We start from the raw sequence: 144179 nt of genomic DNA, 5'->3' as shown, positions 1-144179 counted from the left end.
GGCTTCCTTGGTGGTACAATGCACTGCTTCATGGGAGTTCTGTGACCTACAGACTCTCACGAGTTGGGGTGTGGGGAGCATAGCTGGAAGCGCTTCTGCCAGATCTGTAGTGAAAGCATTCACTACTGAACAAAGAAAATACATGAATGTAAAAGAACAAAAACACTACTTCAGAGCCTGCAAAACTTTTCTATGTAGGTACCAAATGGTAAACATTTTACATTTTCCAAGCCATACAATCTAGGTTTATGAGCAGCTACTAAATTTTGCTTTTGTGTCATAAAAATCACCATAAGTAATACATTAAGTGAACAGGCCCTGGCAATGTTCTACTAAAACTTCAAATAAAATGGATGGTCAGCCAGATTTCACCTGTGGGCCATACACTCTACATAAACATGCAAATTGTTCTGGGTTGTGTTGATCTCCCTTTCTCTATGCTCTGCTTTTGTAGATATACCTGGTTGATACAGACCAGACACTTCTAGGCTTAAAAAAAAATTTAATACCTGATGTAGTGGCACAAAATTGTAATCCCAATACTCAGGAGGTAAAGGCAGGAACCAGGAATATCGGGAATTCAAGGCAGCCTTGTCACATAGCTGGTTCAAGGGCAGCAGGATACATGAAACTTTATGAAAATAATAATTGTCACTGGGGCTAGGGCAATGGCTCCATGGGTACAGCTCTTACTGTGCAAGTACTAAAAACAGAGTTAAGATTCCCCAACAATTATGAAAAAGCCAGATCTGACTGTGCACACCTGTGATCCCAGTGCTGGTGGCATGGAGACAAGCAGATCCTGGAGCTCTGTGGCCACCCAACTTCCAATATCTTTTCTGAGAAGTATGTTGGATCATATACTATGCTACCAAAATGTGCTGTTTTAAAAAACAAGAGTACAATAGAAAATTCTGTATTTTGGGTGAAATTGGTGACTACAGGGATAAAAACATAGAACCTTCCATTGTGTGGGGACATAACAAGTACCATGGACCAGTGACCTCTATCTGACACCAAATCTGCTGCTACCTTGACCCTGAACTTTCCTTCCAGACTGTTAAATATAATTCCTATTATTTGCAAACTAAAAAAGAAACACAAATGATCCCTAAAGTTCTATAATACAAAATTATGAGTCCTGGGGAATAGAAGATATGACCTCTTCACAATGAGTGGTGGATATTCTGAGCTGTAGAATTGTCCAAGACTGTGTGAAGGGAACCATTCTGACCATAGATGCTCCTCTGGTGGCACTAGGGACAGGAGTTGAATTGTAAATTGTCACTTACATAACATTCTACAGGGTTTCAACTTCTCTCACTGTGCATACCATCATACCATCAGGAGTTTTCTTTTGATCAAAGCTACCTCCTCTGGTGAGATTAAAGTCACCAGCATCCCTTGTAATTAAAGGAGAAATCAAACTGATCATTCACCCTGGAAACACAAGACACTTTCTACAGTTGCCAAAAAAGCATTTGAAATGCTTGAATATTGAGATTATACATTCAGTCAAATCAGCAATTACAAATTACCAGCTTTGTGCAAAGACAAAACAAAAGTAAAACTACAGAAGAGGTTTTAAATGCCAGCACTTATTTGCCAAACCAGGGTCTCCTGATATGGTCAGTGGGAACAAAAACCAGGCCCAGGTTGGAGAGGTCTCACTCAGCAAGACTGAAGCTGAGACAAGTTTATTGCAAGCAATCAGACTTTTTATACCCTTATCAGAATCAGAATATACTGATGGTTGCCAGGAAGAATACAATTGTAGTTGCCAGGATACAATAACGATTACAAGTCCTACAGGGTATACAAGGTTAGTGTCTAAGACTGATTGTCCAACCAAGCTTGTGTATGCTTTGCTGACTTCTAAGGAATGCAGAGATACACAGAAACCCTTAATACTTCATTGCCTGGGGGAGTGCCTCAGTTTCTCAGGAACTGAAAGGCACAAAGCGAGTGCCCCAGGAGTACAGACTCTAACCTAAAAACCTATGACACATGCCTCTCAAGGGAGCTAGACCAGGCCAACTCCATGATTCCCTTACAAGAGATTATTGTCTGAAAAAATCACAGTGCAACCCACAGATCCAGAGAAATTAGATAAAGAGGAGTAGTCTAAGGAGGCACACAGATATTCCTGGGAAGGAGAAATAAAACAGATTTTATAGGTGGACTGGGGGCAGGTGGGGATGGGAACAGGAGGAATCAGAGGGAAGGATGGAGGGAGAGCATATTGTGAGAGAAGATTGGAATAGGTGAGCATTTCGGGAGCAATGTGGAAACCTAGTGCAGTGGAAACATCCTGGAACCTATGAGGGTGACCCTAGCAAGGACTCCTGGTAATGGAGGGAATGGAGCCTGAACCAGCCATCTTCTGCAACCAGACTAGGCTCCCAAGGGTGGGAGTGGGACACCAACCCAGTCACAAAACCTATGACCCACAATATATATCATGTCTGCAAGACATGCTGGTGAAATGGTGGCTCAGAGCTCATGGGAATATTTGAGGCCAAAGCCACAAGAGGGAGCCCATGCCCAACACTGCCTGGATGGCCAAGATCTGAAAGCTGGATGACTCAGAGACCTAGGGTAAAACCAAACCTTACCAACAACAACAACCAAAAAAAGGTTAATGAAATGATTCCTAATGATATTCGGCTATACTCATAAATCAGTACCTAGCCCAATCATCATCAGAGAGGCTTCTTACAGCAGCTGATGGGAGCAGATTCAGAGACCCTCAGCCAAACATTAGGCAGAGCTTGGGAAATGCCTAAGAAGGGAAAGAAGGATTCTAGGAGCCAGATGGGTAGAGGATACTAGGAAACAAGGCCCTCAGTGTCAACTAAGCAAGACTCATTCAGGGGTTCTCAGAAGCTAAAGAGGCAGCCACAGAGCCTGGATGGGGCTTCCCTGGGTCCTCTGCATACATGTTGTGGTTGTTTAGCTTGAGGCTTTTGTGGGACTCCTAACAATGGGAGTGTCTCTGACTCTTTTGCTGCTCTTGAGACTCTTTTCCTCTTACTCGGTTGCCTCCTCCAACCTTGATAGGAGGGTTTATGCTTAGGCTTATTGCATCTTGCTATGCCATGTTTGGTTGGTATCACACGGGGTTGGGGGGGGGGGTTGGGAGCTGGCTTTTTCTCAAGGGAAATGGAAGAGCAGTGGATCTTGAGGAGAGAAGGGGGAGGAGTGGAGGGAGGAAAGCCTGTGGTCAGGACATATTGTATGAGAGAATAAAGAAGGGGGAAAAAAGGAGACTCTGGGATAGGGACGTGGATGTTTTCATATCCCATTCATAAAATCTAAGTGCAAATCCACAAGCTATTCTTTGGCCTTTACTGCAGGAAAAGAAAAACAACAAAACACTGTTTCTATTTGTTAGAAGGCTTTAGCTTTCATGTCCTGTGAGAACAGAGAATACTTGACCCTAAAAGATTCCACAAGCCTTATATAGATCATGTTTTGGAAGGTTAAAAGCAAAGATGGCTCATCAGTTAAGAGCACTTGCTGCCCTCGCAAAGAAGTCACTTTAGGTTCTCAACACCTACATGGTAGTTCAGAGCCATCCATAACTCCAGGTCCAGGGATCCAGCACCCTCTTCTCCTCAGAGAGCATCAAGAACTCATACAGCATACACACATGCAGGCAAAACACACACATAAAATAAAAATAATTTTAAAAATATATTGTTTTGGGAGCTGGAGAGATGGCTCAGAGGTTAAGAGCACCGACTGCTCTTCCAGAGGTCCTGAGTTCAATTCCCAGAAACCACATGCTGGCTCACAACCATCCCTTATGAGATCTGGTGCCCTCTTCTGATGTGCAGATATACATGGAAGCAGAATGTTGTATACATAATAATAAATAAAATATTTAATATATATATATATTGTGTTGTGTAAATATGTTGTGTCATTACTAGTAAATAAAACACTACTATGGTATTATGACCTCAGTTCCCAAGAAGCTCTGAAGATTTGGGAGTTTGTTTGTTTGCTTACGTATATTTTTGTTAATCCTTTGAGAATTTTATATATTCATACAATGTACTTTGATCGTATTTAGTCCCCACTCCTTCCCCTATTGCCTCCAGATCCACCCTACTTCCTCCCAACCCCTACCAACTTGGTGTACTCTTTTCTTGCTATAACCCACCCAATCCAGTTTGTGCTGCCCATATATATACTCATGGGTATGGGGCCATCCACTGGAGCATTGTCAACCTACTGGGGGCCACACCCTTAAAGAAAACTTACTCTCCTACCCCCTGAAGCCATCAGCTATCAAGAGTTCCCAAGTTAAGAGTGGAGGCTCAAGAGTCTCTTCCCATTCCATGCTGGAATGTTGACTGGCTTGATTGTGTGTAAGTCTTATGCAGGCAATCACAGCTAGTGTGAGTCTATTCTACAGCAACCCTGACATGTCCAGAAAACACTGTTTCACTCTAGTCTTCCCTGGCTTCTGGCACTTACAATTTCTCTGCCCCCTCTCCTGCAGTGGTCACGGAGCCTTCTCAGGTGGAGGGTGTGACAGATTTGCAGCTGAACACTCCAATGACAGTTATTTTCTGGACTTTGATTGGTTGTGAGTTTCTGCACAAATCACCATCTACTGCACCAAAAAACAACCAACAAACATTCCTCTAATGAGGTCTGAGAGCTGTACCAATTTATCAGTTCAGAGATGCAAATTTAGAAAACAGTTTGCTACTATGCCCTTTTAGCAAGATAGTGGCAGGAGGTCCACACTTGGGGCTGATGAGCTCTCCATGGGTCTATGGCCAGATTTATAATAATATTTCCTCCCGTGGTAAGGATGTCAAATATGTAAAAGTAGTTTGTTACCCCCATAACATTCAGGTCACTATTACACTCATATTACATATCTTAACATATCAGTCATTACTGTACCTCACAGGGATCACAGATAATACTGTTGAACACACACAGGAGAGAGAGAGAGAGAGAGAGAGAGAGAGAGAGAGAGAGAGAGAGAGAGAGAGAGAGAGAGATGCCTGCACAGCATCACAAAGAGGAAGTTTCCTGATTAGTACCAACCTATCCCCACTGCACAAAAGTGGAATTGGAATCTTAGGCATTAAGTTATCAATGGATAGGATGATGATAATGAATCAATTTTTCACCATGAGGCTAAAGCAGCTGAGCATAAAATGGTGAATATATACTCATAAGATATCTCTGTCTCTTTAAACTTCATCTTGATTTTGAAAATGACTTTTTATAACATAAAATTTAGATATACTTGTTCTTCACATTATTTTGACAGCAGATGCCACAGCAAATTAAATGCTATGGGCCCTCAACCAGGAAATAAAGTGCACATGCCACATGTCTAACATTGTAGATGCTGTCCACTTAGATGGTGTCTTCCTGATTGGTCAGCTGCCTTTTTATCCATGCCCTAGTATTACTAGTCATCTCTCTGTAGAAATGAGTATGAGCTTGCTTTCATTCTTTGCTTTGACTTTTGACCAATATGAAATGTTGTAATGTAGGGGAATGAGTCACAGTGGACTCCCATAATGTACATCTCGTCTTCAGCAATGATGGTGAGGATGGTATGGCCCTTTCCCCATCAACCTCAAAGACATGGTATTGTTTTGCTACTGCCACTACACTCCCCCTCACATTGAAATAGCCTTGATTCATGTATTACATAATATAATGTAAGGCATGGTCAATTTTCCTAGTATAGAAACACTCAAGAAAGAATTGACCAAAAAGATATAATGGAAACTCTTAGAGCAAGCTAGGTATAAATGGCATGCTTGAACTATGCAGCAGCAAAAGCCTAAGCTTTGCTTTCTGTTTTCAGATGAATTTTCAAAAGGTTTATATATAATAAATAAAATAAGGCTGGAGAGATTCAGCGGTTAAGAGCACTGACTGCTCTTCCAGCGGTCCTGAGTTCAATTCCCAGCAACTACATGGTGGTTCACAACCATCCATTATGAGATCTGGTGCCCTCTTCTGGTGTGCAGATATACATGGAAGCAGAATGTTGTATACATAATAAATAAATAAAATCTTTAAAAAATAATAAATAAAATATATTTTCTTTTATGTGCATTGGTGTTTTGCCTACATGTATGTCTGTGTGAAGGTGTTAGATTCCCTGGAACTGGAGTTACAGACAGCTGTGAGCTGCCATGTGGGTACTGGGAATTGAACCCCAGTCCTCTGAAAGTGAAGCCAGTGCTCTGAACTGCTGAACCATTTCTCCAGTCCCTAAAGATGATTTTTTTATAGAAAAATATTTTCAGACAATATATTCTGATCATACTTTCCCCTCCCCCCACTTCTCCCAGATCCACCCCAACCACCCAACTCCATGCCCTTTCTCTCTCTTTAACACACACACACACACACACACACACACACACACACACACACACACACAACTACAAAAAATATGTAAGCAGAAGACCAATAGGACAAAAAATGCCCAAACAAAACAGTATAAGACAAAAAGTCTACATAAATACCACTGAGTTCAATTCACTACTCCTGGACATGGAGCCTGCTCCCAAGTGTGGTTAATACACCCAGTGAGACTTCATTGGAGAAAACTGATTCTTCCTTTGCAAGTAGGTGTCAATTGTAGATAGCTTCCTGGTTAGGAGTGGAAGCTCATGTCCAGTTCACCCTCTCAGTGGTGGGACCCCATCTGACTTGACTGTGAAGGCCTGGTGTACTCTGACAGTCTCTGTGAGTTCCTATGTGCACCAGTCCTGTTGTGTCTGGAAGACACTGTTTCCTTGGAGTCAGCCATCACCCCTGGCTCTTACAGTCTTTCTGCCTGTCTTCCACATAGATCACTGAGCCCTGAGTCTCAGCCTAGTGTAGCCGCTGGGGCCCCTGGTAGCAAGTGTTCCTGAGAATTGGAGGCTGACCCAAAGAAATGGAGATGGGTCAGAAGAGAAGCCAAGAGGGTTAGCAGGAGTGAGCTAAGCTAAGTCCTCACCAAGAGGCAGAGTTCCCCAGAGGGTGGGAGGAATGGCTTCTGCAAGCAGCCTGCTACAGGACTGAAAAAGAAACCAAACTTTGGTGGAAGCCACTATGGCCTTAAATGTGGGTTGTGCCATTTACTTCCTGTGTGGTCTTGAACGACTTCTCTCCCTCCCCCACCTCTTCTGAGTTTTGTAATCTACAAAATGGAGATAATATTACACATTTTGCATGTTGTGTGTTAATGTTAAATGAGATCAGGTGAAAAATTCACAGTACTTGACCCTGGACAATGCATGATAACTTTTTATGATTTACAATGTTCTAGCTATCTAGAATCCAAAAATTGTTCATACCAATAGTAGATAGGTTGGTAGGTAGATTGATTTACCATTGATAAAAGCAATATGCAGGGGCTGGTGAGATGGCTCAGCAGTTAGGAGCTCTTCTTGTTGCAGAGGACCTGAGTCAGTTCTCACCACCCACATCAGACAGCTCACAGTGGCCTATCACTCTAGCTCTGGGGACCTGGAGCCTTCTTGCCTCCAAAGGCACCCACATGCATAATCACATACACAAGGACACACACTAACATGTGAGATCAAGCTATGAAACCTTTGCCTGTTCCCAAGAGGAAGCCCAATCAACTGGATTTCAGATTTTTATTGTGACTTTGGATTTCTGATCTTTAAGTAGTTCTAAAAATACCGGGCCAGATAGCTCAACTTGTCATGTAAGAACCACAACCTGAGCTCCATTCCTGAAACCCAAGTAAAGGTGGAAGGGGAGGCTCAGCTACACAAAGCCATCCTCTGACCTCCACACCCATGCCATGGCATGTGTGTATCCTCACACATATTAGACACATCATCATCATAATGAAGACCTTTAATAATAATGCTTAAAGGTGAAAATGCATGACTTAGACTGTCTAATCATGTATAATGATCCTCGTGCTTAGGAGACACTAATAAATATCCATCATTATTTCTGTATAGTAGACATGCAGATTGTGGTATTTTGAAAGAAAATAGTGCCCCAAAGGAAGTGGCACTATTGGGAGGTGTGGCTTTGGGGTATGGTTTTGTTGGAGGAAGTGTGTCACTGTGTAGGCATGCTTTGAGGTCTCATATATACTCAAGATACTACCCAGTGTCTGAGACCACTTCCTGTTGCCTGCAAGATGTAGTACTCTCAGCTACCTCTCCAGCACCAGGTCTGCTTGCAGGCTGCCATGTACTGCCATGATGATAATGGACTGAGCCTCTGAACCATAAGCAAGCCACCACAATGAAATATTGTCCTTTATAAGAGTTTACACGGTCATGCTGTCTCTTCACAGCAGTAACCCAGATGTACAGAATAAGAGAAATTCTTAAATAAAATATCATTCTTTACTATAGTCAACTATTTTGTGACCTATTATTTTAGTTTTATAACATATTTATTTATTCTTTGAAAGTTTTATACATGCTGCCTTAGCTAGGGTTTATATTGTTGTGAAGAAACACCATGACCAAAAGGAAGGAAAGGGTTTATTTGGCCTACACTTTCACATTGTAGTCCATCTTTGAAGGAAGTCAGGACAGGAATTCAACCAGGGCAAGATCCTAGAGGAAGGAGCAGAGTAGAGGCCATGGAGGGAAGCTGCTTACTGGTTTGCTCTTCACAGCTTGTTTAGCCTGCTTCCTTATAGAACCCAGGACCATCAGCCCAGGGATGACCTCACAGAAAGTGTCCTACAGCTGGCTCTTATGGAGGCATTTTCTCAACTGAGGCTCCCTCCTTTCAGATGATTCTAGCTTATGTCAAATTGACATAAAACTAGCCAGGACACAGGGATACAATGTATATTGATCATAACTGCCACAGCTTGCCCCAGAACACCAATGCATCATTAAGAAGTCATGTGGAGCCAGGTGTGGTGGCTCATGCCTGTACTCCCAGCGGGAGGGAGGTGGAGGCAGGAGGATATGAAGTATAAAGTCTTCCTCAGCTAATGAAGGATGTAAGTCTGGGATCAAATCAGGTTTATTACCAGGTTCTACCAACAAAGTACACTCAAAATACATGAGGCTGCAATGCTGTCACTCGTCACGTTCCTAGTGGTGATCCAGAAGGTACAGGGAAGGTCAACAAGTTTTGGCTTCAATGAGCCCTTCACAGTACAAGCCAGCGCGTGACACCCTCAACCCTGCTACCACCCCGGATTTTATCAGATCAGTATCTCCAGAGAAGACCACACCCATTGGGCCAAGCTGCCCCATAGGATTAATTGTCTATCGGGCCAAATTCCCACAACACTGAGCTAGATAGCAAGCTCAAGACCAGCCCTGACTGCATGAGACCTTGTATCAAACAACAATAAGAACAAAAAGAAGTTATCTGAAAAATGTGGTTTTGGATGATACAGAGACAGTGTTGGGTACTCAATGTGAAGTCCCACATTAAATTAAAGGCCAAACTGGAAAACAGCAATGCCAGATGGTAGCCAAATCCTTTAGGTATTTTCTCTTGTCTCCCCTACTCTCCAGGTGAGTCAACTGCATGTTAGAAAGTTTAATTTCCAATAGACACACCTAGTAAGTCATAAAAAGTAACTACTAATTAGTGAATCAAGATTCTAATCCTGGCCTAACTTCAAAACTTCATACCCTACTCTGCAGCTTGCCAAACTTTACAGAGTAAGATAAACAATTTTCAAACCAATCAAGAGCTCTGCCTACAAAATATCTACCTCCCACCATTTTCAATCAGATAATTCCTGGTGGGGGATAGCAAAGTTCAAGGAACAGATACACTAAATCTGGTCCTAGAGTAACAGGGAAATTTAAAAAAATGAAGGTAAAAAAATTCGGTAGCTCTCTGATCTGAGACAACCATTTAATTAAAAATTACAACACTCCTTTTGGCTTGTAATGCAGCATCACATAAGTGAGCTACATCCTTAACTAATTAGAACTCCAAGTTATATAAACATAACTTGGCAATTTGATTACTTACTAATTTGAATAAGGCATTGCAAAGGGCACATGAAAACTATGCATCAATCAAGGGAATTTCTCCAATTTCAATGAATTGGATTTTCAGGAGTAAAGCCACCGTTAAAAGTTTAGATGCCAATGAAGGAAGCTACAATATAAACAACTTCCCTGGAACTGGAGTGAAATGTAATCAATCTAGGATTATTTCCTTTTCATCTGTGGTAGTAACTTATTTAGGCGATTATAAGCAAAAAAAAAAAAAACTGAAGAAATAAAGTATTGGAATCCAAGTACAGAATGATGTGTGCATCACTATGAGAAACGGGTACCAGTCGTGCAGCCATTTGCAATCTTCTTGGGGAGTCTTAGTTCTTCATGTCTACAAAGTTCTTATCCTTTTAACTCAGTAGGCATGCATTGTAGAAAAGTTTCTCTATTTCCCTAAAGTACTCTTCAAGGAGGATCCAGCGCTGGTATCATTACAGCCTTTCATTCTTCCTGTCAGGCAATGCTATCTCAACACATGAACATACCATAACTTATTACTCAGTCCCTACAGAATACCAAACAATTTGTGCTCTTGTAAACAATGCTGCGGCAACATTCTGGAAGCTACATTTTAGTGCACATATGCCAGTACATTAGCAGATGAAGTCCTTGGCACAGATCCTAAGTCACTACTCAGTTTAGCAGCCTGATTATTTCATGGCAGATACTGCACACATTTCTGTATTGGTCCAGAGCCGTGGTCTCGACCTGGAGGTTGAACAATCCTTCACAAGTGTTGCCTAAGATCATCAGAAATCAGATATTTACATTTGGATTCATAACAGTAGCAAAATTACAATTATAAAGTAGCAGTGAAAAGAATATTATGGTTGGGGGTCACCACAACATGAGGAACTGAATTAAAGGGTCTCAGCATTAGGAAGATTGAGAGCCACTGCTTGATAGCCCCCAAGGTGGAAGCATTAATTTTATTATGACTTATCCAAGGGATATGCTCAATCTTTCATCTGTTGGGTTAAGTCTTTCCAGTGACCTGTTTCTATACCAAATGCAGAGGCCTTCCTAGGGACTTCTGTCTGTCCCTCCTGTCACTGTACTCTTCGTCACAGTGAGAGGCACCTCCATCCTAGAACCTGCTCCAGTCCCAGTAGTCTTAGAATTCTCTATGTGGTCCCAAGCCCAGTTTCTAAACACATATAGTCTTCCTGCCTGGGTATCAAGGTAAATAAGGCAGCCTGGAGGAGCGGCAGGCTTGGTCCTCACAGTATACACACATGGTCCTTGCTTGGTAGGGCTAAACCATGGAGCAGTTCTTGGCCCTCCATTTATACTGTCCCACTCCAGGCTCCCCAAATGTTGAAATGGTTGTCATGAGACCCAATACCCTATTCTCAGACTCCATAGAGCTCCGTATGTGGAACCACTAGCCTAAAACTAGAAGAAACAAATAGAAAAAAAATACCTCTTCCAAATTATACTTCTGCACTTCAGCTGACAAAAATTTTGATTTGCCAAAGCTTAAGCCCTGAGGAACAAACTGAAGTTGTGAAGGAATGGGGTGAGAGCCTGCTGACTTCACTTCTGACTCTGTCCTACCCAGACACAGGAAAGCAGAGGGTGATGTACTCCTGGTTTTGTCATCTTGAGGAGAGGCTCTCCCCGTGCCATGTTGTACTTCACCATATCTTCTTATAGCTGTATGTTCCCTTTCTATCTTGAGTCCTCTCCACCCTTACTCATGCACAGCAATGTCAACATTGCTATCTGAACTTCACCTTGTCCTCTAGCTGGATCCATTACAACATACACATATTGCTTAATAAAGAAAGAAGACTGCTTGCCGGGCTCTAAAATTAAACAGTGAGTTGTAAACCCACCCATCCCCTCTGCCAAGCTAAGACAAGAAAGAACATAAAGCAATTCATTTGGGAATGCCCAAAGGTTCTCAGCAGAGTCAAATGTCAACCCAGACTCTAAATAGCCTGTAAAGTTTAAAAGAATTCCAAATTTGGCTTATTTCCTCTCAGATGGTTTAACCAAATGGAACAACCCATACTTGGTTCCACATTAGATTAGTCTTTATTTAACCAACCTTTATTTATTCAAGTTTATTCTAATTAGTAAAGAGGTGTCTAGACAGTGATAACCAGCCGAAAGGAAAGAGACCGTGATTAAGCAAGCAGATGGCCCCGTGCTGTTTAATGAACAGACAGTGTTTTATTTAGATTGATGACCCAAGTAGAGAAGGTATTTAGTTTAAGCTATTCCCTTGAGAACTCTAGATGGCTGGACTCCAGTGATTAGTTCAGACTCAAGTTTTCCTCCTACCAGAAGTGGCCTCCATAATTCATAAGGCCTCGTGTTTACACCAAGCAAGCACAGAGCAGATATCCACACTCCTTCAGATGGCATGTTAACGTATCCTATTTTCAGCTTTAAAAAGCAAAGTACAGGAGGAAAAGCCCTTTCCTCCTTCCAAAGGTCACATCAAAAAGAAAAAAGAAAAAAGAAAAACGATCAAACTCAACTGTTCCTCATTTAATCATTTTCAATGAGTGACTTAACTTGGTTCATAAAACACATAAAAATGTGTTAAAGTTAAATGACTACAGAAGTGAGACTCGGGCCAGGGCCCAGAGGTGGACATAGGGCACTGATGGAAGGTTCCTTCCACACACCTCTCAATTCACACCTTTGCTGTCATCATCAGCTTTAAGAGTTTCCCTAGGAAAGGTCACAAATCAAAAAAGTGTTGCCAATCCTGAGGACTATATGGTGACTCCTACAAATTGTCCTCTGACACTCAAACACACACACACACACACACACACACACACACACACACACACACACAGAGAGAGACACACGCACACATACAAAAATAAGCATTCAAGCACATACTAAATGTGAGTGTTGTAAAAAGTGTTTGCTAAGTTGTAGGACAGCAGCATATAAAATAGGAAAAGAGCTGTAAGAAACGTCTCTAACAAGGTAGATTAGATAGGGTAAATACATCTTTAAATATTGTCTCTTTTCCAGAACAGTTATGAAAACTAGGTGGAGAAACATGTGGGAAGGGAGGGTGTTGCTCATTCTATCTGTTTTTCATCAAGTTACAACCCAAGAGCAGTTTAAATAAATAAAACATTGTTGGGAATTGTTGTTTGGCTTAGGGTTGGTGTCTTGTTTGTTTGAGAGAGACAGTCTCACTATATAACCCAAACTGGCCTGGACCTCCCAATGCAGCCCAGGCTGGACTCAAACTAATGATCTTGCCCCGATTTGTTGCTCACTGGAGGAGAAAATGGTGGTTTTAAATTCAGTCTTAGGTTACTAATCTGTTGGTTTTTTGTTTTGTTTTGTTTTGTTTTGTATTTTCTTTCTCTGACTTAAAAAAATTATATATGGCTCCCCGTGATAAACCTTCTAAAATCCAGACTTTATCAAATATGACTTTTCTCAGACTCATCATCTTTATTGGAAAATAATTCTAAATTGAAGAATTAGAAATTAAAGCTTAAGTCTTGTTTTTCCAAATAACTTTGCAAATATGTCAACAGGAAAAGGAAGTGAGCGTTAGGAAGGAGGAGGCCACAAAAAGGGTTTTTCCTGGAGGATTTGATGTGAACGCCAACAGTCCCAAAGGAGGGCTGTGATAATGTCTCCTGCGTAGAGTCATTTTGGCTGGCCTGGATTAAACTGAAGTTTAAAACTAACAGAGAACAGCTTGGGCTTCAATACCTTGTCTTCCTTCTTTTAGGAAATCAAGTTGTATTTGGTCTCATAGCCACTGTGCCAGTCTCGGGACAGCTGGAGTCTGCCACTTGATTAACCGCTAACAAAGGCAGCTGTGACGTCGGCTATAACTTGGCTGTAATGCCAGCACTAATATGCGTGACGGATCTTGAGTAGAACTATCTATAAGTGTGTGTTTCCTTGAAACTCTGCATGTGAACATTTGGAAAAATCTCTAATCCAATGGGCTGTGAGGTCTGTTCCTTTCACAAAGGCTATATTATTATTAAGTTCCCAGAAATGACTCCGTCCTGGAGCAAACGAGTGGCTACGGTGGAGTGGTCTCTCTGTGGAGTTCAGGCTGCCTTTGAACTCCTGATCTTCCTGCTTCATTTTCCCTAGTGCTGTGGTTATAGGTGTGAACCACCCTGATTGGCCTTAGCTGGTATTACTTACAGGCTTATTGTTAGGTAGTACAGAACAAATTGGATAGTCATGGAGAGGGGTAAATTTTAGACTCACTGGGTAACTTAGCTATCCATCACTGTAACAACATACCTGAGGAGGAGTTCGTGATTCTAGAGATCATGGTCCACAGTCATTTGTTCATATTGCCCTAGGCACACAGAGAGGGAGCACAAACACAATAGCTATGCATGCTGAGGAAGTATGCTCAGTCCGTGGAAGCCAGGAAACAAAAAGAGAGCTAGCTCAATCTTACACATAACAAAGGTCCCCCATCCACGAAAGCCACTAAGCTACCAGTCCCTAACTAGATTGATTTGATCATGATGATGCAGTGTGAAAGGTTATGAGGGCTAAGAAGCAATGTCAGAGTTAAAGCAGCAAGGGTAAGAAGCAAGGGCTTTCTCCTTGTACAACACAACCAAGTAGACCTGGTAAGAGGGCAGGAGGAGCCACCCTGCCTGGGGGACCATGACTCAGACACTGGGGCCCTTTCCTTTGCTCTTCTAATGCAGCTCATTGCATCAGACATCACTGTAAAGATGGCTTTTAACAAGAAAGGAGACCATGCTGTCACACCACAGACAAAGCCCTAGTGTTTTGCCTGCATGTATATGTGTGTGAAGGCGTTAGAACAGGTAAGAGCTGCCATGTGGGGGGGGGGTGCTGGGATTGAACCCGGGGTCTCTGGAAGAGTAGCCAGTGCTCTTAACCACTGAGCCATTCTCCAGGGCCCTGGCTGTTTGTTTTCTAATGAGAGACAGAAATAGGCATGGGGAGAGAAAACCATAGTCGGAATATATTGTGGGGGGGATTTATTTTCAAAAAAATTTTTTAAAAGAGTGTCACTGTAGCATCATAATGAAGTTTTGCTTTTGTGACGCAAGCAGCTGTTTAAAAGTTAGTTTATTCCAGCTGTGCAGTGGTGGTGCATGCCTTTAATCCCAGCACTCCTGAGGCAGAGCAGGTGGCTCTCTATGAGTCTGAGGCCAACAAGTGCTGTTACAAAAAGAAACCCTGTCTCAAAAAAAACAAAAATGTTAACTCTTTCCATCATCTCTGTGTTCAAGTTATAGAAATTATTGCAGATGATTTTGTTCCTTCGAATGCTATATGCTTTTTTCCTTTTGATTTTAATAGTGTGTGACACCTGATACACACAATAAATCTTAATTTCTGAGTCCAAAAGGTGTTACCTATTAGTGGCAATGAGGCTGTAGGCGCTACCTGAATCTTCTGAAGCGGCTCTGCCTTGTGTGGCCAGGAGGTGGCAGCATGCTCCAGCGAAATGTCACCAGATTGCTGTGCGCCACCTTCTCGGTTTTCAGAACCGCCCCTTAACTCCCGCCTCTGAAAACTAACAAAGAGCTTCTGGCTCCAGCTGACTGTTTTCAAATCAGCGGGGATCATGGAGTGGGTTGTTTCTATGAGAAGAAAGATGAAGGGGACCTCGGGGAAGAAAAAAGGAGGGAGGGAAGGAAGGAGGGGAAACTTCAAGAAACCTAGAACCTCATTATCTGCACATTTAATGACCTTTTAAGCTAATACACATGATTAACATTTGGTATATCTGTACTGTTCTCAAGGCTAACCCTTTACCTAATAACATAGATAATTACTGATTGTAATGAAATCAAACAGCTACAAAAACTAGTGGGAATTTTAAGCTGATTCTGTACATATGTAAATCATCCAGTTTTGCCAAAGAATTTAACCCTGGAGTGGGCCCTACTGTTTGGACTGACAGTCAGTATCCTCACACCACCCTATGTTACTGACATGTAATCTTTTTGCAGAATAATGAAACTGTAATTTTAGGCTAATAGATTTTTGTTTGTTTTTTAAAGATTTATTTATCTGATTACAGATGGTTGTGAGCCACCATGTGGTTGCTGGGAATTGAACTCAGAACCTTTGGAAGAAAAACCAGTGCTCTTAACCTTTGAGGCATCTCTCCAGCCCTAGGCTAATAGATTTTAAGACAGACATTCAATTAGTTGTCTGGCTGGATTTGATTCGGTCAATAGCAAAATGTATTAATATGTATACCTCCCTAATTTGTTTTATTCTACCAGGCTGACAGGCTTACCTACAAACCATTAGTTAACAGCATCCTTGAATTAAACCTTCAAGGCTTCCTGGCATGCATTTTAAACCATTTGTGAGTACTTACCTTTTGTGCAGTTTCCTAGGAAACAGAAAGATCAGATCAGGCACTGTTGAAAACACAAAAATAAACTGATGACTGTGGGCTTAGTCATCTTCAGTAACAAAGATCATAAAAGCTATTAAAGACAGTCTTAGTGCTGGAGAGGCAAAGCTCAGTGCTTAAGAGCACTTGCTGCTTTTCCAGAGGGCATCTGTGCAGTCAGAGGGCATCATCTCTGCAGTCAAAGGGCATCATCTCTGCAGTCAGAGGGCATCACCCGTGCAGTCAGAGGGCATCATCTCTGCAGTCGGAGGGCATCATCTGTGCAGTCAGAGGGCATCATCCATGCAGTCAGAGGGCATCATCTGTGCAGTGAGAGGGCATCATCTGTGTAGTCAGAGGGCATCATCCATGCAGTCAGAGGGCATCATCTGTGCAATCTGAGGGCATCATCTGTGCAATCTGAGGGCATCATCCATGTAGTCAGAGGACATCTGTGCAGTGAGAGGGCATCATCTGTGCAGTCAGAGGGCATCATCTGTGCAGTCAGAGAGCATCATCCGTGCAGTCAGAGGGCATCATCCGTGCAGTCAGAGGACATCATCCGTGCAGTCAGAGGGCATCATCTGTGTAGTCAGAGGGCATCATCTCTGCAGTCAGAGGGCATCATCTCTGCAGTCAGAGGGCATCATCCATGCAGTCAGAGGGCATCATCCATGCAGTCAGAGGGCATCATCCGTGCAGTCAGAGGGCATCATCCGTGCAGTCAGAGGGCATCTGCTCAGTTCCCAGCACCCACAGCAGACAACTCTCAACCGTCTATAACTCCAGCTCCAGGAGATCTGATGCCCTCTTCTGGCCTTCAGGGCTTCCTGAACATGTGGTATATATACACAGAGACACCTAAATTAAAAATAAATAAATGAAATCTTGTAAGGACATTCTCCAGAGTAATGGTAAATGTGAGGGTGGGAAGGAAGATATTGGTACACAAAGAAATCAAATAAGGAAATTTACCAAGGAATGAAACTGAAATGGTAATAAGAACGATCTCTTGAGGAGAATTGCTAAAAACAGCCACATCCAGCAAAGCAGAAGCTAAAACGTGGAGAACCAGTAAGAGAAGACCTAATGACTGTATGCAGATTCACACGGCGTCTGGGGGTGCGGGGGGGGGGGCATTCTTTTATGCAGAAAACAAACCAACTTTGTTTTACAGTTTGGTTCCTGGGAATGTCAGGCCTTAAACGGAGCTGTAGAGGTCACCAGAGCTGAGAGCAACCTCATGAACACACTTCCCCAAAATGTGCACCTACCAGGCAGTTTCCGTCTGGATATTAGTCTGTCCTGCAATACTCTGCAGAAACATGTGAATGCCAAGGGGCAGATTGACTGAACCACAGGCTGCCCTTTAATTTAGTTTTGCCTTTGATGAGAGCCTTTTAAAAATAATAGTTTCTAAGTACTTTCTTCTAAGTGCTTTAGAAGGTCCTGGGGAAACAAATGTAAGTCACATGTTAGCAGAGGGGTGGGGAAGGCAGCAAATGTGATCTCAACAGTTCACACCTACTATGAAAATATCATAATGTATCCCATTGTTATATATAATTAATACATGCTAATGAATCATATTTTGAAAAAACTGAAGTACTGGAGAGAAAGGCCAGCAGTTAAGAGTACTTGCTAGGTTGGTGGCGCACACCTTTAATCCCAGCACTCAGGAGGCAGAGGCAGACGGAACGCTGTGAGTTCAAGGCCAGCCTGATCTCCAGAGCGAGTGCCAGGATAGGCTCCAAAGGTACACAGAAAAACCCTGTCTCGAAAAACCAAGAGAGAGAGAGAGAGAGAGAGAGAGAGAGAGAGAGAGAGAGAGAGAGAGAGAACTTGCTACTCTGTCATAAAGACCCAAGTTTGGGTCCCTGCACCTATATTGCTCACAAACTCCAGCTCCACGGGATCCAGCACCCTCTCCTGGCTTCCTTGTGTGCACGCGCACATACACACACACACACACTGACACACACAAAATATTTAAAGGGTCAAAAATATTTGTAGTGTGGTAGACAAGTCAGAGATAAATATGAATTAGAGATTTATTTTTCAGTAAAAGAGCAAAGTTATTCCTTCAGAGAAGGAATGGAGAGAGATAAGAATTCTGAATCCATGCCTGACAGAAGCCTAGATAAAAGGTTATACAGATGAGCTAGCTGGAGGCAAAGGAGTAGAGGACATGGTAAAGAAAAATAGTGCCTTGGAACATCAATTGACTGTCACCAATGGAAAAATGCCAGAGTTTGATAAGGTAGCTACTGAAATCTCATTGTATTCAAGAGTTCAATTCAGGAATGAAGAAACAGAATTGCATCAAGTTGACAGTAAAATAAGTAGGTATTTTGATTCCCATGTTTCCATCATTTCCGAATAATCATACCTTAGAGTGAAGCCATAGCCTTAAAGGAATCCAATACACAATACACTCGTAGCCTTAAAGGAATCCAATACGACAATACACTATTTTTCAAAAGACTTTAAATGTACAGCATATTTAGAATGAGCAAAGATGTGGTCATTTTGGCTTTTGAAGAGGTAATAAGCATCAGCTGTATAAAATGTCACTTGGTTGGCAGAATGCATGTACAAAGGCCTATCTATGTTCAGCCACCAGCACCATTCAGACAACATGGCGTGGTAAAGCACACTTGTAACACCAGTGTTCAGAAGTGGAGGGGAGATGATCAGAAGTTCAAGGTCTTCCTCAAAGCCAACCTGTGCACTGAACCAAAGATAGTTAGAAGTTGCCAAGAAAACCGTGTTTCCAGCAAAGACCCAAAGAACACTGAATATGGTCACCTTCCTTGGCCAATGGGTTCAATTTTTCCATGAGAAAGTTTAAGGGAAGCCTGAACTATATAGAGAGTGGCAAGCCATCCAGAGATACACAGCAAGACCCTGATTCAAAACAAACAAGTAAAACAAACACAGTATTTTAATACCTCTTTTAAAATAACAGCTTAAACTGCATTGTTATATCAACCTCAAAAACTTGTGTTCTTTAATTCATTACTAAAAATCAAACAAAACAAATGACCTACCATTCCTGCTTTGAACTAAGAAGTCAACAACACCTATTATTTCCCACTTAGTTCAACAACAGTCAGATCCTATTGGTACCCAGTGACATCAGAGAAACAAATTATTATCCAATGGCACATTTGACTTTTATAAGAATCCATGAGAAAGTTGGAAATATCCTTGTGTTCAGTCAAGGTGGGCAGGGCAGAAAACTAAAATTCAATGTGATGCTACTGTCATCATCCCTTTCCAAGGGGACTTTGGCAGCATATGGCAAATCAACCTATGAAACCTGACAACAGTCAATGACACAATAAATACAGAAGCTCCAAAACCATGCAAACAACTTCCCTGCCACCATCAAGCCACCAAACACAAAGCCACCAAACCCAGTAGCCAGTAGCCATTTTTTTCAATGCTGAATTCTTTTTTTTTTCTTTCTTTCTTTTTTTGTTGGGTTTGTTGTTGTTGTTGTTGTTGTTGTTGTTATTGTTCTAGCTTTTGGAGCCTATCCTGGTACTTGCTCTGTAGACCAGGCTGGCCTAGAACTCACAGAGATTTGCCTCTCTCGCCTCCCTAGTGCTGGGACTAAAGGCATGAGCCACTAATAATGCCCGACCAATGCTGAATTCTTTACTCAGTGGAAATAATAGGTTCTTCCTTGCTGGTGATCTCTCTCTCTCTGTGTCCCTCCCCCTTTCCTCCCTCCCTCCCTCCCTCCCTCCCTCCCTCCCTTCCTCCCTCCCTCCTTCCTGCACAATGCACTGCTTAGAAACTCAGAGTGGAAATTACAACAGATGATAAGGTCTGTAAGGACAAAGGGGAGAAAGATTTCTGTCAGTTTTAGCTTTTGCCATTGTGTCCAACACTTAAACAATCTAGATGTCATTGTTTAGTGAACACATAAAACTTCTGAGTAAAAACATGTGGCCCTCAGGTCTAGATTCTAGGTATCACATCACAGTTCCCAAACTAATTGACTAAGAGTCACCTTGTAGACTGGTAGATGGCTGTTGAAGGTTATTAAGCCAGACCCCAGTTCCAGCCATTCTCTGCTTCCTGATCCACAGTGGCATCAACAGCTGCTGCTTTGCTCTCACCATTGCAACAGACCAAACCTCTCCACCATGCCTTTCCCATGACAACAGACTGAAAGCCACCACAGCTATGAGCCAAAATAAATCCTCCCTCCTTTAAGCTGTCTCTGTGTGTATTTTTGTTCACAATGACATAAGAGTAACAGATACCAGAAACCAAAATAATTATATTTTATGCCTCACCCTGTATCCAATAATTACTGAGATAAAGATTTCACAGTGAAGCAGTCCCTGTCTCTGTAAGATGAGAGGAAGGACCTTTGAAGGCACTAGCATACTTGAGAACAGTAAGCACTAAATGAGGTTCATATAAAGGGGAATTTTTGGGAATGGCTTCAAGTGTCAGGTTAGCTGATATCCCAAATCTGGATGTTGGTTCTGAATAACTAGTCTACATCTTTTGTAACTAAGTAATTGAGGTGTATTTTTAAAATATGTGACCCAATGTCTTTTTTTTTTCTTATTATATGATGTTCATCCCAGTTGAATAGAGTCTCTCACAAACACAAGGGGAAAGGAGAAAAGAAAAAGCTGAAACTTTTCTTTTGAAGGGATGTTGAATAGTCAAAAAACTAAGGAAATCATTTCCATGTGAAAGAGTCAGAATGGGGTCTGTCTGCTCTTTTCCAGATATCTTCTTGTGTCCTGGGTCTATAGCTGTTTAGTGGGTGTGAGGAGTCGCCCACTTGCTCCACTAAATTCCAGCAGGACATGCCCATGATTCAGTGGATTTTTCAACTTGAACATGACTTCAATTTCAGTGGTGACTTTAACCATTGCTCTCTTTTGTTTTTTCATGCACATTCTATAATTTGAGTCAGGAATCTCCTCAGAAACACAGCAGGTTTCAAAGAGTTCAATCCTTCAAGGTGGGGAAGGTATGGCAGAACAGTCTACAACATAGAAGGCAAGAAAAAGATGACTGGGTACCATCTTATAAGAGATGATTTGAGTCTGACATGTTTCTTAGTGTTTCATCTTATATACTCAGGAATCTGATGGCCCACTGAAATGGATGCTACTGTTGCACACACAGCATCTGTGTATTTATCCACTCCTCTACTGTTTTTAAATTCATTTAAGAATTCTATTGTAAAGCTCCTTTACAACATTTAGAGATGTAGAGAGTCTATTATGATTTTTTTAATGAAATCAAATAATAGCATGACTTAAAATGTCAGTTTTCTACATATGTTCACAAACTTATATTCTAAGGTGTGATCACACCTTCAACTGAAACAGATTTCAATGTAAATAAAGAATTCATACTAACCCTACTCATATGTAACTGTATGTTAGAGAGCAACTTCTGCCTTTTATGTCCACTACAAATCTGGTGGTTTTGGTGTGGTCTGTTAACATACTTCATGATTGTTTTCATACTTTCTACCATGCTTTTTTGGTACAAGACAGTTTGTTGTTTCTAGTTTAAAAAAAAATAAGCAAACCTATTTCAACAATACCCACTGATTACCTGAAGTCAACTTTCTTTCACCATCTGTAACTTAAGCGAATAACTCATACATTACCTGTTCTTATTGGTGGGAAATGTTAAAATCTAATTGTAAGAAAGGTCCCAAGGTTATTCTGTCTGTACTAAATGGTCATTTACTAGCCTTCCTTTTCCCTTACCATCTTTGTATGTTCTAAAACTTGGGGGAGGGGAATGTATTATTCTCTTACTGGAGAATTTATGGTTTGTTTCTTTGCTAGTTCCCATCCCCCAATGTTTAAAATAATAATTAAACCTATATTTTGTGATTGCTTTCTGGTCTGTGTGTTCAATTTTTTCTTTTCCCCCTGAATTTCATTCATGAAGATGTTCTTAGATATTGTATTAGACATTAAATGATTCTGCTAAAGGCACAATTAATCACATTGGCTGTATGATGAAGGCAGACTTAAAAAAACAATTTAAAACAATATGTTGATATACAATCTTTCTAAAGCTCAAAGCCATGACCATACATGATTCATATATCACAAAATAGCTTAGATTAAGTTACAACTCCAAATCATGACTTTTAATCTAATTAAGTGTTGCATCTCAGGGCACTGATACATAGTCTAGAATGATCTAAACCAATCTTTAACACCATGGTAACAATGTAAATGCACTACCCTATTTTTAGAATATAGAAAATGCTATAAGTACACTTGAATTCACTGTAGCACTATGTAAAGTATTAATTACAAGTGGAAATACTACAAGTTGTACATTTTAAATTTGTCTAATTTAACTTCTTGAATACTTTTAATGTAATATTTTATAAACTGAAACCAATGTTTGAAATGCTCCATTTTTTAAGGATTAATGGCAATGAGATAGAAAGTACTTGAACAAATTTAAATTTCCTAGCCTACTCAATAAATAAGTGGTCATTAACCTTTATGGGTACTTAAAACTATACTGGTGGCTTTTGCAGTAAAGACAGACCTGCATTGCTGCATACACTTTTAGTTCACATACATTTATTTGCATGCTTGCTACTCAGTCACTATTGTTTATTAATACATAAGCCCTTAGACCCCAAACTAAAAACTAACTGTAAAACTGAGCAGTTTTTCTTTTTCTTTACAATTTAATACTCCTTGATGACTATATATGGGTAAGGCAGCTTTAGTAGTATTCAGAAAGATCACAGTGATGGTGTTTTCCTAAGACTGTGTAGTCTTCAGTAGAATCACTATCAAAACCAGCAAGACTGCATTTATGCACCCATCATTTTCAGGGTTGTTGGTAACTTGGGTATACTTTCCTCAGATAACCTTGCCTCCCTGTGTCACGAGGCCCAACTCGCTTACACTGACTTCAATAACTGTGCCTTTGGTGATTACACCCAGCTTTGTATAAAACAGGGATGATGGGTTCTTTTTCACACCAAGTAATGGCAGGCAAAATGTAGCTTTCAGCTCAGGATGTATGACATGGGCTTTTTTGAAACGCAGGCCCATTGGCCTAATGAACCTTTCATGTTTAGGTGGTTTTCTTGTAAAAAACCATCTCCAACAAAGCAGACATTAGTAACCATCCTCTTCTATGCCTTCTTTTTCCTTTTTTCCTGTTTGAATGACTTTCAATACTACTGTTTCTCCTTGGGCACGAACTTTGTTTAGAGGGACTTCCCATTTTCCTGTCTTCTCTTTTCATTTCTGCTTAATCATGTTGGAAAGTACTTTTGCTCTAGATTGTCCCTCTCTGTCCAGCAGATAGGCAGGGACTGCTCCTTATAGGGTCCTCTTATCATTCTTTTGTTTGGTGTTTCTCTTTCCATGCATTTTTTTCATTTGTATTTTCTCAACATGGCGCTGTTTATGGTAGAGCTTAGCTTTCAGGTAATTTGTTTGTTTGTTTGTTTGTCTGTCTTCTTTGAATGTTCATGGTCCTCCCGACTTTCTCTTTCTGATGGTAATCCAGATGATACCCACAGCATTTACCGTGTAATTCAATATATTCATTTTGTGGCATGATGACAGCCATCCATCCATGACCTCCCAGGTGCTAAAAACCTCTTCTGGGTCTCACTGGTCCACAAGCCCACTTCATGCCACTCCTCTACTTTTCACACATAGTGCAAATTTCATGCACCCTAACAGAGTGCTGGCTCCCTCCTCAGTGCTGGGGTATAAATCTTAATTGGCATGAACCTATCATAGAGGCCTTCCCTACACCCAATGCCTAAGCATAAGCAATTACAGCAATTTTAGCTAATGAGACACAAGGAGAAAATCTGCTTGACAAGCAAGCACTTTCCTTAGCCTTGAAACAGAGAAGAAAGCAGTGTGCCTTTTTTTTTTTTTTTTTTTGCTTCAGAGACCATATGTCACCTGGAGCTGAAAGCACCACCTGTGGGTCAGAAAAGGAAAACCAGACCAGAGAACAACCCAGCACAAAGATGGCAGACCTCAAACAGGCAGACATGAGACTAACCAACATTGTCAGGAACTGACTTCTCATAAAGCAAGGCCTGGCAATCTCTGCTAAACACTGCTTGAATTGCTTGCCATGGAATTGTGAGCAACAAAACATTTGCTGTAATATCAATGTCTTTACAGTGATATGTTATCCAACAATAGGCAACAAACACCAAGTAGTATTATTTTGACAGACAGACAGACAGACAGACAGACAGACACACACACACACACACACACACACACACACACACACACACACACACACGATAAGAGTTTATTTGGGAGCCAAATATGAGGAGTCATGGCCAAAGACACAGATTTAGACCACCCTAAATTAAATGTTCTAACGTGGAAGCAGTTTCATTGAGTTCGTTTAGAAACAGAACAAAGTCAGTCATAAATATCAAGACATGCTTTAAGTACATTGGCAGACATCACTTAGCTAAGTTAATACATTTCAATGGAAAATTAGTGCTCTGCATATTCCAAATGACTTATCTACTGGTCACAAATCTATTAAGTCAGATACACAGGAGAATAATAAATGACTATTGGAGGGCTAAACATGGTCCAAGATAATTTGGATCTGAACCTGCAACATCCCAAACTCTCCAAGTTACTGAAGTTCCAATCAGTTAATTAGCCTTGCAAAGGTTAATTTAAGGTAGCTTTTTTTCTGGGAAGTTTTGCTCAAACTTATCTACTGCTATTTTTAAATTGCTATTATTTCACAATGCCTATGGTTATTGAGTTATTAGTAGTTCTAGAGACTAATGAATATTGTTTCCAAAGACCTGATTTACGTGTTAGCTAACAAAGGAGAACTTATTTGTTGCTGTTATCATCTTGCTACCCTTATTAACATTAAAAAAATACAAAAAAATGGAAAACTATGTGTGAAAAATAACTGATGTCCTTACCAAATGCAAGATATTTCACAAAGTAAAGTAACTTAGCTTTTAAAAAGAGACAAGCTAGGGCTGGAGAAATGGCTCACCAGTTAAGAACATTTACTGTTCTTCCTAAACACCACGATCCATTCCCAGCACCCACATGGGGGCTCACATTGCCTGTAACTCCAATGCCCGCACATACATGACATATATATGTCATGTATATATATAAATATTTTAAATATATATAAGTATTTTAAAATGAGGACAGAGGGGCCTAGAAAGATGTCTCAGAGGTGAAGAGCATTTGCTGCTTTTGCTGAGGACCAAGGTTAGGTTCCCAGTACCTACATGCACAACCACTGTCATTCCAGTCCCAGGGGATTCAATGCCCTCCTCTGGCCTCTGCCAGCAACGCCTGGTATAAATACACGCAGGAAAAACATTTATACACATAAACATTATTTTCTGACAAAGAGAAAACCCCGATTTTGAAGGCGTGTCTGGAACCCGAGTCTGTTTGAACCAGACCGGAGCGCCCGAGTGCGGGTAGCTCGGCTTTGTGCAATGATAAGGGCTGCACACAGGGGACGAGGCGGCTGCCACGCAGAGCGGCAGGAGCAGCTCCTGGGACTGTTGCTACTCCTTGCTCGGTGCTTTCGGCCACAGGGCTGCTCTTGTCAGAGATCACGAGAAGCAGCTGTTATGACAGGAAAATCTGAATAGTGAACTGGACACTTGGGAGAGCGAGGAGAGATTGACGCAACAATGCAGCTGGCTACCAGAGGCAGGAGCAAGACCCCCACGTGGGAGGGGGGGGCCTTTGTGTGCGTGCGAGCGGAAGGGGCGTGGCCGACGGAGTCAGACGCGCGCGCGCGCGCGGAAGGGGTGGGGCCGCGTCTCGGGTCTTTGTGGCTGCTGTGCGCCGTCGGGGCTGCTCCTGCACCGGGTCGCCGTCGGAGGAAAGGCGGGTGACACGTCCTGGTCCTGTCAAGGCCCCTTAGCCGCCGCTTTCCGTGGGACAGCCCGGTGATGTCCCCTGAGGCACGCGCCTACGCTGTGCTTTAACCCGGAAACGAAAAGCGAACGAGTGCTGCGGGCGTCTGAGGAAGACAGGTTTGTCGCGGGTGTTTTGTTAGCCTGGACGTGGAGCTGGGGTGTCATCGGCGAGTGCGTCCCTCCTCCCGGAATCCGAGAGGGCCTGAGCGGGTCGGCGGCCGGGTGCGAGCCGCGTGAAGGCCGTGGCAGGCAGTGGGGGTGACGGCGAAGATGCTTAGTCCACGGGTGGCCCGTTACCAGTAGGGAACGGGAGGCGGCGGTGACTTAGGCTGCGGTCAGGTTTCTCTGGTAGGGGAGTGTAAGCTGGGAGACACACCCGGCCCCGGCAGTGGGTAGATGGGGCGGCTTCTCATTCTGCGCCCAGCCTGTGGGATTGGGGCCGGGTTATAACAATTGAAGGGAATACAGGTCTTTGGATATACCCCCTCTAAACATCAGGTCGGGTTTGTTCTATATCCCCAAATCTAGTACGTGATTACTACCATATTTCGATTTAGAGTACTGCTGCTTTTGAGAACTTTTGAGTTGACTTTTTGCGTCCATAATAACATTTTTTAACCCAAGCTAAGTATTTTACAGTTACTGAATTCCTCACTAAATTCATTCATAAGCCAGACCTTTCCATAATACTGGCTCAAAACAAAGCCCATATACAGTAAGTGCCTCCGTGTTCGTTGAACTCTCCAGTATACTAAGGGGACCAAATGGCAAATGTACAGCAATATTTTATTTAAACAAATTCATTTTTAACATTTGTTTAACATTCATTAAACATTTTTAAATGTTACTACCTTAAATGTAGACCAGCACAACTGCAATAATAACAATAAGAAATTAAACTAGCATCAGATTATGCCAAAAGCTGAGCATGATGTTGCATGTCTTTAATAGTAGCACTGCAGAGGCAGAGGCAGGAAGATCTCTGTTAGTTCAAGGCCACCATATCCTACATAGCAGGCAGGCTCTGTGACTGAATAGGCCCTGTTTCAAAAGAACAGGAAAAAAAATCTGCCAAAAAAAATCTTTGGCAGATTTTTTTTCATTATCCTTGGATTGCAGCTTAGTAGGAAAGTGTTTGTTTACCATTCATAAGGCCCTGAGTTCATTCCCAGCCCTGAAAAAAGTTCTGTACATATGGAGTAAAGAATATAACATGACTGAAACATAATTGAAAAGGAAATAATTCTACCATTTAATTCATGTTAATATTTCATTCTTATACTTCTAAAATTTTTTTCTGTAATTAGTGGTAGGAATTTTACTCAGTAGTAGGTATGATCTTAATACTTTGTTGGCTGATTTATAGTCTTAAGCCTGTTTCAAAATGTTACAAGTTTTTAGAGATTTCTCTTCTTATGCTGTAAGTTAATAGTGCTTTCATATCTTGTAGGATCCTCCCCAAGCACAAAACCCAGTTGTACTAAGTTTTGTGAACTATTTCAGCACAGAATGGCTTTGGAATCCAGAGCAATTTCAACTCTAAAACCTCAGGATCAAGAAGATGATGAATTAATACTAGTCAAAATAGAAGATAGCTTTTCTTGGAGTCAGAAATGTAAACAGAATGGGAGTACCCAATCTTGCCAAGAATTGTTTCGTCAGCAATTCAGGAAGTTTTGCTACCATGAAACCCCTGGTCCCCGAGAGGCTCTGGGCCGACTCCAGGAACTTTGCTATCAGTGGCTGATGCCAGAATTGCACACAAAGGAGCAGATCCTAGAATTACTAGTGCTGGAGCAGTTTCTGAGCATCTTACCTGAGGAACTGAAGATATGGGTTCAACAGCATGGTCCAAGAAGTGGTGAGGAAGCTGTGACTCTGCTGGAGGATTTGGAGAAAGAGTTTGATGATCAAGGGCAGCAGGTGGGGACAGAGATATGATGTGTTGCTGGAAAAAAAATCACAGCCTACAGTATATAGTATTTTATCTGGTTAAAATGTCTCTGAGGAACCACAACTTTGATATAACAATAGCACATACCTATTCCTACCCCCGCTGCCCCCCCCCATCCTTCATCTGTGGCAGTGGCCTTAATAAGCTGGTTGAGATTTTTACTAATCATATTTTACTGGTTTCAGGTCCCAGATAGTCCACAAGGACCATCAGTGTCATGGAAAGACTTGACATATCTCAGAGCATCCCAAGATTCAACAAGCATCCAAGTCCAGCCTCTGAAGACACAGCTAAAATCCTGGAAACCTTGCCTTTCCTCTAACAGTGGTAGGAATAGAAACTTACCTTCAAGTTTATGTAAGTTAGGCCTCTGGTTTTGAAAATACAGACTTGCATTTATAAACTTGTTGCATGTGAACATCACTTGTATTAATCTAAACCAGAGGTGCTCACTTCAGCAGCTTTGTATTCAGTGATCGTCATGAATTGCAGTCATCCTTCCTTGTAGGAGTTTCCCTGTCACTGAGTCATTTAATCATTTTATAGCTTTATAGAGTGCTAAAAATGTCTAATAATGTGGTAGATATGTTTCCATTTTCAAGGAACTTTCAGGTCTTCTTGAGTGGTTCACAGAGAGGAAAGCAGATGTATGCTAGTGCAGTAAATTATGGAATACACGTCGGCACTGTGTGGGTATTGTGGCAGCACATACAATGACACCAAACCTAATAAGAGATCCACGGAGGATTGGAAAGGTGGCCCAATGGTTAAAGAGTATTTGTTGCTAGCACCCACATGACAACTTAAAACTGTCTGTAATTCCAAATCCAACACCTGGCACATGTATATACTTGGTACATAACATATATGCCATCAAAACACCCATACACATGAAATAATAAAATCTTTAAAAAAAATTTTTAAAGAAATATTCAAGGAAGACTACTTCCTGGAGAAAGAAACACCTAAGCTGTAATTTGAACTACGAGTAGGAGAAAGCCAGATAATAGGGAGTAAAAGCCATTAAGGTGAGAGATACAAACCATTATGGAAATTAGAAGTACTTCAGTTTGACTGGAGAATTGATAAGGGAAGACATAATGAAAGCGAACCTAAAGGAGAAAATAAGGCAAAGTTGTTAAAGCCTTTATGTCACACTAATTCATATCCTATGTGTAAAGGGGTGCAGTTGAAGGGTAATGGACAAGGAACTGGCATTCTTGGATTTGTGGTTTAGAACTTGGCTGCAGAGTATAGAAATGATTTGAGAAAGGCAAGATTATAGAATCTTATTAGAGACTTGGAATCCAAGAAGCCACAGTGAATGAGGAAACCTGTGTTATTCAGGGGCATAGAGAAGATTAAAGTGAATCCTATTCCTCAGCATTAAAAGTGCATTGTAGTAGATGTCATCATTAAAAGCAGATTGTGAAAGAGAATAATCTAAATGTTAAATGTGATCAAATTTCAGTCCTGAACTACTTGGTTAATAATGGTACTGTTCACGTAAAAGAAAAAAAAATCTCATGTATTTGATATGGTGCATTTGCGTGCAGATACAAGGAAAAATACAGTATGACAGTCTAGAATTCAAAGAATTGAAGAACTGAGAAGATATAAGCTTAAATATAAGTAGTAATTAGAATCTAGGGTAGAGAGTTTCAACAGTGAAGATACATGAAAACCCAGGATAGACTCTGAAGGAACGTAGTTTTTAAGTTATTAGCCCTTAAATCTAAAAGGAAAAGCTAAAGCAACAGGGAGAGAAGGTCACCTATAATGTCTCACATTTTTAATTCCAGCCTTTGGGTGACTGTAGGATTGCCCTAAGTTTGAGTCCAGCCTAGTCTGCAGAGTGAAAGCCTGTCTCAAGAAGAAAAATAGAACAATGGAAGGTATGGGTCTCAGTGTCATGCTACAAAAAGGCTAATATCCAAAAAGTACCCATTCAATTATATACAGTTATAAATATTGGTCAACTTGACAAGACTTCCATCGATAGAAAGAAGTACAGAGTTCAAGAGGAAGGTGAACTAGAAACCAGACTGCAGAATGGGAATGACTCCAGACAAACACTTTCAAAAAATTTTACTATGAATGTGAGGTTGTTCAACAGATACATGGGCAAGGAGCTTGATTTTTAAGGAGGGAGGGAGTGACTTGAGCTTAAGACGGTAAGTTTGTTTTGGGTTTCTATGATAAAATACCTTGGAAAAGCAACTTAAGGAGAAAATGGTTTATTTCACCTCATGATTCCAGATTACATTTCATTATTGTAGGACAGGCAAGACAGCAAGAACTTGAAGCAGCGAGTCACATCCCCAGTAAAGAGCCAAGAAAGGTTGAAAACATACATGCCTACTACTACACTCAGTTTCTCCACTCTCACACAGTTCAGGACCCATATCTGGCAATGATACAGTCTACAGTGGGCTGGGCCTTATCACATCAACTATAATCAAGATAGTTTCCTCCCACAGACATGACCACAAGCCAACCTGATCTAGACAATTCACTGACATTCTTCACAGGTGATCATAGATTGTCAGGTTGATAATTAAAAGCTAACCATTTCAGAAAGTCAATTTAGAAAGAGATTGAAAATAATAGAGAAGTAGTGAGCAATTGATCAGTTGAAGTCTTAAAAGGAAGAAAACATGAAAGTTAAAAGGCAGATGTAGACTTTAGCATTGGGGAAGAGAAAAGATCACAGAGGACAGTGACATCTTTGTAAGTAAAACCTTCTATATTCTTTCACATAAAAAGTGACTAAGTTAGCATAGTGGAGATGACATAACCCCAACTACTTAGAAAGCTGGGTAGAAGAATCCCTTGAGATCAGAAGTACCAGGATAACCCATGGAACAAAGCAAGATGTGAGAATAACTGAAGAAGTGTAAATTTTGGAGTTTTACTAATTTGATTTTTGTTTTGCTCTTACCATTTCAGATTCTCAAAATAATGAAACAACAGCAAAAGAGGACATTTTAGAAGAAAAATCACCAGAACTCTCTTGGGACCCTTCATTTAGAAGTGTTAGTGAGCACAAAAGCAATCTAGAGTGGCAGCAAAGAAGTTCCCCTCTCCACAGGGGTAGTTTTAGTCAAGTGATCTTCACACACAAATCCTTAGCAAAGAGAGACCATCATGATGAATCTCAAAGATGCTTAATTCTAAGTACAAACTCTGTAACATGTCAGAAAGTTTCTCCAGAAGAGAGACCTTACAGATGTGATGTATGTGGGCATAGCTTTAAACAGCATTTTTCTCTAACACAACATCAGAGAATCCATACTGGAGAAAAACCCTATAAATGTAATCAGTGTGGGAAGGCCTTTAGTTTGAGGTCATACCTCATTATTCATCAGAAAATCCATAGTGGTGAAAAGGCTTATGAATGTAATGAATGTGGAAAAGCCTTCAATCAGAGCTCAGCTCTCACTAGACATCGGAAAATTCATACAGGTGAGAAAGCTTGTAAGTGTGATGAGTGTGGCAAAGCATTCAGTCAAAGTTCTTACCTAATTATACATCAGAGAATCCACACTGGTGAGAAACCCTATGAGTGTAATGAATGTGGGAAAACCTTTAGCCAGAGCTCCAAGCTTATTAGACACCAGAGAATTCATACAGGAGAGAGACCCTATGTATGCAATGAATGTGGGAAAGCTTTCAAGCAGAGCTCGGAGCTGATAACCCATCAGAGGATACACAGTGGAGAGAAACCCTATGAATGTAGTGAGTGTGGAAAAGCCTTCAGTCTGAATTCAAACCTCATAAGACACCAGAGAATTCACAGTGGAGAGGAACCTTATCAGTGTAATGACTGTGGGAAAACCTTCAAAAGGAGCTCAGCCCTTGTTCAGCACCAGAGAATCCATTCTGGGGATGAAGCTTATATATGTAACGAATGTGGGAAGGCTTTTAGGCATAGATCAGTTTTGATGCGCCATCAGAGAGTCCATGCTGTTAAGTAACGATACAATGACTAGTAAATACATCAGTGTATTTTTCTCTATATTAGACAAAAGGTTGACTTGGCTTTGGAGCAAGATTCCATAAAAGCAGTTTTAAAAAAATAAATTGTCTTCAGTCAGTCTAACTTGCTTGTCCAGCACTTCCCAATGCTAGTGCAGATTTTTTTTGAAACTTCCTATGATTTGCCAGAACAAAATATAAGACCATTACTTTGAGCTTTGCTGTTAACATTAAGAATACTGGGGGAGGGGGGAGGCAATGTATTATTGAGACCTCATTTTCTATGAGAATGTCATAGGAAAAGGCTTCATTCCGTCTCACTACAGCTGATTGGGCCAGGTTTGTGAGATATATAGATGGCATGAAAGACTGCTTAAGAAACTCAAAAGTTTTTACTCAACAGTAGCCAGTCAACAAGAAAAGTGAGGAAACAGTTTCATTGATGATTTGTTCATCCCAAGACAGGCCTAAAATGAAATGACCCCGAGAAGAAAAAGATGCAAATTAGTTTATACAAGCTGAGGGCCCTGCCATTTTCCACCCCTGTGCTGGGTATTGAACCTAGGGCCTCACATGCTAGGTAAGTCCTAAGTTATTTTTTAATACCTGCTTTATACCAGGGACTAAAAATAGAGTGAAAAAAGGTAACCTCTACAGTCTTAATAGCCATTGCCAGTCAGGTAATGACACTTTAGTATGGTCAGTCTATTACAGTTGGGGGTGGGGGGTGGGTAGTTTGGGTTTGAGACAGGGTTTCTCTGTGTAGCCTTGGCTGTCCTGGAACTCACTCTGTAGTCCAGGCTGGCCTCTGCTTCCCAAGTGCTGGAATTATAAGTGTGTGCCACCACTGCCTAGCACTTTCCCCTTTTCACTGTTGCCCAAGAACTTTGGATAAAGGAAACTGGAATGATATGAAGAATGAGGAGTTAACCAGGGAAGAAGGCCAGGTTACAATAAAGGAAGAGATTTTTTGTTTAACACCAGGAAACAAAACAAAACAATTGGCGTCACATCTGTGAGAAGTATGACTACAACTAGACTCTAAAGCGCTGCATATGAGCCTATGAAGTTTCTATTAATGAATAAGAGTCCTTGCTCACGGCACCATGAAAAGCTTTGTCTTGGTCAATGTGGCCTAATGGAAGGCTGGTAGGTGTTTTCCTGGCACAACCTGAGACGACGTTTAAACTTGTACAGAGAGAGTGCTATGAGTGCAATTTATAAGAGAACAGCCTAGATACAGACTCTGTTCTTTAGACGGTATTGGAGTTGCTGTGTTAGAAGATGCCATAGCAACTGTTTCCATTCTCTACCATTTCTCCACCTGAGCACAGTTGCCTTGCTCAAGTGCTGAAAAATTGACAGTTTCTGGATCTTTGGCTTTTTCTCTAAATACCTTGCACATATTTTGTCATATGTCAGCAATATTTAGCAGTATCTTGAAAATTTTGAGGACAGTGCTAGAGAAGTGACAACAGGAAGTGGTAATTATTGTTAGGACTTTGCCTTTTCTAAGGAAACCCATCAGGAAGAGTATACTAAGGCTGGTGTGCAGTGCAAGGTAGAAAGCTGATCAACTCAAGAGCCCCGTCATCCCTGCACTCTCAACAGTCAGACAAAAGGTTTAGACGTTCCTGGTCAGTTTGAGCAACAAGATGGCACCCCACCTCAAAATTATTGGGGAGAAAAAAAGTCGATTCAAAGACCTAGTAGTTTGGAGGAATGATATACCACAATCAAATCTATGTAGAAACTGAAAAATAATTTTATGAGGATACAAAAGTAATGCTGTCTTAGACATTTATAGGTACATACTAACAAATAAAAATAATGAGCTAAATGCCTAATGTAGGTGTTAAGTAGGATAATGTTAAAAGGGAAATACTCTAGAGCTGTTACATAGATTAGAAGGAAATATAATGGGTATTTGCCAAGGGCTTTGTATATGTGTTAGTCATTAGTAAAAATTCATATTTTGCACATAGAAAATGGAGGCTATCATACCTAAAGGTCAGAATTTTAACTCAACTGTTCTGGAAGCACTTTATACTATCCATGAAAAAAGTCCCATTAGCATTTAAAAAACTACAGACATGCCAGTGAACAATCCATAAATGTCCAGTCTTACAAGTTAAAGATATACTGGAATAGAAGTGAAGATGGTATTTATTTTTCATATAAAATTAATAAGGATTCGAGCAAATTAGGACTCTTGCTGCTAATGGGCTGTGAATACTTATCTCTGGCAATCAGTACCAGGAGCCTTAAGCATTCATTGCCTACGACTTTGAAACCCTATCTAGAAATATATTTAAGAAACCATGAATATGCGGCCTTACAAGCTGCTAAAACAAGTTAAACATTCATGATATATTAAATATACAACACAATCCCATGTAAAACATGCATTAAAGATAATGGAAATATACAATGTCAAGATGTTATACTGGTTGTGGGTGTTGAAGTTACAGGTAATATGCTTTTTTGTATTTCAAGTTTTACTGCAAAATCTAATACTTAATAGAGGAAGGCAGGAGAATATAGTTCAGTTGTAAAGCATAAGTTTACCATGTGTAAGGCTGCAAGCTTAATCTCTAGATCCCCAGCCCTAGGCGGAGCAGGTAGTGAGCCAAAGTCCAAAGTAGGTATGAAAATAAGCACTTGCCCCCTATGACATCCCTGTCTCAGGTCTTAACTTTGACCTTTCATGGTTGATGAAATCTGTGCAAACATACCTACTTCATACTAAAAGGATACCCTTCAAATTATAATTCCTGTGCAAGTTAACGTAAGTGCATGATGATTTATGGCTGAAAAGGGCTAGTTATAAGTTTAACAGCTGTCATTAGTGCTTTTGCATGAATTGAGAAGGCATAAGCACATTATCTCACGTCTGTATTCTCATGTTAAAGGAGCTGAAGATGATCTTATGGTCAATCTTTATGACATGTAGTGGACAGCCTTTTCTGAAAACAAAGTAACTAATGGCCTTCCCTCTGTCCTGTGCTTTCCCTCCTCTTGCTCCAGTGGCAGCCTCCAAATCAGTGCTTGCCTCACATGGATCTTAAACCAATTTCACACCTTTCTCTTCCTCATTTTCACAGATGGCTCAGAGCAGGTACCAGAGGGGACCAGAGGTTCCAGTCCCAGCACCCACATTGGGTGGTTTACCTCCTGTAACTCCACTTCAAGGAAATCCAGTGCCCTCTTCTGGCCTCTGTAGGCACTTGCATTCACAAGCACATAATTTAAAGTCATTCCAAAGGTCTTTCTAACTTAGTATTGAAGATATCTGGGTGTGTTTAGTTATGCATATGAATTTAAAAGGCTCTTGCTTTCATTCTGGTGCTCCAGCAACTCAACCTTAAAAGTCTAGCTGCCATAGCTTCCTGATGCTGTTTATTTAACCCAGGAACTAGAAACTAAGTGTGCTACTTGCCTTTTCCCCATATGCCTACCCACCCTCCAGCCTGACTCCCCTCATGTTGTATTTCTTTACATGATTGATTTAAAAACAAAACTTTAAAATTTCGGTTTTATTACAATATATTCCATTACATGCTCATACTAAGCAACTGGAGTGCATATTGAACATATATTAAACTTCACAAAGTATTATACTAAAGATTTTTGCCAGAAATGTTAGGATTACAGAAAAACCCTAATAGGAAATAGTTCAAAAGTTAATTTTGCTAAGAGTAACAGGATTATGGTTGATTTATACTTCTCAACACTCACAATTAGCTAAAAGGTTAAATGATATGATATTTAGAACATTGAGTCATTCACTTGTTATCTATGTGAAAAGCCAATTATCCCATTTGAATTATCCCTTTAAGTTAGATCTTAAATGACAATTGCACAACCTTTGGAAGCAAGAACCACATCCTCCCCTATTCACAATAGCTTTTATTACCAAGTCTTCAAAAATGGTGCATTTCCCTAAATAGAAATTACCCTAAGCAATTGTGGATTAATTAAAATTGCCAAATTAAAATCAATAGTTTTGTAGAATCTGAGAGATGGACTCAGTATGTATTTCCCTCAAGTGGCTTACCATCTGCAAACCTAATGCTGAGGGAGACTCCTGACTCCAGCCCCTCAGCTTCCAATGTATGCTGTTTCCTTGGTATGCATGTATGACTTTACATTAGAAACACCAGGAGTTTCTTTTACCACACTAATACTAAATACTTTTAGATCATATAGGTCTTGTGATCTGAAATAGGTTATCCAATTCAGGCTATTACAAACAGGAAAAGAAACCAGCCTGGGTTCTGAATTGGGATCAAAGAAAGCTCTAGCAGAAACTGAAGTCAAGATACAGGAATAGTCTCCAGATCCTCTCTTCTCATCATTCCATGTATGTATTATAAACTGCCTTTGTTCTGCCATTAGTAAAGGTAACTTCTGTATTTTAGGTTTCAAATGAGATAACACACCCAAGAAATCATTAGTTAATTTGTAGATCAGGTAAAACATCTCTGAAATATCCTCCAACAGAACCCTGAATTTATCTGGCAAAGTTACTACCACACTCTTACGTAATAACTTGTTTAATAAATTTGTATATTCCATTAGCCCTTAATTTTGAGAGGGCAGTGACCAAGTCTGTTTTCCCAATGGTTAGCCCAGGAAGTATCAAACAAGGAAATAAACTGCAACAGGAAGCTCGGTTGAAAGAACTGGTAAGGGGGCAGAAATGAGTTTCCATTTCTCAGATACTAAACTGATCTAGGACATAGCCTCAGTTCAACATTTCAGAGTTCAGTAATGTAAAACATGCCTACTCTATTTAATCAGACACACACTTTGGTTGGACAGTGATCTTGGCTATTTTATAAAGAGATCATGTAGGATCTGTGCCTCAGTCATGGACTTAAATGAAGGTACTCAATGACAGTCTATTGGTAGTAGGGAATGGGATGAAAAGCATATTGATGAGAGTTCTCATTCAGAAATGGGTCAGTCTTTTTTTAGAAGATACCATTCTTTGTAGACAAGATCTATATAAAATTCTTTCAATACTTTTTACAGAACTGAACTGGGCTGAAAAGACAGAAGTCTTACTGTCAGAAAACTTATTTTTTGTGGAGTCTCACCTTTAAAGTGAATTCCTAGCATTTCACAATTACACAACTCTTACCCACAGAGTTGAACTCTGGTATGTGTTCTCTGATGCTGCATAAGGCCCGACCTATGCCTAAATATTTTCCTGCATTCATAACATTCATAAGGCTTTTCCCCAGAGTGGGTTCTTTGGTGCTGGGTGAGTGCTGAGCTTTGATTAAAGGATTTTTCACATTCATTACATTCATAAGGTTTCTCACCAGTATGGATTCTTTGATGTTCCATAAGAACAGAACTTCTCCTAAAAGACTTACCACATTCTGTACATTCATAGCCTTTGTCTCCACTGTGAATCTTCTTATGCTGAATAAGAGTAGAGCTCTGGCTGAAAGCTTTCCCACATTCATCACAACCATAAGGTTTCTCTCCAGTATGAATTCGCCTATGCCTAATGAGCCCTGAGCTGCCCCTGAAAGCTTTTCCACAGTCACAACATTTATAGGGTTTTTCGCCACTGTGAATCCTCTGATGTCTAACAAGATCTGTTCTGAAACCAAAGGCTTTTCCACATTCTTTACATGCATAAGGTCTCTCTCCAGTGTGACTTCTTTGATGTCTAATCAGCTTTGACCTATGGCAAAACGCTTTCCCACAATCCAAGCACTCATAGAGCAGTTTCCCTGTGTGAGTTCTGGGCCGTGTGGTGTCATGTAAGTTTGGACTGAGAGTTCTTTCACCTTCATTACACTCAAAGGTGTTCTGATTTGAAGGGGTTTTCTTGTTAAAGGTTGCCAGACTGAAATAGCTTTCCTGGGAAGAAAGTGAACTTGTTCTGTTGCTTGTGTCATTACTTCCTCCTTGCTTCTCATTGTTGTCCAAGCATCCCATAGTTTCTTGAACCATCTGTATTGGAGAAGTTTCCCCAGGAAGTCTTCCTTGGGATGCCATAGCCACTGATGTAATACATTCAGTAATTTCTTTCTTTGCTGCCAATACTTTGTCAGTCATCATCTTGCTGTCTAGAAATGTGAATAGGGTGTGTCATTTCATGTTTTTAAAGTTATAGGAGGAACAACAAATAAACCAAAGGAAAAGGTAAGTGTTTGGTCTCAAGAGATGGCCTGGTGATTTAAGAATCAGTTCCCAGCATCCACTTGGTCTCAACCATCTCTAGCTCCAGTTCTAGAAGATCTAACACCCTCTTCTGGCCTCCATGGGGACCAGGCATGCAAGTAGTGCAAATGCATACATGCAGACAAACACTCATACATTAAAAAAAAAAAAAATGGGCTGGACATACAGCCCAGTGACAGAATGCTTGCAAACACAATTAGGTTTGATCTCCAGGTTTGGGGAAGGGATATGGGTGGGGAAATGACAAAAAGTTCCCAATATAGAAGAACTCGAGGGTAAAGTGGACAAAGAACATTAAGTATTGGGGACACTGAGTTGTACACAAGAAAGCAATACTTAGAGGTGAGAAACAGTAATACCAGTCATATACCAGAAAGGGAAGAGACAATTCTAGATTAGATATATGAGAAAGGAGAAGAGGTAATACAGAATCAGGAATAAGATGTCTTAAGCATTGTAGATCACTGGTATATCTAACAAAGTAGGAGAGCACATGATACTATAAAATGTTTGGGGAATAAATATTGGACACAGGGAGATGGGCAGGGAAAGCCAGATAGCATTTGCAAATTCTAGCAGGTTCCAAATAGGGCAAATATAAGCAGCAGATAAGACAAAGCATTTAGAAAGAAATACTCTAAACTCCTTACTCATTCTGGGTCAGGAGTATTAATAATTCACTGCACAAGTATAAATATTCAAACAAAATGGATGCAAACTGCCTAAATGCAAATCCAGCTAACAGTATGCCCTTTTATTTCTAAATTTCTAATATCTCAAAACTAGCTGCTAGAGATGATTAATATAAATTGAATTAATTTAAGGAAATGAAATTTTCAAGGGCTATAGGAAACTAGGATTACTACTTGGTAGTCAAGACTAAAGACGGCTAACTTCAGATTTTAAGGTCTTTCCCCAAGTTACCTGCCTAACTTTTTGGAAGCATAGCTGTAGTTGCACTGAGACAAAAAATGATTTAAAGCTCATTTTAATTCATCTTTGGAAAAGTGATGTTTTCACATGCAAATAAATATTTCTGACATTCAAGTTTCACAGCAACTTGAAAACAATACAGCATTACAGTGAATACCTAGCAAAAGCTGAGAGCAAGCTGGGAAATTAGAGCAAAGATAAGACCTGAACAATGAAATATGTACTGTTCTTGGATTTCAGAATGTTAAATCATTAGTTATAGTGACAACTTAATCAAGGTTGTGCTTATCTTTAAAGTTATGGGAAAAGGCTAGGTAGTGGCATACCCCTTAAATCCCAGCATTCAGGAGACTTAGGTTGAGGCCAGCCTAATCTACATACTGAGTTCTAGGCCAGTCAAGGTTATATACTAAGACAAAGCACTAGTATATAATAAAAGCATAAAATAGTGCACTTGTTAGGCATAGTGGTGCATACCTTTAATCCCAGTATTCAGGAAGCAGAGACAGTTGGATTTCTGTGAATTTCGGGCCAGTCTGGTCTACACAGTGAGTTCCAAGATGGCCAGCGCTACATAAGACCCAGTCTTTAAAACAAAACACTAAAATAAGTACTACATGAGGTGAAATGATGTGGCCAGAGAAAGTCTTTGACCATAGATGCATAAATCGAAAAACAAGATTCTTTTTTCCTGTTCCAAAAAATACAGCAGGCATAATGGATAAAGAACACAGTAACTTCATGTCCAAAAAGTACAGTTACATCCTAAGGTACTAAGAGTAAGAACTTTCAACCTATAATGCAATATCCAAAGGAAATTAGAATCTGTCAAGACCTTAATAAAACTAGAGACTAAGTGTAGCATACACCTTTTAGCCCCAACACTCAGAAGGGACAGTCAAGGCTATGTAGCAAGTCTGTCTCAAAAAGACCAGAACAGAGATAGAAAGGGATGGGGGAGTAGGTATATCTGTCCTAAAAGATGTAGACATAATATGGTTTGGATGCTGTTGTTCTCTAAGGTTTATCTGTTAGGAGCTTGGTCCTCAGTATGCTGATGGAGCCTTTAAGAAGGCAGGCCTATTAGTTGATCCCAATCAACTGCAACACCCTCAAAACGGATTAAAATGTTTCTCATGGAATTCTGGTTAGTTCTTGGAAGGATTGTCCAAAAAGTCTAAGCCTGACCTTTGTTGTCTCTGCTTCCTGCTTTTATGTAATCACATGTTTGTCTGTACTCTCATAACCCACAACATAAGATGTTACAGAAAAGGGCCCTAATCAGAAACAAGTCAATGAAGGTAACACAACTTTAAACTTTAAATGCATGAGCTAATAAACTACTTTTTTCTTTATAATGTTAATTGCTTCAGGTATCCCGTTATGCTGTTTAAAAACTAATATAGATGCTGGGCTATGGTGGTACATGCCTTTAATCCAAACACTTGGGAGGCAGAGACAGGTGAATCTGAGTTCAAGGCCAGCCTGGTCTACAAAGTGAGTTACAGGACAGCCAGGGCTACACAGAGAAACCCTGTTAAAAAACAAACAAATGAAAAATCCTTACCAAAACAACAAAAAACTAATACATTATTATTATCTATTAGTAGATATCTCTACGGCAAGGATATGTTACTATCATTTTTTAAAATGCATTTTAATGTGCCTACTGCTTAATACACGGGGTACTTAAGAGGGAAATATCAGAATAGGTAAGTAGAACAAGCGTGAGTGGGTAGTCTAAAGAAACCTCAGTAGATAACTGCTGTGATTCCTTTGGTGAGATCTGCCAAGGTCTAAGGTCAGGCCTTCAGACTTCTGTCAGCTTATACCTAATTCTATCAACACAAAATGAACAGATTTACCTCTTAGGATGGACTCATACTAGCCAAGCTCTTGTAACTATGCAATATAACTAATAATAATGTAGGGTTTGTGGATTTAACTCAGTGGTAGAGCACTTGACTAGCAAGTGCAAGGCCCTGGGTTCCATCCACAACTCCACGGGGGGGGGGGGGGGGGAGGAATAATGTAAATTGTATAGACTTGACTGAATAAGGCATTCTTTAATATAGTTAAGCTTCATGGGACTGTAACAAGATTACTTGGTGAAAATGAAGTCAGAATCAGATACAACAAGCTAATAAAACTGATGTGTCTGCCTTCCATATAGATGTTATCAATAATTTAAAGGCCTTTTTGCTCTAATCATTGGCACCTATGATACTTTCAATTTATTGCCTTCTTATTTCAAAGTTATCATTGTCCTATCTGTAATACTGGCAGCATGCTAGCTTGTGCATTTTTTCAGCTGAGGAAGTTGAAAGGACAGTGGAGAAGAAAACTTTTCTGCTCATTCTTGCATGCAGGACGCCCAACAACACACACCCCAATAAATTTCCCAGCAAATTTTATGCTAAGTCACATTTCCTGGCAGGCTTTTAGTACCCTACAGGTGTCTTCTACTGACTCTAGCCTACTGAGCATTTCAGAGAATAACTCTACCTCCATCTGTGACTGTACCCTCTCTAACAAGATCAGGTTCTCAGCCCTAGCACGAGCAGATGAAACATAGCACCTCTTGCATATGTGTTCTTCTGAGGACTTTCTTTTTTTGTTGTTTTGTTTTTCGAGACAGGGTTTCTTTGTATAGCTTTGGAGCCTATCCTGATACTCATTCTGTAGACCAGGCTGGCCTCGAACTCACAAAGATCCACCTGCCTCTGCCTCCCGAGTGCTGGGATTAAAGGCATGTGCCACCAATGCCCGGCTCTTAGGACTTTCTACCTTACCTTGTTCATTCTAGAGTTTGGTTCTTAGTGATGCTATACAGTGGTCAATGCCTTGCTGCTTTTCTTCTTGAGACTATCTCGTTATATCATCCAGGCTGGCCTGGAACACACAGCCCTCATAACTCTCAGCCTTTCAAGTCAGTATTGTTACTATAGGTATTTGCCACAACATCTGGCTTGCAGCTGACAATTTTTAATATTTTAATATATGTAATAACACTTTCCAAGTTATTATGAGACTTTAGCTACTGACATAGTATTCTTGTCCCTCTTAGAAACTGCCTTGTTAGTGTGACAAAAAAAAAAAAACTTTAAAAACAGATTAGTAGCCAGCAGTGGTGGCACATGCCTTTAATCCCAGCACTCAGGAGGCAGAGGCAGGTGGATCTCTGTGAGTTCGAGGCCAACTTGGTCTACAGAGTGAGTTCCAGGACAGACTCCAAAGCTACACAGAGAAACCCTGTCTTGAAAAACAAAAACAAAACAAAAAAGTATTAGTTTTGGAATATGACTTAAGATTTTTTTGTTTTATTTTGTTCTTTTTTTTTTCAAGACAGTGTTTTGTGTAACAGCTCTGGCTGTCCTGGAACTAGCTCTGTAGACCAGGCTGGCCTCAAACTCAGAAATCCACCTGCTTCTGCCTCCCAAATTCTGGGATTAAAGGCATGCACCATCACTGCCCAGAAAGACTTTTATTCTTAACCAAAGTTAAAAAATTATATGGAAACTTCAAATTCTAGGCTGAGCCAATTGAAGATTTCAAAGTCAGCAGGATTTTCCATAATACTCAGTGGAGTATAGGTGACAGTCATTAAGAAAGCCTTGGCACATTTGATAGTCCTCACCTCCATCCTCAACCCTAAATGGTAGGGTTGCCTCATCTGTCTCCTGAAAAACCTGTGGCTCCTGGGGTTCACTCCTGCAATGGTTCTCCAAGGACTGCAGTGGGCTACTCAGAGACTTCCGTGTTCCCATGAATGTCATTTCTTTGCAAACCATTCCTTGGCCATGAGCTGTGACCTAGAGTAACAAGTACCAGCACTGTGACTGGGGATATACAGGAAAAACACCCTACAGCAATGGACAAAACAAAAGAACCAAAAACTCTTCAGATGACTAGAGAAAAAAAGAACAGCACTACAGAACCCATGACTTGAACTAATGGGTGAATAATTAACCAAGAGACAGAAACTGGTTAAGTTCCCTGAAAGCTAAGTTAGTGTTACTCACAGTGGCTTCTCTGTTAACCACAACAGATCAAAACCAACAAAAATCTTTACATCTTACCTCTTGTTTAGATTCATCAAATTCTCTCTCCAGCTCCTCCAGCAGAGTAACAGCCTCCTCTCCATTTCCAGGTCTGTGCTCTTGAACCCAGGCTTGCAGCTCCGTAGGCAAGATGGCCACAAACTGCTCCAGCACCAGCAGCTCCAGGATCTGCTCCTTGGAGCGCTCCTCTGGCCTCAGCCACTGCTGACAAAGCTTCTGCAGTTGGTTCAGAGCCTCCCGGGGCCCAGTGAAGTCAGAGTAGCCAAACTGTCTAAACTGCTGGCGGGAAACCTCCTGGCTCTGGAGGTTTCCCTGAAGACTGAAGTCCTGCCTCCGAACATTTTCTTCAACTTTCACAAAGCTGAGTCCATTTTGTCCTTTTGGAACATGACAGGCCAAGGCTGTGGCCTCTCTGAACATCCTGGGCAAGACAATCTGAAAAGACTAGCTGGCTGAGGCAGAGAGGAGGTAGATCCAAAGAGCCCCTAAGGTGGACAGTGCTCATGTTACACAGGGAAAGCATGTGCTCAGAATGTAAATACATGTTTATGAAGGGCAGCCACTTGGGTATATATTTATACCACTTGTGGGGGAAGACTGACTACATCACTAAGGAATGCAGCTCACTGTATTTCTACACAGCAGTGCCTATGTAGAAAACAGACTAAAATAGTGTTTCCATACAAACGATAATGTATAGATTATTCAAGATGGTTTTCAGGACATGAGACAAACTTTTAGTATAGCTAAAATCAAGTGATAACATCAGAGACAGCATCAGGGATAATAAAACAGTGCTCAATAAGGACAATCATGTTTTTGTCCCATTCTCCAAATGAGGTTTCTGAGGATCACAAGATGACCAAAGGCACACAGCTAACAGCAGAGCTGGACTTTGCAAAGTATTTAGCTCTGTTATGCCATTGGAGTCTCCCAAAAGACAGGAACTCAAAATGTAGCACTTGTTTTGGGCCAGGTAGCTTACAAGAGATATTTTATTGGGCTTCAGCAATACCACTGTGCAGTAAATATCCCCATGTTTTACAGATGAAGTCAAGCATCTTGAATTTGCCTAAGTCTTCAACAGGTCAAGATGTGAACCTAGGATTGCATTCCAGACTGCATTGACCAGACCAGTCTTGGTTCTTGCAAATTAGAAATGATGGCAAAAATGTTAGAATTGAGGTCATGAGAGATGTCCATGAATGCACAAAGGAGGAAAGATATTCCTGACTGAGTACAGCATAAAAGTGTCATGGATTCCCTTCATTATTTCACAAATACTTTTTACTATACAGACAGCTAAACAAAGTCTCATATTAAAAGTTCTATTCCAAGGGTCTCTTAGTTCAATGTGGGAAACAACAGGTAAACAGCATGATAAAGGCTAACACAAGGAAAAGACCGACTTTATTACCAGAAAGGGGCCAGCAGAGGCAGGGAGAGCTGCCGACAAGATAAATCTCAGAAAAATCTGATTTGAGTGACACAAATGGGTATGAGAGGACATGTCCCACTGAAGAAGCTGATAATGGTTTAAGAATGGTAGTCTAATAACTGACACCTCCAGTTATAGCTCAGTTTGCCATGGAAGATGGATCCTATGACAGATTCAGAATCTCCAGGAATATGATTGTCAGGTGGGGTCAACAACAAAAAACTGTTCAACATCCAGCTAACTGTGTGGTCAGTAACTGACACATCTCTAACAGTCCTCTCCATTCAAATTAAGCCCTACTGCTTTTATTTCCTACCTCTAGAGTCTGCCCTTCCAAGTTACCCTAAAACTATCCCATGTGTCAAAACACACAACTTGCCCAAGCTCACTTAGTCCCCACCAGTCTGTTATCCATATTGTAACCAGAGTGGTCTTTGCAAATTGAAAATGTGATTATATTCCTCTGACCAACTTTTGCTCACATCAGTGTTTACCGATCAGGGTCAGCTGTTGGTATTGACTTTTGATACCTAATGTGATTGGAATGTACTATCAAGACTGTTCTTAGGAGGCAAGAGGAATGGCCCAGAGGTTAAGAGCACTGGCTACTCCTCCAAAGAACCTGGGATCCAGTCCATCACCTACATGGCAGCTAACAGCAGTCTGAAAATTCACTTCCAGAGGATCCAATGACCACTTCTGGCTTCCTAGGGCTCTGCAAACAGTGCACAGAACATGTTCATGAATGAGAAATAAATGAATCTTAAAAAAAAAGTGGGTTTCCACAGTGCATCACTGACTAGCAATTGTTTCTGGCTGTCAGCTGGGTACACTGTTAAAAAGAATGCTACATATGTTCCCTCCATGTACCTCTGGCTAGTTTATTTAAAAACAAAAACCTCTTAGGATGAAGCCCTCTTTTAATGTACTAATCTCACTCACTCGGGATGCACACAGAATGACTTCTAGCTTAGTAGCACCTAAATCAGATCCCAGTAACTACATCTGTGATACAGTCTACAAAGGATCCTGAGATAAGTCAGTGTTGAGAACTCTGACTCAGTCAAGGAGTTGTAAACAAGGTTAAAGGGAACTGCATTTCCCTCAAAGCACTTCATCTTTTGTTAAAACAAAAAATACACTTTACTGGGGTGGGGAGGGTTAGCTGGAGATGGTTCAGTGGTTAAGCACACTTACTGTTCTTACAGAGAACCCAGGTTCAGTTCCAAGCACCCGCACAGTGGCTCATGACCACCTCTAACTCCAGTTCCAGGGACTCTCATGCATGTGGTGCACATAAATGCACACAGACAGACATAAATAAAAATACATAAATTAATATACACACACCTTCATAGGACTACTGGTCCTGTCCATGACTACACAACAAGCTATATGTTTTGGCAAAAAACACTCAACCCCAAAATAACATGAAACTATACATCATATACAGGATTATGTGATTGAACATATATATGTATATGTTCAATATATATGTGTGTGTGTGTGTGTGTGTGTGTGTGTGTGTGTGTGTGTGCACCTTCTTAGTTTGATGCTTTCACACAAATAGTCCCTCTCAGAGGTACCCAGTTCCCACAGCAATAAGCAACTCAAGTGTGAGCATCCATTTCAATGGAAACCAACATACCCAGAATCCCCTCATCCCAAGTTCTCAGTAAGGCTCTTACTCTCAAGAGCATCACTTTCCTATTCTAATCACTTCAAAGTCAGCACCAAGCAAGCAGGGAAATCCCCATCTCCCCTAGCACACTGAAGTGACTCAAACAAGCAAACACAAAATGTGCCTCTGCTGCTTCACCTGCTCCTTCTACAGCAGCCACAGTCATGGTAAGCCAAGGTTCTACCATTTTCCCCCTGCTCTTTCTGAATCCTGCCTCTGGTGCTTTCATATCAAGGCATGCCCCATCTCTTGAGAACTGTAGGAAAAAACTACCTTAAAAACCCAAATCTACTGTTCTGTTGTCCTCACCATAGCTGAAGAATAATAAAACTGTGTGTTAAAACTGTCGCAGTAAGATGTTGAAGGCAAGGGGCCAATCCCATTTCACAAGGAATGGCTGACAGACTAGGCTTCACTGTGGGAAACTTACCAAAAGGGCATTCAATAAATGCAAGCCCAGGTTCTTGACTCCATCCTCTCACAGGAGACAAGTCTAGAGAGAGGCATTCCAGTGCTTTGGGGCCACACTCCACTCTTAGGATATAAACCTGAGGAAGCAAGCTCGTCCGTGAGGATATAAAGTAACTGCTCTGATCAGAAAACCTGGATTCAGGTGTCACCCAGGAAATGGTAAAGGGGAACAAAGAGGTGGGAGGTACTGAGCTTGGAGCAAGCCCTGTCTCTCTTAACTAGCCATAGTTAAGACACTTCTGGGCAATCCTCTACTGGTGGAGGCAGGCTGTTAATATTAATGCATCTGCCCTGAAATGTGATGTGTCAGAATGTTACTGCTTGACCATTTACCAATCAACTATAAAGGCACTTAGCCTTTATAGTAGGTCCCAGCATTGTCAACCCATTTTAAATGCTTCAATTCACTTTGCCTTCACAGCGTGCTACCGTGTAAGTAAGTTCAACTGGCTGAAGAGAAACAACATACGCAAGTTGTCTCACCTTATGAGGGCCTAAAAGGTAACCTAGATTGCTGTTTTGTTGTTGATTTTGGTTTGGGTTTTTTTTTTTGGGGGGGGGGAGATGACAGGGGCTCATACTTTGAGCTGGCCTTTAACAATCTGACCCTCCTGCCTCCACCACCTGAGTGCTGGGATTATAGATCTGACTTCTCTGCTGAAATACTACTCGCATCTCAATTACGCACAAAATCAAAGTGTTCATCAGAAGAGGGCCTGTTTTGCAAAAATTTGTTAATATTGTGTGCAGACATTATATTAGGGGGTTACGCAATTATCAAGACATTGCCCCCACCATTATAGAACTTCAAAGCAGGGAGGCGCATGTAATAAACAGAAGCACACATATGTATCTAATAGTGAATACAAATTACAGAGCTAGACCTGGGTGGCACAGGACTGTGAGCTCAGCTACTTGAGAGACTGAGGTGGGAGTTCGCCAAATTCAAGGTCAGCCTGAGCTATGGTGAGCTCAGGGCCATCCTGGGCAACTAGTGAGATCCTGTATCAGATTTTCAAATAATAACCTAGAGAGAGGTTGGTGCTTTCAGGGTGTTTTGATAAAGGAAAGCCAAGACCATGACTGAGACCTGGCATTGGAACGAGCTTTGTTCACAGCAAAGAGCCTGCCAGCACCAACAAACAGGAGGCGCCTGTAAGTGGAAGAGCAATCGGTGCAAAAAAAAAAAAAAAAAAAAAAAAACCCGCAGGTAAATGCGGGCGGCACCAGTTGACAGAGAAGCGCCGGCACAGCACCAGGCTCTCCCCGAGACTGGACGCGGGGCAAGGGGTGGAGGGGGAGGGTGAACCGTAATGACCACGGCCAGACCAGAGGGATCTGGAAGGCACTGAAGCCGAGGGGCAGCACCCTAGCACTCACCTCGCTCTGCAGGTTGCCCGAACCTCCCCGGGAAGCGGGAAAGCAACTAGAAGCACGCCCCCCGGAAGTGGGGGTGAGCGTGCCCCTCTAGGAACCCCGGAAGATTACTATTCTGTGGCAGTCATGCTCTTTGGGGAGTCGGCTAGGGAGGGGTGTGCTGGGAAAGGAGTGACTGAATATGTGATAAAATCAAAGATTACAGTGAACTAGATCTTGAGAGTTGAATCAAGTCAGAGCGTGGAAGAGACTGTTAGGTTTTCAAGGTGTGTTCAATATTCGTGCTATCCAATTAGGCACCATTGGCCACATGAAGCTATTGATTAAAATAATGTGTACTTTTCCCTCCAATTGATCTGACTGCAAAGGACCCCATGCTGATGATGATTAAGATCATTGTTTTGAGACATACAGTTTTCCTGAGTGTGGAAAAAGGATTAAATCAAAATACGGGCGTTGAGCAGGTTCTGAAATACACCTCAGAAACAACAGTCTTGTTCTTTCAGGACTCAGGTGGTGAACTACATACAGGCCTTCCAACAAAGCTAGTCATTTATATGGATCGCCTATTTTTTTCTTAAAAGCAAGGTTTCAGCTTTAATACCAGCACTCTGGAGGCAGAAGCAAGTGGATCTTGGTGAGTGCAAGACCAACCTGGTCTACAAAGTGAGTTCCAGGACAGCCAGGACTGTTATAGAGAAACTCTGTCTCAGAAAACTTTTTAAAACCAAACCATGATTACAAACAACAAAAAGAACAATGTCCTTGCTGTTTTCTCTGGCCCCAGTTCTGTTATTCACTGAGCTTTGTACAGTGTGTAATTTTGTAGTCATGACACAAGATTCTGAATGCATCTCCTCACTTCTCCAAGAGTCTCCAAGCTGAGGGCTCAGGTTTTTGAAGACCATTCTAAATGTTTTGTGTGTGCTGTAGCACAGTATCTAACATAGAAATACTTATTGAATAAATAAATTCATGCAGGTGGCACACACCTTTAATCTCAGCAATCAGAGGTAAAGGCAGGTGGATCTCTGTCTATATAATGAGTTCTAGAACAGTCAGAGCTACATAATAGAGACCCTGCCTCAAAAAATAAAACCCGATAATAATGTTAACCCAAGGTTTCATTCCATGATTGTGAATTTCAGCTTACACCTGTGGCTCCTAGCTTGACTATATTTTCTTTCACTTAGCTCCTCCTATGTTCCTTTCTGCTTTGTCAATATCATATTCCAGCATTAGACTCATAGACACATGAGCACTACAAGACTATCTGACCAGTTCCTATATTTTTATAAGCCAATTTTCCTTAAGTATATACATACAACACATACATGCTATTACTATTGTGTTTCTCTGGTTGAACATTGATGCTGTATCAATAAAATAATTTCATGATGAAAAGGTGGGTGTAGTCATGAACACCTAAAATCTCATTACTCAGGAACCTAAGGCAGGAAGACATCCGGGAGTTCAAGGCCAACCTAGGTTGCATAGTGAGTTCCAGATCAGCCAGAGCTATACTGCTAGACCCTCTCTCTCTCTCTCTCTCTCTCTCTCTCTCTCTCTCTCTCTCTCTCTCTCTCTCTCACACGCACACAAAAAAAAAACCCACCACCACATGAGAGGACTGAAAGAAGGTTCAGTGGATAAAGGCACTTGCTGTCACAGCTAATGACCTGAATTTGATTTCTGGGACTCAACAAAATGGAAGGAGACAGCCACCTAAAGCAATTTTCCCCCGACCTCCATGCTATGTATGGCATGTGCAAAGACACATAACACACTAAATAAATAATGTAATTTGAGAGAGAGAGAGAGAGAGAGAGAGAGAGAGAGAGAGAGAGAATAAGAAATAAGCCATGTCTTTAATCCCAGCAACACAGTAAGTAGGCTCAGGCAGGCCCGGGCCTTGGCTTAGTGGGGTGTGTGTGGTGGCTGGGCTTATGTCAACTTGACACACAAACTAGAGTTATCTGAAAGGAGCGAACTTTAACTGAGAAAATGCCTCTATAAGATTCAGCTGTAGGGCATTTTCTTAGTTATTGATGGGAGAGCGCACAGCCCATTGTGAGTGGGGCCATCCCTGGGCTGGTGTCCTGTGTTCTGAAAGAAAGCCGACTGAACAAGCTAGGAGAAGCAAGCTTAGAAAGCAGCACCTTTCATGGCCTCTGCATCAGCTCCTGCCTCTAGGATCCTGCCCTGTTTGAGTTCCTGTCCTGACTTCCTTTGGTGATGAAAAGCGATATGGAAGAGTAAACCAATAAACACTTTCCTCCTCAACTTGCTTTTAGGTCACGATGTTTTCATAGCAGCAACAGAAACCCTGACTAAAACAGATGGGGTGGGGCGGGAGGGCTATGTAAAAGACAGCTGGGGATATAGTTCAGTAGTCGAATGTGTAACTAGCATGTTCAATCCCCTGGATGGATGGCGAGGAAGGGAGGGAAAAAGAGGAATAAAGTTCACTTAGGAAAGTGATTAAATGCTGGGGTGGGGGTAAGAGGAACAGGCAGATGCTGCACAGAAACGGGTCACGAGAGCTAATTATCCGGTCAGAAAAATATCCGGCCTTAGAGAGTTTTTACGAAAGATGATGGATTCTGACATTCACCTCAAGAACCAGTAAAGCGGAGCAAAGGACGAGCTTTTGAGGCAAGAGAGCGCCTAGCTGGGAGCCGGCCGCTTTAGGGAACGCACAGGATCCTAATTCACACTGCGCATGCGTGAGGAAGCAACTTAGAGCTATGAGACTCCCAGTTTCCTAGAGCGACCCAGAGAGCATCCGGAAGGTGGAGGGATTGTGGGTAGTGGTGTTTGACAGGCAATTTTTCCAGCACTGGAGAGTCAGGATGGCTTTTGGGTATGGAGGGAGAGCTTGTGGTCTGTGGACAGCTAGTCTGTGCTCACTGGGCCTTGATTCAACTGCATGAACGTCGGAAATGTTGGGGTGCTAGTGGAATTACGAAGTGGATGAACCCACAGTAATCAGCCTGCGGACCTGGAAGAGATACCTGACTTGTGAGTGTTAGAAGGGAAAGAAAGACAGAATAACATAATTTCTAGTGCAAATACTAAACCCCTTCCTGATTATTGTTCCAGTTACACCCCTAGTTTAGTATTATTAATTTCCGGTCTTGTTTGAACATCCCTCATCTTGTAAGGGGAATTGTGTTGGAGAGGGTTAATTCCCATTTCATGGACGATCTGAAAGGAAGCGATCACCAAGAGAAAAAGTACATGGAAGCTAAATAAGATTTTTCTCCTTCACTTTTTTTCTGTATCTAGAAGCCCTAGTCTCAGAAATGACATCTGTCCTCTGCACAATGGTCCCCATCTGCACTCAGGGCTACCACGTCGCCTGCAGGCTTCATACTGTTATGTGGACAAGAAGATCTTACAGAAGAAATGCTACTTCTCCAGTTGTTTCCTGAGGTGTCCAGTTGTTTCCTGAGGTGTCCAGTTGTTTCCTGAGGTGTCCAGTTGTGCCCCCATGGAGATCCAGTTCAGTTGTGAATCTCAGGAGCACCACCTTCTGTCAGGTGAGGAGCAGTGAATTGCATGTTACTTTCATGATGCCAGTATTCTCCATTGTCTACACCTCTCTGGTAAGCAATACCGTTCCTTTGGTGCTCTGAGCAAAGCCACTCAGCTTTGTTTTGAATTCTAGCAACCCAGTTTTAATAGTTGCTTCTTCCTTTTAAAATAGATTATTGTTTATGTTTACAAGTATAATTTCATACATGTAAACAATGCATTTTGATCACATTCACCCCCAACTTGCCTTACCATTTATCTAGATACCCTCCCCAATTCCTGCTGCCTCCCTTCTTTGTAAATTGCCTGTAGAAATTTTGACATATCTTATTGGCTTGATCTTGTGCAGATAGTCATAGCTGCAATGAGTTCAATGCCGCGTCTAAAAGATAGCAGTTTACAGAATCCCTCCCCACCTTCCAGTTCATTCATCCTCTTTGCCCTCTCTTCTGGAGTGTTCCTTGTGCCTAGGGAGTAGGCAGGTTACAGTAGAGGTCCCATTTAGGACTTAGTACTCACTAGTCACTTATGCTCAGTTCTTTGACCAGCTGTCATTAACTGCTGTGCATTAACTGCTGACCACTGCGGAGAGAAGCATCTCTGGCGAGAGTTGAGGGCAGCACTAACCTAGATGTGTAAACATAAATATTTAGAAGGCAGTTTGACAGCATGTCCATTTAGCAAGACACCAGTAGTAGTTTCTCCACTAGGGCCTATGGCTTTTAACCAGTTTTACACTGCTGGGCATGAATTATCTCCTGTCCAATCAAAAGACAGTTATTATTCCCTATGGTGGTTTGAATAAGAATGACCTTGATAAGCTCATATATTTGAACGCTTAGTCATCAGGAAGTGGCACTACTTGAGAAGGATCAGGAGGTATGGTCCTGTTGGAGGAAGTGTGTCACTGGGATGGGCTTTGAGATTTCAAAACCCCAAGCAGGCTGTTGCCTGAGAATCTGAATGTAGAACTCTCAGCTACTTCTCCAGAACCGTGTCTGCCCGAATGCTGCCATGCTCCCTGCCATGATGATAATGGACTAACCCTCTGAAACTGCAAGAAAGCCCCAATTAAATGCTTTCTTTTATAAGAGTTGCCATGGTCATGATGTCTCTTTATAGCAATAGAACAGTAATACCCCCATAACCTTTATGCCATTGTTGTACATGTAAACACATGTTGCCTTGCAGGTCAGGGTCTTAATTTTCTATTGATGTTCTAAGATATAGAGAAGGCAATATAGAGAAGAGTTTATTGGAGGCTTACTTACAGTTTTAGACATGTAATGTCCATGACCATCATGTCAGAGTATGGCAGCAGGCAGGGAAGTATGATACTGGAGCAGTATCACAGAGCTCACATCTTGCTCATGGCATACAGCAGCAACTTATTCCTTGGCATTGGAACCAGTCATTCTGACCACAATTTCTATAGTATGAAGAGCCTGAAATGGCCAAGAGACAAAGTTCCTAGCAATCATGACCTCGTTCCATAGCAGAAGCATTTCTCCATTGAGTGCTATAACTTCAGACTTACCAGGCCCAGGGTTGGGGTTAGGAAGCAAAAATAACCCAAGTGGATTGTTAAGTATATAATGGGGGAGAATGAGATGGCTCAGCAGGATAAGGTATTTACTGCCACGCCTGATGACCTGAGTTCAATCCTCAGGACCTACATGTGTGGAAGACTCCCACGGGTTGTGCTGGCTAATTTTATATCAACTTGACACAAGCTGAAGTCATCTGAGGGAACCTCAATTGAGAAAATGCATCCATAAGACTGGGCTGTAGACAACCCTGTAGGACATTTTCTTAATTAGTGACTAATGGGGGAGGGCCCAGCTCATTGTGGGTAGTAGTGTGTGTGTGTGCCACTCCTGGGCTGGTGGTCCTGGCTACCATAAGAAAGGCTGAGCAGCCATGATGAGCAAGCCAGTAAACAGCACTCTTCCAAGGCCTCTGCATCAGCTCCTCCTCCAGGTTTCTACCCTGTGTGAGCTCCTGCATTAGCTTTCCTCAATGAACTGTGCCTCTGGATCTGTAAACCAAATAAACTCTTTTTTCCCTGAGTTGCTTTTGGTTGTGGTGTTTCATCACAGCAGTAGTAACCCTAACTAAAACAGCTCCTCCACTCTTGGCTCCTATAACTGCATATGTATTCTGACCATTAAAAAAATAATGAGCTGCTTTTTGTCCTCTGGCTTAGGGCACATAGTGTGCCCTCTATGACAACTCCCCAATTTAGCCTTTAGATCATTTCATCATATTTCCAGGTCTGCATTCTTCTGGTTGATGGAGCATATGTAAGACCCACGAGCTACAAGTATGTGAGCTCACCACTCTGCTTCCTTTCCTGTAAGATTTCTTTTTGGAAGGTAGTATCATATAGGTCAGCACAGTAAAAAAACAATTTCCATAAATAAGTACAGATTTGTATGTACACTATGAACTTAATCCTTTGAAAACAAATTTCTGCCATCTTCATGACAGAACTGGCCCCATGCAGTGAATCTGCCTCCTGTACACACTCCCTGATCACTCTCCAGGAAGTGTTACCTTCATTGGTGTGTACTGTTGACTCTGGTTGTTGAATATTAGGGCACATAGAATTGATAATAGGCATGCCCACCTTGGAGAGAGGTGACTCATATGTTTGAAGCTATGTATAGCCTTTATCCTTGCTGCCATGTCCGTTCTGTACATGATAAGCCATGCCAGCTGGAATAGAGGCAGATTGACATGGTGCTGTGGGTGTTCTTGTCTAGCTGACAGGGTTCTTTGCTGGATTCCCTTTGCTGAAAATGTACAAAGAACACAAATATATTTGCATCCTTAGCCCATTCCAGAAGCTCTGTCTCAATGCTTCTCCCGGGATTGTTGTTTCTTTCTAGTGTTCCAATCATGTTCTTTTCATATATTTGATAAATGATTTGTCATTAGCCATGAATCAATCTAGGCTTATATCCTAGAATATTTCCTTTCATAAATAGTAGACAGTTTTATTTCTAAATTTCTGCCTGTGGGAAAATTTGCTTTCACCAGTGTCTGAAACCATCTCTGAATAGGAACATGAGTGAGAGTTTTCAGACCCATCTGTAAACCTGTTCTGAAATCACTTGTGTGTGGAATTTACTTATCTTGTAGATTTGCTTTTACAGTGGAATGCTGGTTTGCTCACTTTTAGATTTACTAGATCAAAACCCATCTAGTATATAACAAGCAGTTTGTAATGTGTAGCCATTTAGTATTCTGTGATCAAAGAGTCTCCATTGGTGCCTATTAAATAGTAACGCAGGATTTTCTTTTCACTTAGAAAACTGTTACCAGCAGAAGCATATGTGGTACTGCTCCACTGTAGTTCTCCTACAAATCTCCCATGTAGCATTTCTGACCATCACCTCTAATGCCATAGTTGTTCTTGGAATAATTAATGGTCAACTGAGAAATAAATATTTTTTTACTTTTTGCCTGTTAATGAGTCAGCAGTGGTTAGGTGATAGCAAGCCAAATTCAGGAATCTTATTTGTGATGGTTAACTTTAAGTGTCAACTTAAATACAACCTACATTAAAAACTTGATACAACCTACATTAATAGAGAAGAGAGTCTCAAATACAGTTGTGGGATTGTGTACATTGGGCTGGTCTGTTGGCATGACTGTTGGGATTGTCTTCATTAAGTTAGTAGATATGGGAAGATCCAACCCACAGTGGGCAGCAGCATTCCCTAGGCAAAGGGGCCTGAATTCTATAAATGTGGAGAGCTCAAGCTGAGTACAAGCAAGCAGACTGGCATGCACAACCCACATCTCCCTGCTCTGAATTGTAGATGTGTTGTGATGAGCTTAAGTTCCTGCCACTGTACCTTCCCCACAATGATGAGCTATAATCTGGAATTTTGAAATCAACTAAATATACTCTTTCATAAGTAGCTTGTTAGCAAAAATATTTTAGCAACAGAAATTGAACTAGAACAGTAGTCAAAGAAAGCTATCCAAATTACCAGACAGTTGGCTGGAGATCCTTTGGCCCAACCCAGAAAAACTCATAGGTAGGTAAGGAGAAGCTCCTCAAGCACTGCTGTCTGGCAGCCATTATCTCCCTCAGTGTTTGAGGGAGCAGCAGGCAGTAGACAAGTAGACTAGGCAGTGAATGACACCTGCTTCCATTACAGTCTTTGTGCAGGCCTTGGGCATTGGGACCTTTAACCCTTAACACCTGGTGGTCTTACACCTCTTAAATGTTGACTCCAAAAACCTGATAGTGACCTGGACCAGCCGTTCTTCCTGAGTTCACACTGGGCCTCCAAAAGGGGGAGACCTGGGATGAGAAAGGAGGGGTAAAAACTGGGGTCAGGAGTGATGCAATGCTGATCACCCAAGGCAGCACATTTATTACTGCTACAGCTCCTTTTATGGTCCTCAAGTGGGGAAGCAAACAATAGTCAGTAAAATTCATCAGATGGCAAAGTTACTGGGAGCCTCTAGTTCCTCCTTTGCACGGCACATGCTGATAACAGTAAGTAAAGCATTTCACATCTCAGGGTCTAGAACATTTGACCACAACTTTAGGTGTTAAGCCCCAGGTCCAGGCCTTGGGCTCCTCCACACACACTCTCCTGCCAGAGCTCTGGGGCAGGTTCATTGCTGGTCTTGCCAATAAGGACCCTAACAGGGAGCAAAGTCCAGCATTCCTTGCTCCATCCACAGGGTTTCAAAGGGCCTTTGGTTCTACCTAGTCCCCAGCAAGATTTCTGTCTCAAACTCTTGCAGCAACTAACGCCTGCAATTTCCTTTCTCTTGTTCCTTACAGCCTTCCTTTTATCCTTCCATCTCAGAGCTCTGTCTTCTCTTGCTCTCTACTCCATTGCCCTGCTTCCTGCCCTGGCCACATTTGTTTAGTAGCTGCTTCAGAAAGCTGTCTTCCTTGCCCTTGAGCAACTTGGCCTGCCACCAGCAGCCAAGACCACCATTGTGTGAATGTCTCTAGTTACTGTTTTGTAGTATCAGCGCAGCCCACATGACTATAGGTAGGCAGGAAAGGATACCTGAGTAAAGCCTAATGTTACGTCACCAGGACAGCAGGAAAAAATGTCTCTGCTGGCTAAGAAGTGTTTAAGCCAATCATCTTTTATTTTTTTAGTTTTTTTTTAAATGTTTATTCTGAACACTTTTAATTTAGAGGCCAATCATCTTTTTAGTTGGACCAATTTTAGCTATTTGTTTGGACCAGTCACAGCCTTTTCTCTCTGCAGCAAACACAGTTACTGGCTCAGCCTTGCTTTTAGCCCTAGTCATGGCAGTATCTCTCCTAGACCACATGGGCAAGTGCACCCACCCAGTGGCCTAGATGAAAGTGGCTGCAGAGAGAGAGAGAGAGAGAGACAGAGAGAGAGAGAGAGAGAGAGAGAGAGAGAGAGAGAGAGAGAGAGACCTTTGGCCAAAACAGCATCAGACAACCCTGACAGAGGCTATGCAAACAGCTATGATCTTCCTCTTGTTTTCAAGGTGTCCATGGAGTGTTCTAGATGGCTGATTATGGCATACGAATAGTACAGCTGGCTGTTTGTCTGATAGTCTTTTTACTGAAGTTAGCCAGGGCAGCAAGGGGGATGGGTGTCAGCATCTTGCCTTGTTGACAGGAAAATAAGTTTAAAGAACTCGCCACTGATAGGAATAGTGAGTTTTAGCACATTTTAGTGGTGCTTAGCACCTTCCAGGTGCCTGGAGATGATAGCTGGGTGAAGGGTCTGTGCTGAGCAGCAGGTGCTGACCTCTCAAATGGTGCCCCAGTTGTGTTGCTGTTGCCATTAACTGTTCTGTAGAGAACTGTCTCACCAATTGAATGGTTAGCTCCAGACGAATCCTTTTGTGACAACTAGTGATTGCAATACATCTTGAGTGTATGAAAGTTCCACCTACCTAGGCATATACCTGTACTGCATAAAAGGGGAAAATTTCGGATCACTAGGGGCAGAAATCGGGTGAATTTCTACCACTTTGGTGGCTTTGCTTGGATGGAGGCTAATTAGCCTGATGTCTATAAAGACAGAGCCTGGTGATATACCTGTGGAACAGTACAGAACTAAAGATCACCACGAAACAGTTCTTGCTGAAGATCCAGGTGCTAAAGAATTTAGTGCTAAGAGTCAGGCTCTGAAAAGTTCCCAAAGACGAGACCTGCTAGAGTCACATTGCAGAGTCCTGCTGGGGTCACACTGAGGAGTCCTGCTGGGGTCACACTGAGGAGTTAGCCTTGTGAGTTGTGCACAGTCTTAGTGCTGAGGCAGCGATGCCGTGGAGGTCAGCGCTGAAGTGGTCCTGAAGGGTCAGGTGATGTAGAGCAGATTCTGGAGATCACTGAAGAGTTCGGTGCTGAGGGGACAGGCTCTTTAGAGTCCATTGCTGAAGGGATTGGGTCCTGATAAGCTGAGTAAGGAATTGGGAGAATTCCTGCTAAAGAAGCTACTGAGGAGTTACTTCTGAGGAGTCCAAGGCTGAAGAGTTTTTCTCTGACAAGTGGGGTCATAGTTCATGCCAAGGACTTGGCAGCTAAGGGGTCTAATGGAGAGGAAGAGATAGGTAGGCAATTGTGCTTGCTTTATTTTAGCCTAAATACCTGAGCATTGTTAGATAAAACCCAACCAACTTCCCTTTCCTACACTTTTTACACTGCTTGCTTTAAGTATATTCATGAGTTAATAGCCCTAATTTAATCACACTTTAAAAAATGTATTTGTTTTAGTTTTATATGAGTTTTGCCATGGGTGTTGGGTCCCCCAGAACTGGGATTACAGACAGCTGTGAGCTGCTGTGTGGGTGCCGGGAATTGAACCCTGGTCCTCTGGAAGAGCAGTCAGTGCTCTTAACCACTGAGCTATAACGTGAAGTTACAAGTTAAGATATCTTTATTCAAGTAATACCAGCCAAGCATAAGCCAGAGCGTGCCCAGAGGCAGCAAGCTAGGGAGGCCAGAGAGAGGGGCTCCCCACGTGTCTGCCACTCCTTAAGAATTCCCCATGTGTCATCCTGAACCTCCCCTGATCATGCCCTCATGTGCATAGCCAGGTACACCTGTAGTGGCTCCTAGGAGGAGGGGCTACAATGTCTCCCTACACTGAGCCATCTCTCCAGCCCCCACAATTTTATTATCATAGTGAATCCATTTCAGGTTTCCCAGGTCTTCTGTGAAAATCATATCTTTATATCTCATAAGTCCTTTCTACACAGAGTGATCCAGTACTTATTGACTCTTCCCGTTTTCCTCAGTGTTTTTCCAATGTTGGATGCCTCTTAACTCATTTGCAGTCCATCACCTTAACCATGGGGGCTGCCTTGTACCATATCTTCCCCTCTTATTGTAATATCTATAGTTAAATACTAATTTGCTTCATCTGGAACTTTCTTACAACATGGAGCGCATTTTCCATCTGGAGTTTGTTTACTCTTCTAGATGGTGAGACAAAGATCAAGATTGGAGAGCCAGCTTCAGAGGAGGAAATGACAGGAAACATTGAAACATTGGCTGAAGAATCTGGCAGCCTCACTGAGGATGTTCTCCAGAATTCCAAAAGCAAAGAATTCCGTGAATCAGGGGATGAACTGAATGACCAGAATCTTTTAGAGAGAAGACAGTATGCCTGTGATGAATGCGGCCAAAGCTTTGCTTGGAATACAGGTCTTATTAGGCACCAAAGAACTCATTGGGAGAAACCTTATGAATGTGACGAATGTGGAAAGGCCTTTCGAATGAGCTCAGCCCTGGTTCTGCATCAGAGAATCCATACTGGAGAGAAACCCTATCCTTGTAATTGGTGTATTAAAAGCTTCAGTCGGAGCTCAGACCTTATTAAACATCAAAGAGTCCACACAGGTGAAAAACCTTACAAATGTGATGAATGTGGGAAAGCCTTCAGCCAGAGCTCAGATCTTATTATACACCAGAGAATCCATACAGGAGAGAAACCCTACCAATGCAGTCACTGTAGGAAAAGTTTCAGCCAGCGCTCAGACATGGTTAAACATCAGAGAATCCACACTGGAGAGAAGCCTTACATGTGTAACCAGTGCAACAAACATTTCAGTCAGAGCTCTGATCTTATAAAGCATCAAAGAATCCACACTGGGGAGAAACCATATAAGTGTGATGTTTGTGGGAAAGCCTTTAGTCAGAGCTCCGATCTTATTCTACACCAGAGAATCCACACTGGGGAGAAGCCATACCCATGTGCTCAGTGCAACAAAAGTTTTAGTCAGAACTCAGACCTTATTAAACACAGAAGGATTCACACTGGAGAGAAGCCATATAAATGTAGTGAATGTGGGAAGGCTTTTAACCAGAGCTCAGTCCTTATTTTGCATCAAAGAATTCATACTGGAGAGAAACCCTATCCATGTAACCAGTGTACCAAAACCTTCAGTAGGCTTTCAGATCTTATTAATCATCAGCGAATTCACACTGGAGAGAAGCCTTTCCCATGTAGTCAATGTAGTAAAATGTTTAGTAGAAGGTCAGATCTTGTTAAACATTATAGAATCCATACTGGTGAGAAGCCCTATGAATGTGATGAATGTGGGAAAACTTTTAGTCAGAGTTCCAATCTTATTCTCCACCAGAGAATCCACACTGGAGAAAAACCATATCCTTGCAGCGGGTGTTCTAAAAGTTTTAGTCGCCGTTCAGATCTCATAAAGCATCAACGAATACATACTGGAGAAAAACCATATACATGCAATTTGTGCAATAAAAGTTTTAGTCAAAGTTCAGACCTCACTAAACATCAGAGAATACATTCCGGTGAAAAGCCCTACCACTGTGATAGATGTGACAAAGCCTTTAGTCAGAGTTCTGACCTTATCCTTCACCATAGAGTCCACACAGGAGAAAAACCATATGCATGCTCACAGTGTACCAGAAGTTTCAGTCAGAATTCAGACCTTATTAAACACCAGAGAATCCACACCGGAGAGAAACCATACAAGTGCAATGTGTGTGGGAGGGCTTTCAGTCAGTGCTCAGCTCTTACCCTTCATCAGAGAATCCACACTGGGGAAAAACCATACCCATGTGCTCAATGTGGCAAAAACTTTAGTAGGCGCTCTGATCTCACTAACCATCAGAGAATCCACATTGGTGAAAAACTACAAATATGATAGCTGTGGGAAACCCTTCAGCACTGTGACCAATCTTACTGAACATCAGGAGATGCACATAGAAGAATGTTCAGGGTAGCAGACATTTTAACAAACCTGATCTTGGTATCTTTAAGAAAACCCATTCTAGCCAGGTGGTGAGAGTGCATGCCTTTAATCTCTGCAGTCAAGAGGCAAAGGCAGGTGGATTTCTGACTCCGAGGCTAGCCAGATCTACAGAGGAAACTCCAGGATAGCAAGGCCTACATAGAGAAAGCCTGCCTAAGTGGGGGGGGGGAAGAAGGAAGGAAGAAAGAGAGAAAGAAAAGCTCCATTATGAGGAGGAAGACTGCATAAATCTGATAAATGTGGGAAAATCTTTAGTGCACAAATTTTGGTACCATACTAGAACAAAAATCAATGATATAATGACCATGAAAAAGGCTTTAATCAGTGTCCAACACATGCTCCATTTAAAAGCACTGGAAATGAATTTTATAACATTTAATTTGAGCTCAGAATTACTGTATTAAGGGAATTCTAAGGAGCTCTGGGAGTTGTTCACAATTTAAAAAGAATGAATCAATAGGCAAAAATAGAAATTGTTACCTTTGCTATAATCTAAGAAAATCTCTTCTATTGAGACAATTCACAGAGAGCATTATAAAAATGTAAGACATTAATGCAGAACTTAATATGTTTTAAAAATCAATGTGGAAAGTCTCAACTCTGAGGGAAATATATTCACCTTAGAAGCGGAAACATTTACTGAGTCTAAATTATCAACTGCACATCAGAAGTTACTTGAGTGAATGTAGGGATATCTTAAATCCTGTAATTAAAATGGTATTGCTACTGTTGTCACACATATCCTCTGGAAGGTGTAGAGTTGTGTCCTATACTGAAGCTGAGTATCTATAAATTCCCTGTGTAATACCATGCCACTTTGTCTCTTATCTATAAATTCCCTGTGTAATCCCATGCCACTTTGTCTCACTAGTTTGGTGGTGGTGGTCTAGTTTTGTTTGCATGAGTCCCTATGGTGTACACAGCAATACTAGTTTAACTTTCAGTAAAGCAGATGAAAATTTTATTGGTCTGAAATCACTTCACAGCCTCTGAACACATGAAAAAATTAATGCATAATGTGAATATTTTTCACCTATTGAGCAAAAATGGTATTTATAGTATTGTACTGTAAATATGGTAGTTCCACAATATCCACAGGAGATATGTCCCAAGGCACAGGACTTCATCAATCAGTTGATAATCTTGATGACTTCAGATGGACTCTGAATAGGCAAAGTGCATCATCTTGGAGTCAGTGTTAGAGGGTCTCAGTTCCTAATTAACGCCCCAAACTTTGAGTGCCAGTGACTCACACCCTAGTGTTTTTGCCTTCAGTGATCTTCTCACAGCCAGAACCATCAGCTACCACAAGTTCTTGCAATTTTTCCAACAGACAGCGCTAACGATTCCCAGCCCTGTTTACCAGCCATTCTCAGTGGTAACAGTTCTAAGGAAACTAGCCAGTCTGCTCTACCCAGGAATCATAAATATGCAAAAGCAACCAGAAGAGATGCTGTTGGTACTTGTGCTTCAGTAATGCATGGGCTGATGACAGGATGAGAAGAGGGGCAGATTATATAGACAAAAGAAATAGACTCCTGTATATTCATGGTGTCCTGTTGACAAACTGCAGATTTTATGCAATTGTAGGTTGTGAGCAGGGGAAGGGCTCTTTGTGGATATTAGACAGCTGAAGCAACTTAAGAATGGCAGCATCAGCTGGTACAAGCATGCTGTATAGCCAGAGCAAGGGTCTGTCACTGGGATAGTTGTGCATTTCGGAAGATTGGGACCTTCGGTATCACTTGGCCAATACTGCATTCCTAACATCATTTCCTTACTTAAGCACTCACTGTGCATTTTGTCCATAACTTGCATTTTGAGATATCAGCATATTAATAAATTTTCCCTTCACAATTTCACAAAAGATTCATTCTTACTGTAGACTGTAACTCAGATTTTTCTCCTTCCCATAAATGAAAACCTTCCACTTTTTCACTTACAGGTGATAAAACTGTCTTCTCTTCAGCATATCGTGATTGCCAGCACCACTACTCTTCATCTTGGGGCCTTGTTCAGTAAAGTAAGGATTATTTGAACGTAAGCAATGAGAGTATGGAGACTGACTCTAGTGGCCCAGACAGCTACCAGGTGACTAATGGGGACGCTAATACATGAAGATGAACACCCTAGGCACAGCAATGATGCACACCCTGGAGGATGTGCAGAGGGGTTCAAGGTTTCATCACACTGCTCATAAATTGATTTATTTCTAGAACTCCCCAGTTATATTTTAAGAACAAGGTTAGCTAGGTAACTAAAACTTCAGAAAGCAAAACCATGCAAGCAACTATATTTGGCATGTAATGTTTAAAACCCTTGACTTCCCCAAATTAAAAGAACAATTAAGATAGGGGCTTAAGAGATGACCCAGCAGTTAAGAATGCAAGCTGCTCTCCTAGAGGACTTGGGTTCAAATCCCAGCACACACATGGCAGCTCATGGCTGTCTGTAAACTCTAGTTCCAGAGTGGGGGGAGGGGGAGGTCTAATATCTTCTTCTGACATCTGATGTATAACGAACAATTGTCTTGATACAACAGAACCTCCCCCCCCCCCGTTAACCCTGCAAAAATTTGTCAAGAAAGTAATTTTGGAAAGACCTTGGAAAGATTGGAGCTGGTTGCCAGGGGAACCAATTAGAGAACTGAAACTCAGTCCCACTCCACCCCAACTTGACCTCCAAGAAAGAAGAAGAGCTGGAGATAAGGTTCAATAACCAATGGCCAATGATTTGTTAATGTATAAGTGAGGAATTTCTGCAGAAAAGCCTAAGGACCCGTTTCAGAGCAACCAGGCTGTTGGAATTAAAAGGTGACACTCATGAAGATATAAGATCTGTACCTTCTAAAACACCTTGTCATCTTGGATTGTTGTTATGGTAAATCTTTCCCTCAAAAGCTGCCCAAGCCCTACCACCACGTGAGCGGTCTCCACCAGCCCCCTGAGTTCTGCCCGCCGAGTTAGGGCCCAAATTAATACACAGAAATTTGTATTAGGTACAAATGCTGCTTGGCCAATGACTAGGATTCCTCATCTGCTAGCTCAGTCTTAATTATCATAAATCTATATATTTTATAAGACTTATCTTATCAGACACCTTCCATTGGTGTCCTCCCTTGCCAGTCGATCACATCGCACTGCTGGAGCAGGAGCCAAGGGGAAAAAAGGGGTACTTCCTGGTTGTCCTTCCTTAAATATGAGTCTCCCTGCTATGTCACTTCCTGCCTGGATCACCACTTCTCTACTACATTTCCAAGAATCCTCCTCGACTCCTAGTCCTGCCTAACTTGCTGCCTCATTGGCCAAACAGTACTTTATCATCCAGTAAGACAAACACATACACAGAAGCACTTCCCCCATCAGGTTGTGTTCTTTTTTAGTTTAATATTATTTTATTTTATGTGCATTGGCATCAGATCTCCTGGAACTGGAGTTACAGGCAGTTGTGAGCAGCCATGTGGGTGCTGGGAATTGCGCCCGGGTCCATTTAGAAGAGCAAACAGTGCTCTTAACCACTGAGCTAGCTCTCCAGCCCTGATTATGTTCTTAAAAAAAACAACACTAATTTAGAAAGTAAACTGTTTGCCTCCTTTAGTAGAATCATTGTAGCAAATAATCAAACCCATGGGTGGGTTTGTAGAAACTTCTGACATATATTCAGTGCAAAGCACCAATGAAAACAACAGATATGCAATCTTTGGCTAAAGTAAGAGGGAACAGTCTTGGGGGACTGAGACCTGTCACCTGAGGGCCCTGTGATAATGCTGTCACAAGCTGTCCTCTGACCTCCATGTGCACCATTGCGCACTTTCACACACACGCACACATAATAACTTGTTTTTAGACTTTTAAAGTTGCTGATAAGAGATCTTACATTCTATGTGCTTATTTTTATAGATGAATTGCTATTATTTGCTTTCAGCTTTTTTTTCTATTTATTTTTTATCTATTTATTTTACATCCCAGCCAAAACCTCCCTCATCCTCCCCTCCAAGCCCCTCCCCCACTCACCCTACCCTACCCTCCAATGCCCTCCTCTTCTATCTCCATCCAGGAAAGGGCAGGTTTCCCATGTGTATCAATAAAGCATGGCATATAAAGTTGCAGCAAGACTAAGTACCTCCCCTCGTATTAAGGGTGGGCAAGGCAACCCAGTGCAAGGAATAGGGTCCCAAAAGTCTGCTGTCACAAAAGGACCAAGCTGCACAACTGTCACATATATGCAGAGGGCCTAGGTCATTCTCAGGCAGGCTCCCTGGCTGTCTGTTCCATCTCTTCGAGCCCCTATGAGCCCAGCTGAGTTAATTGTGTGAGCCTTCCTGTGGTGTCCTTGACCCCTCTGACTCCAACATCCCTTTCCCCTCCTCCTCTGCAGGATTCCTGAACTCCACCTAATGCTTGGCTGTGTGGGTCTCTGCATCTGCCTTCATCAGTTGCTAGATGGCACCTATCTGATGACAATTGGGCCAGACATGCTTTCAGCTCTTAACATGTTTCTTTTCTTTTTCTTTTTCGAGACAAAGTTTGTCTGTGGCTTTGGAGGCTGTCCTGGAACTAGTTCTTGTAGACCAGACTGGTCTCGAACTCACAGAGATCCACCTGCCTCTGTCTCCCGAGTGCTGGGATTAAAGGCTTGTGCCACTAATGTTATTCTTTTGTTTAAAAAGAAGAAAAGAGAAATATTGAGATGGACATATTGACTATAAGTTTATTATAAGGCAGAATGGGTAGACTAAGAAGAGGAACAGGGCAATGGCTGACCACCATGGCCGGTCGCCATAGAGAGACAGAGTGGGGAAACAGAGAGAGGGGACAGAGAGCAGGAACAGGGGGAGAGAGAGAGAGAGAGGGAACAGACAGAGAGAGAGAGAGAGCGAGGGCAGGGGCCTATCTTTTAAAGGGGTCCTCTGCACCTGCGTACAGACTTCTTTCCCATGGAACCTTGGGCTGACCAGGGTATTGCCTGAGTGGATTCCACCAGGTAACAGGGGCAGGCCAGCATAATGCCTGAACCTTTCAACTAACACCCAGTTCTTTTCTTTTCTGTTTTCTTTCATTTTCTTTTATTTACACCTTCAGTATGTCAGGGAGAGGTTCTTCTCTGCTCGACTCCTTTGGAATTTTAAACTCACTGCATTTGGATGTTTGTTTCTCTAGGAAATCTATGATTCATTGGATAGATGCTCTATTTCTTTGTTTTTATCTTTGTTTACTCTTTTATCCTGTGTCTTCTTAAGTTTGGTTCCATGATCATATCCTAGAATGTTGGAAGTTGTGGTCATGCCCTCATGTCTTTTGATTTGGTTAGTTGGTTTGGTTCAGGTTTCCTTATAGATAAGTTTGAATGCAGTATTTCCTTGGCCCTATCCTCCATTTCTAACATTCTTTCTTCAGTGTGATCAAATATTTTGATTTTTTCCACTATATTTTTAATTTAGTTCATTGAATTTTTTATTTCCAATTTTTTGTTTTCCAAGTTTCAGTGTCCATGCTTGCTTTTTCTCCTGCCTGCTGCCTTCCCATACCCAGTCCTGAGAGCATCCATTTTGCTGACCCGCCTTTGTGTTGCTGACCTCCCCTTGGGCCTGAATGGATCCATCTCCTTCCTGTCCTCTTTGAGGTCACTGATCAGTTTTCCTAACACATTAGATGCTTTTTCCATTGCTGTGACAGAATGCCTGAACAAAGGCAACCAAAGGGGGGAAGATTTGTGTTGGCTCAGTTTGATGGGCAGTCCGTCAAGGCAGGGAATTACAGCACCAGGAGTGTAAATCTTGAATATCTATATTCAAGAAATCAAGAATGACAAAACACTAGTGTACAAGCACTTTTTGTCCCATGTGTGTTGTGGACGCAGGTATGTGTATGTTTGTGTAAAAATTTGGAAGACAAAGGTCAACACTGGGTTTCTTTCTCAGTGGCTATCTACATTATTTTTGAGATAAGGTCACTCAGTAAGTCTGGAGCTTACTGATTGGCTAGATAGGCTGGCCAGTGAGCCACTGGGATCTGTCTCCTTCCCACTAGTCCAGTGGTTAAAGGCATGTGCCCCATGTCCAACCTTGATGTTAGCTCTGGGGATGTGAACTCAGGTCCTCATGTTTACACAACACTTGACCCATTGAGCCTCCCCAGGGCCTCCCTTTCTCCTTTTTATTCAGTTTGGGACTACAACTTACATGACGGTGCCACTCACAGTCATGAAGCCTCTTCCCTCCTGAGTTAAAACTCCGTTATGTTCAGACAAACCTAGAATTGTGTCCCCTGGGTGGTGGTTCCCAATCTGAGCCGTCATGAGTCCTCTCGTGGGCAAATTGACATCCATGCCCATCATTTTAAAATAATTCATTCCACTCTTGAGCCTCAAAGGCTCACATCCATTTCACAGTGCAAAATGCATTCAGCCAAACGTCAAAGCCTTTAACCTACCCAATACTCTTTAAAAGTGTGTTCTATTCCGAGACTCAAGCAGTGATACCCTGTAAAATCAAAATGTGAGTTACTTCTAAAATACACTGGCACAAAGTAGACATTCCCACTCAGACTCCTTTTTTTGGTTGTTGTTTGCCTTGTTGTTTTGTTTGTTTGTTTGTTTGTTTTAGTTTTTTTAAGACAGGGTTTCTCTGTGTAGCCCTGGCCATCCTGGAACTTGCTCTGTAGACCAGGCTGGCCTTGAACTCAGAGAGATCTGCCTGCCTCTGCCTCCCAAGTGCTGGAATTAAATGCATGCACTACCACCACCCAGCTCAAACTGTTTTTAAACTTGTTTTAATTAGCTTATCAAATGGCAGGTTTCTTATGACTTTCTTATAATGCTTAGTTTTGGTTAATCCTGTCCCCATTCAGCTTTCTGGCCCCAGCCCCTTTTAAACATTTTTACCCCTAATATCCTTCCTTCTACTTCCGTATTTCATATCTCCTACTACTCCCCATCCCTTTCTCTCTTGACGTCTCCTCCAACACTTTCAAGGGCCCCTTGGCCTCTATACACACTCCCACATAAATACATGTGCACAAAAATTAAAAGCTCGGATGTGCATGAGAACATACAGAGCCTAAGTTATCTCAGGGTTTTCCATTTCTATTCATTTTCCTACAAATTATTTTTCCTTTTGGCTGAGTAAAATTCCATTGTGTCTATCTAACATCATACTGGACCTACTGATTTTCTTTTTAATGGCAAAGAACTAACAATTTTAAAAACTAAGAAACCTTGTTTGCTTTTGTTTTTTGTTTTTTGAGACCAGGCTTCTCTTTATAGTCCTGGCTGTCCTGGTGCAAACTTTGTAGACCAGGCTGACCTCAGACTCACAGATCCCACTCAAACTCACAGAGATGCGCCTGCCTCTGCCTCACAAGTGCTGGGATTAAAGGTGCATGCTATCACCACCACTTGGTCAAGAACTAAGAACTGTTTTGTAAATGCTCTTCTAATTTCTTGGTTTGATTTTGCAATGCTGTGAATCTAACCTAGGATGATTTTTTAACATTTTGTAATTGCTCTTTGGGAATTTCACGTCATGCACCCCAGTCCTTCCATATCCTCCCCTCAACCCCTGCCATATCCCCCCTCAAAAAATCAATTAAAAACAAAACAAAACAAAATCCACCTCTCTCCTCCATTTTTCTAACACCTCTTCATTCATCCTAGTGGTATTTGGTACTATGGCATGTCACTCGGTATACCGTTTTGTCTAATCAGCCCCTCCCACAAAATGTTCATTGCAATGAGTCATTGGTCTGGTTCAAGGCCTCTGGCACACCATCATCACTGGACTCTGACCGAAACTCCTCTTGGAGTCATGGAGATCCTGCAGCTATGGTTCCACAGAACCAGGCCCTTTACACACTCCAGCAAGTCATAGATGGAGTAGATGTTAGGGTGGGCCAACCCAAGGCCCAGGATATGGGTCTGGGTGGTAGCTGAGCTGGTCAGTCCAGGCCACTGGGACTGCCCCCCTCGGGCAAGAGGCAGAGCCGGCTCTCCTAGACACATGGCATTGTAACCCAGGACTTTTACATGCTAGGCAAGCACCTTGCCATCGAGCTATACTCTCTCCGAGATATTGTTAACTTGACATTTCACTTACTCATTGATGTGTCTTAGGGTTTCTATTGCTGAGATGAAATTTAATTAAAAGCAAGGTTTATTTCAGTTCACGACTCTCAGGGTCACACTGCATCACTGAGGGAAGTCAGGACAGAAACTGAAGCAAAAGCCATCCAGGAACACTAATTACTGGCTTGCTGAATCTGCTTTCTTATAGCACTCAGGACCACCTGTCCAGGGGTGGCACTGCCTGCCCGCTTTGTGCTAGGCCCACCCATTTCAGTTATAAATAAAAACTATGCCCTACAGACTTGCTTACAGGCAAACCAGATGGAGGAATTTTCTGACTGAGGTTCTTCTTTCCAAGATAATTCTAGCATGAGTCAAGTTGGCAAAAGCATGGAGGGCAGATAGTATATGGTAAAATTCTAAACATTGTTTAATGTATGCCAAACATTGATGTGTATATTTTGTTACATAGTCTTACCACATAGCCTAGGTTATCCTTCAACTTCTGATCCTCTTGATTATGCTTCCCAAGTGGTGGGATGCACCACCACGCCAAGCTTCATGGTATTTTGTGGGCTGCTGAATATCTTAATTATTGTTTATTTTTATCCAAGTCTTAGCTTTTAAGTTTTGTTCAAACCACATTTAATTTAGTTTTTTTTTTTTTTTTTTTTTTTTGTGTGTGTGTGTGTGTGTGTGTGTGTGTGTGTGTGTGGACTTAAGACTTCCTGGCACTCTAACCCCAAACTTCTCAACCTCACTACAAGCCATTTGTGGCAAATACAATTATGCATTGTACAGTTTAGCTGCCACTCTGGCCTTTACCCATTAGATGCTAGCAGTGGCCATATTTCCTGCCTGGTGTGACAAAATTGTGTTCATACATGGTTCTCTCTCCCCTCCAGGCAAAATCAATCTTAAAAACCACCAGAGGATGATGAGGTCCTCTGCCTCGAGTTTTTGGATTGTTTCACGTGTGCTCATAACTATTCAAATGTCTGGCAAAATCTTCTGAAGAACTCACGTCCTCTTTCTGAGCAGGTCCATTTTTCCACTTACTCTGCTCCTCCCTCCCCACGTGGTGGTCCAGGAACTCCAGTAATGACAAGCACCTGAAGTCTACTTAATTTGTCTCCATCTCACCACCCTTTGCTTGTATTATGCCTTCTCCGCTAGTTCAGGCATGTTAGACCTGATCCCCCTACCTCTACTTTGACCCAAGCAATAATAATATCAAGGAGAATATTTGGTATTTTGAGAGGTGAGCATGTAGGAGAAAACCTAGGTCCAGTGGTAAAGTTAACTAGACAGAAGCAGTCAGCTGATCTAAAGTGAAGGAAAAATAACATATGGATGCTCAGGGTTGTTTTTTCTTTCTAAATATATGTTTATGGCTGTGTGTATGCACATGTATTTTTTTCAGGGAACAATAAATCAATTTACACAAGCTAGCCAGGGAAGGTGTTATTGAGGAACTTTTGAGGAAAGATACTCATGAGAACAGCAATGCTTGATTTACTTATGAAATGGCAAAAGGGCCAGGGGGCTGAAGCAGAATGAACACAAGGGAGTCCTGTGCGAGGGCAGAGATAAATGGAAGAGTGACAGGAAGACCTAGTTAGCTGTGGCTGAATTAGGTCTTTTCTTCTGCACGTACTGAGACTATGAGAGGTTCTAGGCAGACGAGCAACAAGATAGCTAGTATGGAAAACAAAGACCACCCAGTTTAATTCTTAAATGCTTCTTTATGGTTTGGGAGCTTTTGTTGAGACAGGGTCTCACTATGTAGACCAAGCTGGCTTGAAACTCAAGAGATCTGCTGGGATTAAAGGGTATATATTTCTTAGGATTTCTATTGCTGTGAAGACACCAATTGGGGTGGCTTACAGTTTCAGAGGTTTAGAGCACTATCATGGCAAGACATGGCAGCGAGCAGACACACATGGTGCTGGAGAAGGAACCAAGATTTCTGTAACTTGAGCCACAGAAAGTGAACTGTTGCACTGGGCAAAGCTTGGCATAGACCTCAGGACCACCCCCACAGTGACACACCTCCTCCAACAAGGCCACACATGGCAACTTGGGAGTAAACAGTCTATTCCGCTTCAACTTCCACATCACAGTTTATCAAGGAAGGAACTCAAACCAGGCAGAAACCTGGTACTGCTGCAGAGACCATGGAGGAGTGATGCTTACTGGCTTGCTAACTGCTTATTCAGCCCACATCCTTAGATCATCCAGGACCACCTAATCAGGGATGACACTACCCACAATTAGCTGGACCCTTCCGCATCAATCAAGAAAATGCTCCAGACTTGAGTAAGATTCTTTTCCCCAAATTAGATATTGGGCTTGTACAGCTTCAAGATCATGGACCTAGAATAAAATACACCCCTCCCTAAACCCATGTTGGGTAAAGGTAATTGTGAAGGGCTCCAAGGACCACATGCAGTAGAAGTTTGAAAGCAGTGCCCCAAGAGCAATGTTAGCTAGGTACAGCGGTGTGCTGTCAACGTGACACAAGCTAGAGTCATTTTGGAAGAGGGAATCTCAACTGAAAAAGTGCCCTCACCATACTGTGTAGGGAGCCGTCCCTGCATTCTCCATTACAAGATGGCGCCTGCATCCGGCAGGCACCGAATGTAAACAAGATTATTGCGCAGGCGCTGGGTAATTTTCCATTCCTTGATCTCTGCCTATTCCGTGGCGTCATATGGCCCGATGAGCTACAGCCAATCATGGGGTGACACGTCCGAGGCGGCGGTTGCCAGCCTTTATTAGGGGATGGGATTCTTGGCTCGGGGTCTCCGCTCTGGTAAGCTTATGCTCTCCTCTCAAGACGCATTAAAGCTTTACTGCAGAAGGATCCGAATGTCCTGTGTGGTTCTTGCCGGCAAGACTATCGCGCGGGACAATACTGGCCTGTGGGCAAGCATGTGGTGCATCTTTACTCTGAGTAGTGCCACTCCTGGGCTGCTGGTCCCGGGTGCTGTAAGAAACAGGTTAAAGAAGCTATAAGGCATAAGCCAAAACACAGCATTGCTCCATGGCCTCTACATCAGGTCTTGCCTTCAAGTTTCTGTCCAGAGTGTCTGCTCTGACTTAACTCAGAGACCGAAGTCGGGGCAGGAACTCAAATAACCTAAGAGTTGTAAGAAATAAAACCTTTCCTCTCCAAGTTGCTTTTGGTCATGGTGTCTTACCACAGCTATAGAAACCCTAATAAACACAAGTCAGCAGCAGTATAACACACCTGGACCCAAATGAATCTGGAGAGAGAGAACTGTTGGAGGCAATATGACAGGTTGCTCAGACATGAAAGCCAGCACTAAGTAACTGTTAGAATGTCAAATATGGGAACACTGTGTGAATTGGGGAGGGGAGAATAAAGTAACACATAGCAGAGGTTGACACAGCCCAAATCATAAAAGGCCACTGTTAATTTTATTAACTTATATAATGCATGAATCTAGAATGTAAAACTACAAAGGTTTTCTACAGATCAATAAGAAAATACAAATATCCTATATTAATCAGGACAGAAGCCAAATACAATGATATAAACAAGAAAGGGACTTTATTGGCTCACAAAACTTTAAAGTCCAGAGGTAGGGCAGGCTTTAGGCACAACGGGATCTAGGGCCTCCAGAAAAATGACATCAGAACTTAGTTTTCTCACCATCTCTGCTAGCCTCTTGAGTTTCTTTCTCCTCAGATACTTTCTCCAACAGTAAGAATTCAGGCTCACATCGTCCTTAGGTCTCCAGTATCTCCAAAGCCTTCTTCCCAGTAGCTGCAGTTCTGTTGAGCACTCGCCTTAGCCTGCTTCAAACTGCATGCCCACACTCTAATCACTGTGGCTAGTGTGGCTCAGGAGGCCAGGCCTGGTCATGTGCTCACCAAAGCCATATGGAATGCGTTAACCACAATAAATAAGGATACTGTTACCATAAGTGAGGGAGGAGATGCTGAACAAACACAGATACCCACACATAACCCAACATAAAGGCAACAGAAGCTATGAACAATTCTCAGGCAATTATAAATGACCAATAGACACAAAAAGAACAACTGCACTCTTCATCAGGGAAATGCAAATAAGGAAGGTTTCTTTTTACTCTCTCCTTTTCCCAAACAGGTAAGAACTACCCAGGGTAGGTAAGGTTCTGCAGAGGTAAAGATGGAAGACAGAGGAGAGTGTCAGACAGCAAATGTTTTACAGCCAATCATTCCACCACAGGAATTTGAAGACCAAAATACATAGACAAAGGTGTCTTAAAATTCATACGTAATCCTGTTTATTTTAAAGGTGTCCACATTCCTCTATATTCTTGTGGAAATGTGTACAAACTGTACTAGGATATACAATAAATTGGGAAGTGGAACTGACCTGGGGAAAATGGTCTGTCTTACATCTATATCTTAATTTTATATATTAACTGTAGTCATTTATACTTTCATAATTAAAACAAAGAAAGAAATGAAATAACAAGACCAGAGCAGGACATAAAAACAGCCAATGAACAACAACAACAAAAAAATGTACCTTCTTACTTTCTTACTAATAAAGAAAAAAAAAAAAAGAAAAAAAGAACTGGCCCATAAGATAAGCAAACCATTTTCAGAATGTAGCACTGACAGGCGTGCAAACAGGCATTCTTACTCTTACGTGGAGTTATAAATTAGTCCTACTTTTTAAGTTGTATTTCCTCAAAAATGTCAAATATTTTCTGACAATAAATAAATAAATCCATTTCTAGTTATTTGTGTTACGGGGACAACTACATAGGTAGTAAAATGGATGTTTGTGGATGTCAACCATATCTGTTATGCATAAAGAACCTACAAACCAATCAGTGGGGTCAATTAGATGGACTTAGTGTAAGGATGCAGTGGAATACGATTTAACTAAGGAAAATATCCACACCAGTGCGGGAGGGAGGGAAAGCACATCTCACTCCAGTACATACACATTTGCTAAGGAGTAGAGCAGAGTAAGCACTTTAGTCAGTGCCTGTACTCAACCCAAGACTACTATTTTAAAAGATGTTTGCTTAAACATGTATAAAAGGACAATAAACCAGATTACCACCATTTCTGGCTAAATCTGATGCTTTTTTTCATTTTTTGTTTCTGCATTGTGAAAAACTTAAATGGGTATATATAATAACTTCCAAGTTTGTTAAACAAAAGATGTACTGCTACTAGACAGGATTTGAATGCCCGTCACTTTTTTTGTTTTTTGAGACAGGATTTCTCTGTGAAGTCCTAGTCCTGGCTGTCCTGGAACTCACTCTGTAGACCAGGCTGGCCTTGAACTCAGAGTTACAACTGCCCCTGCCTCCTGAGTGCTGGGATTAAAGGTGTGAGCCACCACCACAAACAAAAAAAAACCTGGCCTTGGGAATCCATAGGACTAAGTTTGTGTTTTAACTCTAACTGGCCATTTCCAAGTGACATACATGATCATTGGGTCTTATCTAGTCCACAAATCCAGATGAGATTAAGCATTAAAATCCGATGCTTAGCACACGCATTTTTTTCAGTACAGGTAACCTTCCCTAAGCTCACACAGCTGTAAGACAGGCTGCTAATGGTCAAACAGCTCTGAATATATAAAACCACTAAACAGGCTGTTGGGCCAGTTAGTGTGCATGCCTTCATGTAACTGCTCATTTTACTAACCAGAAAGGTACAGGTTAGTCCACCGATTGGCACTGCTACATGTCTACGTCTTTAGACTGGGCACCCTAAATTATGACCTGTGTGGAGACAGGTCTGAAGTCAGCAGTCACTGTCACTGTAAATTGTCTAGTGGGGACTTACATCTAGCCAGAGTCAATTAAGTACACATCCCACTGCTTCTTTTTCCTGTATACCATGAGGGGTTTTAGACCAGTCCCTTGTCTGAGCAACCTTCCCAACAGACACACAGGTGTAAGAGCCGGCAAGACAACACCTATTTGCCAACTCTAATACCACCTCTTCCATGCTTTCACATTGACAAACAGTTTGGGCCTTTATGGCACATCTACCCCTAAAATTGTTAAATCTGGTATTCCATCCTGAGAGGTTACTCCCCCATTAACTATTCTGTCACCGAAGCAGTCATTCAAATGTACAACCTCAAAAAAATTACTGGGAAAGCGCCAGTCATAAATAAATACGAAAAGCGATTCCAGGTTACTCTATTTTAGAGCAGAGGAGTTTAGAGCTTTATTGGACATTAACTTGTTTCCTCTCAGCCACAGAGAAAAGACCCAAACAAAGTCCCTACATTTTCTTGTATAACTTAAAAATACATTATAGCATTACTACATATTTATACTTCAATAAATCTTAATCTATAAAGCACATTTCTTATAATTGTTATCAGAACTCTATGAACAAGCTTCATTCGGCCTCACTTCACCAGCTGGCATAGTATTTATTACTGTTTTTCAATAGGCTCACGCAAAAATCTCATTTTCATTTTAAAATTTGACCAAGCACCAGATAGAACCCAAATCGATGGAAATATTTATACTCCCATGGATCATTTTCCATGTAATGATGCCTGTCTTACATAAAAAAAACAAACAAAAAAACCCAAACCTCTTATACTCAATGCTTTTACTTCCAGAGTTTGCCATTAAACAGTAGAACCACAGTACTTGGATTCTTAGCCAAGGCATACAGAACCCTACTACTAAAATGTATTACTTTTAATATGTTTTTTTAAAGAAAATTTGTTAAGACTGTAAATTAAAAAATTCAATCAATTCTGACAGTTAATAAACTAGTTATTAATAGCCTAGTCGTTTATTTTTAAAGTAGAACAGCCATTCAACTTAACATGTAGTTATAAACTGCTATGCTACTAGAAATTACATTTGGATTTTTAAGATCCAAAAATTCTCAAACTAAAAGAGTGTATCTTAAACTCACCTCTGAAAAGTGCTAAGAGCTAACTAGCTAGCTTTCTGAGCTGACATCTCTCCCTCCAAACACAACACACCAGTAAGAGAGAACTACAACTCTGGGAATCTCAGAGGTGACCTGGGAACGCTGATGGGGACACCCTTATGACTTACAGTGTAACAAATACCTACCTACTTACAGTAGGATTACAGTACCTTGCACAGTGCATTGTCGGTAGAAATGTTTAATAATAAATGCATGGCTGTTTTAGCCTGGTGTTCAACCCTTTTGTACCAAAGGAATAAAAATAGCAAACCTGATATCGTTGCCCTCCCATCAAGGAATTTCCTATCCTTAACTAGGATGAGGGCAAAAGGAGTTAGACTGTGAGTTTTTTCTAAAAGCCACATCATATATTGCCTTAATTTTACATTTGCCTTTCAACACCAGCATTCACTACAAATTCTTTCTTAGTGTTATATTTACCTTTACTTTTACAAGTGTCTATTTTTACACAGGAAAACTGCCTTCATTAGTAAGATGCCCACAAGTTAGATAAAAATCAGGTTTTGTTTGTTGTTGAGTTCTCCTGTAGAAAGATGACTGTACTTAACTGGCAAAACTTGAAAGAGTGAAAGGGAGAAATTGGAGAAGTTACACATTGAAGTTTTGCCACCGTCACCCATCTGAGATCTTAAGGCTCATTTAACACTGAGGCTTTGGCTGGCCTTTATCTTCTATTTTTCCCAAATATACTCAAACTGAACAAAGGAAATTAAATTTTCAAAGGTGTTTTTAGATGTTGAAGATGGGCTTTTAGATCTTACAATTCCTATGCTGCCTTTTAAAATAGAAAGGTATGTATCCTTACAAAACATTCCAATGGCCAACAAAGAAATAAAGAATTTGTCTGAAAAAGGAAATTGTTAAGAAAGGGACAAAGAATCAGGTAGCTTATTACTTGGGAGGAAAAAAAAAAGAGACTATAAACATCACATGGAAAATTTAGGTATTAACACCTGAATTATTTAAAATTTCAGTTTCTAGGCATAACACCATTTCTTTCAAGATAACAATGGTGAATAAAGATTTCTTTTTTGTATTTCCCAGTGGATTTTTCTCAGTCAACAGGGAAAAAAATCTTTTCTGTATCACTTCATGTTTTTAATTTTGTCTTCATTTCTGAAGACAAAGACCTGAGTGCTTATTGTTTCCCCCTAATTTTTTAAACTTTCACAACATTCAAAAGTTTCTCTGCATTGTGTCTTCTCTGATGTCTAAAAAGATTTGAACTTTGACTGTAGGATTTTCCACACTGAACACATTCATATGGTTTCTCCCCAGTGTGGATTCGCTGATGATTAATGAGCCCAGAATTCTGGCTAAAGGCTTTCCCACACTCAAGACACTTGTAAGGTTTTTCTCCAGTGTGGACTCGCTGGTGCTGCACGAGGATGGAACTTCTGCTGAAGGCTTTTCCACACTCAACGCATCCATAAGGCTTCTCCCCACTGTGGATTCTCTGATGAAGAATAAGGGCTGAGCCCTGGCTGAAGTGCTTTCCACATTCGTCACATATGTGCTGTTTCTTTCGAGAAGGATTTCTCTTTCTTTCAAATCTGCCCTTGGGTAAACAGGTTTCTCCATATTTAAAAATTTGAGGAACACCTATATTAAGAGTACCAGGAACTTCATGAGATTCTACAGCTGAAGCAATCTCCTGCTTGGGAGCCAGTGCTCCATTCTCTGTCCTAGCATCATCATCTGAAATACAGAGAAAATGTAAATATCACTCAGTTCCTATTTGTAGAGGAAAGAACTTGCCTAAAACTTGCTATGTAGACTAGGTTGGCCTTGAATTCACAGAGATCTGCCTACCTCTGCCTCCCAAATGCTGGGATTAAAAGTGTGCACCACCACACCTGACAAAAAAAGGTTTTCATGAACTAAATACAAAATAAAACAAACAAAACCAAAACTGTATATATCTATGAATATATAAATTTGACACTTCTCAAAAAGAAAAAAAGGGGGCGGGGAGATATGAGATCAATGAGCTAATGACATGACAGCAAAATGACACAGAAGGTTTTTACTTAATTTTTTTCTTGGTTTTCAAGACAGGGTTTCTCTGTGTATCCCTGGCTGTCCTGAAACTGATTCTGTAGACCAAGATGACCTCAAACTCAGAGATCCACATACCTCTGTCTCCCAAATCTCCCGAATGCTGGGATTAAAGGTGTGTGCCACCACCCAGCCATGAAGAGCACATGATCCTTCAGAGGACCCAAACTTAGTTCCCAGCACCCCCACTGGGAGGCTCACAAACATCACAACTCCAGGTCTGGAGGGGGGGGGGTCCGACTTCCTTTTCTGACCTCTTTGGGCAATTGAACAAGTAGCATACATATACACCACATATACATACATACATGCAATAAAAAAAAATTTTAAAAATCCAATATACTATTTTTATTAAAATTGACTATTTCTTAAAATAGTCAAAAGGGTGACAAATAGATTATAAAATAAAGGGGAAAAAACCAAACTGATACAGGCTAGGTCTGAAACTTTGGGAAGAAAAATAATGGCCATTAAGAAACGGTTTTTAAGAAATATCAAAATGAATGTATAAAAAAAATCTGTCAAACAATAGTTATTGCTGAAATAAGTCATCGTGTCACAGCCAATACTAGAATCAAAACAGAAACCATGAGTCCTGATTAAGAAACAAGCCAAGGACTGGGTGTGGTGGCAGACTCCATTAACTCCAGCACTTAAAGGAGCCAGAGGAAGGCAAATGTCTGGGACTTCAAGGCCAGTTTCAGACTAGTCAGGCCCACAGAATGAGACCAAGTCTCAAAACAACAGAATAAACAAACAAAAGTCATGACACTTAAAAGTTCAATATACAATAAATTAAAAGATCCGTGTTAAAGAAACATCTTCTGACTTCCAAGGACACCCAGCATGTACATGCTACACAGTCACACATGAAGGCAAAATACCCATACACATAAACTAAAAAAATTAAAAGGGGGGGGAGGTTTCTTAATTAAAAAAAAAAAGACTAGGTAAAATATTGAAGTAAAAAAACAGAAATAGCTGGAATTTTAGGAAGACTTTAGTAACAAAACAAATAAAAAGGGGGAGACTTCAAATAAGTTTACCATATTAATATGGTTAGGCACGGAACTAAAATCAAAACAGCATAAAACAGATAACAGATAAGCAGTACCATGTACAAAACAGACATGGTCTTACAGGCACTGGCTCAAAATAAGGCAAATGTGAGCCACAATATGGGTAGTCTTCATGAAAGAAGGCTGAAAGAAAACCTAAAGATGTTAATGTCTAGGAGTAAAACCACCTGAGGCCAGTGAGTCTATCATCAGTAAAGTCAAGCTCTTCACAGTACAGCTATTTCTAAAGAGCAGCTTAAAAGTGTTTTGCCAATAGAACAAGCAAAGCACTTTGGACAAAAGCCACATGGTGTTCTGGTCCTCACCACAGTGCCTCAGAGAGTGGAGTTCCCAGGATGCCCACTTGAGCTGATTCTCTACAGCATCAAGCTCAGAACTTGGTAATCCCTGAGCATCTTCTTGAGATATCTCCTCTACAAGCACTTCCCGTTTTCGGCGACGGAGAGAAACCTGAAAACAAGATTTTAGTTTGGTTGAGAAGGAATTTTGATACTAAGCACACATAAAAGAAGCCACAAAAAATATACTACAAAGTCCTAGATAGCAAAGCAGTGTTGTGGAATATTTGTTTAATGTGTTGCATCGTGTTGCAGAATATTTGTTTAACTATGTAAAGATGTGTTGCTGTTTTACCTTGCCTGACTATGTATGGCACCTGATTAGTCTAATAAAGAGCTGAATGGCCAAGAGCGAGGAAGGAGGTCCAGGTGGAACTTCTGGGCAGGGAGAGTAAGTAGGAGGAGGGATTTAGGCTCACAGAAGAAAGAAAAGAAGGCAACAGGGAAACACCAGGGGCCAGCCAGCCAGCCATGGAGGAAGCAGGCAAGTAGGACATATAGAATGAAAGAAAGGTAAAAAGCTCCGAGGCAAAATGTAGATGAATAGAAACATGTTAAGTTAAAAGAGCTAGTGGGACGAGCCTAAGCCAAGGCCGAGCATTCATAATAAGTCTCTGTGTCTTCATTTGGGAGTTGGTTGGTGGCCCAAAGACAATTCCAACTGCAGAGCAGCACAGATATTGCAGATTGACAAGGAAGGAGGCATAGACATAATTTTAACTTAGTCAAGTGAAGTTAATCCAGCAGTTTGCCCAACTGCTATGTTAGTGTTTCTGATTTGGGCAAAATGAGGCAAGCATGCTCACCGGCTGTCCAGGATCATCCAGTTCACTCTCCAAGTCCTCTAGAACGGTCACTGCCTCCTCTCCATTCTCTGGGTGATGTTCTCGAACCCAAGTCTGTAGCTCCTTGGGTAAGATGGCAACAAACTGCTCCAACACTACCAGCTCCAGTATCTGTTCCTTCGTGTGTGTCTCTGGTCTGAGCCACAAGCGGCAAAGTTCACGGAGCTGGCTCACAGCCTCTCGGGGACCTGGTGAATCCTGGTATCCAAACTGCCTGAACCGCTGTCGGAAAACTTCTGGGTCAGGGAGATGATTCCAGGAAATGCTTGACCCCTCTTCACCATCAGGATCCTCCTCTAGTTTCACTCTCAGAATTTTTTCTTCTTCATCTGGATTTGGGATGATAAGTACTGAATCTTCTTCCACCGATTGTGCAGACATCCTGTCACAATACTTCAAGAAAGGCAGTCAAGGCAGGATATAGACCTCACCCAGAGAAATACTTTGTTTTCCTCAAAGGTACTCCTAAGGAATAAGAAATGAAAGACACATAAATTACCAAATACCCCAAGATATTTGAAAACAACCGAAAAAACTAGTTTTTTTTTTTTTTTTTTTTACTGGATTAAAAATTCTAATCAATAGTCTATATTGACTGAAATGCTATCATAGTTGGTAGACTACAGCCAATCTAGCCTGCTGCCAATTACACTATCCATAGTGTAAAAATTTAAATGGCTAAAAAGCATAGAAACATTTCATGATAGGAAAATATGATGTATCAGTCTAGGGTCAACAGTCATTCAGCTGGCAAAGGTACCCTCGATCAAGCCTGATGACTTGAGTCTGATAACCAGCATGTACATAGGAGAGAACTTTACTTCTGCAAGGTGTTCTCTGGTCTCCACAAGTGTGGCATTGCACGTGCATGCCTACACACATACACAAAATGTAAAAATATTTTTAAAAATTGTAATGGTTTATTTTATGTGCATTGGTTTTTGCCTATAAGGGTGTCTGTGTGAGGGTGCTGGTACCCCTGGAACAAAGTTACAGACATTGGGAATGGCCATATGGGTGTTGAGAATTGAACTTGGGTCCTCTTGAAAAGCAGCCAGTGCTCTTAACTACTGAGCCATCTCTCCAGCCCCATAATATTTTTTAAATTTGTTGTTTATAAATCATTAAATTTAATCATGGTTCAGGCTATAAAGGTATCACTGATAGGGTTCAACAATTTCTGCTAAGATCTAAAACAACTTAGGATTTATTTACAACCTGGCCCTTTCCAGCGAAAGACTGTCAGTCTGTGACATATAGTAACAAAAGGCAATTAAATAGCCTAAAGAACCCATGTAAGAATCAACCTATCGAAGTGCTCTCCAAATGTTCTGAACCCTTGGGTTCTGCAAGTAAGAATGCTCGCTGTCCTTGCAGAGGACCCAGGTTTTATTCCCAGCACTACAAACACTCTTCTGACCTCCTTAGGCACCAGGAAGACACGTGGTATACACATACATAAAATAAGAAACTAAATATTCAGAACTGTGGGACTCAAAACTTTGACATTTATTTTGTGTTTATACATCTCCGCACAGGTGTGGGAGTCAGAGGACAAGATGCAGAAACTTGTTCCCTCCTCCTGCTTTGTGGAATCTGGGATCCAATACAGGTTGTCAGGCTTGGAGCAAGCCCCCTACCTAATGAGCTACCTAGCCCGCCCAACTTTTCATTTTGTTTTTGCAAGTCTGGAGTAGGAACCAGGTAAACTGCCTCCCCACCCCTGGGGTTAGAGACTGTATTCAAGGCCAATGCACACTCACGGGCATACACACACACACACACACACACACACACACACACACACACACACACACCACGCACGCACGCACGCACGCACGCGTGCGCGCACTGCTTTGAAGTTAAAAAAACAAAACTGAGGTGTTTAGGAACTTCCTAAACAAAATAAATGTGAAAAATGTTCACTAGTAGCTGGGTATGGTGTCCTAAACCTGTAATCCCAGTACCTAGGTAGAATAAGACTATCCTCATCTACATAGCAAAAACAACTGGGCTGTTAGATCTTGTCACAGATTCACTTTGACACAGTTCACATAACGCTGGAGAAGAAACTATTGCACATAACATGCAAATGTTATTTAGGCATCCACCACCATACATGCATTTAAACTTACTGTGACAGTTAATCAACTGCAGCAAATTCTATTAGGAAAAAGCACTCACAACTTCTCATAATGGCCCAGAGTCTTTTTCCTTAAGTAGCTTCCCCTAGCTTTTCCTTTGGGGAAATCTGTGAGCTACTTTCTGATCCTTTTAGTATTTGCAAAATCATACTGGTGCCATGGTTCACAGCACATTAAGAATAATAAGCTTAGCTAGGCGGTGATGGCACATGCCTTTAACCCCAGCACTTGGAAGGCAAAAGGCAAGCGGATCTCTGAGTTCGAAGCCAGCCTGGTCTACAGAGCCAGTACCAGGGCAGACAGGACTACACAGAGAAACCCTGTCTGGAAAAACAAAACAAAACAAATGAACGGAACAATACGCTTTACAGCTACTGTTTATTTATCAGAGCCAAGAATATTAAAAACACACACACACACAAAACACAGAAACTTAAGAAAATCTTATTGAAACCTGTCAAGAGGAAGACAATCAAAAAATACTGTATCAAACAGACAGACCATATAGATCCATAAATATTCTTGAGTGGGATGATGGCCTGCTAGCAAAATCCAGGTTATTTATTCCTATTCCTGGACCAGACCCTATCAACGGCTCAAGCATTTCTACGTAATAGAAATTGCTTTTTCTTCTATTTTGTACTGCACCAGGCTCATGAGACGAGGAGAAACGCCGTCAAGCACTTGGCGGGATCCTGGTCTTCAACGACCTCCCGCCTCACAGCGCCGAGCCCAGCCAGCCCCAGTAATCCCCGCTGATGTCCTCTTCCCAGCATCCACCGCGAAGGGCCGCAGAGGCCCCAGAACACCCGTCTCCACACAGGACGGGCACTTCCGCCCTAGACCGGCGGGACTACAAATCCCAGAAGGCCGTGCGCGAGAACCACGGATCCCACCTCGGTTTAAGCGACTCCCAGAACGCTCCGCGAGCGGACAGAGCCTCGAAATAGAACAAAACCGGTCGGTGGGGGAGGGGAGGACATATCGGCGAGGACGCGGGCGCGAGAGGCTCGGCGGACTCCCGAAGCGCGGCAGGCCGCCGTCGCCGCCCTTCCGCCGCGGCCTTCTCCGCGCACGCCCGAGACGCCGAACGACGCCGGGCCCTCGGCCGCCGCGCCCCGACCCGCGCCCCCTCCTCGAACCCTGCCCCCGCACGCCGCTGACCTCCGTCTCGGGACCCACCGCAGCCTCGCCGTCCCGGGCAGACGCTGCACCGTCGCTTACAGCCTCTTCCCACAAGCCCCCGGCGCGCACGGCTTCCGGTCCGCAGGACGGGGGGCGGGGGTGGGGGGCAGGCGAAGCCCCGAGTTGCCATGGGGACGCGCGGCAAGCGGGGGAGGTGCGGCTTGATGACAATGGCCGTATTGAAGCCGAGCTTGGCCTTGCGCCTCTGCCAGAGTGGGCGCTGAGCTCTGTTCCACTTCACAAAAAAGGAAAGGGGAGTTAGAGGAAGGTAGTTGGCAGTTTCACGAGTGTCCCGTGCTCCCCGTAGGAACCCTCTGGAGTAACTAACGAAAGTGAACATTTCTGAAAGCCTGTCACAGTCGTGCTAGGCACACACAGCCTCTGTGCTCTGCGTATAAATAATTCCCTTTACCCCCACATCCTATAGTGCAGGAACTTGTAGTCCCGCTTCAGGGCCGACATCTCATTATAAGTAGGAAGTCAGGTTTGCACTTAAACATGGCTCAGACTGTTGCCTCCCACTAGCTGTGTTAACAAAGATTATAACAAGTCATCAAACAAGATGAGGCTAGTTGAGAACTTTGGGAATTTGCACAATCTGAGCATACTGGGTATTTCATGTCAAAAAGCAGCTGCAGTCATAATCAGTCAGACCACCTCATTCCTCTAAAGTCCTCCGGTGCATTACAACTACCGGAACTATGACACTAAAAATTTGTTAAATTGTCCTGCAGTTCGTCTATGGTCTGTTGCCTGCTTTTTCCCTCTGGCTATGTCTCCAGCTTATTGTGGAGCCTCAGCCTCACTGACCAACCCTCTTTCAGGTGGTCTCCATATGCTTAGGGGCACTCTTAGAATTGTGCTTTGAAAGTCCAGTAAAGGTGGAGTCGTCTCTGTCCTCTCTGTCCTGGTTATGACAGTACCCCCACCTAGTTTCAGGATGCCAGCTGGCATATAGAAAACTCAATAAGTACAAAGTTTTCTTTGAATAAATGAATGAATTGTGGGCTGTCGACATTGCAGCCTTTGCTAGGTCACATGTCAAGTCTCAGAAATGGCACAAAAGAGCCCTGTTTTGGAAAGTTTTGTTGGAGCATAGGTCAAGCCTTGCAAAACATTGAAAAGGTCCTCAAGCTTTGCCTTATTGTCTCATTCAGGAAAGGGTCTCTGCAAGTGTCCAGAGCCTCTGTTGGGTCAGTGAATGAGCAGTAAACAAGCAGCTGACCAAACAGCAAGCCATTTCATTCCAGCCAGAGCTCACCTTCCCATAACCCCTGCTAACTCCTTTCTTCACTGGGAGGCTTTATCCAGCATTTCACTGTCCCATTTGGCCTCACCCAGGCTCCAGCTTGGCTACTCTCTTTTGTGACTCCTAAGAGCTCTTCACCCCTCCTCCGTCTTTCCTATGAGAAGTCCATCGGGCTCTTCCAGGATTTGTAGAAGGCATGTTGATGACTCCTTTAACTTTGCAATCATTTTGCCTGGCAATACCCCAGGGCTATAAGGCTTAATCCCAAGGGTGTGGGAATCTCCTTACAGATGCTCTGAAAATACACTAAAGATAGAAATGGAAACAAGACAACAAAATTCCCTCTTCCAACCAGACAACTAAAATCAGAAACTACTACTGAAGTACTGCCCTTGTCCTTAACATCAACCACTTTCAAAGATGCCCTCCTGAAGGAGCTAAGAGCCATTAACTCATGTATGTGAGTGATTTCCAGCTTCTGAAAAAGCCCTGCCCAGCGGTGATGACATGTTAATAGGAGACCAGCCAGGGCTGCAAAGAACCTGCCAGAGAACAGGGACAAGACTAAGAAAAGTGCTCTCCCTGGAGCAGGTTCAAAGAGACCAAAGAAATGGCCTCGTGGGAAAAAGACTTCTGGGTGGAGTTTTCAACTTCTGGTAACTATTAAAACTATTATTTATGGAGCATACAATCCAGGGCCTTGTACATAGAAGGCAAGGACTCTACCTCTAAGCTGTCCCCATCCCCAGCAATATTATTTTGATGCTAGATGAGCCATTTTTTAAAAACAATCACATACTCATCTTAATGTACTCTAATTTTTATAATCTTGCATTTATCATTTTGACCATCAATGTTTACTTAACTATAGTGTTGAATACTCACCTTCTATCTGATTTTCTCAATTACAAATAGTGCCTTCTCTTCAACATCTTCATGAACCACAGTTTTTCTCCTTTCAGATTATTGGCTTTAAGTATATCCCAAGGCATCTGCATATTACAACCAAAAAGAGAGTGCCAAATAACACCTTGTATATTATCAAATAAATTATAAAACAGAATGTCAATCATAGTGTTACCAGCAACACAGTAATTTTTCAGGGCAACAGTTTCTGCATGCATTCTTTTGCTGATAAGGAAGACCATTTTAGTTTATGAATCACTAGTAGTCAAAATTTTTTTAAATTGGGCAGTGTATACGACAGTGTAAGTTCAGCCACAACTGATACACAAATCTTACAGGTGCCAGTTTTCCCTCTTTATGTAGCCTGTGGCTTTAACCCACCTCACTCCAAGTGCTGTACAAGGCAGTGACAATATAGATGTGACATGAGTAAGGCCTGAGGTTTTATAAAACTTATGTTACCAGATAAATGCCTTTACACAGCAGCATGGTAGACTGCAAACTGTAACAGAGGACACAGCTTTTACCCTTACTTTATTCTGTTCTGTAGCACTTAGTAAAACTTGCTTAAGTCTTCATAAAGCCTGGGGTTGTTTTTATCACCATGTTGTAAATGAGGAATCTATCACAGCAAGATGAGGTTCCCAGGGACTAAGGGGCAGGTGAGGACCTGATGTTACCCTTACTTAGAGGCTCAACACAGAGCTAGAGGCCCGAGGGCCACACGGCAGCAAACACCCTGATATCAGATCCTAGGTCAGAACCTTACGGACTGAAATCTCTACGGTTGGGTCACAGATGCTAAGGCAGGCTTCTGGAAGTCTCAGGAGAGAAGCCTCCAAAACACTGCCAATTCAGCATTTTGGAAGGAATCTGTGTTTCTACATTTGCTCCTAGCTCTCCCCCTGAGATGATGGAACAGATGGCCCAACACATGTGGTGGCCAGAAGGAGCAGGGTTCCAGCAGCTGAGGCTACCCGTCCCTAGACACGACCTGGGGGCTCCAGGGTACTTCCTGGACCGGGTACCATCTCAGCGGGCCACAGGGGCTCAGTGTGGGCTCAGAGAACACAGATGGACAAGTGCAGGGTGGGTGTGCATGGGAAAACGGGAGGGGTGATGCTCATGTCTCGGGCCTGGCCAGGTTTGATGGAGAATCCCAGAGAAAGCTGGCTCCCCGCTACTTAGAGTCTTGTCTCCCCCCCCCCCCCCCAATGGAGAAAGGCTCCAGATGTGGGAGCACTTGCCATAGAGACCAAGTGCTCCTGGCTTGGGCTTGGTGCAGTCAGAGGATAGGTGGGGTGAACTTGACCTCTCAAGAGTTCAGGATCCTGTGCCTCTCGCTCAAATAAAACCACCGTCAACAACTAGGTAAAGTTATGGAAAATAAACCCCGAAGTCCTGGGCTCATGTAAAATCACAGGAACCAGGAGGCTGCTGGAGTTTTGTCACAGTTTGCTGGTTCCATCTGTACACTAAATGTGTCTATGCCCCAAATATCGATGCTTTAACGAAGAGGTCTGACATACCCAAACGCCCACCCCTTTTTGTTAACAGAACATAGTGGCCTCATAAAAAGATAAGAACCAGCCTGTGCCATGTGTTTTGTCAGTAGTATGTTTATTTCTATATCCTCAAATATCTTTAAGTGTGGTGGAAAAATTAAGTTGGGACTAAATGCAGCACAGACTTTAGTTTCCTCTTCCACCAGCCTGCTCCAGGGCTGGAGACAGTTCCACAATCACTATAACCTTTCAACTGAGTTGGGGAATGAATTCCTGAACATCATGACGATGCTCTAGGGGCTTGGGGTTAAGACTTTACATGTACATGTAGAGGGAAATAAGAAATTAGGCAAAAGAGGTGCGATGCTTGAAAATCATAGTTAATCTATAAGCAGGAGCAAGACAGACTCCTTTGGGTGCATGGCCAGAGGTTGTATGGTCCCACACTGGTTGCCAGCACACTGGAAAGGCAAGGAACCTGGTATCCTGTCAGCCTAAGCGAGCCTCAGAGCAAAGGGGATCCATGATGCAGTCCCAGTGTGGGGCTGACCATCTGGAAGCTCCTACTTGTCACTGGATGAGTCTGTGTTGAAATGCTAGATGAGCTGGTCTGATGTCTGTCAGTAACAGCAGGAGTAACAGACACACACTCAGGAAGAACAGAGCTTATGCGTGCTGGATGGCCTTCTCTTTTCCACTTTTATTCCATCTGGGTCCCCAGCCTGCTGGATGAAGCCGTCCGTACATATTCAAGCAGGTGGTTCCTCAACAGTTGCCATCCCACCTGTGAGTTCTCTCTAGAAATGCCCTTAGAGACACACTTAACAGTGTACTTTTACTTCATGCATGCATGCTAGGCTGCTCTGCCACCTGACACACAGCCCCAGGCCCTTGAGGCTTCATTTGTATTTCTCCACTATCATCTGGCTGAACACTCCCACCCAGTTGATTCTCTTATTCTCCATCCCTAGGTTACCAATGTCGTCATCCACCCTACATTTGGTTCATGCACCTTTCATACTGTGGGGTTCCTGTGAGCTAGCTCACCAATCCCCGCACAACTCCAACTACTAATGAGGTCTAGTGTGAATCTGGAGTATGACCTTTTCCTTGAATTCTCTGTGGAGCTGACTGACACCAAATGCCTTTCCTTATTTTATGGGCACCTTTAATAGATTGTAAATTATTCCTCACCTCTGATTCCCCTGCTCTCTATTTCTGGGCTAACCAACCACACAGTTCATTCATTCTCTCCAAAAGAAATGTGGCCTCACTTAAGATGTCTTTCACTCATATATGTGTGTGTCAGGCTGAGCCTATGTGCTGTCCGTCATTGTGCTTGCTATACTGTTTGCTCCCTGTGTGGTGGCTGGTACACTCATCTCTATTGAAATCCATGCAAGTATAAAATCCACATGGATGTGGATAAAAACACAAGGAATAAATGGGTAACAAGAGTCAGTGGCTTATTAGTCATGGCATCATGAGTGTGAACTGGACACCCATGGATGAGGAATTATATTTTATTGGTAATGGGAACCCAACATAATATCGAAAGGGGGTAAGGAATGAAGCCAAAATGTTAAATCTGAGACTGAACAGAGTTTGGTAGGTATTTCATAGTCGTTAGTGAAGACAATAACCCTTGAGGGGGGAGCCTCATGACTCATTGATGGCTGCAATTAGACACATTATAATAAATACACATCTAAAAGATGTGCAGTGAACTGGAGACATGCATTAGCATTCCAGGGTCTTCTAGTACCTTGTGTTTTAACACAGTTCCATACAGTCTTGCTTCTTGCCAGTCATGGGTTTTGATGATGATCCACAAACTGCAGCTAAACATTTTTGTGAGGTGGTGGTGATGTATGTATATGTCTCTCTCTATGTCTCTCTCTCTCTCTCTCTCTCTCTCTCTCTCTCTCTCTCTCTCCTCTCTCTCCTCTCCTCTCTGTGTCTCTCTCTGTGTGTCTGTCTCTGTGTGTCTGTCTCTATGTCTCTCTCTCTCTCTCTCTCTCTCTCTCTCTCTCTCTCTCTCTCTCTGTGTGTGTGTGTGTGTGTGTGTGTGTGTGTGTGTGTGCTGTCTTCTTCATTTCCTGTCTTATTTTGAGACAGGGTCTCTCACTGAACCAGGACCTCACCATTTCTGCTGGATTGGCTACCTGTGGAGCCCCTGGCATCTGACTGCGTCCACCCCTCCAGAGCTGGGGTTATGTGAGTGATAGTGATCAGAACGCAGATCCTAGTGCCTGGGCAAGCATTTTGCCCACTGACTTATCCCCCAGCCCCTGAAACTAAATATTTAATGATTCAATATTTGGGGTGTATCACCTCAAGTTACCGAAAAGTATAGGTGGTTTAAAACGCTGCAAGGATATTATTACCCTAGGATTTGGAGAATTGCCAGGAGTCAAGGTTTTGGCCACACTGGGCTGAAAACTGAAGGAACTCATTTCCGGTACACTTTGCTCATTGCTGATGATTGTCAGCAATCCTCTCTGTCCCTTGGCTTGTAGCAGCACTGTCCCAATCTCTGCCTCCGTTCTCACATGGGCTGCTTTCCTTGCTGGCCACGAATGATTTCTCATCTCTTAAAGGGCACCATGCATTTGGACTTCACTTTAACTCATTCCACAAGCAAAGAAGGGCATTTGCAAATGAAATCTCACTATGAGGTCCCATATAGACCAGAACTTGGAGGAGGGTACTAGCCGTTTACTAAAATTTGTATTTATTGGCTCCTTTCCAAGTGAAACGGGTTTTCTGTGGCAAAAGACGTAATGTTCTAATATGCCACTAGAGAGCGCAGGAGGGCCATTCACTGAGTGGCCGCATGGGCCGGCGGGATAAAGTAACTGCAGCCAGGTCCTTCAGGACTAGCATCTGCTTTCCCGGGATGCCTAGCCTCCCTGAGCTACCTGGCACCTCTTGCACCTTAGAGGTTTCCGGAAGTTCCAGCCACTTTCAATACCATGGCAGAACCCTGGCTTTTCTGCTGTCAGTGAACCAAGACTGTATGCTGAGGTGCAGATACTCACCTGGTGGGTAAGAGTAACCAGGACTGCAGGTACGTGCTACAACATTGGGCTGTTCATCTGATGGGAAGTTACCCGCAGGAACACTTTGAGATTAGGATGAAGGTGCATTCTAGGGAGGATTTTCATGTGCCACTAACAAGACACCAGGGAGTACCACCAGTCCAAGGCCTCTTTAAACTGCACGCGAGCCTCGAAAGTTCCTCAACTATGCAGGTTGTTCAAAACTGGCCTGTGATTCTGTACTAAGATTGTGTGTGTCTCTTCCCTACCCAAGGGTTTTCATTGACTCCTAATATTTCAGGTATCTGTTTTTCTGACCCTACTAGGCTTCTAGAAAGGGAATGCCGGTAGGATTTGCCGAAGGAGGCAGAGGCAGGAGGAGCACGGAGTTCGGGGCCAGCTGGGCTACACATCTTTGTCAGGAGTTGCCACCGGCCTTTAATCCCAGCACTCGGGAGACAGAGGCAGGCCGATCTCTGTGAGTTCGAAGCCAGCCTAGTCTACAGAGTGAGTTCTGGGACAGGCTCCAAAGCAATAGAGAAACCCTGTCTCCAAAAGCCAAATATATATGGAAATTTTATTAAAATGCTCCCTAGGGCAATCTTCTAGAACTGAATCGACCTACCCACCTTCCTACTTTCCTTTTCTCCTCCTCCCCCTCGTCCCTCTTCTCCTCCTTTTTCCCTCTTTCTCCCTCCCTCTCTCTCTCTCTCTCTCCAAACAATCTAACATCCAAGCTATATCCTAGCTCAAAAACTGAATCTTTTTATTTGTTTGTTTGTTTTGTTTTTCCAGACAGGGTTTCTCTGTGGCTTTGGAGGCTGTCCTGGAACTTGTTCTGTAGACCAGGCTGACCTCAAACTCACAGAGATCCGCCTGCCTCTGCCTCCCAAGTGCTGGGATTAAAGGTATGTGCCAGCCGGGTGGTGGTGGCGCACGCCTTTAATCCCAGCACTCGGGAGGCAGAGGCAGGCGGATCTCTGTGAGTTCGAGACCAGCCTGGTCTACAAGAGCTAGTTCCAGGACAGCCTCCAAAGCCACAGAAACCCTGTCAAAAAAAAAAAAAAAAAAAAAAAAAAAAAAAAAAAAAAAAAAAAAAAAAAAAAAGGTATGTGCCATCACTGCCAAGCCAGAAACTGAATCTTGACTCTTACCTTACACTATATAAAAATTACTTTTAAGTGGGAAGCAGATATATGTGCTGGTTGGGTTTTGTTTGCTTGTCCACTAGGCATAAGCAATGAAGAGGAAATCTCACTGAGAAATGCCTTTGTAATACTGGCCCATAGGCAAGTCTGAAGGGCATTTTCTTCATCAATGGTCAATGTAGGAGGGCCCAACACACTGTGGGGTGCCATTCCCAGGCAGATGGTTTTGGGTTGTACATTAAGCTAGATGACCCATAGGGAACAAGTCAGTAAACAGCATTCCTCCATGGTTTCTGCTTCAGCTCCCATTTCTACATTCTGCCTTGACTTCCCTTCATGATAGACAATATAAATATAAATATATAAATATAAATATAAATTGTAAGATAAACTAAGCCTTTCCCTCCCCGGGCTACTTTTGGGCTGGTAATTTATCACAACAATAGGAAGGAAACTAAGACACCAGGAAACACCTAAAACTAAAACTCTTTTTTTGCTTTTGGCTTTTCTGTTTTTGACTTTTCAAGAAAGGGTTTCTCTGCGTAACACCCCTGGCTGTCCTGAAACAGCTTTGTAAACCAGGGTGGCCTCGAACTCAGAGATCTGCCTGCCTCTTTTGTGCTGGGATTAAAGGCCTGTGCCATCACACGCAGCAAAAAAACAAAACAAAACAACCGATTTTATGACCTCAGGTTAGGCAAAGGATTTCCGAGCTAGGGGGCCATGAAGAACCATGACAGGATGTGAAGGACACTGTTGTGCTCAAGGGACTCCATTATGGGGCTGGAGAGATACTTTTATGGTAAGAGCACTTGCTGATCTCGGAGAGGACCAAATTCAGCTCCCTGCACTGATATCAGCCACATCAGGGGGTTCCCAACTGCCTGTAACTCCAGCTTCGGGAGTCGATCCTCTCTCTCGATTCTGTGGACACACATGTACAAACCAATTACACACATACACATTTAAAACAACAAACAAAAAAGGATCTTAAAATAGTTTTAAAAATAATTCCACTAAGAAGCAAATGAAGCAGGCATGGCGGCTGCTCTAATGCAGCACTCAGGAGGCATGGCATAGTCATGGATCTCCGAGTCTGCAGTCAGTTTGATCTTCTGACTTGAGTTTCAGGCCAGCAAGAATTACATGGTGAGACCCCGTCTTTAAAAACAAAACCAAACAGATAACAATAACAACAAGGGGAAAAAACAAATGGAAAGAAAATTTTGCAAAATACACCTAGTGACAAATGTCATCAAACTACATAAAACTCTTACAAGTTAAAAATGAGACAAAAAGAAACTGGTCTGGAAAGAGCACAAAGACTGGGAGTGTCACTCAGTGGACAAATGAAACACACACACACACACACACACACACACACACACACACACACGGGATGGGAGGGTGGGGGAGGCTAAACTTGTAAATAGACAAACCCCCAGGGCTGTGGCAGTTATTGAGTATCTCCTAGGAAGACGGGTCTCCAGAAGACCTTCAGCCTCTCAACTGCAGCATCAGACGCTGCCCGTCTCTATGCATTTGGGCTCCAGCCCAGTGGCAGGGTTTGGGAAGGAGGCGCAGATCTATGTAAGAGCCAGAGAAAGCTGGATAGCAAATTTTCCTGGAATATTTTAGAAAGATCTGCGGTCTCTGGCAGTGGCTTTGTTGGAGCAGAGCAGGCCGAGTTCCTGCTCAGCTACTGTCCTCTGCTCCTGTGTTTGTCCCTCTGTGGTTTGGAGCCCAGAGCACCTGTGGGGGAGTGGTTGTTCTAAATCCCTCACACATCCTGCCTGTGGAGTGAAAGACAACAGTGTCCACTATGAGTTTTCAGTCTTCACAATCATTCATAATGGCAAAATGTAAACCTTCACTGGGACACAGATGTGTTTATGAAGGGCAATCTTTGATACATTTTTGTTTGTTTTGTGTGGATACACGTTTGTGGAGGAGCACTTGCATGTGTACATGTGTGCATGGGCATATGGCGGCCAGGGGCTTCCTCAATCACTCCTCACCTTATTTTTTGGAAGCTAAAACAGGGTCTCTCACTGGACCTCCAGCTCAGTGGCTGCTCCACAGGCCCCAGGGGTCCTTTTGTCTCCATCCTCCTAGACTGGAATCACAGAGGCAAAGTACTGTGTGTGGCTTTTTACACCGGTGCTAGGTACTGAACTGGGCTCCTCACACTTACACAGCAAGCACTTGCTGGTGAGCCACCTTCCAAGACCCCAGATCAAATCAATGGAAGCATAGTTTAGAATCTCAAATAACTTAGAGTCAGTGCAACGCTACCTACTGTGCATACAATCCCATTTTTCTTCTCCAGGAAGTGCTCTGTTAAGTACTTGCTGCAGCTTGGGATAAGGACACTAAACACCTAAGGGCCTTAAGATGTGGCTCTAATCACAGTGCAAGATATTCCCCTTGCCAAAATGGGCTTCTTTGTTGTGACATGGGAGTGCTTGTGACCTGGAAAGAGTCCTTTCTTGGAATTTACACATCGATTAAGAAAGAGACATCCTTCCTCTGGGAAAACAAAGGCTACTGTGGAATTATTCTAAATTTTCCAAATTCTCTTTTCCACAGCAGCTAGCCAAGGAGCACACATGCTAGATTTCCCTTTCCTATCTGGAAAGTCAATACATGAACAGTAGCTACACAATCCAACACTATGTTGCAGAAGTTAATACCCTGTGACAGCATCACCCCTCTGCACACCAGAAGGGGTCGTGGCCACTGGACAAGGGCTGACCTCCTTCTCAGAACCCCGTCCTTTGTGCTTCAGTGAACCCTGCAGGGCCAAAGATTGCTCAGGACTGTGAGGTGTCCCAGGAGCCTGAAAGGGGCTTCACCAGGGTCACTCTGCCTACAGCCCTGTCTTTTTTTTTTTTTTTCAATAGAACAGTAAACACCTTTATTATATGAGCAGCAAATGATGGTGTATTTGCCTTCCCAGGCTTTGATCATCCTCAGCTGGAACTCCAGCTCCTTGCCTTGTCACACATAGCTCTCTGCTCTGCCACAGTAGCCTGGTCGTGAGGCAATACAGGCCAGACACTTACTTGTCCTGCTAGAACTACGCCTCCAGATGACTGCTGATTTTGACATTGTTTCCTTTCATCATGTTTCTTTTGAATTTTCTTTGATCATTTTTTGTTGTTGTTTAAAATCTCTTCCTCCTCAGGAGTCAGCTTGGTCCCCTTCTTGCAGCCCTGGGCAATGCACAGTGGGACTCTTTCCAGGGACAGTGCACAATGGGACTGGTAGCACTGTGTGTACCGTGTGCTATCAACAAGCACAGTGCAGTTCTCCAGGGTTTTGGTGCAGACCAGCTCGTTACTGGATGCACTGTAGACAACATCAGTGATCCTTGTTTTGTGAGTACAACACTCAGAGAACCAGGAAAAGTTCCCCACTCCAATCTTAGGGCACAGTACTTCTTATTGCCTCCTCGAACTCGGTCTGTGTATATACGACAAGGGCCAGTCTTAGTGCTGGCAGCAGGCCATCCCAGCTCATGCTTCATACTTCCACTTCTTATGATAGGGCTTTCTCTTACCCCTGGTCATGCAGTTCTTGTGCCAGTTGTCCCAAGATGTCTATCGCTTGGTACTGCCTGGGAAGAGCTAGAGCCCTGACTTGGTGTTTTATTGCTTGAAGAGACATCATGACCACAGCAACTCATAAAATAAAGCATTTAATTGTGGCTGGCTTCAGAGGTTCAGTCCATTATCCTCAAAGTGGGGAGCATGGCAGCATTCAGGCAGACATAGTGCTGGAGAAGAAGCTAGGGGTTCCACATCTGAATCCACAGGCACCAGAAAGAGAGACACCAGGCCTAGCAAGGACCTTTGAAACCTCAAAGCCTGCCCCCAGTGACACATCTCCTCCAAAAGGCCTTTCAAATAGTGTCACACCCTTAGCATTCAAATACATGAATTTATGAGGGCCACTCTTATTCAAAGCACTACAAACCCTTTACAAAGACTCTTGTTGACTGGGACACACATTCTTGGTTCCTTTTCCCAGAACTGGTGTGTGTGTGTGTGTGTGTGTGTGTGTGTGTGTGTGTGTGTGTGTGTATGTGTGTGTTGTATATGCAAGCATTCGTGTGCACATGAGCGTAGAAGCCAGAGGTTAGGTGCTTAGGTATTGTTCTCAGGTACTGTATCATCTCACCTGTATTTCGAGACAGTCCCTCAGGGTCTGGAGATTTCCATGTAAACTAGGCCAGTTGGTTAGCAGGCCCCAGGGACCTGCCCAGCTCCACATCCCAGCATTGGGATTACAGCACATACTACCATGTCCGGTTTTAAAAGTGAAGGTCAAACTCAGGGTGTCATGCTTTTGTGGCAAGCAGTTTATGGACTTAGCTGTCTCCCCAAGCAGAATTAAGTTCTCAGAGCAGAGAATGGACACTGTCCCAGGAGACTGGGGCTGAGAACACTGGTGCCTAACCCTTCCTACGACTAAAGTCAGTGACCTGAGGTACTATTTCAGAAGACAGAAAGATCCAGAGTTTTTCCAAATTATTTTCAAACCCAAGAGCATAAATAATCTTTAAAGCCAAGACTTTTTACTACAGGAACAGTTTTCTTTTTCATTGAATAGAAGACTTTTTGAGATGCTTCTTCATTCTTTTTCTTTTCTTGAGTTATAAAAATGCGTCTTTGTCAGGCAGTGGTGGTACACACCTTTAATCCCAGCACTCAGGAAACAGAGGCAAGGTGAGTCTCTGAGTTTGAGGCCAGTCTGGTCCACAGAGTGAGTTCCAGAACAGCCAAGATTGTTATACAGAGAAACCTGTGTCAAAAAACAAACAAACAAAAACCAAAAGTTGTCTTTGACATGAATGTAGAAGTGGAGCTGTTTGGGGAGATGAAAGAGACCAAGCCCACTGGCGGTGGGCTTTGAGATCCACCTGCCTCTGCCCCCCAAGTTCTAGGATTACAGGGGTGCACCACCACTGTTTGGCTAACATTTGCACATTTAAACCACAACAGCAGCCAGAGCTGGCCAAGACACTTGGTGTTACTAAGAAGAACACATTAAAAAAAAAAAAATCCAGAGAGCGTTGTGGGGAAGACTTTTACTTTTAACCAAAGAAAACATTCCACTCCCCCCAACTCGCTGCTTTTTATTCTTTACTTGAAGGCAGTTTCAGGTTGTACCAGTTCTGTGGAGACAAACTGAAAGATGAAATTCAAACTGACGAAAGTGGACAATGTGGTGCACAAAATATCCTCCCTGGAGGACAGCTTAGCCACAGGCACCTGGGGTGGTACTTTAAGCTCACAGGTAGAATGAAGCTTGCCAGTAAACTCACTTTAAGATAAGGGATACCTGCGATTATCCGGGGGACCCAGTGAAGTCACGGGGTGGGGGTGGGGGGTGGGGAGTGTGGGTCATTTAAAGAGGAAATACGAATTGTGAAGAAGAGCTGAGAGACTGAAAGAATACAGAGATGGAGTTTGCTCTAAAAATGTAGGACAGCGTTGTCAGAAATTAAACTGACATGGCTACCTTGTCAAAAGTATTTATAGAACTATAATAAATACTTACCTCATTGTAGTTAAAAAGGACAGAATGGGAAGGGAGGGGGGGAACCAATCCTTATCTTCTGAGACAGTGATTTGTCCGTTTGTCCACTAGAGGGCAGAAACTGAATGAAAGTTCTCAACAGCGTTTCTTAATAGGCAGTCTACCTCCTACTTTCATTTTGGTGGACTCAACAAGTTGTTTTGCGTGAATTTGTTTTGTTTTTGTGACAGGGACTTACTATGTAGACCTGGCTAGCCTGGAATTCACTGTGTAGATCAGGCTGGCCTCAAACTCACAGGGATCCATTTGCCTCTGACCCCCTCCCCACCACTTTAACAGTGCTGGGGTTAAAGGCACACGTATCAGCGCAAACTGTCCTGAACTTGTTGTCTTAATGTTAGGGCTCAGAAAAAAATGCTCTTCCCAAATATCACATGATTTAGCTACACCACTTCAAAATATTTACCTAAATGAATCAAAGGAAGACTACAATAGAGATATCTGCACACCAGTGTTTATCGAGACTGTTTTCACACTCGTCCATTGGGATGATGTGTAGACTGCCACTGTCTAAGGTCAGCTCTGGCTCCGGCTTATCGAGCTCCAGCTGAAGGAGTAAGTATGGAGGACTTTATATCATGGCTTGCATAAAACAGACTGCCCTCGGGGAAAAAGGGGGGGGGATACAGCAGTACTCTGCTGTAAATAAGCTGTGTTGCTGGCAGGAAAATGGATTGATCTAGAGATCATCATGTTAAGCACAATAAGACAGACAGAAAAAGCAAATACCATGTGTTTTCTCATATGTGGAGTTTCTGGAGCTTTGAGCAGAGGCAGGGAAGTAGGTGGGAGACTATTAGGGAAGGGTAGGGGATAGTAGGACAACAAAGGGTGGCGGGGGGGGGGGCTATGACCAAAGGGCATTACATACGTGAATGAAAATGTTACAATGATACCTTTTCTTATGTGTAACTAATATGCACTTAAAAAACTGATTTCAGTGAAAGAAAAAGACAACACATACCGGATGTCAGATAAATGCATTTTTTAAAAGCCTCCCCAGCTTTGGTGGCCACCACTGTGCTGTGTAAAAGTAACTTACCTCACTGAGTAGAGCCACACCAGCGTCGTACTTTGTGATTGGCTTATTTTAGTTCCCATGATGACTTAAGTTTCGAGCATGTTATAACACATAGCAGGATTTCCATCTGGAGTGCAAATATACTAAACTTCCTTACTCCCTTCATCTGTTACTGCACATTTAGACTGCTTTCGAGACCATTTCTGCAGTGGACATGGGTGTGCACATAGGTTCAAAATCCCATTTCTGTTTATTTAGTTCTACGCACAGATGTGGGATCGCAAATCAATCATTAAGCTTTATAGGCTGTGCCACCCTGAGCACTCTTGCTATATTGGCCTTCAATCTGACTATAAAAATTGATGGTAGGCCTCCGGAGATGGCTCAGTTGGCAAAGTGCTTACCATACAAGCATGAGGAACTGCATTTGCTCCCCAACACATATGTAAAAAGTTATGTAGAGCCGCAGGCCTATACAGTGGTAGCGGACTGAAGGCAGAGGGATCTCTAGGACCTTCTCCCTGAACCTCTGGGAACCTAGCTGAATCACTAAATTCTAGGTTCAGAGAAAGAGTTCGAGAGACCCAGCATCAAAAACTAAGGCAGAGAGTAACTGAAGAAGACAGTTGTCATCAGCATCTGGCTTCCACATTTAAGTGTGTGTGTGTGTGTGTGTGTGTGTGTGTGTGTGTGCGCGCGCGCGCGCGCGCGCGCGCTCACACAGACACATATGCACAGGAGTTATCTCATTAATGCCGTCTGTATTTAGTTCAAGTCTACAGATAATGAACATGTGTACATAGACTACTGGTGTTTAGTCTCAGTAGTTTTTTACTATCTCTTCATTATAGTCAAGTTTTTATCGTTTGTTTGTTTTGTTTTTCAAGACAGGGTTTCTCTGTGTAACCCTGGTTGTCCTGGAACTCACTATGTAAACCAGGCTGGTCCTGAACTCTGAGATCCACATGTCTCTGCCTCCTGAGTACTAGGATTAAAGGCGGGTGCCACCACTGCAGGGGTGGGTTATAGTTTTTTAAAAGACATAGCTGCACACACGAACCAGCATTTATCACATATTTTGAGAGGTTTTTTTTTTTTTTTTGCGTTTTGAAATTTGTGACTTTTTTTTGCTTTTCTGACAACGGGCCAAATTGTTATCTCCGCTGCAGAGCAAGGCAGACGAGAAACTGGCTTCTAAATTGGTAACTTTCCAATTTTTTTTTTAAAAAAAGAACTTAAGTTAGGATTATTTATTTTATGTGTGTTTTTGACTACATGTATATCTGTGCATCACATGTGTGCTTGGTGCCTGTGGAGGCCAGAAGACAGTATCAGATCTTCTGGAACTGGAGTTACGGTGGTTTTGAGCAGCCATGTGGTGCTGGGAATCAAACCTGGGTCCTCTGCAAGACAAACAAGTGCTCTTAATCATTGAGCCATTTCTCCAGCCCACCCACTTACTTTTCAATATTATTTCCTCTGAAATTAAAGGTTAATAATATTTTAATCTTTCTGTCTATATGTCTTTTCCTTTATAGTTTTGTGTTTATATGTCTTTTCTTTTATAGTTTCATGTCTATATGTCTTTTCTTTTTTTATAGTTTCTAGTTTACTTGGGGTCCCTGAAAATACTTTTCCCATTATACATAATTAAAATATAATTGAAAAATATTTCTGCATTTTATAATGACTTTTAATATCTTTGATGTAAAGAACTAAAGATGACACCCATAGACGAACCTTGAATTGAACTGAAATCCAGTTGCAGAGAAAGAGGACGGATGAGCATAGGGGTCCATACCAGACTGATGAAACCCACAGAAACAGCTGACCTGAACAAGGGAGCGCTCTTGGTCCCCAGACTGATAGCTGAGAAACCAGCATGGGACTGATCCAGACCCCATGAATGTGGGTGTCAGTGAGGAGACCTTGGAAATCCATGGGGCTCCTTGTAGTGAATCAGTTCTTATCTCTAGCATAGGAATGGACTCTGGGAGCCCATCCCACATGGAGGGATACTCCCTGAGCCTAGACACAAGGGGGTTGGCATAGGCCCTATCCCAAAGGATATGACAGACTCTGAAGACCCCCTACGGAAGACCTCACCCTCTCTGGGGAGGAGAAAGGGTATGGAATAGGTAGGGTATTAGTTGGAGGGCAGGGGAGGAGGGGAGGGGAGGGAGAGGGACCTGGGATTAACATGTAAAATAATCTTCTTTCTAATTAAATTTTTTAGAAGTCTAAAAAAAAAAGAGCAAAAGAAGAATCCATCCTTTTTGTTTATTTTTCAATGCTATTTATTTATTTATTTATTTATTGTGGTGCTGGAGATTGAACCCAGAGCTTCTTGCATGCTTGGCCAGCTCTCTACCACTGACCAGAGCCACCATGGCTGTTTTAAAGGTCAGTCTTGACACCAGTGTTGACCAGCCATCTCCTTCCACCCACTGACTTGAAATGCCTTACTCATGCCCTTACAGTGGTCCTATCTGTTTGGGCGGTTGCTCTTCTCCTTCATTGTTCTATTGTTTCCTTTGATTTTTTAGCATACCCATTCTTCCCCACTCCTGCAACTTGGTCTGTTTTAAATCTCAGCTGTCCACATTCCTAGACCTTTCCTCCCATAGACATTTATCGTTGTTCTCAGCATCCCTCTTTTTTTTCAAGTTTAAAATAAGTCACTTCACTTTTGTATTAAAAAGGAAGAGAAATAAATGCCATTCAAGGCAGGGAACTTTAGCATGGGAGTCACATTGAGGTACAGGGGTTTGGAAGCTCTCAGAAGCACTTTCCCTTTCCCTAGGCCTTCCTATGGACTGCATCCTTGAAACCAGGGTTCCTCTTTCCTAAGGTGTGTCGTGGGAACTAGAAGCCCTTTCCTCAAGTACGAGCCATGAAATCTGGAGAGGCCACCTCCTCCTTCCCTCTTGAACCATTTGTTATTCCAGAAGGTCCTGGCTTAAGCCCCAGCAAAAGCCATGCTTCACTGAGAGGCCAGTAAGAATCATAACAGAGGCTTTTCTGTGTTGGAATCCAGCCCTTGAAAGGTCAGCCTCAGCTACTTGTCAAGTTTGAGGCCAGCCTGGGCTAAATGAGACCCACTCTCAACCAAAAACCAGAAACATGTGTCATGCTAATGTAATCACATAACACATAATACACACACACACACACACACACACACACACACACACAATTTAAAAAATGCAAAAAAAAAAAAAAAACAGTTCTCCTTGTTCTTGGTCTTCATTTCTAAGGGCTTTTGGGTCATGTAAAACTTTGATCAAACAAAATGAGTCTTGGCTGCTTTCTTGTTATGGCGATAAAATATCCTAACAAAAGAAACTAATGGGAGAAAGAGTTTATTTTGGCTTATAACTCCAGAGAGTTTCAGTCCATCATGACAGGGAAGCCATGACAGCAGGCAGGGAAGGCAAGATGGTAGGAGGAGAAGACTGTCCACATTTTGTCTACACACAAAAAGAGAGTGTGAACAGGAAGTGGAGTAGAGACTGGCTATACTCAATGCCTGCCTCTAGTGACCCACTTTCTTCAGCAAGAAGTTCTACAGGCTCCCAGCTGGGGACTATGGAGAACATTTCATGTGCAGACCACAACACTTGTCTAACCCATCTCATGGAGGAGCATTGGTTGTCACCCTTAGGATGGATATGGAAAGGGCTCACCTCTTCCCACCCCTACATAAACTGTTAACACATAAAGGGTACCCAGGTGAATAAGACAGTCAAAGCACTATCTACAGGGATCAGACAGAAGATGGATAGAATGGGCCCGGGGTGTGGCTCAGTGGTAGAGTGCTTGCCTAGCATTCACAAGACACCAGAATAAAACTATTTAAAGGATGCACTTGGAGGACATGTCTCAAAGGGTTGAAGGTACTGGAAGAGAGACAGGGAGCTAAAGAGGGATGTGCACTCCACAGCAACATCAGCAGTGTGTTTGGATGAGACACTGAAACATTTTGGGAGTGTTGAGGGCCCTGGGTGGTTGTGGGAATGCAGGCAATCACTCACTAGGCTTGTGGGCAGCTGATGAAAGAGGTGGGGTTTCTTCGCCAACACTGCCTCCAACACTGGGCAAACTCTGAGATCTCCTCTCTTCAAGTCCTTCAACACCACCCCTTCCCAATTCACCTGACTCAGAACGGAACATTCTTTTTGCCCAGACGCCAGCTCTGTTCCCACAACTCTGTGATCTTCACACACCCCTCCCTGCCTGTCCTCCCTCCACCCTCCTCTCATGGCTTATGGCCTTCTGCAAGCTGCACTCGACCCTGCTCTCCACACAGCGGTTTTCTGTGTTCAGAAAAATTTCCACTTAGACATGCCTTCCCCTGTGATCTAAATCTCTCTCTCTCCCTCTCCCCCCCTCTCTGTCTCTCTCTCTCTCTTCCCCCCTCTGTGTGTATGTGTGCATGCACATGTGCACACCCACACCCACACACGTGAGTGAGTCTCAAACATCAAGGCAGGCTTTCTTTTGTTCAGAACCTATAAACTCTCCTAGCAAACACCTCTTCTGGTCCTGGGTATTTCTTCCCTGAAGCTTCTTTGCTTTCTAAGCCTCTTTTTATTTTGTTTTGTTATTTTAAGGCGAGGTCTCACTGTGTAGCCCTGGCTGTCCTGGAACTCAACTTACTCACTCTGTAGACCAGGCTGGCCTCAAACTCACAAAAAATCCTCCTGCCTCTGCCTCCCAAGTTCTGGGATTAAAAGTGTGCACTACCATTGCCCTCTAAGCCTTTTATCTCCTGCTCCAGGATCACTTTTCTTCCTCCCAAGTCTCTCCTCTGTCAACTGGTCAGAGGACTCCAAAGTGGTCTGACCCTTGGGACCCAGGAAGCCCTCATAGACACATTGGACACAGTAATTTCCACCTCTCATCATTTCTTTTGTTGCCTGGTCTCCAGGTTCCATTCTTGTATGCTAATCTGATACCACACAGCAATGAAAAGTGTAGCCAGGTAGCCCTACCTTCAGACCCCCAACATGCTTCTAGAAGATAACTCTCATTAAGCTTGTCTGCAGGGCAGAGTCATGGTACAAGGGACCAGGGTCACATAGACTGTGGTTTCTCTTGGGGCTGTCCCTTTCTGGCAAGGCCACCTGAGGCAAGTGAATCTGTTTCTTTTCCTGTGGAATGCTGCTGTCAGCTCTCCACACTGTCCTGAGAAACCCCTGGTGCCATCAAGCCTCATACTTGCTGAAACCATGTGGCTATAACTACAATTATCACTATTTCATCATTGGTAAAACTCAGGTGAGACTTGTCAGGAGAAAAATGTCCTCCCAGGGCCTCCTTCGTGGTCTTTCCTCAAAGTTGTTGGTTTACAGACTGCAGTCTGAATAACTTGGAAAAAGAAGAGAAGGGAGGCATCACAGAGAAGGGGCATACTGTACTTGACTCTGTTCCAGTGACTTTGCTGCTGAGGTTCCCACAGTCCCCCTCCCTGTGGCCTTTGTACTGTGCAGCTGCCTATACTGTACAAGGCTGGGCTGGGCGCTGCCGCATGGCTCCTCTTCAGCACCGGTCCCTGACACTCCAGGCAGCACAGGGGCAACTAGGGGACAAGGGCTCTGGTGCCAAGCTGGCTCTGGCTTCAGGTCTCTTGGGAGTCCCTAGCTTGGGTCCTCTTCTGGGGAGCCCCATCATTACAACAGGTTGGCCCTTAATCCTGCTCTGTTGAAAGAGCGAGTGGCTCCTATTCTCTTCATGGGTTGTATAGGAGCCCACCATCTGCAGAGACAACCATATCATAGGTGTCTTTGTCACCTGCTCACATTCAGATTTCTGGTTATTGACAGATCTGATGACAGCCTGCTGGTTGCTACAAGCTACCTGCTCCATACTGATACTCTCATTTCTAATCTGTAGCAAAATCTTGCACAGCCCAAGGATGGGTAAGTTTTTGGGGTCCCTCACTGACACCAAGTCCTGACCAACGAGCCCCTTCTTCCTTTCTGACAACGTGTCTCCTGGCCTTTCACTGCCTTTCCTCTGTAAATGACAGCAAACAGGAAGCAGCAGACTTCATTGGGCATGTACCCAAGCCTGGCAACATCTGCAACAGGAGCAACACTTGGCTCAGTGTGGGCTGATTGATAGCTAGTGCTAATTCCTAAAATAGAACATCATGGGTTCAAGGCCAGTCTGGGCTCCACAGAGAAGGAAAGGAGAAAGAAAAAAAAGAGTATCTTTTCATTACAGAGGACACTGTCAGGGCTGGCAATTTCGCTCAGTGGTAGAGTGCTTGCCTTATATACACAAGGCCCATGAGGTCCTGGGTTTGGTTCTCAGTACTGCAACAAACAAAAATGCTTCTGAAAACTGGCTTGTGCACTGGCTAGCCTATAACCATTAATCTAGAAAAGAGATGAACATGGCTGAGAAAAGATTTTAGGGAAAGTGGCTATTGTATATGAAGAGCAGCAGGTGCAAAAGTTGAAGTGGAACAAAGTGGGTGAGCAGACTTGGGCACAGGAAGGGGTGTGGCCACAGAAGTTTCTAGAAGCTCCATCACAAGGAAGGAGAAACATATTTGAAAGGGCTCTGGATGGCTGGAATGATGAGACTGTTAAGCCTCAAATGCTTCCTCCCCACACTGAGTTGGCCTGCACCTGGGCCAACTTGAGCTGTATACACTGACTACCCCCTTCTCCTTGTGTTCATATCATGGATGCCCTCCAGTCTATTGGTGGAATGTGGTGCAGTATGGAACAACGACAGCCTGGACTGTCTCCCCATGTCCTCTTCTCTTCACTCAGGAAATTGTCTAATTCAGTGGCTGCCAAGTTGTCACACGAGTACCTCTCTGGTGTGGGTAAGCTGCCCCAAGTCTTGTCATCCATCTGCAAGTGTCCCCACCTTCCTCAGGAATCTCCAGGCTTATCTGTCAGATGTACTTGCTCAGTGGTCAGATTGTTAGTGCTTCAATGTCTTGATGTGAGGGACCAGACCTGCCTCCATGAAGCCTACAGAGTGGCAGAGGAAAGGCTTGTTCGTGAGTCACTGGAGTCTCAGGAGAATGACAGGGACTCCTCAGAATTCACACGTGGGACTGTGGATAAGTTCCTTGGTAAGGTGACTTCAAACTCAGCTGAAAAGAAGTGTGGAGTTGGCAGGACAGGGGACTGCCAGGCTGAGATTGTTTAGACCAGCAGCTGAAGGACAGCTTATTGTCAATATACACTCATGTAAAGCCAGCGACAACAGATTCAGCTGAATGGTCTCAGCAGTTTGAGACAGTGGGATCTCATTCAGCTCCCTGATTTACTCTGCATTTGCATGAAATGCCAGGTGTACACTACTCTTACCATGGGAACCTGCCTTGCATATTCCAGATACCCAAGCCACTATATCCAAACTTGTCAGTGTTCAGATGCGGCGCCTAGGAGTAACAGGTGTGTCCTTATGCCATTCTTGTTCAGCTGGCTTGATTCTCTTCTGGGGAAATCCTCTTGAGGTATACTCCCTGGGCTACAAAGTTGTTTCACTCTTTGACGTTTACCTTCATCAGATTGTAGTCATCAATGCCACTGGGGGGTTGTTGTGGCTTCTCCTGCCAGAGATGATGAGAAAGCCCTCCAGACTAATACCCGAGCAGGGAGAGGTCAGACAGGGAGTGGCGGAGGCTGGGGAAGAGGAGAGGGTGGTTCTGCAAGTACAGCAAGATAAGACTTGGGCTGGGAGACGCTCTGGGAGGCTGGGAGGGGCCAGTAGAAGCTAGAGCAACATGGGGCCATGTGTGAGGCTGTGCAGAGAGCAAGCACAGACAGTTCCTGTAAGACATCTGGCTGAGAAGGGCAGGAAGAAATGGAGCAATACCTGCAAGAAGGGTGTGTTTCTGATGGGCGAGGGTTGAGCAGGACAGAGAGTCTGCTTTTCTTTAGCTGCTTCTTAGTTGCAGCATGTCAAAGCCGATGTGACATCGAGTCGGCCTGTGGGCAAGGACTCACACAAGTGTGTGCCTCTAACAATACCATTGATGGATGCTGGTCATATACATACCATAGTTCCCATAGGGTGGAGTTCATGCCCGAGAGAGTCTGGGCTGAGCAGCAAGGAAACTGGAGCTTGTAGAAGCACTACTGACCAGGGGATGGAACTAGAGAAAGGAGAAAAATGATCAGAAATATCTTAGGGTAAATGGAGACTGACTTTAGAAATCTACAAACACCCAAATGATAAACGGGCTGGGTTTCAAACCCTATGTCAAAATCTTCCAGAGCCCCAAGGTTTGTATAGAGCCCAGGGCTTCTGTGAACAGTTGGTGACTGTGGGTGTACATGGCCGATGTGACCATACCTACTTCAGGGGAAGCCAGCTATGATCACAGTGCATCTGAGGACTAAGGGCAGCAGCAGCAGCTGTCACCAGCTACTGGGAAGGAGGCTCTGAAGTCTGACTGGTCTTGCTGATTACAGGCAAAGAAAGGGAATTTAGAAGAAATGGGCATATCTTGTATAATATATTCTACCAAGGAGACTTCAGGTTCATTGCTGTCTTAGTTAAAATATAATGAAATAGGGGCTGGAAAGATGGCTCAGAGGTTAAGAGCACTGACTGCTCTTCCAGAGGTCCTGAGTTCAACTCCCAGCAACCACATGGTGGCTCACAACCATCTGTAATGAGATCTGGTGCCCTCTTCTGGTGTGCAGATATACATGGAAACAGAATGTTGTATACATAATAAATAAATAAATAAATAAATAAATAAATAAATAAAATCTTTAAAAAAATATATAATGAAATGCCCATGTCTCCAGGAAAGTACAAAGGAGCATTTGAATGAACTAAAATTAGAACAGAATAAATAAAACTCTTTAAGCTAAAACACACAGTGTGTGTGTGTTTGTGTGTGTGTGCTGGAGAGTGCCTGTGGAGACCAGAAGACATTGGCTATAGGTTCTTAGGCTCATTTTACCTTGTTGATTCTTTGCTTTTTGTTTTTGTTTTGAGACAGGTCCTCCTCAGTAGTCATGTTTGTCCTGGAACTCCCCCTGTAGACCAGGCTGGCCTCAAACTCACAGAGATCCACCTGCCTCAGCCTTCCTAAGTGCTGGGTTGCTGGTTAAAGGCATGTGTCCCTAAACCCAATCTGCTTATTTGTTTTTGTTTTTGAGATAGGCTCTTTCACCTTTATCAGGCACTCACCAAATAGGTCAGGCAGGCTGGCCAGTGAGCCCCAGGGGCTGCCTGTCTCTACTTCTCCACTCTGGAATTACAAGCAATCCACTACACCTGACTTTGTTTTAAAACAGGTCCTAGGGATCAAACTCAGGTTCTCATGCTTGTGTGGCAAACATTTTAGTGATTAAGCCATCTTTCCAACCCATGTCAGTTACGTTTCAAAAGAAAAGTAGGCGTTTGCTCTTAACCAAGGTAGAATAATATTTATTTACTCCCCCATAGGAAGCAAGCCCCACACATGAGGCAGGGAGGGTGGACAAAACAGAAAACAATGGTTCTCAGGGGCCTGGACAGAACAAAGCATTGACCTTGGTATGAGGAAAGCAAATGATTTCCTCCAGCTCATTCACAGCCCCTAAAACCCAGCAGGAAATCCAGAGAATAATAGTTTGTTGTGATCTCTGAGAAATGAAAGATGAGATTATTTGAAAAAAAATCAAAGACAAATTCAATAACTGTAAATATGGAAGAACAGACATTTGAGGAAGAAATTAATGAGTGTTTGATGGTTCAGAAGAGACTCAAATACAGCAGCAAAAGTAACAACAAAGGAACTATGGGAAGGGATCTGAGATGAAGAGAAAGTAGGTGAGGCAGAAGCCCCATTTTAAGAGTTTATAGTTAAAGTTAGCAAAAACATTAAAGCTCTATGCAAACTAGGGGAGGGGCGTGGCCCTCCTGTAATCCCAGCACTTGGAAGGAGGAGGTAGGGGATCCCTGGAACTGTACATTAGTGAACTCTGGGCTCAGTTGAAAGACCATGCCTTAGTGAATAAGATGGAGTGAGAAAAACTATGGACCTCCACATGTGCACATGTGTGCACGTGGATGCACCTGAACACACACTGTGAAGGCACACCACACACAATGAGCATAAAAAAGATTTTATCTAGACACAGGCCAGCAAGATGGCTCGGAAGGCAAAAGCTCTTACCGCACAAACATGATGACCTGCATCCCACTGTGGAAGGCAAGACTTCTGACTCCTGAATGTTGTTCTCTGACCTCTACAATGTGCCATGGCACATATGTGCACACACACACACACACACAACAACAACAACAACAACAACAATAATAATAATAGATAAACCAGTAAAAAATTGAAAATTAAGTCATTAACTCATAGCTGACTTCCCAACAGAAACAACAGGATCTGGAAGACAACAGGATACCTGTAAACATGAAAACACACGGTAATGGACACCGTGGACATGTGCTCATAAGCAGTATTCACAAAGGACGGGAGTGTCTGAGAAGGACTCAGGAGGTAGGAGGGCTTTGGGTAGGCATCTGAGGAAGTTTTGGGAGATGCTTCTCAGCAGGGGAGAGGAAGCCGGCCTAAGTTGGAACACTGAGTGAGTCAGCTGGGAGGAAGCTGAGTTTCTGGTACTGGGAGGCTGGAAAGGGGCAGTGGAGGCAAGATGGAGGGCGTCTGTGAAGGGACCTGCTCCCCTTTCGGCAGCCATAACAGCTGAACACGTGCTTGCCATAAACCTGCCTTGGTCACTTAGAGGTCAGATGCCTGTCTCGTGACAAGGAACCAATCAGAAGTTAGCTGGTGGCGCTATGCTTTATGACCCTGGGTGTGCTTTACAGACAAGTGCACAGCAATGACACACAGAGCATAGCAACCACCCTGGGAGGGCCTATGGGCCATAACAACCAGTTGACCAATCAACACAGGGCAAGCCCTCCAAGGCTGGAGGCACACCAATAGTGAGCCTGTGCGTACCCCTAGACACTCCCCTTATGCGGTCCTATAAGATCTCTTGGGAGGCCCTAGGAGCCATCTTTTGCTAGCCGTCCGCCATGGCGGGTGGGTGAAAGACCCGAGCTAACATGGGGTTAGCTCGTTAAATTACAATAAAGCCTCGTGCAGTTTGCAGCAAGCTCTCAAATCCGCCTGGTGATTGGGGTGACCTCGAACGTGGCCTGGGACCCCGGATACTTGAGTTTTCGGGGGTCTAACATCTGCAGGCAATGGGGTATTGAAGAGCATCCTCAGGTATCTCCATCTTGTTTCTTGATGAGATTTCCTAGTCAGAGGCAGTCTGACATTCCTCATACAAGTATCGCTTGCTCGGCCCTGGAATGTCTTCTTTCCTTACTTGAGTGCTCCCAGCCGTAGACAGATGGCAGGTTCAGACTAGACTGGACCTCTACTCCCTGGAGAGGAAATATTACTATGTTGCCATTTTGAAAGAATCCAATCACAGGAACCTCATTTCCACTTTCACTTGTGCCTCTGGGGCAAGCAAGAGACTTCTCTGGAGAAGGGAAAGCCAGTTAGTTCCCCTTCAAAGTGGCCTCCACACGCTGACCTTTAATGTTTTTCTTTCTAAGCATGGATTTCTGTTCATCATAGCCTCCCTCCGCCGTCTCTGAGGGCAGATGATCCTCAAGCATACACTCACTGTCATCAGCAGCCCACACGACCTCTGAACCGCTTTGTTTTCCTCGTCTCTGAGTGTCCCTTCTGCTTGCTTTGCTCCTCTGCAATATTATTCTGTTGTGAAATTTATGAATTTTTTTTAAAAAAAATCCATGGTGTTCTTTAGTGGGTGTTTCATGTTACATCAATAGCTTTAGGATTGTGCTTTAGGATTCTGTAATCTGGCCCAATAGACTGAAACCCATAGTCTCAATCTTTTCCATTTTGTTTGCATCTCTAAAGATTTTTAGTTTGGGTAGGAGTTAGTTTCTTTCGTATTTCTCAGCTTTAGTGTTTAACATTTGGATTTAACATTTCAGTCATAAACTGGACATAGTGGTGCGTATGTATAATCCCACCACCTAAAAAGCTGTGAGGTAGGGGGTGTTATTCTTTTGCTTAAATTAGAAAATAAGGCGCAAGATGAGACATGAGAACAAGAGATACATTAACCATAGTTTATTATAGGCCAGCAGAGCAGAGAGAAGAGAGACAGAGAGTAAGAGAGAGTAGAAGTTAAGTGAAGGGAGGAAGAGAAAGAGAGAGTTAATGGCCAACCGCCATGGTCAATCTACAGAAAGAGAGAGAGAAACAGGGAAGTTGGAACTTTTAAAGGAAGACCACACATGCACACTGAGGTTCCACGCATGTGCGGAGTCCTCACACAGATCCATATTGCCTGAGAGTGGTGCCCATCGTCAGGGGCAGGATCAGCCTGGCGTCCGTCCTAACAGGGGGTTTATCCTGAGTCTGAGGACTGCTTGGGCTATCCAGTGACTGTAAGGTAAGCCAGGGCTACTTAGTGAGACATTGTCTCAAAACCAAAAGAGTACAGTGGTCAGGGAGACCCCAGAGGCCTCTGAAACTATAAAGGCTACTGCCATTGCTCTTGGTCCCCACTGGAACTAGACAGGAAAGGTGTTTGCTCAAAACACTGCAGACTTCTATCACAGGACAGAGAAATCAAGCTGAGACGTGCTAGAAGCTTCTCCCCTACTGCCTGGTTTTCATGCTATCAAAAGGTGCTACAGAGGATTCTGTGGGAAAAATATTCTCAGCAATCTTACCCAGCTGTAAATCCTACAGCTATAATACCAAACTGCCAGGCAGGTTGCACCACATGGTACAATAGCGGCATGATTGTTATGGAGGTAAACAACTGCTTTACAACTGAGGTCCATTCCATAGTTTATAGTTTATAGTTTATAGTTTATAGTTCTATAAAGATGGTCATGAGCCTATGGTTGGGAAGCCATTAGGCCCTAGGGAGGGGACCTAATATTATTGCTTTGTTAAATAGTCATGGTATCAAACTGCCTTCTAAATATTTATGTTTATATCTATAGATTAGTGCTACACTTGGCCTTCATCAGAGGAATGTACTTAGTGCAGGGTTGATGGTTAATACAGAAACCCATAATTGGCCAAAATATCTAGAATACGTGATGGTGGAATGTTCATCACTAAATGGGGCATCTGTATGATCTTCTCCAAGACTCATGGGGTAAAGACTATAAAAGCCAGGGGATTAGGAGATACAGAGCAAAAGGTTGTCTTCTGGACGTGATGTAACCATTGTACATAGTGACTCACCCCAGTGGTGGCTATCCATATAAGACCTGCACAAGATTATACCTCATCAATATTTCATCATGAATAGGAGAGGATCTGTGAGTTCCCACTGCTCCCTGAGGGTCTATTGGCAATAAATGGTTTCTTGGGTTGTGGGAGGGCAGTCCGGCAGTAGGGGGTCACTTTCTTCAGTGGTGTAGCCACTGTTGTGTTGCCTGTGCTTGAATAACCTTATACTCACATTCATTCAAGTAGCTCTAATTAAACTTAGTGGGTCACACACACAAAAGGCAGACATGAAAGTGGAAGAAGGACCTGCTGGGAAGAAGAAAGGTCTCAATGGTCGAAAGAAGGAAATGAGAGTGAGGAACGGAGGTGAAAATGAATAAAATTCATTATATAAATGTAAGAAACTGTCAAAGAATGCTTTAAAAGCAAACGAACGAAATACACACAAAGGAAAAACAAAAACCTTTCTTGCTATAAATCTGGCAAGTGCTCTTCTTCTGATGGTTGTGTGCAATAAGAAAGGGGTTCACAAAGAGACTACAGTGCATGGATGCATACACCCATTTAGTTGAAGTAGACAGTGACAGGTGTTTCCTGAATAACCATTCCATCCCACATCCCTATTGCCGATGGAGGAAGCTTCCATTTTTACAAACCGACCATTTGATACTGCCCAGCTTTTAGCATAGTCGATACTATAGGTATAAAAGAGTGCATTTCTAACTATGTAGATTCTCTTTTGTTCAGCGCCCATTTTCCTAATGGGTTCCTTATGTTGTTGTTTTTTTCTTGTTCTATAAAACATCCCAGTATGTCTTGGAACACTCCTGTCCATACAGCTAACAGTTATGTTTGTGTGTTTATGTTAAACATGACAGACACCACTGCGAGCAGATGCAGTGCTGGAAATGGGGATGATGTGACCAAGAAACTGGGTTTTTAACTATTACTTCATTTCCAGCAATTTAAATGTAAATATAACTAACAATAGGTGTCTAGCTGCTGTCACATTGGGCGGCACAGGGTCTATATATTGATCCCTTGTCAGTTTTTCTTTGTCATCATAAAGATCTTCACCCCAAATATCTTCTGTCAACTGTCCAATGACGTGGTCTACTGAATCTTTTGTAAAGCAGAAACCCTTAACTTTAACCTTAACTTTTGCTCTATGATTGGCATTTTAGGGCTCATGGTCTTCTCTAGGATGGACTCCCTACTATGTTCAGTTTTACTGGACTATCCCCCAGCAGGCTAAGGAGGTGGCTTAGTGGGTGAGAGTATGCGAGGCACAAGCATGAGGACCTGGGTTTAGCTCCCCAGAACCCACATAAAAACTAGGTGTGGCCATGGACACGTGTAACACCAGTGCTAAAAGACAAAAGCAGGGAGATGGCTGAGATCTGGCCAGTCAGCATAGCTGAAAAAATGGGGGAATATGGATTCAGTGAGAGACCCTGTCTCAAGGGAATATGGCTGAGGATGATAGAGAAGAACCCCAATTCTGTCTAACCTCTGCACACACACAAATGAGGGCACACGCATATGCACGTACACACTAATAAATTCTCCAAAATCTTCTATGATTTTTAAATGTTGCCTTCAACTTTTAGTTCTTTAATCTGATCAATGTTCCCATTTACACACCGTGAGAAGTAAAACTCACTTCACTTTTATCCAGATGGAAGGCAGTCTTCTCAACACTACTTACAAGACAATGCCTCCTTTCCTTCCAGAGTGTGGGAGCATTCTTAGGAAGGCCATAGAGCTCTGGTCACACCAAAGCATATTTTAGTTCTGTATTGTGCCTTTGTCTCCATTTGCCTGCTCCTGTGAGGTCGCCCTGCATGGACAGCACTCTTCTGAAACTTTTGTGGGTAATTGTTAGGACAACTTGCCCTTCTTTGCTTCATTATCAAACTGGCTTGGCTATTTGGTAATAGATAATTATATATGCCAGGGCATGCAAGTCTTTATACTGAAATTGCACTTTTTAATAGGTGGCATCTATCTGAGTACTGCTTCTTAAAAACCTGCCCTGATCATCTGAGTGTTCTCACTGACTGTGATTATTGATGTAGTTGTGTTAAAATCTTTCTTCCTGACATTTGTTTCCTGTGTGTACCCCTGTTCTTTGTTTCTCTGACCTCCTTTTCTGCCTTATTTGCTGCTGATTACATTTTATGACCCTATCTTACCTCATTTGTTGCTTCATTGGAGGTCACTCTTTATCATACTATTTTTGTTTTGCTTTAGGGTTACAGTATCCATCTTTAATGTGCCAAATTATGTTATATTGCCCATATATTGCAAGAATCTTATTAGAGTTTGCGCCCATCTCTCCCCTCCAGGCCTTTGTATTATTGTTGTCATATGTTTTACCTCTAAACTCAACAACATGTGGTTATTGTTTTGCTTTAAGCCGCCCATTATCTTCATGTGAGATTTGAAAACTAAAAACCATCTTTCTATTTCCTCATAGAATTGTTCCTAACTCTCACTTCAATGAGGAAATCCAATTCTCTGCCTGATGTCATTGTCCTGTCTGCAGGACTTCTCTCAAATGCTTCTTGCAATATGATTTTTCTGGTGATCAATCCCTTCTTGTTTTGTTGGGAAAACCACTTTACTTTGTCATCTGTTTTGAAAGAGTTTGTTGAATGAGGAACTTTAGATGGATTGGTTTTAAAACATCCTTATACCTTAACGATAGTACTTCACATTTTCTTGACTGCATTGTTTCCAGAAAGGAGTCTGTTGTTCATGCCTGCCTGTATCTGTTCCTATGTAACAGTCTCCCGTGTTCATATGTAACACTCCCCCAGAGACAGCACAGAACACTGCACTGCAGTATTTAAGATGTTTGTGACTGTGCTTCTTGATGCAGCACCAAGGTCAGGCCCCCCCTAGTTTTCCAGGCCTCCCCTTCCATCCTTCCCTCCTAGATCATATTTGTTCCTCTGTGACTTCCTGCCAAACCACAGAACAGCTCAGTAACTGGGGCCTCACAGCTGCCACACTTGGCTAGGACCCAGAGTGGGCAACCAAAGAACCAGAGAACACCCACCCAAAAAGGCAAGACCAGAGTTCTATACCTAGAAACACTTAAAATGTTGTAACTCCAGATGACTAGATCCCAGTGCAAGAAAAAACATGAATGACAAAGACAATGTGCCTCCTATAGAAAGGAAAAGCCCCGTGTAGTAGAGAAAACAAATTAACTGAAGCAGAAGACAAGGACTTCAAAATTTACAATTATGAGTATGTTCAAGGACCTTAAAGAGGATAAGAATAAATGCTTTCAGGAAGACCATGAAAATACAAAGAGTTAAATTAAATAATGAAAACAAGACAATGAAATAAAATCACTAAAGAAAATAAAAATTGAAATAAAACTGGAAATGAAAAACTTAGAGTGTCAAACAGAAACCTCCAAAGTAAGCCTCACCAACAGATTAAAAGGCAAGGAAGAGAGAATTTTAGGTTTGAAAACCAGGTGTTAAAAATGCATATCTCAATCGAAGACAAATATAAATCTAAAAAAAAAATCAAAGAAATCAAAGCACGTTATGAAAAGACCAAACCTACAAATAATAGGTATAGAGAAAGGAGAAGAAACCTAGGTCAAAGGGACAGAAAATGTATTTAACAAAATCATAAATGATTTGAAAGGCTTACAGAACATCAAATAGGCAGGACTAGAAAAAATTCCCATGATACATAATAATCAAAACACTAGATGAACAGAACCAAGAAAGGGTATTACAATCAGGAAGGGAAAAAGACCAAGTCACGTATAAAGCAGGCCCATTAGCATAACAGCTGACTTCATTGAAGACTCTGGAAGACAGAAAGGCCTAAATGGATATTCTACAAGGTCTGAGAGGCCATAGCTGCCAACCCAAACTACTATACCTAGCAATTGACAGAGAAAGAAAAGCATTTCATGATAAAAACAAATGTAAGCAATTTCTGTCAAGCAATCCAGCTCTACAGACGGTACCAGAAGGAAAACTTCAGTCTGAAGAGAAGGTTCACGATCCCTAAGAGGACACAGGGCTAAGTAACCTCAGAAAAGTTCAAAATGGGGAACCTGTACCACCACAACAAAATAGCAGGAATAAACAGTTCATAAAAAGTTCATGTGCTATGGAAAGAGGCATATTTGAGGAAGCAAAGGTGTCAAGGAAGAGGCTGATGTGGCCTGGGACCATGGTGATATCTGGACCCAGGCTGCCTTCAAGGACAACATATGGGTCCGTGGTCCTACTGCAGCCAGGATCTGTGTTGATGTCCACAGCCCATGTTGCCACCAAAGGCCACATAGATGCCCGGAGCCACCACTTGTGGCCATGTTGGTGTCTGAGGTTCATGTCACTGCAGGGATCATGCTGATCTGAATGGTCTGTGCTACCACTAGGAAACATGGTGATGTCAGGCCCCAGGGTGCTGCCAAAGGCCATGTCTGGGTCCATCGCCTATAGCAGCTAGAGTTTGTGTTGATATCCATGGCTCCTGTTAACCATCAAAGGCCCTATGGATGTCGGGGTCTGGGTTGCCACCTGACAGCCTCCATGTAGGTGTTTGAGAGCCATGCTGCCACTGCCATACTGATCTGGGTGGCCTGTGCTGCCACACAGGGCCATGATAACATTGACCCTGAGTTGCTGACAAAGGCGATGTCTGGGTCTGTGGCCCTGCCAAAGCCATGGTCTGGGCTGATGTCTGTGGTTCCTGTTACCATCAACTATGTGGATGCTTGGGCCATGTTGGTGTCTGAGAGCCATGCCATCGCCAGGACCATACAAATCTGGTGGCCTGTGCTGCTACCCAGGACCACCATATTTAGTCCTGAAATGCTGAGGGCCATGTCTGGGTCCATGGCCCTACCACAACCAGGGTCTGTATTGATGTCTGTGACTCCTGTTACCATCAAAGACTGTGGGGCATTGAAGATACACTAGGAAAAATGAATTCATTGACCAAAGAAAATCTAAAGCCCAACTAATCCCTAACACAAAATATCCAGGAAATATGGAAAACCATGAAAAGACCAAACTTAAGAATATTAAGTATTGAAGAAGGTGAAGAAACATACCTCAAAAGTGCAGAAAAAATATCCAACAAAATCATAGAAGAAAATTTTCTAAACCTAATGAAAGTATAAGAAGCTTACAGAACACCAAATAGAATGGACCACAAAAAATGTCCCCTTGCCACATAATAATCAAAACACCAAACATACAGAACAAAGAAGACTATTAAGAGCAGCAAAGGAAAAAGGCCAAGAAACATATAAAGGCAAACTTATCAGAATTACACCTGGAAACTCTGAAAGCCAGAAGGTCCTGGATAGATATTCTACCAACACTAAGAGACCAAAGATACCAGACCAGACTACTATACCCAGCAAAGCTTTCAATCACTATAGATGGAGAAAACAAGATATTCCATGACAAAACCAGATTCAAACAATACATATCCACTAATCCAAACCTACAGAAAGTTCTGGAAGGAAAACTCCAACCCAAGGAAGTTAACTACACCCATAAAAACATAGGCAATAGATAATCCCACTATACTAACAGCCAAAAGAATAAAAAAAAGGGGGGGGGATTCACACACAATACCACTACCACCAACAAATCAAAAACAAACAAGAATTAACAATCAACGGTCATTAATATCTCTCAATACTAATGGTCTTAACTAACCTATAAAAAGACACAGGCTAACAGAATGGATAAGAAGACAAAATCCATCCTTCTGCTGCATATAAGAAACACTCCTCAACTTCAAAGACAGATGGTACCTCAGAGTTAAGGGTTGGGAAAAGACTTTCCAATCAAATGGACCCCAAAACAAGCAGGTATAGCAATCCTAATATCTAACAAATTAAACTTCAAACTAAAGTCAATCAAAAGAGATGAAGAAGGTCACTTCATATTCATCATGGGAGAATCCATCAAGTTGAAATCTCAATTTTGAATATCTATGCCCCAAATACAAAGGCATCCACATTCATTAAAAACATTACTAAAACTCAAATCACACATAAAACCTCACTTATAGTGGGAGACTTCAACACCCCACTTCACTACTAGACAGGCCCACCAGACAGAAACTAACAAAGAAACAAACGAACTAACAGAAGTTATGGCCCAATTGGATTTAACAGACATTGATAGAACATTCCATCCAAACACAAAAGAATATACCTTCTTCTCAGCACCACATGGAACCTTCTCTAAAATCGACCACATACTTGGCAACAAGCAAACCTCAAAAGATACAAAAAAAAAAAAACAAAAACAAAACAAATAGGACTAACCCCCTGTGTCTTATCAGACCACCATGCTTTAAAGTTAGAGTTTGACAACAACACAAATTTCAGAAACCCTACAAACTCATGGAAATTGAACAATGTGCAATTGCACTGTCCCTGGATTAAAGAAGGAATAAAAAAAAAGAAATTAAAGACTTCCCAGAATTCAGTGAGAATGAAGACATAACATACCCAAACTTATGGGACACTTTGAAAGCAGTGCTAAGAGGAAAGTTCATAGCACTAAGTGCCCACATGAAGAAACTGGAGAATAATCACAGTAGAGAACTAACAGCACAACTGAAAGTTCCAGAACAAAAAGAAGCAAACTCACCCCAGAGGAGTAGACGCCAGGAAATAATCAAATTGAGGGCTGAAATCAATAAAGTAGAAACAAAGAAAACAATACAAAGAATCAATGTAACAAAGAGTTGGTTCTTGGAGAAAATCAACAAGATAGACAAACCTTTATCCAAACTAACCAAAAGGCAGAGACAGAACATGTGGATTAACAAAATCAGAAATGAAAAGGGGGACATAACAATGGACACTGAGGAAATTCAGAGAATCTTCAGGTCATACTTTGAAAACCTGTATGTCACAAAATTTGAAAATTTAAAGGAAATGGACAATTTTCTGGATAGATATAACTTACTAAAATTAAATCAAGAACAGATAAGCAATTTAAATAGACCTTAACCCCTAATGAAATAGAAGCAGTCAACGAAAGTCTCCCAATCAAAAAGAGCCCAGGGCCAGATGGTTTCAGTGCAGAATTCTACCAGAAATTCAAAGAACAGCTAATACCAATTCTCCTCAAAGTGTTCCACACAATAGAAGCAGAAGCATTGCCAAACTCTTTATGAGGCTACAATTACCTTGGTACCCAAGCCCCACAAAGGCACAATTAAGAAAGAAAACTACAGACCAATATCCCTTGTGAACATTGATGTAAAAATACTCTATAAAATACTGGCAAGTCGAATCCAAGAACACATCAGGAAAATCATCCACCATGATCAAGAAGGCTTCATCCCAGGCATGCAGGGATGGTTCAACATATGAAAATCCATCAATGTAATCCATCACATAAACAAACTGAAAAAGAAAAACCACATGATCATCTCACTAGATGCTGTAAAAGCCTTTGACAAAATCCAACACCCCTTCATGATAGGTCTTGGAGAGATCAGGGATAACAGGAACATACCTTAACATAATAAAAGCATTATACAGCAAACCAATAGCCAACATCAAACTAAATGTAGAGAAACTCAGTGCTATTCCTCTAAAATCAGGAACAAGACAAGGCTGTCCTCTCTTTCGATATCTCTTCAATGTTGTACTCGAAGTTCTAGCTAGAGCAATAAGACAACAATAGGAGATCAAGGGGATACAATTTGGAAAGGAAGAGGTCAAACTTTCACTATTTGCACATGATATGATAGTTTACATAAGTGATCCAAAAAATTCTACCAGGGAACTCCTACAGTGTCAGGCCTCAAAATACCGATAACGATATTTTGGGTGCAACCTGAGCTCAATCACAGGAGCTTGAAGCTCCCATTGTCTTTCAGTTGTTGTCTGGTTACCTCTGGATGCCTGGCCTTGGTGGGGACTGGTTCCTAGTTTTATAACTATAGACCTAGGCCCTGGGTGGGCTCACACCTATTCTGAGGGCTAATGAAACATGCCTGGTGCTGGAAGGCTGGGGCCCTTGTGGAATGTCTGAGGCTTGTGTATGTGCCTAGGGACTGGAGAGAGGCTGGTGAGGACGTGCAGTTCTAAGACCGTCTCTGGGACTAAAGGAAATATTTGATATCATCTGTATACATGATAATAGATGTCTTCTGCTATCAGCCCCCACTGTTGGAAAGCTATCGAAGAGGATGCTTGAATAAACCATGGGCTCCAGTATGAACTGAAAGCCCTCCTGAGATGACAAGATGTCTCTGTCTCCTCCTTAAAGCTGTTGGGTAGCTAGGAATCTCCCCATCCCCACTCCCCCACTCAGGGATGGACCCGGGGCTGTTTTGCTGGCTCCGATTGCAGCCCCAAAGACATCGGTCTAGAATAAACTCTGTAGTGTGGGACTGATACAGGCCGGACCCAGCACCGCAGCTAATAAACACCTTCATCAAAATGGCAGGATGCAAGATTAACTAAAAAAAAAAAAAACAAAAAACAAAAAACAAAACCAAAAAACAGTAACCCTACTACATATAGATGATAAATGGACTGAGAAAGAAATCAGAGAAACATCAACCTTTACAATAGCCACAAACAAGATGCTAACCAAACAAGTTAAAGACCTGTATAACAAGAACTTTGAGTCTTTAAAGAAATAAATAAGAAGATACCAGAAAATGGAAAGATTTCCCGTGTTCTTGGATAGGTAGGATCAACATAGTAAAAATGGCAATCTTGCCAAAAGCAATCTACAGATTCAATGCAATCCCCATCAAAATACCAGCACAATTCTTCACAGACCTTGAAAGAACAATACTCAACTTAATATGGAAAAACAAAAGACCCAGGATAGCCAAAACAACCCTGTACAATAAAGAAACTTCCAGAGGCATCACCATCCCTGACTTCAAGCTCTATTACAAAGCTATAGTCCTGAAAACAGCTTGGTAGTGGCACAAAAATAGACAGGTAGACCAATGGAATCGAATTGAAGATCCAGATATTGACCCACACACCTACGAACACCTGATCTTTTGACAAAGAAGCTAAAATTATACAATGAAAAAAAGAAAGCATCTTCAACAAATGATGCTGGTATAATTGGATGCCGGCATGTAGAAGACTGCAGATAGATCCTTATCTATCTCCATGCACAAAAGTTAAGTTCAAATGGACCAAAGACCTCAGCATAAATCTAGCCACACTGAACCTCTTAGAAGAGAAAGTGGGAGGTACCCTTGAAAGAATTGGTACAGGAGACCACTTCCTGATCATAACACCAGTAGCACAGACACTGAGAATCGACAATTAATAAATGGGACCTCCTGAAACTGAGAAGCTTCTGTAAGGCAAAGGACACAGTCAGCAAGACAAAAATGGCAGTCCATTGAGAGTTCAATTCCCAGAATTGTAGCTCGCAACTCTCTGTAACTCCATTTCCATGGAATTTGATGCCCTAGTCTGCCAAACTTGGGCACCAGTCACAACATGGCATACATATTTACACACATGCAAGCAAAACACTTGTACATATGAAATACAAATTTTTAAAAAATCTTCTAATCAATAATAGCCCAATAATTACCCCAATACCTAAGAACCCAACAATAACAACAAAAAAGAAAAATATGGGTCAATATCCTTTATGGGTACAAAAATTCTCAATGAAATATTTACAAACTTAATTCAAGAACACATCAAAAGATTACCTATCCACCATGATCAAGCCGGCTTCATCCCAGAGATGCAGGGATGGTTCAACATACATAAATTGATAAATGTAACCCACTACACAAACAGACTTAAAGACAAAAACCACAGAGTTATCACATTAGATGCAGAAAAGGCCTTTGACAAAATCCAACTCTCTTCATGATAAGAGTCCTGAAGAAACTAAGGATACAAGGACATACCACAGCATGATGAACAGAATTTTCAGCAAGCACCCAGCCAACATCAACCCAGAGAAAAGCTCCAACATTTCCACCAAAATCAGGAACAAGACGTGGATGGTCACTCTCTCCAAACTTCTTCAGTATAGTACTTGAGTCTCAGCTAGAGCAATCAGACAACTGAAGTCGATAAAGGGGTTACAGATAGGAAATGGAGAAGTCAAAGAATCGTTATTTACAGATCATATGATTTTACACACTAAAGAGCCTACAGTTTCCACCAGGAAACATCTACAGCTGTTAAACACTTTCAGCAAAATATCAGGATACACAACACGAAAAATAAGTACTGAAAGAGAAATCAGGAAAACGGTACATTTCACAATAGTCTCAAAAAATACCTTGGGAAAACTCCAACCAAGCAAGTAAAAAACTTGTATAATCAAAATTTTAAAACATTGAAGAAGCTGGGCGGTGATGGAGCCTTTAATCCCAGCACTCTTGAGGCAGAGGGAGGCGGATCTTTGAATTCAAGGCCAGACTGATCTACAGAGTAAGTCCCAGGATAGTCAAAGCTATACAGAGAAACTCTGCCTCAAACAAATAAACAAACAAACAAAATTGAACAAAATGCCAGAAGATGGGTAAGACTAATTTTGTGAAAATGGCATCCTATCAAAAGCCACCTACAGATTCAGTGTACTCCCCATCAAAATTCCAAGACAATTCTTCACAGATCTTGAAGGACAATTCTAAGTTTCATACAAAATACTCAGAATACTAAGACAATCCTAATAATAAAAGAACCTCTGGAGGTATCATCATCCGAGATTTCAAGCCCACTACAGAGCTATAGTAATAAAAACAGCATGATATTGGCATAAAAACACATACACTGATCAATGGAATCAAATTGAAAACCGAGATATAATTCCATCCATCTATCGACATCTGATTTTTGACAAAGAAGTCAATATTATACAGTAGAGAAAAAAACAACTTTTTCAACAAATGGTGTTGATCAAACTGAATGGCTGTATGTAGAATGCAAACAGATCCAAACCTATCATCCTGCACAAAACTCAACCTCAGATGGATCAAGGACCTCAACATAAGACCAAATGTCCTGAATCTGATAGAAGAGAAAGTGGGAATAGTCTTGAACTCATTAGCATGAGAAAGAACTTTCTGAACAGAACACCATTAACACAGGCATCAAGACCAACAATTAATATCTGGGAAGTCACAAAGCTAAAAAAGTTCTGTACAACAAAGGACATCATCATCTGAGCAAAGCAGCAGCCTACAGAATGGGAAAAAACTTTATCAATTATGCATCTGATAGAGGGTTACTTTCTAGAATATATAAAGAAGAAAAAAACAACCCTGAACATTAAGAAAGCAAATAACCCAATTAAAACAATGGGGTACAGAACTAAAAAAAGTTCTCAAAAGATGAAACACATATGGCTGAGAACTCTTTGAAAATGTTCTATATCAAGGAAATGCAAATTAAATTTACTTTGAGATTTCATCTTATCCTGGAATGACTAAGATCAATGAAAGAAATGGCAGCACCTGCTGGGGAGGATTCAGGTGAAGGGAACACTTATTCACCGCTGGTGGGAGGGCAGACTGGTACAGACACTGTGGAAATTAGTGTGGATTCCTTAAAAAGTTGAAAAACAATCTACCAAAAAAAATTTCAGCTATATCACTCTTGCGTATATACCCAAGGGACTTTTTGTGTCACTGCAGAGATACTTGCTTGTCCATATTCATTGCTTCTCTATTCATAATAGCCAGGAACTGGAAACAGCCTAGGTGTTCATCAACTGATGAATGGATAACAAAAATATGGTACATTTACTCTATGGGATATTATGCAACTGTTAAAAAATGAAATTTGCATATAAGTGGACAGAGCTAGAAACTAAGTGAGGTAACGCAGACCCCAAAAGGCAAATATTCCACATATTAATTTTTAAAGCTGTAGGTATCTGTGCTTCAATGAGAATAACCACTGATATTAGGTAATTAGTAAAGGACCAGTTGTGTGTGTTTGGTGGTGGTGAATCTTTCAAGCAAGGGGAAATAGAATATTGTGTTATGGAGAAACTAGAATATGAAGATTAAATATGGAAGTGGAGTGAGAGAGAAGAGTAAAGGAAAAAATATGGGGACAGCAACCAATACTAAAGGCCTTTTAGAACCCATATGGAAGCCAGGCATGGTGGTGTATGCCTTTAAGCTCAGCATTTGGTAGGCAGAGGTAGGGAGATCTCTGTGAGCTCAAGGCCAGTCTCATCTACAGAGTGAGTTCCTGTCTTGCAAACAAACAAACAAAAAGAAAATAAAGGAAGAAAGGAAAGAAGGAAGGAAGGAAGGAAGGAAGGAAGGAAGGAAGGGAGGGAGGGAGGGAGGGAGGGAGGAGGGAGGGAGGGAGGGAGGGAGGAAGGAAGGAAGGAAGGAAGGAAGGAAGGAAGGAAGGAAGGAAGAAACCCACATGGAATCCTACTACTGTAGAAGCTTTCTAAAATATAAACATAAAAGAAAGTTAAACGGGAGCTGGAGAGATGGCTCAGAGGTTAAGAGCACTGACTGCTCTTCCAGAGGTCCTGAGTTCAATTCCCAGTAACCACATGGTGGCTCACAACCATCCATTATGAGATCTGGTGCCCTCTTCTGATGTGCAGATATACATGGAAGCAGAATGTTGTATACATAATAAATAAATAAAATCTTAAAAAAAGAAAGTTAAATGGAGTCACCATATAATGGGGGTGGGCAATGCACCAACTGGACATCTTATGCCACCAAGCAACTTTCAGAGCCAGGAATGGGTTATATCTTGTTGAGTCTTTGGACAAAACTCCCCATAAACCCCTCAGAAACAGTGCAGGCTATTGGTTACTCTCCACAACCTGATGGTGATGCCCTAGTGCTAAAGATATCACTTTCTTATGTCATCAAAAAACATGCAAAAAACAAACTGGTGCCCAACTAGAAGCTTCATTCTTTCTAACTAGCTTTCAGGGTGCTGGAAGGTTCTCTGCACACTACCAGAAGAGAAAGGCAGTCATCAACATCACCAAGCTACAAACCCTTCAACCTATGACAGTGAATGGCTTGCAAGATATATTGGTGTAATAGTGGCACAAATGTTGTGGGAGTAACCAACCATCTTCTGTTTAGATTTAAGGTCTAAATTCCATAACATGAAATCCATTCCTAACACTACTAATTTGGCAAAGAACCTGAGACTAAACAAGTCACAGACCTAGGGTTAAACCTACTACTATTATTTTGCTAAAGGAATATAGCAATAAAATGATTCCTAATGACATACTGCTATACTCATAAATGAAAGCCTTGCTCGACCCTCATCAGAGAAGTGTCTTCTTGTAACAGATGGTAATTAACACAGAAATCCACAACTGGGTAATTTTTCGAGTGTGAGAAACTTTGGAGCAATTAGCAATATATCTTCATCAAACCCTCCCCTAGAGACCCAGGAACCTATATGGAATAAGGGGCAGAAAGATTGTAATAGTCAGGTGGTGGATGACTCTAAGGAAACAGTATCTTCCAGACACAACAGGACTGATGCACATATGAACTCACAGAGACTGTGACAGCATGCACAAGACCTGCATAAATTCAACCTAAACAAAATCCCAGCACAAGAAGGGGAAGTTAACACAAAGACACACTCCTAACCAAGAAGCTATTTGTAAGTGACCCATTGAGAAAAGGAAATATCAGGGTTTTTTTTTCCAGTGGAGTGTCACTGGGTTTATCAACCATACTCTAGGGCAAGCCCTGTTGCCAACAAAAATGGACTCCACAGTGTGTGTGTGTGTGTGTGTGTGTGTGTGTGTGTGTGTGTGTGTGTGTACTTTTTGTTTTGCGTTCATTGTTTCCTGTTTTCTTTTTTCATCTTACTGGGGGTTTTGTTTGTTTTGAATTTTTTGTAGAGAGAAAGAGATTACAAAGTTGGGTAGGTAAGGAGTTGAATATCTGGGAAGATCTGGGGGAGGGAAAAGAATATGATCAAAATATATTGTATGAAAATATTTTAATTAAGGAGTTTTTTTTTTTAAAGATACTTTCATTAATGGAATGGCTTCCCTTGGTTTGGTTTTCTTTATGCATCTAATGTCTAGGGTTCAATGAGTTTCTTAGATCTTTATAATTTTCAAAACACATGGAAAATTTTGGTCATTTCTTCATCTCTTGCCTCTCCTTTAAGATTTCATTTAGACAGACATCGGTGGCCAACTGCTGTCCCACTGATTGCTGTTGTCCTTCTTTCTTCTCTCTCTCCCTCCCTCCTTCTCCCTCCCTTCCTCCATCCCTCCCTCTCTTTCTCCCTCCCTCTCTCCCTCTCCTTCTGCTTCTTCATTTTTGATTATCCCCTCTCTATTTTTTCTTTCTGAAGCTCTTGTTTGAATGTTATGTTTCCTGAACTAACCTCTTATTTTCTTTTTAAAATTACACTTATTGTCAGCACTCAGGAGGCAGAGGCAGACAGATCTCTGTGAGTTGGAGGCCAGCATGGTCTACAGAGCCAGTTCCAAAGTTACAGAGAAACCCTGTCTTGAAATCCCACTGCCCAAAAAATAAATAAAATTACACTTATTTATTCTCTCTCTCTCTCTCTCTCTCTCTCTCTCTCTCTCTCTCTGTGTGTGTGTGTGTGTGTGTGTGTGTGTGTGTGTGTGTGTGTGTGTGTGTGTGGTTGGGTTCACCCATAGCACATGTATCGAGGTCAGAGGACAACTTGTGGGAGTTGGTTTTCGCTTTGCACAGAGTGAGTCCTAGGGATGAAACTTAGGTCATCAGTTACTCGCCAGTACCTTAGTCTCACCAGCCCATAACTGATAGCTTTCTATTTTTTCCTTCCTCTTTTCTGTCTCTTTTGTACTTCCTGAAGACCTTTTTTACTTTATTTCCTAAATCACTATTGAGTCTTTAGTTTCTCCTGTTTTATTTTTAGTTCACCAGAGAGTTATCCTGGTTTTTTTTAATGCTTCCTTCTATGGCCCTGTGTTTTTATTTAATGTATGTATATTTTATCTACCTAAAATATTAATTATATTTGTAAGCATTTCTTCTGTCTACATAGTCTTACTTTCCTAATACCCCTTCCAAATTTGATTTCTAAATTTTATGGTAAGTGCTTTCTTTTATTATAATCTGATTCTTGCTTTCTTATTCACATTTGAGAAGAAATGCTTAAAAGCTAATTGGAAATTCGATTCCATCTATACAACAGTAGAAGTTGCATTTATAGAGAGAAAACTTGACTAAATTGTATACACACCCTTATATCTCTAATTCTAAGTACCTTTTTATTTTTATTTACTTTTTAAAATTTTTTTTCTTATTGAAAGATTTCTTCCCCAGGTTTCTCATTAAAGTGACTTTAGGGGCAAGGCATGCAGCTCAGATGGTAGAGTACTTGGACAGCATGCATGAAGCCCTGGCTTCATCCTCCAGCATCACAGTCACTGTGGTCTCCAGAGATAGAGACAGGAGGTTCAGTTCAGAGTTATCCTTGGGTACAAAGTAAGTTCAAGGACAACCTTGGCTATATTAGACTCTTCCTCAAAAACAACAAAAACAAAAATTATATAATTTTTGTATGACTGGGGACATTGTTATTTCACTTTGACAAATAATCCGTATATAAATTTTGAGTTCTAGTGTTTTTCTGTAATGTTCACACTACCATAACATGACTCTCTCATGTCATCAGTAACTGTTACTTGATCTAGTGTCTGTCTTGTTCTAGGATGTCTGTAGGTGCTCACCAACAGTGTCTTTTTCCTTTTCTCCAAAATATTTCTAATAAAGCCAAGTTACCAGCTCTTTCTCCAAAAAAAGGATGAGGACTCCATGTGCTCATATCCTGTCTGCATTCACGGCTAAGGCCTCCTACAAGAAGGAGGCTACTGACATTCTTAACACACCCAGCAGCTGAAGAAACATCCAACCATGGAATCATGGGCTTCATTTTTGCAGTGCTTAGGAGAGAACCAAGGGCCTGCTCATGCACAGCATCTCTTCCATTGAGCTGATCTCCAGCCCTTTTATGGAGAGTGGAAAACACAAAGTCCTACGGCAGTTTCCTTCCAAAAACATTACGAAGCACCAAGTCCTCAGAGGCAAGGCTCAAGGAAGACGGAAAGAGAGACAAGCCGCTTTGCTGGGTTCTCTGTGTGTGGTTCCATCTGTCTTTGAGTTTCCCTAAGGACTATACACAAACCTGTTTGTGTAGGTGATGTCTTGCGTTGGTAAAGGAGGAGCAGAGGTATGTTTGAGTTGAGGAGTGACAATATGCTGGTCACATCCTGGAGCACAGTGATCCTACAGTAGAGAAAAATTTGAAGAAGGAATAGAGGAACAAACACAAGTGGTAGCCTCTAGTCTATTTTTCTATAGCTCTCTATGGCTTCAATATGAAAGCTCCCCCTTAGGCTCATGTGTTCAAACATTTGGCCCCTTGCTGATGTCTCTATTTAGGGAGGTTGTGGAAATGTTAGGGCATGAAGGACGGCTGAAGGAAGCAGGTTCCTTGGGTGAAGGCCTTGAGGTTTACAGTTGGTCCTTCTTCCCACCCGCCTATCTCCTTGCATCCCAGTGTGACCAGTTGCTTCATACTCTTGCATTGTCATGGAGCTGCCCGCCACCATGCCTTCCCTGCCACCATGCCTTCCCAGCCACCAACGTCTTTCCTATCATCATAGACTGCAGTTCCTTAAACTGTGAGATAAAAGAAATATTTTCTTTCTTACATGGCTTTCATCCTGTTTTACCAGTGCAACAACAAGAAGAAGGGCTACACTAATACAGTCTCATGTTCCAGAGATTGGGTTGTCTATTGTCTTTAGGATCTGTCTACGACAGCCCCTTCCCAAGCTGCTTATCTAGAGGTTCTAGGCATATGGTTGGGGGATAGAAGCTGAAGAAGCTAAGTAACAACAGGATATGAAAAACGAGGAAAGAAAAGATTTGAACTCTGTAGAAGCCACAGGGGGCCGTGAGTTTTGGCTTCATTTCTACGGCTGTGATAAACACAAAGCAACCTAGGGAAGAAAGAATTTATTTAGCTCACAGTTCCAGGTGACAGTCCATCATGGCAGGGGAGTCACAGCTTCAGTAACTTAAAACAACTGGGCCCATCACATCCGCAGTCAAGAGCAGAGAGAAATAAATGAATGCAGGTATGCTGCTTGGCTGGCTTCCTCTGCTCTGTAATTCAGGACCCAGGGAATGGTGCTGCCCATAGTGGCCTGGGATTTGCTATATCAATTAATATAATTATGACAGTCCTTCACAGGTAAGCCCACACAGGCCAACACAATCCAGACAATTCTTCCTTGACAATCAAAACTAACTATCACATTAAGTCAAGTGTGGCAACATACACCCTTAATCCCAGTACTCAGAAGGCAGAGGCCGGAGGATCTCTGAATTAGAAGATAATCTTGTCTACATAGAGTTCCAGAACAGTCAGGACTACATAGAGAGATCCTGTCTCAAAAACAAACAAACAAATAAATAAAACTAACCATCACACCCACCATGAAGAAAGGAAATGTAAAGTTTTTTGTTTTTTGTTTTTGTTTTTGTTTTTTTTTTGTTTGTTTTTTTGAGACAGGGTTTCTCTGTGTAGCTTTGGAGCCTATCCTGGCAAAATGTAAAGTCTTATAAGAGAGGTACAAGTCTAACTGTGACATCTGTGCACAATGCCCAACCAGGCTGTACATTAGGGATCCGATTGGAGAGAGGAGGGTCTAGAGCCCTTTCCCCTTTCTAAAGAGTTTCAAACTCTATGAGACCTGTATGGTGGCAAATTATCAACAATCAACCAGGGATGGCAAGCCTTTGGCCCATCATGCATGGCTGGTTCTCACTGCTAGAGGGCTATTGCAAGGAAAGCCCACAGGGCCAGAGACGCTGTCACAATGAGTGAGAAGACCAGCATCTCCTCTCTCGTGATCAGTTTACAAAAGGCTGCGTTGATGAATGTGAGTCACATGTACTCTGTACAAGAGCGTGTACCCACGAGAAAATGCTGGACGATAAACTATCACTTCAGTTTATTTCCTCTCTCAAAACACTGACTCATAACTAGTTTTTCTCTGTCCCGCCAGTCAGCTCCCAAATAATGACATGGACACTTCTTATTAATTATGAAAGCTTGGCCCCGACTAGCTCTTACAACTTAAATTAATTCATTTATATTAATCTATGTCTTACACATGGATTTTGCTTTACCTCTTCTCCATTTCTGTAAGTCATACTTGTTCTTCATCTCCTAGCATCTCCTGCACATCTAGATTCTCCTCCTCTTCCTTTCTCTTTCCCCAGAAATCCCTCCTATACCTCCTGCCTAGCTATTGGCTCTTCAGCTTTTTATTACACCAATCACAGCAGATACATCTTAACACAGCCTACAAACATCCCATAACACTGGGGACTGCCAAACTCATGTGTTCAGGTTTGTTAGGATGTCTGAAAGAAGGACAAGCAAATGACACAGCAATATCAGATACACTTGCTGTATGAAATGCCTTTTTGTAAGCCAGGTTTTGTGGCCATGCTTGCCTTGTTCAAAGATGGCCCATTTGTAGCCATAAGTGACACACACTTACTCACCATCATCTACACTTGCTGCTGCTTCTCCATTTGCTGGAACTTCTTGATTTCATGGCTAATTTGGAAATCATTTCCAGGAACTACCCTTTTGATATTCCTCACTCATACATACATTTTCTATAGTATATAATAGTCATGTTATTGATGTGACACAGTGTTGGTTCAGGGCTGGTGAAGCACTCAGTGGGTAAAGGCATTTGTTGCTAAGCCTTGGGGATCTGTATTTGATTCCTAGTACCCACATGATAGAAAGAGAGAACCGATTCCTACAAGCTGTTCTCTGACCCCCACACACCAAATAAATGCAAAAAAAAAAAACCCAGTTTAAATCTTGGTATTTTGTTTTACTACCTAGGAATGCTTTGCTATTTGTGTCTTGGTGTGTAGGTGTGTGTCTGTGCGTGCTTCACACTTTATTTACATAAAGGAACCAACTATACAGTGTTCTGTTTCCATACTGTGGTGGTTAATTTTAAATATCAACTTGCCACAACCTAGAATCACCCAGAAGAGAGTTTGAATGAGGGACATCCTAGATGAGGCTGCCCTCTAAGGAGTCTGTGGGGGTTGTCTCGATTGTTAATTGAGGTAGGAAAACCCACCCTAAAAGTGGGGTCACCATTCCATGTGCTGGGCACTGAACTGTGTAAGAGCGAACCGTGCTGGCTAAGAGCAAGCCAGAAGACAGCATGGAAGCATTTGTTTCTCTCTGTTCTCCAAATGTGGATGTGATATGAAGACTGCCAGAGTTCCTGCCTGAGCTCCTCGAAAGGGTGGACTGTAATCTGGAATTGTGACACAAACAAGCCATTTCCTCCTCCACATTGCTTTTCACCCGAGTCTGTCAGAGCAACAGAAACGAAACTAGAACATGTACCAAGATGACTTCTTTCAGAAATGTGGAACTAGGGTGAGTGGGAAGATGGCTTGTGATTGTGGGGTGAGTCAAATCGAGCAAAACACTGGGTTACTTTCCTCTTTCATCTGATTCTTATTTTGAAATGGGAATTGTGGCTCCAACACAGAACGTGCACTTTCTGTTTATTCTCTTGGTTTCCGAAGAAAAGCTGGCTCGGCTCTTGCTCTGTGTAGGCTGGCTCCAAGGAGTCCAGAGACAGGAACTTCATGGGTGCTGGGGTTCCCACACCCCTTCTCTGTTTCTTTTAGTGAACTTCATCTGGCTTCATACTGGATCTCTTTGAAATTCTTTCATATGTTGAAATCAAGGATACGGTCTTAACTGAGTCAAGGTCCCTAAGAGACCAAAGGAATGCCCCAGGCTTCTGTAACTGACATGTGCAACCGTGTCTTGTCTTCATCTCTGTTGCCACTGACAGGAAGGAAGGAAGGGGATTGGGCTCCGCTGAAGTTCAGCTATGGGGTGTCACTGTCGCCTGTGCTGTTTTTTTGGGTTTCACTGGAGCCTGTTTCCTGATTTGAAGTACTTTTCAACATTCATGACTGTTCCTGAACGTAGAGCTCCAGACAGGTTGGGAAGCCATTCTGGGCACTGTAGAGTCACAAAAAAGGAATGCTGTGTGTGCTCCCTATTCTACTTTCATTCGCCATGAGGCTCCTGTGCCTGTTTCTTTGCTCCAGGAGAGTTTGGAGAAATAGAAATGTCCCTATGTACCCTAAAAGGATAAGTGCAACAAGTGAGGAGGCACAACACAGAGAGACACATAGAGCGATAGATGGGTTCCCCTTTGTTGGGTGAAAATTTTAGGGCTGTAACAACAAGCAGCAATTGTGGCTGTGACCATGTCCCTGCTGAAGGAAATCCATGCCAGAATGAAATCCAGGGACTGTGAAATGGAGCTCTGTAGCAGCTTGCAGGTTTCCACTGGTCATTTCTTTAAAGCTGGAGAATCACAATTAAAATAAAAGTGCGTCCAATTATTTCTGTGTCCTGTCTGAAAGGCTGGAGGTGGTAATGAGAATCATGTGTCTCAGCTGTGCCTTTCTCTAGTTCCAAGCAAGTTGCCCCACAAGAGAAATTCCTTCTATTCAGCAAAGCTCAGAAAACCACACTTCCCTCTCATTCTTGGCGCATGTGGTGTGCTCTGCTTTTATGAGTCTCAGCTATGGGCTGCTCGTAAATGTCGTGGAAAATGTTTTCACTTCTCTCTCTGTTCTTTCCTTTATAAGACATGACAGCATGACAGGACACAGCCTTTTATTTCAAAGAACTAGATAGGAAGAATGGAAATATTCAGTTCCAATCAGGTACAATGCCATTTACCAGGAGTGGCCAACTAAGAGCTGGACCACTGCCACTTCGGGTATGGTTAGGCTATGACAGGGATGTAAAGAAGCAATCTGGTGGCCAGGAAAGATCGGTCTTGGGAACAAGTTTATCCTCTATGTGACATGGTTCCAATGACATGGCGACAACACACTCTGAAAAAGGCAGAGTTTTGAGACAGAACGTCATGGCTATCAGCAATAAATGCATTCCAGACTAGTGCTGTTCTTACCATATTGAGTATTCACAGATTTGATTTAGGCATCACAGACTCTAGGACAGCAGGACAAACCTACCCCAACTCCTGCTGCCTGGAGAGCCATCCCCTAGATGTTCTGCGCATTCACACTTGTCAGAAGTATGTTGCCATGTACTTCTCTCGTTATTTGAATGATACTGTAGTGAAATCCCTATGAAAATCTTTTGATTATTCTCACATTGAGTTATTTGACTTACAAACTGATAAATTGTAAGAGATCTTTTTTTAAAAAAACTTATTTTCTTTTACATGTATGAGTGTGTGCCTTCGTGCACATATGTGCACCACGTGCATTCGGTGTCTATGCAGGCCAGAAGAAGGTGTCGGATCCCCTGTAGCTGGGATTACAGGTGGTTGTGAGCCATTCTGTAGGTGCTGGAAACCAAACCTAGGTCCTCTGCAAGAGCAGTAACTGCTCTAAATTACTGAGGCACCTCTCCAGATCTTTATATATTCTGTGTATAAATCCCTTATGATATAAATTTATAAATCTTTCTCAAAGTTTGTAGTTTGCCTTCATACGTTTTCTACTTGCTTATTTTGGTTTTTAGGCAGTCTCGTGATGAGGATAACCTTGAAGTTCTAATCTTCCAGCCTCCACCTCCCCAGTGTTTTGCTCATAGGCATGAATCACCATGCCTGACCTATGTGGTACTAGGGATTAAACTCAGGGTCTTGTTCATGCTACAAACTCTCTACTAGCTAACTAAGCTATATCTCCATTTCTTTTCTTGAACCAATTGACTGAAAAACAAAAGTTTAAATTTTGGTGGTCTTATTTATTTATTTATTTATGCTTGTACTGTACTGTGTTTTCAAGTGCTATTGAAGAATTCTACACCCAATCCCAAATTGCAAGGATTTTCTGTAATGTTTTCTCCTAAATGTTTCATAATTTTCACTCAGCAGCCCCTAAGTTCAACCTTTCTCTAACAATTCAATGTTACACAAAGGATTTGCACTGCCATATCCAGATTTTATGTGCGTGTTATATTGGGGGTTCAGAACTCAGACCCTGATGCTTGCATAGCAAGCACTATCCACCGGGTCATCTTGCATTAATAGGACCGTCTTACAGTTAACCTTTCACATGCCTGCTACTTCAGAGCTCCCCAAGATCATGTGCAGCTGAGGGGCAGGAAGAGGTGTATGGCTGGACACTCAAGATAGGGTCTAGTAGTTCCCACCTTCTAAAGGAGTGATAATATCCCATCACCATCAGCACAGACCTTGCTATCACTGCGTTGCTATGCATTTCTTGTTGCCATGGCTATAAGATCAAAGGTTACCATAGCAACCTCTGCTCAAATGATAGCCAATTGTCATGTGTTGCCTCATCACAGCACCTTATCTCCAGGTGAACTGATCACCACAGGTGCTGTTATAGTAACAGCAAGCTATCACACTGAAAGATTTCTTAGCATTTTTTTTTTAGAGGGATGGTTAAGTCAGGACTATTAGCAATATAATATTTCATTCTTTATCTGAGAATGTGTTTGAATGCTAGTTCTGCTGCCTATAACTTTGTCTGACAATTGTTTCTTTAGACACTTTGAGATGCTATTCCTCTTCCTTTGTCTTCCATCATTGCTGACGAGAGTGCAACCCTTTAAATAACACCGTGATAGAATGGTCTGATATCATTTTAAACTGAAAAGAAAACCTTTTCAGGTTACAGACCTCCCCCAAACAAATTTCTTTGAAAAAAAAAAAAACTCGGTTTTTTAAGTGGGCTGAGCTGATACATACTAAGTGACTAGTCTCATTTCCAGTGCACCAGTGTATTAAAAAGAAAGCCCAGCTTTGGGTTCTTGAACCTCAAATTAATGCTTCTCAGTCAAATTAGGTGAGTGCTCAGCCAATATGTCTTGGCATTTTCCCCTCCCTTTTTCTCTTCTTGACCTCATTTGGGGTCTATCTGCCCTACAAACTCCAAGCCTTCTCTCACTTTTCTTTCTTTCTTCTTGGTTTCTCAGATAGGATAACAGTTTATCTACCTGAAAACCCACTAATATTCTGATACTTCAAGAATACTCCTGGCCCTATGCAATCAGTGTTTCTCCTTGCTGTGAAATTTTTCAACTCCAGACTTTTCCATGTGGTTTTTCTAAAGTCTTATTTCTTTATTGATATTTCTGCTTCTTGAGTCATTTTCATAATATTTTCCTTAAGTTCTTTAAAAATGGTTTTATTTAATTTTTTCAACATATTTCAAATAGCAGCTTTCAAGTGTTTGCTGAATCCAACATCTAGATACTCAAAGACGGTTTCTGTGGACTTTCCCCAGGAAGGCTCACAGTTTGCTCTCTTCTTATGTAATTCACAGTTTTTTGTTAAAATGTGGATCTCTTTTGAAATATATAAAATTAAGTCTGGATTCTGTTTTCTTTTTCTCTTTTGAAAATCTTACTTATTACTGCTGTGTGTGTGTGTGTGTGTGTGTGTGTGTGTGTGTGTGTGTGTGTGTGTGTGTGAGGTTTTTCAAGTTATTTTTATTTTATTTTGTGTGTGTGAATATTTGCCTATATGTAAGTATGCTTACTATGTGTGTGCTTGGTAAGAGCCAGAAGAGCGCATCAGATCTCCTGGGGCAGGGGTTATAGACAGCTGTGAACCACCACATGGGTGCTGAGAATCTAAGAAAGGTCCTCTAGAAGAACAGCAAGTGCTCTTAACTGCTGAGCTATCTCTCTGGTCCATATAAATGTATGTTATGACTTGATTTTCAGGATCTATTGGTCTGCAGGATGTATCTCTTGATATTTATGCTTAAGTTTTAAAACAATCTCACTTACACCTGGTTTAGATGGGATGTCTTAGTTAGGGTTTCTATTGCAGTGAAGAGACACTACGACCATGGCAACTCTTATAAAAGAAAGCATATAGTTGGCAGCTTGCTTACAATTTCAGAGGGTTAGTCTATTATCGTCATAGCAGAGAGCATGGCCCAGAGCTGAGAGCAGCAACCTGATTGCAGGTCAAAAAGAGGCAGAGGGAACCTGGGCCAGACATGAGCTTTTAAAACCTCAAAACTCTCTCTCTCTCTCTCTCTCTCTCTCTCTCTCTCTCTCTCTCTCTCTCTCTCTCTCTCTCTCCTGCTAATCCTTTCAAAGAGTTCCACTTCCTGGTGACTAATCATTCAAATATATGAGCCTGCGGGAGGTGGGGGCATTCTTATTCAAACCACCACATGAGAGTATGGGACTGGTTTCTCATGGGTCACCTCTGTCTATGTAGCTCAATGGTCACGCAGTGACAGGTCAGAACCTACTACAGTCTGCTGCTGGTGGATCTTTGCTTGAATTAGGGAACATAGTAAAATTGGGGCCATTCTCAATTCTGACTCTGTTCCTTTAGCTCCACACCCTCTTGGGTCTTCGCTGTGTATGTTCATGAACAGCCAAGCATATATGGAATGCTGTTGACCAAGCCCACCATACATCCTTCATTTCAGGCGATTCCTGTGAAACTTCTATCTAGTCCAGTATTGCTCATCTCAGCCAGGACTGCAACATCAAGCTAGATCTCTAAGTTTTTTCCCACTTGTTGCTGGCTGTGGGTTTCCATACTTCCACTCTAAATCAAGGGAAGGCCATTTCTCCCCTGACAGTGTAAGCATGCTAACCAGTGAGCATGGAAGGCACAGGAGAGCCAGGAAAATTTCACCTGGGTTGACATGGCTTTTGTTTGCTCATTTGATTGAGTTTCTTGATTTGTTGTTCAACAATTCCATTCTATTGTTTTGAGAGCAGAAGCTCTGTCAACCCCTTCACTTCCATAACTATTAGTTTCAGCTACATGCATTCCCAATGAAAAACAGTTATTTTAGAGCATTTGGATATCAAGGAGTAGTAAAAATTAAGGTTAAATTGAGCAAACCTACAATGGTGTGACCTTGATGTTTCACTCTCAGAAGCCAAAATGTTCTTTTTTGTTGTTTTGAGACAGGGTGTCTCTGTGTAACAGTCCTACCTCTCCTGGGACTTGTTTTGGAGACCAGGCTAGCCTTGACATCACAAAACCCCGCCTGCCTTTTTGTCCCAAGTGCTGGGATTAAAGGTGTGCACCATCACCAGCTGTCCCAAAAGTGTTCTTCACTAGGCACTCTAAGAGATGAACTTTGATTTGAAAAATCTACTCCTTCAAATAGCAAGAGTTTCATATTTTCCCAGCAGGAAATTATTTCAAGTGTTACTTTATCAACAAGTATATACATTAACTAGAGCCCAGATTAAAGAATTCTAGATTAAATTTTGACCTTGTTTGTTACTGAGGCTGATATAAATGTTTCCCTGTGTCCTGGGAGGGGTGGAAGGCCTTTTGAGGTTATGATTTATGTATTTTCCATCCTCACCAAAAATGGGAAAGCTGCTGAGCTCAATGTACAGTTCTGAGCCTGACCACTTCCCTTGGGTCCTTTCCAGCCCATGTCTCCTTGCCTGAACATTCATTCTGCAGCTGGGAAGAGGATGGGGAAGACATCCATTCCTGGTCTACGATCCTTGAAGCAGTATGAAGAGTTGCTTTTCTATTGGAGGCACCACACACTTTGCTCCTTTGTCCCCCTCTGTTTGGAGCATTCCTTGCTTGTGTGTCCTGCAGATTCTGGTTCTTAGGCCAGAGCCACCCATTGCCCCCTTGCTTCTCCAACTCCTGGAATGACTCCATGGCTCATATCTGACTCTCCAAGGCCCCTGAGTTTTCATGATCTGAACCTATCCTTATCCATCTACTTCCCAACTGGAGGACTGAGAGAAAGCTGTAAAGACAAATCATTTAGACCTACTTGATAGTCAAGAAAGCACTACTAACTAAATGTCCTGTCTTTAGGAACAGAAACATATTTTTTAGTTAAAAAGCAGTTATAATGTATGTGTTATATATATCAAATCAGGCTATCCCACATGGGCTAACAATACCTACCTCAGGAGTCATAGAGTATCTAACAAAACCCCCTATATCAGACACAAGACGCCACATTTTGAGTTGTTGCTTAGGACTGTCCAAAAGACTCCTAAAACAATATAGGTTATCACTGGTTGCCTCTCAGAGGTTGAAAATAAATTCCTATTGTGAAGACGACATGCATTTCTGGTACAAGACTGGAAGATCTGAGCTAGATCTTCCTTGAAGACTAGCTGTCCTAGAACTGGAATGTGAAAGCTTTCAAGGAAAGACAGCAACCAGAGGTCCTGCCCAGCTTCAATGCCTATGAACCACAGTGACCAGCACAGCATCAGACCCTAAGGGGGACAATAATAGTACTCATATCTTATAGTAGCCAACAGCTCTCTTATTGGACTTAAGACCTCTTAACAGGAGGGAAATAATGCCTGGTACTGGAACCTAGCTAACTACCCCAGAGCAGTGAGGTCTTAGAGAGCTTTATACTGCCACCTAACTAAGCCAGCATGATCCCTAACTTTGTTCTAAAATTCTATCCTTATGTTCACAGATAGTGCAACTCTCACCCCTCATCAAAAAGACTTCTCTTTGCAGCAAAAGGAGACCATTACAGAAAACCACAACCAGTCAGAATATAGAGAAGAGTGTGTATGGGGTGACCCATAATTGATCCATTACAATAAAACTCCTGTACCTAAGGTTCGAGGAACTGGGCAGAAGAAGGGGAGGAAAAATTGTAAGAGTTAAATGGCCAGGCAATCTATTATGAGATTGTCTCCTAGAAATGACAGGGAAATTCACCTATAATCCCTCAATAACATGGCTGCTTAAACAAGAGCCGAAGAAGTGCAACACCGATAGACAGACTACCATAAAAGTGAGATCCCTCGCTGGACCCTACCCATGGACAATGAACTACAGGCAACTACGGAATGCTGGGAGCAGGAGAAATAATCCTCTTCAAGAATGAGTCCCCTAATTAGTTATCCAATATGAAATGGTCAATCTTGAAAACATACATCAAGTACCACTAAGCGGACTGGACAGCTTCTCTCTCTCTCTCTCTCTCTCTCTCTGTGTGTGTGTGTGTGTGTGTGTACATAAGTATGTTGACAATAACAAAGAAAAGGAGACCAGTATTTTGAGAGAAAGTAGGAGAGGTACATGGAAGAGGTTGGAGGGAGGAAAGGGAAGGGGAAATGATGTGATCATATTTTAAGTTTTAAAATAAATAACAGAATATTATACTCATTTTCACACCAGTAAATCTATCTGGTGGTGAGTGACATTCCCAAGGTCATACACACTGTAAGTTAGAAAGGTACAAAATAAAATCATTTTTCTGTGGGGCAAAAAAACCCCCAAAAACCCACAGTTACAGAAACAGTTGCAATAAGTATGTTTCCAAAGTGTCAGTGGGAGTGACTCAGAGTCAGCTGACCCAGGGTGTGGGCGTGTGCTTAGAGAGGCTGCTCTGGTCCAATGTTTGCAGCTTAGTCTCATGGAGCAAGGGATGCCTTCCCATTGCTGCTTCTTTCCAAGCATGGCCTGCCTGTGGGCTGAACTCTGTCCCCCAAAAGCATCTATTGAAGTCCTAATCCTCAGGTTGTGCTCCATTGCAGCAGTAACTAAGTGAGCTCCTTAGAGTGGGTCTTAATCCCTGTGGCATCGTCATAGAAAGAGGGAATGGTTTGAAGACAAAGGCACGCAGACAAGGTGTAAAGATGAGGAGAGATGAGTGAGGCTGGTGGAAGCCAATGCACCTCAGGTCTCCGGAGTCCTAGAGAACCATGACTCTCACTCTCACGCTGTATCACTCTCACGCTGGTTGTCATCATCTCCCAACAGCAGCATCTTGTAAACAAACAACCAGCATGCAGACATTTACACAATCAAGGGCAAAGGGTTCCTGTGAGAGTCAAAGTTACATTTTAAGTTTTAATTACTCTGCCTTAGAGATCCATGAAACAAAAACGCCCTGATCTGCGAGTCCCTTGCCCAAGGACAGATAGTTGCTGAAATGCTGGAGGCTATTGTTTATGGGAGATAACAACTCAGTGTTTTCACTGTCTTAAACAAGTTTGTTTGACCCTTCTGCACCGGATGTGCTTGGTCGAATGTGGGTGGGAGATACATAGGCAAAAAATAGTCAAGATATATGCTTGCCCCTGATTGGAAATGCAATGAATTGTGGGTTTTCCTTCTGAAGTCCTTGCCATACTTGATTCTGGGCCATTTCCCAGGAACCTGGGTGTGGACCTGGCCAGAGCCCATCCACCTGACCAGTATTTAATTAAAGCTTGATTCAAATTTAGCTTTAAACTGTGGTAGTGGTCTTATTCTCAATCAGTGGGATTGACATGGCCAACATAACAGCCCCTCAAATCACTTTTTTATAGCCAGACACGTCCCTTCCTCTTACCTCCTGCAACGCCCCCAGAAGCTCCCCTGTTCTCCATTTCTATGACCTTGCTCTTTCAAGAATGTCATGCACGTGGGAAGACACAGTAAGTAACCTTTGTGGTTTTTATCCACTAAACACAATTCTCAAGTGACTCACCGGGTGACGTGTGTATCATTAGTTTATTCTCTTTTTAGTTGTTGAGTAGTATTCGGTGGCCTGCACTTAACACAGTGTGTTCAACCATTGTTAATCCCACAGGTGGAGAATGAGACTACTACCACAATTTAAAGCCAAATGGGAAGCAAGCTTTAATTAAATACTGGCCAGGTAGATGGGCTCTGGCCAGGTCCATCTCTGGATTCCCAGAAAATGTCCACCAGTCACATTTTGCAAGGGCTTAATAAGGTAAACCCACAATTCACGGCATTTCCCATCAGGTCCAATCAGATCCAAGCATACATCCTGACATATTTCTTGCCCGCATACTTCCCAGCCACAGGATGTTCTGTGATCAAGAACATCCGGTGCAGAGAGATCAAACACACATAGGACAAACAAGGACTTAATCTTAACTGTCTTAGTAAACAGAGTCCTTAACCTGCAAGGTGTATTTTTCCTGTTTTGGTCTCATGCCATCTTCTGGTTAAAGGGCCATTATACCGTTTCAAGTTTATGACTATTACATATAAAGTTGCCATGAAAATTCACCTGTAGGTTTTGTATGAACACAGTTTTCATTTCTCTGGCATAAATACCTATGGATACAATGGCTAGGTATATGCTATTTACAAATTAACTTTTAAAGAACCCTCAGCCATTTTATTTTGAACTGAAGCCTCCAAGCCCCTCTTTGCCCCTCCCTGCCCTTCTCCATCCCTCCATGCCTCTTCCCACCCCTCCCTGCCACCTTTTACCCTGAATACCTCTTAGGATCACTGATGCAGATCAGAGGCCAGTCCTCTACCAGCACACACAAAGGCCTCAGCACCCACAGTTGTATACTTTGGATATGATGTGGGGACAGGCCTGGGCATGTGATCTCCAGACAGAACAGCCCACCAGGTTATAAAAAAAAAAAAATCCTAAAAAAAAAAAAAAATCCTAACATCTCAAGAGAGAAAGTGGCACTAGCCCCAAACAAAACTTACTACCACAGGGGAGTTGAGAAAATGTCATGATAGAAAAGCTGTCCAAACAGAACTGTGTTCTAAGCAGAACCTGCCTCTTTGAGAGTGAAACTTTCAGGCACCCACTCCTCCCAGAGAAAACCTTCTCCTTACATACGAGCAGAAAGACTCTAGTTAAAACCATTCACACAGCCCCAGACTCAGGGGAATCAAGACAGGTCTGGATTTCATGCTGGAAAACGAAAACCAAATAAATAAAACTCTCTGTCATGGCGACAGGCCAGTTCAACTGTGGGAGTAAACGTCCAAAACATGCCTGGCTTCTGCGGAAGCTTCTGGAACAAATTCAGAATCCTATGTACTCAGCTGGGCCGAGCTGGGCTAGAGAGGGGTATTATTATTGCATAAATTAATCTCTTATTTTCTTATTATATTGATTTCCTTCACCTTGGACATTTGTTTGGCATTTGTACTTATTAGGGAACTACTGAAAGAAACGATTTGATAATATTGTAAAATAATGCTTTGGCCTGACTTAAAACGGAAACATTTATAGCATTCCTGCAGACGCCAGATGGTGTCAGCCCGACTACTGTGCTGCGGATTCAAAAACACATGGAGGTGAAGGAAACTTCAACAAGCCCCAGTGAGCCAGAGCTCTCAGGCCTGTTCTGCATACACACAGTGTGGTAGGACTTGATTTAGAGTTGCCATAGAAACCACCCTGAGGTGCATCTATGAGGGTGTTTGCAGAAAGGTTTAACTGGATGTGGTATCAGCATCCCGTAAGTTGAAGCCCTGGACTAAACGAAAAGGAAAACCAGAACCAAGCACCAGAGGTCATTTCTTTCTGCTTCCTGGCTGTGGGCGCAATGTGACCAGTTGCCTCCCTCTTGTCCCACCATGCTTTCCCCAATGGAATGGAAAGTGTCCCCTCAAATTGTGAGCTAAAACAAATTCTTTCTTAAGTTAGCTTTGTCGGGTATTTCAGTCACAGGGAGGGCTCTTCCCCTCTGCCACCTGACCTTGCTGTAAAGTCATGAGCATCCGTCCACATGGTGGGCATCCAGGTGTGCCACCTGACCCTTATGTAAGCTAATGAACAACCATCCATGTGGTGGGTGTCCAGGTGTGGTACCTGACCCTGCTGTAAATCTCACGAGCATCTGTCCACGTGGTAGGCACCCAGGTGTGGTGGCTCTGATTGTTGGGGATTTCTGTGTCTCTGCATCTAAGGTAGAGACAAAATCTTTGTAGATGACCCAGATACTGCTGTGTGCAAGTGTTCTTGTCCCCTCTGAGCCCAGAGCCTTGTAACTTGAAGTCCTCTGTGATCAGACATCCATGGATTTGTTCCCTACTTTTATTTCTTACCAATTTTCCTCCTGACTTTTCTTTTTCAGAGATGAGGACTGAACTCAGGGCCTTGCCCTTGCTAGCCAAGCACTCTACCACTGAGCTAAATGCCCAATCCCTTTCTCTATTTTTTTTTTTGCCCTCTTTTTCCTATACTATATTAAACTACTTAATTACACTCTTGTCTTAGCCCGGAAGCCTCAGCCCCCACAGTGGGGCTTGCAAGCTCAATGCAGTAAGCCACCATGTTCAGCAGAATCCTATAACTCCTCAACCCAAAGACTCCAAGCCCAGGACAACTGGAGGGGTGACACAGGCCAGGGTTCAGTCTTCAGTCCACTGCTGCTAGATCTGCTTTATACCACATGCAACCTGACCCCCGCTGGACACTCCTGAGTTCCATCGCTCACCTAGGGCATCATGAGAACTATAGAAAACTGGGGTTAATGTGAGGGTCAGAGAAAAGAGGCTTCCCTTCAGAGAAAGATAATCAGTTTGTGAAAAAGAGCAGAACCATCTGCAGGAATCTCCAAAGACTAAAGTACAAAGTGTAATGAGCATGGAGGGCCATGAGTAGGAGGAAAGGCAGGTGCCTGTCCAGGCCTGCAGTTCTGGACAGACAACTATATCCTCAGCATCCACCAGAGGGCCCTGAGCTTGAGTTGATGAGCCAGGAAATACTGGGACTATTTCATACAGCTCCTATGTTAGTGTGCATGGGCTGTCCAGAACAGAATACTATAGCGTGAGTTGTATGAACAAGGACTTTAGTTTTCATAGTTCTTGAGTCTAGAAAATCTGGATGAAGGTCTATGGCCAGTTAGATTTCTGTGAGGGCTCTCTTCCTATCTTGGAGACAGACAGACAGACAGACAGACAGACAGACAGACAGACACACACACACACACACACACACACACACACACACACACGGGGGGGAGGAGAGAGAGAGAGAGAGAGAGAGAGAGAGAGAGAGAGAGAGAGAGAGAGAGAGAGATGTCACTCCTGATGTCTCAATTGTTGGATGTTTGGGGTGAAACTTTGTCCTCTATGTGGAGGTATTGAACTGGTTAAACCTGTAAGGGTGTGGCCTAGTGAGAGGTGATTAGGTCACCACGATGCTGCCTATGATGATTTCAATGAGAATAGTCCCTATAGGCTCATACATTTGAATATTACATCAGAAGTTGGTGGAACTGTTTGGGAAGGACTGGGAGGTGTGGCATTAGAGGAGATGTATCTATGGAGCTGAACTCGGAGGTTTCAAAAACCAGAGCCATTCCCAGTATCTCTCTCTTTCTGCTTTGTGATTGTGGATCAAGATGTAGGCTCTCAGTTACTGTTCCAGTGCCATGCCTATCTGCTTGTTGTCATGCTTCCCATCATGATGTCCTGGGACCTCTGGGACCATGAGCCCCAAATTAAAGACTTTCTTTTATAAGCTGTGTCTTAGTTGTGGTGTTTTGATACAGCAATTGAAAAATAACTAAAGCACTGCTCTTAGAGGGTATTGATGTAGTTCTTCTAGAATCCTATGTAATTTCCTGGAAAATAAATTGTACAAGAGAGCAAGGTTGGTCTACCCCCCTGCTCCCCAGCTTCCTGTCGCCTATGTAATTTCTCTCTCTTGTTTGCATGCACTTTCATGATGCCATCCACCATGATGTGTCTTAGCCAGGGGCTCCTCATCAGAGGCTGAGTAAAAATGGTTCCACCCAATCTTGGACTTCCAACCTCCCAAACT

General features: G+C 42.3%; 4 protein-coding genes and 1 pseudogene across 9 annotated transcripts; 2 read left to right on the top strand and 3 right to left on the bottom strand.

Moving 5' to 3' along the window:
• Positions 1-23089: 23089 nt before the first annotated feature.
• Positions 23090-23961, bottom strand: LOC100765999 (annotated as a pseudogene).
• Positions 23962-26176: 2215 nt separating this feature from the next.
• Positions 26177-40735, top strand: Znf397 (zinc finger protein 397). Of its 2 annotated transcripts, none has more exons than XM_035440248.1 (4): positions 26177-26419; positions 27753-28225; positions 28442-28613; positions 31206-40735. In XM_035440248.1, the coding sequence occupies exons 2-4, from the start codon at positions 27812-27814 to the stop codon at positions 32231-32233; spliced, it is 1614 nt and encodes a 537-aa protein (XP_035296139.1). In that variant the 5' UTR covers positions 26177-26419; positions 27753-27811; the 3' UTR covers positions 32234-40735. The 2 variants fall into 2 exon arrangements, with proteins under 2 accessions (XP_035296139.1, XP_035296140.1); XM_035440249.1 differs by having other exon boundaries at positions 26178-26419; positions 28442-28583.
• Zscan30 (zinc finger and SCAN domain containing 30) lies at positions 36431-43896 on the bottom strand. The gene is made up of 4 exons (XM_035438743.1): positions 43451-43896; positions 43009-43183; positions 37619-38323; positions 36431-36453 (listed from the first exon to the last, which is right to left on the bottom strand). Exons 1-4 carry the CDS (start codon positions 43850-43852, stop codon positions 36431-36433), a joined length of 1305 nt encoding a protein of 434 aa, XP_035294634.1. The 5' UTR covers positions 43853-43896.
• Positions 43897-51695: 7799 nt separating this feature from the next.
• Positions 51696-61086, top strand: LOC118238184 (zinc finger protein 271). Its single transcript, XM_035438742.1, has 2 exons — positions 51696-51941; positions 59387-61086. The coding sequence occupies exons 1-2, from the start codon at positions 51893-51895 to the stop codon at positions 61084-61086; spliced, it is 1749 nt and encodes a 582-aa protein (XP_035294633.1). The 5' UTR covers positions 51696-51892.
• An 11594-nt stretch (positions 61087-72680) lies between these two features.
• On the bottom strand, positions 72681-83979 carry Znf24 (zinc finger protein 24). Of its 5 annotated transcripts, none has more exons than XM_027400569.2 (4): positions 83850-83979; positions 80503-81006; positions 79664-79808; positions 72681-77919 (listed from the first exon to the last, which is right to left on the bottom strand). In XM_027400569.2, the coding sequence occupies exons 2-4, from the start codon at positions 80920-80922 to the stop codon at positions 77381-77383; spliced, it is 1104 nt and encodes a 367-aa protein (XP_027256370.1). In that variant the 5' UTR covers positions 80923-81006; positions 83850-83979; the 3' UTR covers positions 72681-77380. The 5 variants fall into 5 exon arrangements, with proteins under 5 accessions (XP_027256370.1, XP_027256371.1, XP_027256372.1 ...); XM_027400570.2 differs by having other exon boundaries at positions 83868-83971; XM_027400571.2 differs by lacking the exon at positions 83850-83979 and adding an exon at positions 83334-83483.
• Between the last annotated feature and the right edge of the window lie 60200 nt (positions 83980-144179).

The sequence above is a fragment of the Cricetulus griseus genome, chromosome 2 (genome assembly GCF_003668045.3).
Source record: "Cricetulus griseus strain 17A/GY chromosome 2, alternate assembly CriGri-PICRH-1.0, whole genome shotgun sequence".
In the NCBI taxonomy this organism is placed as follows: Eukaryota; Metazoa; Chordata; class Mammalia; order Rodentia; family Cricetidae; genus Cricetulus; species Cricetulus griseus.
The sequence above is the reverse complement of the archived record's forward strand: the minus strand, read 5'-3'. Positions and strand labels throughout refer to the sequence as shown.

Excerpts from the sequence above, each read along its gene's own strand:
- Znf397 (XM_035440248.1), top strand. The coding sequence starts at position 27,812 with ATGGCTTTGGAATCCAGAGCAATTTCAACTCTAAAACCTCAGGATCAA. Across the intron at positions 28,226-28,441 it reads TTGATGATCAAGGGCAGCAG|GTCCCAGATAGTCCACAAGG; the intron begins GTGGGGACAGAG and ends TACTGGTTTCAG. Across the intron at positions 28,614-31,205 it reads AAACTTACCTTCAAGTTTAT|ATTCTCAAAATAATGAAACA; the intron begins GTAAGTTAGGCC and ends TTACCATTTCAG.
- Zscan30 (XM_035438743.1), bottom strand. The coding sequence starts at position 43,852 with ATGTTCAGAGAGGCCACAGCCTTGGCCTGTCATGTTCCAAAAGGACAA. Across the intron at positions 38,324-43,008 it reads ATTTAGGGTTGAGGATGGAG|ACAGCAAGATGATGACTGAC; the intron begins GTGAGGACTATC and ends TCACATTTCTAG. Across the intron at positions 36,454-37,618 it reads CTATGAATGTACAGAATGTG|ATCACAAGACCTATATGATC; the intron begins GTAAGTCTTTTA and ends AACCTATTTCAG.
- LOC118238184 (XM_035438742.1), top strand. The coding sequence starts at position 51,893 with ATGGAGATCCAGTTCAGTTGTGAATCTCAGGAGCACCACCTTCTGTCA. Across the intron at positions 51,942-59,386 it reads GGAGCACCACCTTCTGTCAG|ATGGTGAGACAAAGATCAAG; the intron begins GTGAGGAGCAGT and ends TTACTCTTCTAG.
- Znf24 (XM_027400569.2), bottom strand. The coding sequence starts at position 80,922 with ATGTCTGCACAATCGGTGGAAGAAGATTCAGTACTTATCATCCCAAAT. Across the intron at positions 79,809-80,502 it reads TGGATGATCCTGGACAGCCG|GTTTCTCTCCGTCGCCGAAA; the intron begins GTGAGCATGCTT and ends TCTTGTTTTCAG. Across the intron at positions 77,920-79,663 it reads CCACTCTCTGAGGCACTGTG|ATGATGATGCTAGGACAGAG; the intron begins GTGAGGACCAGA and ends TCTGTATTTCAG.